At 42.5% G+C, this 120,370-nt stretch overlaps 3 protein-coding genes across 10 annotated transcripts in view; 1 reads left to right on the top strand and 2 right to left on the bottom strand.

The window, feature by feature from the left end:
* Positions 1-4,312: 4,312 nt before the first annotated feature.
* On the bottom strand, positions 4,313-28,972 carry LOC114555422 (aggrecan core protein). The gene is made up of 20 exons (XM_028577826.1): positions 28,965-28,972; positions 25,383-25,500; positions 23,351-23,642; positions 21,910-22,084; positions 20,466-20,593; positions 20,042-20,335; positions 18,963-19,265; positions 17,639-17,813; positions 17,401-17,528; positions 15,362-15,655; positions 14,868-14,966; positions 13,263-14,768; positions 13,064-13,144; positions 11,909-11,986; positions 10,366-10,479; positions 8,179-8,337; positions 7,732-7,814; positions 6,787-6,931; positions 5,292-5,474; positions 4,313-4,481 (listed from the first exon to the last, which is right to left on the bottom strand). The coding sequence occupies exons 1-20, from the start codon at positions 28,970-28,972 to the stop codon at positions 4,414-4,416; spliced, it is 4,431 nt and encodes a 1,476-aa protein (XP_028433627.1). The 3' UTR covers positions 4,313-4,413.
* A 20,893-nt stretch (positions 28,973-49,865) lies between these two features.
* Positions 49,866-99,050, top strand: ppip5k1a (diphosphoinositol pentakisphosphate kinase 1a). Of its 7 annotated transcripts, none has more exons than XM_028572244.1 (31): positions 49,866-49,946; positions 59,405-59,925; positions 61,040-61,235; positions 62,013-62,103; positions 62,215-62,300; positions 62,852-63,006; positions 63,642-63,743; positions 64,271-64,432; positions 64,892-65,013; positions 65,132-65,233; positions 66,607-66,693; positions 66,784-66,859; positions 66,979-67,088; positions 67,860-67,945; positions 68,066-68,191; positions 69,232-69,353; positions 71,065-71,247; positions 72,193-72,334; positions 72,720-72,943; positions 73,438-73,565; positions 73,684-73,798; positions 73,903-74,010; positions 75,998-76,114; positions 76,210-76,350; positions 77,864-77,957; positions 82,908-83,033; positions 90,058-90,117; positions 90,819-90,998; positions 95,188-95,325; positions 96,823-96,936; positions 97,622-99,050. In XM_028572244.1, the coding sequence occupies exons 2-31, from the start codon at positions 59,782-59,784 to the stop codon at positions 98,257-98,259; spliced, it is 4,275 nt and encodes a 1,424-aa protein (XP_028428045.1). In that variant the 5' UTR covers positions 49,866-49,946; positions 59,405-59,781; the 3' UTR covers positions 98,260-99,050. The 7 variants fall into 7 exon arrangements, with proteins under 7 accessions (XP_028428045.1, XP_028427969.1, XP_028428133.1 ...); XM_028572168.1 differs by having other exon boundaries at positions 75,998-76,126; XM_028572332.1 differs by lacking the exon at positions 82,908-83,033 and having other exon boundaries at positions 75,998-76,126.
* A 10,687-nt stretch (positions 99,051-109,737) lies between these two features.
* The window catches only part of map1aa (microtubule-associated protein 1Aa), a 31,337-nt gene continuing 20,704 nt past the window's right edge, over positions 109,738-120,370 (bottom strand). For both annotated transcript variants that reach the window (XM_028580871.1, XM_028580862.1), the window contains exons 4-6: positions 114,593-120,370; positions 114,247-114,473; positions 109,738-113,025 (exon numbers count right to left, since the gene is read on the bottom strand). The exon at positions 114,593-120,370 is cut by the window's right edge and continues 1,153 nt beyond it. In XM_028580871.1, coding sequence (XP_028436672.1) covers positions 112,870-113,025; positions 114,247-114,473; positions 114,593-120,370 — 6,161 coding nt within the window. In that variant the 3' untranslated portion in view covers positions 109,738-112,869. The remainder of the gene's footprint in view (positions 113,026-114,246; positions 114,474-114,592) is intronic.

Here is a 120,370-nt window from a genome sequence, read left to right as displayed (position 1 = left end):
AAATGTCCAGCAGTCCTTTCACTGTACATGTTATTACATGATATAGTGCTATCATTTCATCCAGTCATTTGTAGCCTATACATTTTTTCCGTTATATATTTTTAGTTTTAGTGTCCACGTCCATGTTGACGTGAAGGTGCCTCTGACACAGAGTCTGACAGTAACAACGTTAGTGTTTCTAATTAGCTGTAATGTGGAATGGTCATAGCTTGCTCATGGCAAGAAGCATTTAGCATTATGTTTTAGCTTACAAACATTTTCTGTTCTCCACTAATTAGCAAGTGCAAAACATGGTGAGAGCAGAGAGAGACGATTCATCCGGAGGCCTAGGGCAGAGAGGTGGACCGGTGTGTGTGGAGGGTGGGGTGCAGAGGACGCTTAAAAGAACCCTATTCAGTCACAAGGGAATGCTGACACCATGTCCAACCCACCCTGTTGGGCAAATACAAATTTACCGTAATTTCATTATTCCAATGAGTCAGCGCTGTATCCTATTTACCTCGGCTGCTGCCACAGAAACACTGAGTCTCACTGAGAGGCAGACGGGAGGTAAAAGACCTGTTTGTTGTCTGTACCTGGAATACCTGGGCGGTGACCCTCCAGGAATGATGGAGGACTGACTGATCTCTGCAATCTGTTAATCATATGAGTTTTCACACATGTAAACTTCACATCTTCACATGCAGTAGTTGTGCTGTATGAACAGAGAAACCATTGCAGAAGGTAACAACCAAAGAGTTTTTATTTGGCATTTGATTGATTAAATTGTACAAACATTCAGACAGTGAATTCATTCTGCACTTTGGTATCAGAAAACATTAAATAAGAAAAATGTGTATGTGAGGATGAGGCAAATACGTGTTTCTACTAAATCAAATATTCTTTCTGTGTTTTATATCAGTTCCTTGCTTATATCTGCCACATGCAAAGAACCAGTGATTTATAGCTTTAGAACACCAAATTGACATGATGTTTGAATTTGCATTTGAACTGATGAAAATGTAAACTGCTCAACTGGTGTAAATCTATGTGTTTCTTCAACAAATCCAGTGAAAGGACCAAAACCTCCAATATGATAGTCCATCTCTTAATACTTTTTGACTTTCTTGTGTCTGAAGGCATGCTGTACATCTTTAAGAACAGGTCACAAATACATATTTTTATAAAACAAAACAGCCCAGTAATTTCACACACTTTTAAATCAGACGTTACTCAGGAAAAAGTGCAGTTGCTGGGGACTATTTTCAGCAGCGGATTAATCCACATTTGGTGCTCTAGTCAATATTTGAGACAGCAGGGCAATGTGTGGGATTGAGTCAAAACACACACACACACACACACACACACACACACACACACCTTGTACTGTTGGTTTTGGTCTTTTCATGGGATTTGTCACATTAAAACTAGAAGACTTTAAAGACTGGGAGCTGGATCCGTAATGTGGATAATAATAATTTATTGAGGTAATTTGGACAGTAATTTGGCAAATTCAGCATGTTCCACAGGTGATTGCTTGTGAAACACGCTGAGTAAGTTGTTGCCCGAAACGTCCGTGCGGCAATAAAAAAGTATTAACTGGAGTGCTGTCCAAAGTACATTTATACAAAAAGAAAGAAATAGAGAATATTGACAGACTTATCCTTTAAATTATTAAATACAATGGGGCTACAGCAGACACATGTACAGCTTGTGAAGTGAATTCTCAGTCTTGGGTTTGTCATGCAGAGGGTGACAGTATATGTATGAAGGAGGCACAGCCTCCAAACACAGCAACAATGACACAAAACATTGCAAATGAAAGCAGTCAAAAGTTGGGAAAAAAACAACAGGCATTTCACACACTGTACCGTTTACAGTGAGGTTACTTCCTCTGAGGTTAGAAACATGAAGTAGATAACAGGTTCATTACACTGACACTTGCTCCACAGAAACACTATGCACTGCACAGCCTTGTGGAAGATGATGACTACTAAAACACACAAAGAACAAAAGACTCAGACCAGCCAACATGACAAACTGTGGGGTCACAAGCAGTTCCACTTGATCCTCTACAGATTAAATATGAAAGAATTGAGCTAGTAGAAGTTTATTCAGCCTGCCTGTGTGTTGCTGCCGCCGCTGTAGTCTCATAACAGAACTGAATCTGTCTATATAACAATCACTGAGTCCAGCAGATACTCTGTCACTGTGTGAAATCATTAAATAAAAGGTCTCTGCTTTAAACCACTGTTTTACAAGATACTTTGTGGGCTATACGGTTCGTTTGAATTGATTTGCTTTCACTCTATGGCTACGTTTAGTCTGAATATCATCTACTAAATGTTCTTTTCTTCGTTCCACTTTCTTGAAAGGTAATATGGACCAGATATCATGTCCAATAAAAACACGTTAGCGGTGTGAAATAATCCCAATAACATCCAATAATCCTGAACGAATGTATACCTCTGAGAAATCTGAAAATATCAGGATTTTACCGCAGATAGGAGTTGTTTTATGAGCTGTAATTCAGGAAGGAACGGCGTCCAATGGCGTCTTCTAAAGGAGGAAATATGATACCTTTAACAAAGGCCGTATAAAATATGGACGTAGTCTCTGTGACGTCACCCATAGGTTTCTGAAGAGCTAAAATTAAGATCAAAGTAGGCGGCTTCCGGATGTCGGTTAATCAAAAAATGGGCAAAGAGGTGAAGCTTGATGAAGCTGAGGCGGGCCGAATGACGCCTACAGTTTATACTCGCCTCCTGTGATGGCAGCCACCTGTCACTTAAAGCAGAGCACCCTTAATTAGGCAGAACTTTAAGTCTGAATATAATATAAACAGGTGAGTTATAACAATATTGAAGGGGGTACGTAGCTATAGAGACCAAAACCGTTTTTTGTTGTTGTTGTACCAGGCTGTAAAAAATTCTGCTGTAAAGTCTGTAGACCTAATCCCCATGACCTCCTGATAAAACAAAAATAATTTCCGGGTAGCCAAATGGCAGTAGATTTGTATTGCGGAGGTACGTGAAATCGACAATTTTTATTATTATTTCTCTTGTCTTTTTCAGCCGTAACTGTAACGTTTATAGTTAAACACGGGGGTCCGACCAATCTGTCGTCTCTGCTGTACTTATTTCCTGTCCTGTGTTGCTTTGCTAGCGTCTTTGATAAACCAAATCTAGCGCTACAAACAGCGACATCTCACTGCCGGCCGGACTGACTGCTAGTTTGGGGTGGCGTCATTTTCTTTAGTCAGTGGCCCAACAGGTAAATTAGCTCTCCAAGCTAAAGTTTGTCAAAATGTTGACATATGAAAGCATCAAACATGCATTTTAGATAAATTACATGAAAAGTATATCCAGTTGTTCCACGGCCCAGTTTGCTCGGCACCATTAAAGGTGCACTATGAGTTCCTGCATGGTTTCATTTTTGTCTCAAATCGTAGGCATCTGTCCTTGATCCACTAGCTGCCTGCCCCCCTGAACACACCGTGAAAAAGCCCGGTCTCGGGAGACAACACAGGGGTTGTAAACGCCAAACAAACACTAGAGGCACAGGCTGTGCACCAAAATACAACCAACCACTCCAGCCAATCACCGACAAAAAATGGTTGGGGGAGGGGGTGCTTTTAGAGCAGCAGCCTTAATTTCAGTGAAAAAGACGCATTAACCCCCACCCCCTCCGTATTCAGAGACAAAAATAAAATCACGCTGAAACCATGCAGGAACTCATAGTGCACCTTTAAATTGTATGTACAGGACGCAGGGGTTATTGCAAACAAACTTTGTGATTGGGTCTATGGGGATTGACTCCCTTGTGGATCCAGCCTCAAGCCTTGGCATCCTCTTTCACCACCGGAGGTTGCCGCTTGACCTTTAGCTACACTTACTGAGTGCAGAAACCAGCAGGAAGGACAGAAACCAGCAGGGAAACTGGGATGATTTATGTGAACTTTAAAAACACCAGTATTTCCCTTTAACGTTGCCAAAGGAGTATCTTCCCCTGCTGTGTTTTTCTTCTGACAGATATAACGATAAGCTATGCCATACAGGTACACAAACATATAACTTGTTGATGTCCCACACCATCAACTAGTTTTACAGCATATCGTAACGTGCCTCATCTCTGTGATACAGATCTACAGCAGACTACAGTGAACCAGACAGATGCTGCCTTCTAGAAAACTCATGTGGAACAAAGAATCCCAGCAATGATTTTACCAAACAAAATTATATAACAAAACACACAATGCAAATCAATACAATAATTATATATAATTAAAATATATTATGAAGGACAGGGGATCGAACTATGATGTAGCCTTCCAACAATTTAACGCTTCGAATCATCTTCACTAAAATGGAAAATTTCGTGTGCTGCAAATGTTCTTAAATAGTTAATTCCTTTTTTCTTTTTTTCCCCCCCTCTTTAGTGAAGCTTGGTGCTGGCTGCTAGACTCCTGCTGCTCCTCCGCTGTATCCTTTTTCTGGCTTTCACTGCGGCGAAGGAGAAACACAACAAGAGTGAGTTAAAGAAATAACAAACTAGTCTAAAAGAGCTCATATTATGCTCATTTTCAGGTTCATAACTGTATTTAGAGGTTATATCAGAACAGGTTTACATGGTTTAATTTTCAAAAAAGACCATATTTTTGTTGTACTGCACATTGCTACAGCTCCTCTTTTCACCCTGTGTGTTGAGCTCTCTGTTTTAGCGACAGAGTGAGACATCTCACTTCTGTTCCATCTTTGTTGGGAGACGCACATGAGCAATACCTAGGTAAGGACTGCTGACCAATCAGAAGCAGAGTAGGGCGGGCGTGCTAGGGGCACTTTTATGCTAGCCTTAAAATAGCTATTTTTAAAACACTAAGAAGGCTCAACACAACATGAAACTGCTCGAAGTATCACCAGGGGCTCTACACCGGAAACAACAAGAGCTACGTTGAGTTGTTCAAAAACTTTATTTTTAGTAAACTCTGGGTACACAAGCAATGTTCTCAACGCTTTCGTTAAGGTGTAGAGCCCCTGGTGATAGCAACGTTTCATGTTGCGTCGAGCCTTCTTAGGGTTTTAAAAATAGCTATTTTGAGGCTAGCATAAAAGTGCCCGTATCACTCCCATTCAAAAGGCCATTTGACCGAAAAACGAGAATATGGTGAATCTTAAAAGTGTCGCTTCCGTCCTAAATATGCTTTTAAACTAAAGTTTTGACTCGGCTACCTTCACAAAAAGACCCTAGGTTGCATTTTGGCGAGAGTTACGCTTTAAGGTGAATAACGGGGTATCCACGCAGACTGCACTCACCGTCAGTACATTCCACTTGGGGTTTCTCCCACTGTCCGTCTGCTTTACAGCGAACCACGGGAGGGTGGCGCTGGGTAAAGCCTGGGTTGCACTGATACCGGATGATGGCGTTGACAGGGTATTCCTCCCTCCTGTTACCAAACATGTGGGCATTCTCCACCTCCGGCGGGGCCCCACAGGACGCTGAGGACAGAACCAGAAGCTGTCACATCAAACCATTTACTTGTGTCTCTTGGAGACGGTTTCAGTAGCAATTGCGACCTTTATTTACGCTTATGGTGGCTGCGCCCTCTACTGGCCGTAGTAAATATGACGGGAGCAAAGCAGGAAGTAAGGCAGGAAGTGTGTGAGCCGCAAATTTCCGCGTAAGGAGGTGGGTTGGGGTGGTGGTCACCCGGGAGAGTGGGGGTCCAGTCCCGGTTGAAAATAAGTAAGTAAGTAAATGACAAGGTTTTATTTTTTTTTTTTCAAGAAAAATAGTAAAACCCACAAGTAGTTTTTGTGCCTAATCATTACTAAATTGCGATGTGACGTGACCTTCAGCGTCATAGGCGTAACCGGAAGTGAAGTAACGTCAGATTTGAACCCAAAACCATGACCTTTTAACTAAACTGCAACAATTTCACAACCTTAAATACGAGAACTTTACGTTCAAAACTTCGACCGACTTTCTCCGTTTTAGAGATGAGTATTTGCTGCCACCCCTAGGGGCTCTACTTTATAAAACACTCCTATGGGTCGTTTTACAGGGTAAGAACAAACGACTCATATAATCGTATGCTTTGGAGTAGAGCTGTAATCGGGCCTTAAAAGTTCGGCCCAACAAGGCCCAAGCCCGACAGAATTCGGCCCGAGCCCGACAAGTACATTTTGATTGGCGGAGTTTCTGGCAGCACCGGAGCAACCTCGGAAGTGGAGTGTCGTGGATATACTGTAGACTAGGTCTGAACTAACATACAGTACAGGCCAAAAGTTTGGGCACAGCTTCTCATTCAACGCGTTTCTTTATTTTCATGACTATTTACATTGTAGATTCTCACTGAATTCATCAAAACTATGAATGAACACATATGGAATTATGTATTTAACAAAAAAGTGTGAAATAACTGAAAACATGTCTTATATTTTAGATTCTTCAAAGTAGCCACCCTTTGCTTTTTTTGATAACTCTGCAAACCCTTGGTGTTCTCTCATTGAGCTTCATGAGGTAGTCACCTGAAATGGTTTTACCTTCACAGGTGTGCTTTGTCAGGGTTAATTAGTGGAATTTTTTCCCTTATTAATAAAAAAACCAAAGGGTGGCTACTTTGAAGAATCTAAAATATAAGACATGTTTTCAGTTATTTCAAACATTTTTGTTAAGTACATAATTCCATATGTGTTCATTCATAGTTTTGATGCCTTCAGTGAGAATCTACAATGTAAATAGTCGTGAAAATAAAAAGGAAATGCATTGAATGAGAAAGTGTGTCCAAACTTTTGGCCTGTACTGTACCTGGGCCTTTCTTGCAGGTGAACGGCAGGTGGTAGTTGCATGGCACGTCGTTCCACTGGCCGTTCTCATGCCAGATCATCACCACACAGTCTTCTCCAGAGTTGAAGTAATTATCTGGCTGGTTTGGCCTCCAGTTCTCGAATTGCTGAAAAAGGAGGAGAAAGTAGAAACATACTGTACTTTACTACAAGGTATAGGTACACAGGACAGGTAAGATGGAGCACATTCTGCACTGTACACTGTAAGTAAGCAGGATTTAAACTTTTAAAACTCAGCCCACACTTTGGTTGTTTGGTTCCATTACTCACTCAAGGGAAGGCAAAATGTGTGTGTTGTTGTTTTTTTTTTTGGACGTGCGCAAGTAGGCAGGGGTGGAGAGAGAAAAAAAATAATCGCCGATACATGCTTTTGGTTTTCGATAATCAAAATCGCTCTGTCTTCAAGCTTTTTTGCCTTTAGGTGTGCCCAGATGATACTTAGTTTTGGGCAAACCCGATCGCACAGAGCCACATTTTTTAGTTTCCCATTCACACTCTGTGTAATGAAGTCAATTTCTCTTTATGCTTGCACCTGTTTGGTAATTGTGTGCCTTTAAATAAAGCCGTTTGCGTTGAGGTGGGTGGATGGTGTAGCTGAGGTTGTGTTTATGCAGATCAGATCTCTTTGTAGTCATTTTGCATCTCTTTGTGGTCGTTTTGCGTCTCTTTGTAGTTGTTTGATTGCCTTATCAAAAAGAAATACTAACACTTCATACGGAGGCTCTGGCCCAGGGACCGTGCGACTCCTTGGGCCTGTGCCTGGTATGCTGGGGGGGTGCAAGTAGACTTTGTTTTAAGGACTTGCAAACCAAACAGGTTGGGAACCAACGCGCTACACCATACTACACTATACTCTGCCCTGTTGCATGTAACAGGAGCAACACACCAGCATAATGTCCTCACTCACCAGTGGAGTGCCATCTGTCCAGCGGAAGTCATTCTCAACTGTCTTGTCATTCAGCCCAATCCACTGGTAGTCCTGTGCGTTTGCTGCGAGAGACAAAAGTGTTTTATTTTGAATGGTCTCCATCTCAATGGACACACACACACACACACACACACACACACACACACACACACACACACACACACACACACACACACACACACACAAACACACAATTTATTTAAGTCCACTTGAAGGAATCAATTTACAGGGACATCAATATTATAGATGCAGTTAAATACATATACAAAATCATGGGCCATTGGCATACAGCAGGTCTTCATAATATTAAGCATATTACTCTGTTGTCATGGGTGTATACGCACACACACACACACACACACACACACACACACACACACACACACACACACACACACACACACACACACAACATCATGCACTTACAGTTGACAAAGTCCTGCTCCTCTGGGGTGATGATGCTGACCAGGTGGGCGTTCAGGTCCCGGCAGCGCTGCTCTGCGTCCAGCCACACCTCTCTGTCAGAGAAGTGCAGGTAGCAGCTACCCTGAAACTTAGTCCAACCGTCTTCACACTGCTGCTCATCTGCAGCCGCAACACCAAAGAGTCAACATTCACACAATGTATGGCCTCCTGAATGCACTTTCACTTATATATACATTTATATATTCACTGAACTGACTGTTGACTATATTTTCAGTTTCTTTAGCTCTCAGAGACTTAAAACTTGGACAACTACAAATGGGTTGGACAACTAAAGCACAGCATCTGATGATGAGAAGCTCTTCTGTATTCTTATCATTCTTTCTGCTACCTGTGTGGTAGTAGTGTTTGAGCAGCTGATAAAGTGCTTGATATTGTTCACAACCCATGTAGTGTGTCAGTATTACATATTCCGATCTTGTCTTGTGAGCCAGTGAAGAGCACATTTTCCCACTGCGATGCCTTCAGTTGGTCTGCCATTCAGTACAAGTCTGTCGACAGGCAGCGTTTCCATCCTGACGTAAAAAACAAACGTCCCAATGCAAAATGGAAATCTATACACAATGCTTCACTTCAGCTGGGAGAGCACTGCCCAACAGTAATGTAAATATGAATTTCCATTTTGTTTTCCTTTTACTGTAACATTCAAAGGCTTCATTCATTCTCTTGCTCCACCTTAATGACTTCATTTTAATGGTCAGTTAGTCAGTAAGATATTGTCACATTTCGCACTTCCTGTCTGCAAAAATCTTACTGTAATAACAGTTGGCATTGGAAGTACTTTATATTAAATAAATGATATCCCTATAGAAATGGTTAACAATGTGTTTAATGGTTTACCCTGGGTAGGATATTATTTGTAAAAATACACCCTGCAGTTGGGTTTTTTAATGATGTATCTTCGCAATCTCAGGGTACCCTGGACCAGAGTTCTCGCGAGAGCATGATTTGAATTTGCTCAGCGAGTCGACGAGGCTGCGATGTCAAAGTCATTAGGAAAAATTTCAAGATGGCTACGGATGAGTTAGACTTGGCTTTTTATCTAAAAGAGGAACAGAAGAAGGCACTCGAATCGTTCCTTTGCAAGAAGGACATTTTTGCTGGTTTGCCAACAAGAGTTTAATCTACCAGTTAGCTCCTCTGGTAGCTAAGAGTTTAATCTACCAGTTAGCTCCTCTGGTAGCTAAGAGTTTAATCTACCAGTTAGCTCCGCTGGTAGCTAAGAGTTTAATCTACCAGTTAGCTCCTCTGGTAGCTAAGAGTTTAATCTACCAGTTAGCTCCTCTGGTAGCTAAGAGTTTAATCTACCAGTTAGCTCCACAGGTAGCTAAGAGTTTAATCTACCAGTTGGCTCCTCTGGTAGCTAAGCGTATGGGGCTTAGCGAAAACCCACTGTGATTGGTCGTAGTGGTATCTAATTGCGTTTCATTACTCAGTGCCAGACCCTTAATCTTTCGGATTTGGGTCTGGATTCCAGGCTAATCTCAGGGCACATTCAGAACAGAAAAAGAGATCCGGCGATTGGTCGCAGGGTTGTACGGCGGTGGGAGTGTCACTTAAATGGCCCATTTGTGTGACATCCTATTGTGTTATTTAACCCCCCCAATCGAGCGCAAGTAGACTTTATAGTTCACATTTATTGTTTTCCATCAGATCGTTTATAGACCGACATTTCCCACGGCACTTGAAGGCAGCTTCTTTTCACGGAGAAAGAGAGACAAAAATTGCAATATCAGTCAAAATAATTGCAATTAGATCATTTCCTCATATCGTGCAGCCCTTATTCATATTTTCAGCTCTAATTAAAACATTTTATATGTGTGATAGGGGTGAACTGACCCTTTAGTTATATTTTATGGCCTTTTGCCCTGATAGGAAAACAGGGTCCCATGGCAAACCAGGGACATCACATTTACATGATGCATCTTCGACTGCTGGACCACTAGAACTCATCACAGCCACAGCGAGTAATGACGCTATTGGCTGGTGATGTTCAGCATCTCTCTCTCTCTCTCTCTCTCTCTCTCTCTCTCTCTCTCTCTCTCTCTCTCTCTCTCTCTCTCTCTCTCTCTCTCTCGTTGTTTTTGAGAAGCTGCTGTTAGTATTTATTAGCTGAAGCTGATCTCATACCGATCTCACAGTGTTCCCCTCCGTAGCTGGGCAGGCATAAGCATTTGTAAGAGTCTGCGCTCTCCACACAGGTGGCTCCATTGGCACAAGGGTTGGGATGGCACACATCAACCTCTGCAAAAAAGGGGGCGGTTGACACTACTGTTTGAGCGTGGGGTGGGGGGGGGGGGGGAGTTGGCAAGCAAGGTGTGGGAGGTGAAGCTGTGATAGAAGAACTATCACACCTCAGGGTTGAGAAGTTAGTGAACAATACTGTCGCTGCTGCAATCTCTGATCCAGATTAGACTTACTGCCCACTGAACCATAATCTATGTCTCTTTGTTTTTGATTCAAAGTGTTTCAGGTTACCAAATCATTACCATATATACTGAAATATTAGACGTGGAAAGTAACAAATTACAATTACTTGCATTACTGTAATTGAGAAAAATTGCGCCCCAGAAACTACTGCAGTGAATGATGGGCAGGATGGGCAGCGCCAGTTTGTGTGGCGCTAAAATTCACAAGAACGATAAGTTAAATAATACTTTGCATTGCATTAGTAGTTTAAAAGAAGTTTCCGTAGCTTAGCCAAAAATAAATTGGTGCATGACATTACTAATGTTGGTCGGCACTAGCAACCTGCTAGTGGCCTTTTTGCACCCACTGCTGTTAAAAAAGTAACTTTTACTCTGAGTAAATTTTAAATGAGCTTCTTTTTACTTTTACTTGAGTAGATTTTTATACTGGTAATGTAACTTAAATAAAAGATCACCCAAGTAATAATACTTTTAGAAGTAGAATATGTTTGTACTATTTTCACCTCTGTGAAATATGTACCAAATCTGTGTTTATGTCTGCATAGAGAACTAATAATTGTAATATTTGCAGTAAGTGTATGTTTGAATCTGTGGTTAGTTGCAGCAGAGGATCAGTATTCAAATTCCAGCAGGATGAAAGCACCCATATGATGCCACAACGCACATATGTTGCCCCGGGTTTAGCATGCATACAGCGTAGCGGTGGCGGCGTATACTGGCACAGCAATCCAAAAAACAACATATAGGCTGAAGGCAATTGTGATAACACGTGTGACACAGAGGCTGTACAACCTCAGAGCAGAGCTGATACATATTTGACGAGCACATAAACATTGAATTTGCCACACGAACACAGAGACCCATAGCCAGACACAGACAAAATCAACATAAGGAAATCAGTGGCACACGAAACATCAGCACAAATACGACGCAAAACACATCAGGACAGAACAACAGGGAGAGAAAAAAGATTTTTGGTGAGTCTAGTAATACTGATAAACTCATAAACAGCAAATATAATCACAACCTGTTAAATATGTATCTGTATATATAACTGACAAGCTGATTAATTAACAGAATGCAGACAACAATACAAAACATGCAAAGTGCTCAACAACAAAGACATACATTAAGTCTGTTAAACCAAATCATCATCACACAATATTGAATTCAGTAGTTCTTTTAGACAAAAGAAAGGAGAAGAGTTAAAAAAAATAAAAAATGGCAACAGATTTGGGACTTACCATGGCAGAGAGCAACCCCGTCCTCTACGGTGCATGAAGCAGCTCCACAGTGGTTGGGTTCACATGGGTTAAAACCACCTAGAAGAAGAGAAGAAGAATTTGGAATTACTGACATACACTAGTTCGGATTTCAAAAGAGAGATGCATTAGTCTTCCAAGTTTCATCTGAACTGGTATAGCAGTTGTTTTGACTATGTTACATTCCATTTTGTAAAAACTAAGACTCTCTCATCTGTTTTTATTTGTATCATAGGCTGTAAAAAAAAAAAAAAGTCCTCCTGAAGATTTTTCAGCGTGAACCAACCTTGAACCAATTTTCCTTTCTTATCTTTCTACTCTCATGTCATCTAAGTGAATGGAGCGATTGCTAGAAAATGTATATATTCTTGTGCATGTCATTGTACACCCGAGCGCTTGTAACTGCTTTCACAATCAACTTGCAGAGGTCAAGCCAGTAGATGATAGAATACAAACCAAAAAACCATTCCAATCAGATTGTTTCCTAACAGCTGTTGTGCCCTCGCTGAATTTAAAATTTTGACTTCATCCACGTGTAGTTTGCATTAGCCACAGCACAGCAAATGAATGCATCCTCTCTCTCAATTTTCAGCAAAAACTATTATAAGCTAATACATTTTTGTACTTTTTCTCAACACCTCTAATCTGGTGTTAAGTGCAATATTTCTTTAGTCAAAGTTACAATATTTTTTTGTTTTAATGTGGATCTAACGATAGCCTTGAACTCCGCCAACAATGTCTCCATATCAAAGAGACTAGATGCACTAGGATGGACTGTTGAAAAAGTAAAATTGTATATAATTATTGGTGTCAATGAGTGGGAGCATTTCATTTAAGACATGGCCCGAGATTCTGTTTGACCCTTGGCTTTTATGGACTTTAAATAACTCTTTTAACATGCTGCAGTAAAAATTCTATCAGCTGTTGTCCCATCTTTGACTAATCAATTAATCAACTTATCATTTCAGCTCCAGCAGGAAGCTGCAAGGATACATACTCCCTTTAAATTTGAACAAACACCGCTTTCCATTCCCACTCTATCTCTCCATTTTACAGAATACCTGGACAACAACATGTGACAAAGGTCATATCATTTTTCAACCAAGAACAGAAAGAATTACGAATAGGTTGACCTACCCTCCACTGAATCTGTTTCTTTACCATCGCTTGGTGCCTGCACAGAGGCTGGTGGAGTTGCGGTGGGAGGAGCAGCCAGTCCTGCGGGGGGCAAGCACAGGGTGGGGAGTCCCATAGATGCCACTAGGGATCTGTGACAGTTCAGCCCCACTGAGGGCCTCCTCTGGTCCTGTGGTGCTCTCTGTCAGTGCCCACTCACTGGATGGAGAGGGCAGCACCACCACCTGTGGCACATCACCAGAGGAAGCCCCTGAAAAAGTGCCACTGGCTGCGGACAAGCGGGTGTCTCCGCTGCCGGAGTAGAAGCCACTGCTGCTACTGCTTCCTTCTCCGCTGTACTCCACTGACCCCTGTCCAAGCTCCATAGACAGTGTAGCGTTTCCGGATACCTCTGTCAAAAAATCCCCAGTCAAAAATGTAACACTGCCTTCTTCTCCGCTTGTTGAGGACTCAGATCCAGACATTCCTGATTCAGACATTCCTGATCCAGACATTCCCGATCCAGACCCAGAGAGGAAACCTGAGCTTCCAAATCCAGAATACAAATGTCCACCACTTTCCTGTCCAGAGCTGTGGAGTAAAAACCCTGAGGCCTCCTGCTCTCCAGAGGATGACACTGTCATGTCAGTGAACCCTGATCCCACAAAGGTCACACCCGAGAAGAACCCAGAGCCACTTCCAGAGGCCGAACCACTGTGAATCCCAGATCCTGAAATGTCTCCAAAGCAACTAATTAACACTGGGCCTCCACTAAGCTCATACTCCTTGTTAGTAATAGGGGTGGATGCATCAAACAGTTCAGGATCTATCAGTAAAATCGGAATGTCTCCACTTCCTGAAAGCTCTCCTGACTGTCCACTAGCACTTCCAGAGGAGAATCCTGATGGTAAACCACTGAATCCAGAAAAGTCCTGGTTGGTGATGAAACCGGACGGCATGCCAGAGAACTGTCCACTTGCAGAGCTGGAAGATCCACTCTGTGCAGGGTTGAATCCAGATCCAGATCCAAATTCAGAGAGGTCCCCGCTTCCACTAAGCACTCCAGAGCCTGATTCAGATGAAGGGAAGATAAACATCCCTGTGCTTCCCTCTCCAGCTTCTTGGAGTTCTCCTGAAACTGAGCCCTCTCCAGAGACGATGCTGTCGATGCCCGAAAAAACAACAGTGATGCCGGATCCTTCTCCACTGAGAGCTGATCCAGAAGCATCTGCACTGCTGAAGCCTGACGCTCCACTGGGTAGCTCGGCACTGGCACTGCCGGCCAGGTCTCCAGAACCAGATGATTCTCCAGAGGTGAATTGATCTCCAGAACTAGACAGATCTCCAGAGATTACCCTGTCTCCAGAACCAGACAAGTCTCCAGAACCAGACAAGTCTCCAGAACCAGACAGATCTCCAGAGATTACCCTGTCTCCAGAACAAGACAGATCTCCAGATCCAGACACATCTCCACTGGTTACCCGGTCTCCGGATCCAGACAGATCTCCACTGGTTACCTGGTCTCCAGATTCAGACAGATCTCCACTGGTTACCTGGTCTCCAGATCCAGACAGATCTCCACTGGTTATCCGGTCTCCAGAACCAGACAAGTCTCCAGAGTAACCCCCAGAGGCACTGTCAACCCCAGACCCTGAGCCGAATTCTGCTGAGCCTGAGCCAGAGCCTGAAGTATCCACAGGGATGGGAGAGACGATGGAAGGAACAGCTAAAGGGACATATAGACAAAAAGAATGAGACGTGGAAAATAAAAGAGACATTTGCACAAATAAGAAAGTAATTTGTTCACAATATAAATATAGCTTACCAGGCCTCAGCAGATCAGTAATTGATGTTAGGTTAAGCAGAGCCTCCTGGATATCTGTGATGTTCAGTCCAGTTTCATTTGCAATAAGTAGAATATCCGCTGTAAGAATTAAACAATAAGAGCAATGATAAACGAATGGTGATGAAAATAAAAATTCTGTTAGTTAGTTAATTAGTTGTCAACTGTTAAATTAATCGGCAACTATCTTGATAATCGATGATGGGTTTGAGTCATTTTTCATGAAAAGAAAGTAAAACTTCTCCGATTCCAGCTTGTTAAATGTGAATATTTTCTAGTTTCTTCTCTCCTCTGTGACAGTAAACTGAATATTTGAGTTGTAAACAAAACAAGACATTTGAGGACGTCATCTTGGGCTTTGGGAAACACTGATCCATATTTTTCACCATTTTCTGACATAAACTTATCGATTAATCAAGAAAGTAATTGTTAGTTTTAGCTGTTATCAGCCCGGTAGATAATAGTCGAGCGTTTACCTCTGAAACAGTATGCATCAAATCTGGCATCAACTTCAGGATAGCTTGTCTGGTTGCCGTGAGCGTACACAGTGTGTACTCCTGATTTCCCAGCTCCACACTCAGTGCGGGGGTTGTTGATGGGATAACGGACGCTACGATCCAATAGCCAGCCAGCACGGCACTTGTCGAAACCCATTTTCCACGCTGTGTATAGCTCTCCAGTGGAGGCCAGTATGGCGTTCTGTTCTTGACAGCTAGAAGCAGCCTCATCATATGTGAAACCCTCAGCGGAGCCCACATGGAAAACCTCTCCTGTGGAGCAGATGAGGAGGAGATATCAAGGTGAAAAAGAAAGAAAATAACTTGAAATTAAAGCTGCGAGCAGCGATGGACGGGCCATCGCGCATCTGCGCGCGTCGGGGTTACCAGCGGACTCCGCTCCTTGCGACTGTACATTTGCGCGGCACTCAGACGCCGCAAATTGTCACCAATGAAAAGGGAACTCTCTGCCGAGTTCAACGATACCTCACACAAGACTCTACGTCATACGGTTCATTAGCTGTGAAAGGGGGCGTGGCTAAAGCATAGGGAGCGGGTTAAACCATCACCAATTAAAAATGAAGCCTCTGCTGAGATGAATGATACCTCACACAAGACTCTACCTTAAATGGGTCAGCATGTATGAAAGGGGGCGTGGCTAAAGCATAGGGGGCGGGTCATACCATCACCAATTAAAAATGAAGCCTCTGCTGAGTTCAATGATACCTCACACAAGGGTATACCTTAAACGGTTCAAATGTTATGAAAGGGGGCGTGGCTCATGCATAGGGGGCGGGCCAAACCATCAACAATAAAGAAGGAACTCTCTGCTGAGTTCAATGACACCTCACACAAGACTCTACCTTAAACGGTTCAAATTTCATGAAAGGGGGCGTGGCCTGAGTAAGTGGGCGTGGTCATATTATAGGGGGCGGCTCAGTATCACACGTAGACCACACATTCTGAGTTTCATGCAAATCGGATGATGTTTGTCATATAAAGGCACATTTCATGTTGCCAGCGGGGGGCGCTATGACCAAAAGTCAATTTTGGCCTGTAGGTGTCCTCAGGCCTGGACCCTTGTCAATTGTGAGAAATTTCGGGCAGATACGACAACGTACACTCAAGTTACAACAACTTCTTTGTTCATCGCTAAACACTCAAAATGGCCGCCACGCCACGCCCACACCGTCAGACGAAAAGTTTTTCTTTTAATAACTTTTCATCGTTAACGTGTTGGGATGGTACAGACCAAGTTTGAAGTCCATCGGATGAAATCTCTAGGAGGAGTTCGTTAAAGTATAGCACCTTGACTTTTAGGCCTACTTCCTGTTGCCACTAGGGGGCGCTATGACTTTAAGTAAATATTGGCCTTTATTTGTCCTCAGGGTTGGACTCTTATGAATCCTGAAAAGTTTTGAGGTAATCGGACAACGTACACTCGAGTTACACCCACTTCCTGTTTCGGCGGCGAAACGCACAAAATGGCCGCCCTGCCACTACTAATTGCTAATACTAATTTCGAACATGTAATTCAAAATGGCGGACTTCCTGTTGGGTTTAGGTTATGGCTCTAATGAAGTTCTTTGTACATCTTGACATGTTACATATGTGTACCAAGTTTCGTGAGTCTAAGTTAAACGCACTGCAGGGGCTCAATTTTCTTAACTTTCTAGGGGGCGCTAGCGAGCCATTTTTGTGCGCCTATTCCCGAAACCCTTAAAATACGTAAATCTTCACCAGACTTGATGCGACCGCCAAATTTGGTGAGTTTTTGAATATATTAAGCCCCTCAAAAAGCCAATTCATTTGACGGGAAAATAATTCAGTTTCAATAGGGCCTTCGCCGCTGTCGGCGCTCGGGCCCTGATAATACATTTATAGCTGTGTAAAAAAGAGGGATTGTGCTAGTAAGCCTGTTCATGATGATTTGCTCCGTCATCTTTAAGTTGGACATACAAGATTTTATGTTAGAGGAATGGGTAATTTTACAAGCTTAACAGTGTTTTCTTTCTTACCTTTGAGCCCATCAATGTAGCAGTACACATCATATCTCTCATCTGCTGGCCTCAAACCATATGACCGAACTCCAGGTTGATCCCACAGATCTCCAGCACACTTATGTCGAGGGAAAACAATGGGATACCTAGAGAAGAGCAGGCGTGATGACGTATTGCGTTTGGGACAGGAATCTCTCTACCTGAACCTTGAAAGATTCTCTCCCTACCCAAATCTGAAAATACATTTCAGATTTACCTGACAGTCTGGTCCAGTAACCATCCTGCATCACACTGGTGATATCCAGCCTCGTATGCTGCCTGCAGCTGCTCCGGCGTGGCCATGGAGGCTCCGACACTCTGGCAGGCGAGCTGGGCCTCAACGAAGGTGAAGGCATAGCGGCTGGAGCCTGAGCGATAATGGAAGACCACACCTGCACAGAGAAACAAGATATATTATTATTATTATTATTATTATTCGGGACACTTAAGCCCTATTCACATGGGATTAGTATTAACAGGGGACCTCATGTGATTTAGAAATTACCCCTCCCCCCATGTCTGTGTTTGTTGCGGCATATTGACACAGGATAAGCGAAGTCTGTATTTGAATCAAATTTACTGACATAATCCTCATCCTAATCCTGTGTATGATGTTGAGGCTCTGTCAAAACTTTCATTTATAATTTCCAACGCAGCCAAAAGAGACGAAGCGTATCACATCATACTCCGAAACCCACGCCCACCGTAGAGGAAAACACAATGGGCAACTAACAGTTGAAATGCTAACAAAGTGCCTGTAGCTAGCTAAAAACATCCATGAAGGTGCCTCCTCGTCAATGTCTTCTTGAAGACAGCAGAAAAATGCCTAAATCTGCTGTGTGGTAGGATGCCACTACCAACAATGTAAAGGACCCATAACTTAAGTTTTTCAAAGCTGCCAACCCAAAAATACTGAACTTTAATGAAGACAAAGTGGATACAGATGTGAGGAATTAGCAGGGAGAATAGGAAGGCACTAGGCTAACGTTATGCACAAAATTATGTTTGAAAGCTTTTTGTTACCAAGTTAAATATCCAAAGTCAGTTTTAGGCTGATTTCTGTAAGTTCAGCTAAAGAGTTTTGACAATATGCAACTTGTGATAAATCAGAAAACTATAGTATGCTATTATGTTTGCAAGGGCCTTAGTTTGCTAACACAAAGCTAACATTAGCTTACTTACAGCTAACTTGCCCTCTCTGGTAGACATAGGTTGCGAAAATAATCCTTTGATATGCTCAATCGGAATACAAGTCAATGGAGAGCGGAGAGTTGTTTTCCCCTCTGGTGAGGGCGTGACTAATATTATCACGCAACTTCAGTGTTTGGCGATATATGGTAGGTAACCTGCAGTGGAATTTTTACTTGACAAAATAACAGACATGGCAGATTTGCACGGGATTAGGATGGCCTCCACCTCCACCAATATTACAAATTACTAGAGGTCCCCAAGTAAAACTAGTCCTGTGCAAATAGGGCTGTGCTTTACTGGACTTTCTATGTGATGTTCATAACATGCATCAGCAGTGCAGTATCACTGACCCGTTGGAGGCATCACAAAGCCTTTGCTGGGCTCTCGGCCTGTGTCGGGCCGGGTGGTGGCCGCCTCTATCAGGTCAGTGATGAACTCAGTGATGTTGGGCGGCTGAGGTAGCGGCAGCCAAGTAGGGCTCTCTGTGAAGGTGAAGTCCACTACGGTAGGCTGCTGAGTCTCCAGCTCTCCGATCGCCTCGCTCTCTGTGGTCGTCCTCCTGAAGAACACCTCTGGGCTCTGTGTCACCGTGGTAACACTCAGCACGCCACTTCCCTCTTCTGTGATGCCTGAACCTTCCTCATCAGGGGACTCTGGAGGGGATTTAGGAGAGGGATTAGTCAGATGTATTTGACCAGGAGAGTCACATTGAGATTAAGAATCTCTTTTTCAATGGAAACCTGGCCAAGACAGGCAGAAGCATGTATAAAACACATAGAAAGAGAACACAACTTACATTTCAAAAGAGAAATTTAAAGGAGTCAGCTTCGTAGTCGGGTGAATTCAACACACTGAGATCTTAAGGTATCTGCCTTTAATTCTTTCGTTTCGGATTTAAATTATTGAATGAGATTAATTAATTGATATTCTAGTCATTCTGCAACATATTCCATGCCGAGTGTGCAGAATACACAAATGCCTTTTTTCCAATTTCCATACGTACCCTCACCCATACATTTAGGACCGAAAGCATAAAGAAGTCCAAACTAATATAATGGATGACATTTTGATAATGTTTCCACACTCTGAACCCAGACTTATAAAAAACATAATTCAGACTGTAAAAAAAAAATGGTCCAGCATTTTTCTGTGTGATAAAGACACTATGATAGGTAGTATATGGGAGCAGACCAATAATAGACCCAATCACAGTGTTTGTTTACAATAACTTCAGGGTAAAAAACTCCTGTGTCCCGTCCATACAATTTAATGGTGCTGAGCAAACGGGGACGAGGAACAACGTGATATACTCTCATCTCATTCATCTAAAATACATGTTGGATGTTTTCATATGTCAACACTTTCACTAATGTTAGGTTAGAACAGCACTTTTACAGTAGTATCGCTCTTAGTCTAAACATTGGCCTACCGGTGTAGCAGAAGGCGTCGTAACGGGACTCAGGAAGTGGGTATCCTGTCTGGTTTGTGTGGAGGTAAACAGTTCGGACCCCCAGCAGACCCCCTCCACACTGCGGCCGACGAATGTTGATGGGGTAGCGGACGCTCCTGTCTCCCAGCCAGCCGGCATTACAGACATCCATCCCACCCTGCCAGGCCAGGTAGAGTTGACCAGTAGTGGCCAACTGAGCTCCCTGATTGGAGCATGCCACCACAGCCTCGTTGAAGGTGAACTTTTCTGCAGCAGCGGTGTAGAAAACTCTGCCTGTATCAAAAAAGATAAGATTAATTTAAGTAAAAAATAATGAAAGCTTAGAATACCCCAAACCTGAAAACATAAGATAACTCCCACAACAATCACAAACAGAAACATTGCAGAGTTTATCTTAGTGTACCTGTCATTTTCTCAGTGAAGCAGTAGACATCATAAGTCTCATTGAGATCTCTCACTCCATATGTCCTGACGCCAGGCAGCTCCTCTTTGTCACCATAGCAGTTCACACGAGGATCATGGATCGGGTACCTTTGGTTAAATGGAAATAAGCTTTGCTGTCTTCAACATCAACATTAGAATATTAACTTGTAAACAGGGATGCATTTTTTTTGTCAATCACACTGTGACAGCTAACATTTGCTTCTTTAGAGCAACCTTTAAGCTACCAAATGCACTTTCCTTTTCACAACAGCCCTTTTTTGTTTGTCCTGTGGCTTTAAGTTCATCAATGCTGTACTTCTGACTATGAATTCTCAGATGATAGAACATTCTTGAATGCACCTCAAAGAAGTGTTTTCAAAATGGTCCAATGATGCAACACAACTGTGGTCTGACAAAAAACATTCAAAAAAGTGACAGATTTTACACCAAAGACATTTATCTTAAGTAGCTCTTGAGGGTTTTATAACTCTAACTATAACTATATAACTATAACTAATTGGAAAAAAATGGCTTTTCGGTATTTGTTGGACACTTTTATACAGTTTAATGTGTTTTTCGCTTTCATTAGAATATGAATTTCTTGTTTCGGAGTCAAGTTACAACCCTGAGGCTACATTTACATTGTTTTGGGTTTTTAAGGGGAGTTTTGAGCCAAATGCCGTGTTTTTTGCTCCAGTAGAATAACTAATCTAGTTTAAACTAACACATCCCAAACCACATATCTCATCAACATTCTCGTATACTGGGCATGCGCGTGCCGGGGTAAACAGGAGGCAGCATGTATACTCCACCAGTGCTGTTAGTTGCCATTGTAACGGTAGTAGCTTAGTCTCAGAGAACGAGACGTTATGACCCAATCAGGCAACTAAACACGGGCGTCAGTGTTGGTGTTGCCAAAGGTCTCTCGCTGTTGAGACAGCAACACAACAATGCAGATTCCAAACCAAAACGGGGTCAGAAGTGTTTTCAAATTTCTGTGGTTTATGGGCTCTGGAATGCCAGAATAGTGTGAATGCGAGGTGTAAACGTAGAAAAAGATATTTGTGTTTAAACCAAAACATAGCAATGTAAATGTTGCCTTAGTCTCAGAAAACGAGACGTCATGACCCAAACAGACAGCTAAACTTTGGCGTCAGTGTTGGTGTTGCTAAAGGTCTCTGTTTGCGGCCTTTGAGACTACAATACAACCCCGCAGATTCCAAACCAAAACAGGGTCAGAAGTGTTTGCAAATTTCTCCAGTTTAGGGGCTCTGAAACGCCAGAGCAGAGGGAATGCGAGGTGTAAACGTAGCAAAAGATATTCGTTTTAGAACCAAAACGTAGCACTGTAAATGTAGCCTGAATTTCTCATGTGGCTTTACCTAATGTGCTAACCAGGAGTAGAAGAGAGTTGACAAACCAACCTGACTGTCTGGTCAGAGAGCCAGCCAGCATCACACTGGTGGAATCCACCATCGTAGGCCGCTTGAAGCTGTTCAGGTGAAGCCATGACCGCACTGTTCTGGGTGCATGCTGTTTTCGCCTTTTCAAAAGTCAAAGTGTAGCGTCCCATGATGGCCCTGTAGTGGAACACCATACCTAGAGAGATAAACAAGTACTTTAGTTTAACTGAGAATGAATTTAAGTAAAATCTTTTGATCAATACCACAAAACTAGACAGTACTCAGAAGGCCTCAACAAAAGTTGAACAATTCCCTGCCACTTATAGGCAGAATGGTAACAAACATTTGCAGGATCACTTGGAACAGAAACGTTTTCTCTAAATTTAGTTGCATTTGCAGTGTGTTCAAAAGTGATGGTAGTTTCTGTTTATGTATGTATAACCAATTAGAGAAAAACAGTATGAAATATTACAAAACAAATTATTTCCCTGCAGGAGCGGAGCCAGACGTTACAAACATTCAGGGTTCAGCCTAAACCTAGGGGGGTCCACAATTTTTTCCCATTTACGGCAGCTATTTGTTCTATTTTTCAAGCCATTTAATTATAGAATGCATAAAAATCTGTATATCATTTGCGAAAAACATGATAGTTGCCAAGGAATCATCCTGTAGAGCCAACATCCTGTTTTGTGTCTAATTGTTCTCAAACTGTCATCATCATTCTGAAACCAGAACACAACAAATGTTGAGGACAACTAGTTTTGACTCCTGCCAACCTAAAAGGGGTAAAAATTGTCTGATTTTACTATTTTTAAATAATCTTGAAACCTATTTCTGTTTTACTATGCTGGAGAAGAGTTCACAGAATGAATGTTCAGCTGACAAATCGGCTACATTTGAATCCATGCCATAATAATCTGGGCAGCCCTAATTGTAAGTCAAGGATCCCCAAACCTGCCAATTAAAAGCCGTCTTCAGTACCCTGAATTGAATATTAGACCAACAGAAAAGGAGGAGGGTCTGGCTAGTCCACACAACATTCCTGGATAGGAGAAAAACATGCTTGGGTTTATTGGCATTTCTTTAAACCAATCACAACGGTCTTGGGCAGCACTGAGCGCCGGACGGAGCCACGGTGCCCCTGCAAAATAGCCCCGGGAAGGAACTTTTTTTGGTGGAACGTGCTCATTCAAAAGTTGTTAATGTCGTGCAAATTTGGACTATCTGTCCAAATTTAGATTGGACAGATAGTCTAGCTAGCTGTCTGATTTTTCCCCTCCAGAGATCTGAGGAGCAGAGTTTAAAATGTCAACACAAAGAAAGGGGAAGGTGGGGCGGCCTCTAGCTCACCCAGTAAGAGCGTTCACCCCATGTTGGCTGAGTCCTGCAGCACCTGACCAATCCCGGAAATGAAACGTCATTGATAAAGTATCGACACTGATGCGACAGCTCATTTTCATACCTTGAACCTGCACATGGACGATGTCGTGGTTGTCCTCGATGCCGTGCTGGACCTCACAGCGGTAGACTCCCGTGTCATTGGACCGCAACTCAGATATCTTGATGCTAGCATCCGTAGAAGTCATGGGGTAGCCGACCAGATGAACTCTGTCCAGGTAGCTCTCGCTGATACGCACCTGTCCTTCCAAGGCCACCAGGATAGTCGTGACTTTTTCTTTGGTGACGAGGCTCCATTTGATGCGATGAGCGAGTGGAGCAATGGTGGGAGCTCCGGGGTCTGGGACAGTGTGGTCCTACGTGGTAAAAAACAACACCTTTCACCAAAAACTCCAGTCCGCTCTCAGTAGTACTCAATTAAAACTTTTGTAACTTTAATAGCATACAAACTAATCCGACTGCATTAGCTAACTGTTGCCTATTTACACAGCAGACACAAAGCAACATTAGCATTCATTTGGAGTTGTGTTAATGTCCACTTGATGAACAACGGGGTGAAGTCAGTTTAATGTTTGGCATTCGTCGGTTTGCTTTGACGTTTCCATAAATAGCTCCATGTCCAAGCCTCGATTTCCCCCAGTTTTAGGTTATGTAGGAGAGCTAATTTAGGCAGACAATTAACATTTTAAATCAGCTCAAACTCCTTCAAAATGATGATGCAGTTGAGAAGCAAAGAACTGAATGTCTGTCCAATGCGCTGGGTGTAATTTGGGACATCATAAAAGTGAAAAACCACCAATTTCAACATAGAAATCTTAAACCATTTCCATCATAGAGAGTGAAAGCTAGTACACATTTTGATGAATTTAAGTCCAATATTCATTCACCTTTTAGCTCTGTTTTTGGTCTCCACCAACCCCTGAGAAAATATCTGGCTCTTTAGCTGCTGGGTGTTTGACTTCCTTTACCAGCTAGTCTCTAACTGTGTTTGTCTCCCGTTTGGTGCTGGGTAGGTAGTACACAGTGGGTTTATCAAAAAGTGCTGCTGGAAACGCACCTAATGTGAGCACCGAGATGGAAAAACCCAAATAATGGGCTATAGAGCCTCTAAAAGAGGCTCAAAAGCTCCATAGAGCTACAGATTCAGGTGATTATTCTTTGTGTAAATATTTTATTTTATTTGATTGAAGGAATATTAAAATTGATCAGTGAATATTTATATAATGTGAAAGGCTTTGTCTGGAACCGGAGAATACAAAGCCTTATATTGTCACGGCATTGTCTTTTTCCTATTGGCTGTTTTGGCCTACCAAAGGTAGTTTTGGTGATGATGTCAAGTTGTGTTAATGGTATTGTCCGCGTCTTAAACGTCTACAAATGAACTATTAACAGAGTGTTGATGCTAATTGACACTGCACCAAGGACTGTGCTGATCGAAGACGGAGCAAGCAGTGCCCGAACGGAGGACAAAGGTAGGCTTTTTTATTCTTACTTTCAGCCTGGTGGGTTAGTGTTCAGTTTCTGTAGTTTCATATGCGCAAGTAAACCAAACTCTGGAAGCCCTAGACACGTAACGATAATATTTCATTTTCCCAGAGTGTGGTTATGTCGTGGCATTAAATATATATATATATGTATATGGAATACATATGGAATAGGGCCTGATATGAGGAAAATATGCGATAACGTTGTTGAATATTGCGATAACGATCTTACTTGCAATAAATAAACGGATGTTAAGTAATCACTTCTGCATTTCTGTTGCTTTCAGTATTCTGCTAAAATTTAAAACAAATGAAAGGAAATCATTTCCAACATTCTTTTATTGAACAAATTGAATATTAAATTAAATATAAAACACACCACTAATAAAAGAACAACAGTTCCATTTTAAAGGGTAGTTTTATACTGATATTTTCAGTGTGTATTTTGAGATATGTCGCAGACTTTTTGCGAATTTTGCATATTGCGCCAGTTGATATCGCGATGACGACAACAAAACGATATATTGTGCAGCCCTACTATGGAATATACAGTGGAAAACATACTGGGTTTCATAACAAACTGCCATTTAGTAAAAGCTCATAATTACACACCTCGAAGTAACACGGTAGTAGCAACGTTGCCCCTAGTAGAGGACGCTGTGGCTCCTCCAAAGGAATGCTCACACTCAGCACATCCTCCGGGTCTGTGGAAAAGATCAGCAAGAGCTGTCTGGTGAATGAACTCCAAAGACTGGACTGCTGGTTATGGCAGTGACATGCATTGAAGAGAAGATGACCACACACTGAGCTCCAATTATGTTATCACTGCCGTTTTAACATTCTAATAAATGAAAGAAAAAAATGTGGTTTCTTACCCATTAACGAGTTTTCTTCATAAAGGTCATCAAATGCTGCTGAGGTGACATGTAGACACACAGACAGCAACACAATCCACCTCATCATATTTAACCTGGAATTTAAGAACGAAAGATTAGCAGAAATCCAAGTAATATGATTAAGAGTCAAACTCTAAATCACACAGAACATAAAGAACTAAATATATCGTAAAGCTTAAGTGCGTAACTTCATCGCCAAATTAGTAGCTACAAAGCTAATTAAGACTATCAGCTCCACACAACTCTATCTGTGTTTATCAATATGGCTATGTTCAGAAGATTGTGGCGTCCGGTGACTTTCCCGCGCAGAAACCCGAGTGAAGATAATGAACTCTTCTGAAGAGTCCATCATGCTTTTTTAATTCTCCGTGTCCTCCTTGGCTACTAGCAACTGCGTGGAGGAGGAGGGGAGAGGAGGGGGGGGGGGTTGCAGTGCACGGTCACGGAAGAAACTACGCACTATAGCTTTAAAGATGTCATCTAAGATATTTTATTTCCCTACAGGCTTTATATACAACCTCTCAGATGTGTCTTCACTTTATGCTGGTGATGGGATGTAAAACTTCCTCTCATTTTCATCAGTAATACATATACATGTAATGTTATTTCTGTTTTTACTATTTCAGCAAAAAAAATTTGAAAATAAAGTTTTAACAAGTAAGTGCAGCAGTGTAAGGTGCCCTTATGTAAATCCTCATTCGGACCAAACTTGGATCATTTTAATTCATTTTTAGTTTTTGAAGAGGGAGCCGTCATGTAGTTATGAATAATCTGGTGCTTCCTGTTTTATATTGCTTTATTGTATTAGTCTGTATTGTATTTCTTTTGTCTGTATTTTCTTGTTAAGTTCTGAGTTTTGCATTTTAATGTAAGTATCTTGAGTTAATGTTTTGTATTGTCTTTCATTTGTTGTTGAGTTTAATGTATTTTAAAGGCCCATCAATGGACAGGCATTGCAAATTAGCTTAGGCTATGAATGCTGTGGTGTGGAATAAACATAAACATTAAAGGTCCCATATTGTAAAGTGAGATTTCCATGTCTTTTTTCACTATAAAGGTGCCGAGGTGCTATAAAAATACTGTGAAAATATCAAAACGCTCAATCAACAGAGAACACACATGGCACACAGGTGCTACAGTGCCGTTACAGTCATTCCCCGGCGGCAATGACGTGTAGAGACGCAGAGAGCCTGTACTGTGAAAGACCCGGAAACGCTAGCCAATCCGAGCAGTCTGGACTTTCTCAGGAGTGGGTCTTAAAGAGACAGGCGCTAAAATGGAGCGTTTCAGACAGAATGTGAATGCAGGTATTATTCAGATGGACAGTATGAGAAATATAAAGTGTTTTTTGGTCATTAAAGCCTGTACAGATACTTTATACGTTTGAAAGGGCTTCGATGCTTTTAGGTTCAATAGTTCAATAAGAAGGGAAGAAATCAGCAGTCATTGGTAGACGAAACTGAAAGCTTAGCATCAAAATGTTGGCAGATTTAAACAGGAACAGCTTCCTGTTTCAGTGTCGAGGGCACAATAACGCCGGCTTGAACAAGCTGGAATTAACAGTATTTAAAAGGTATTTCTTTAGCAAAACTCTTCTTCAAACTTCACAATAGAAACAGAAAGTTAGTCTCTAGGGTCAGCACTATTGGAATAGCAGCTGATATACTATCAACCTCTTCAATCTAACCACTAGGGATGCACCGAATCCAGGATTCGGCTTCAGATTCGGCTGAATATTGGGCTTTTTGATGGGGGTTCGGTTTCTGCCGAACCTTAGAATTTTGTTCCACCGAACCGAACCCTACGCTTGCACTTTGCGCGCTACGCTGGTCGACGTAATGACGCCGCCGTTGATTGCGGGAAGGTGTTTACGTAGGTGGAGCGTGCAGTAGGCTGTGAGGAAGTGGAAATGGAACATTGTGAGCAGAAAAAGTGTTGTTTGCCAGTACTTTCAGTCAAAAGAAGGCCATTCAAGTCCAGCTACATGTTAAATTTGCAATGACGATTTGTCTGGTGGTGACAAGGACCCTAAACAATACACAACATGGCCCCTGTAGAACATTTGGTATCAAACATCTGAAAGAATACGAGATGTGCCTGAAGGAATCTACAGACAGCAGCCAGAATGCAGCAACTTCAGGTACGGCAAAGGAAGGACAGTCACTGTTTACTTTATTAATGTGTTTACTGGGTTCATGGACTGAGGATGGGAGGAGGATTCAGGTTTCGGATTCGGCAGAATCTTAACCAGTGGATTCGGTATTCGGCTGAAAATCTGGATTTGGTGCATCCCTACTAACCACTGAGTAGACTGCAGAGGTCCTAAAGACAAAAAGTAACAACTCAATGTTTATAGCCACATTGCACCGCTGTGATTCAATAATGATCAAGGGTTTCTAATGGTTTTCTGGAAAGGAAAACAAATTCAACATCCAGTTTTCTCCCATCATGCAGCACTGTGGGGACATCCACTAAATGGTAAATAATTTCATTCTTCTGTTTCAGATGTAAATAATAAATTAAGTGTATTTTTCTTGTTATTGAAAGGGAGAAGAATATTATTGATAAAAGAGCTGATTCCAAACTTTTCAATGGCAATATTTTTGTCTAACTGGACATCAGAATTTATTCATTTAACTTTCAATTTCCGGTTCTTTACCTTAACTTTCTTCAAAAGTCTGGAGTGCTCAGAAGTTCAAAGACATGATGAAGGTGCTCTTTTGAAAGGGGGAACACAAAAAACGTTCAAAAGAGAAAAAGAGGTCCAAAGCACTCTTCTTGCAAAAAATTGAAAAGCCTTTATTTAAATGGCACTTTGATATCGGACTCTTAGAACATTAAAAATAGATGGGCAGCAAACCATGCGTAGCGGCACAAAACAGCCTTCTTCAGGGTGTGACGAAGAAGAGTGCCTTGGACCTTTTTTCTCTTTTAAAGGTTTTGAAACGTGGAGTGAGGCCTGAGCTGTGGTGTTAGGAATAAGTGACAGTTGACTAGCAGCTGAGTTGTGTGTGTGTGTGTGTGTGTGAGCTGTGCTGGTGGCCGGCTCCACACTGAGCCCATTCAGTTGCCGGTGAGGTCCACTCCCAGAGAGACCGGGGCCCATAAGACCAGGATCTGTTCCCCCTGAAGCCTGTATTATGGCAGCTCTGACGACACCAGGCACTAAGTAAACAGCAGCCTTTCCCTCACGTCTCAACACTGCCGACATTCAGGCAGGAGACTCTGAACAGTGTGAGGCGTGATGGGAGGAGGCGGGGGCTGAAGGTGTTTGCCGGGACAGGCCTTTGATCCTCACCTGTCCATCTTTTTACATTTCTCATATGATCAATCAGGAATGAAATGGAAAAAAGATAGAGAAAACATTCTTGTCACACTCTCATGTGGATGTAGAATACGTCGGTGACCCGTTGTAGTCAGAGGTTATAGATTTATTAGTCTCGCATTGCCAGACCTTCCTCCACGGCGCTGCGGAGGAGGGTCTGGCTAGACCACACAGCATACCGGGATGTGAGAAAAACATGCTCTGGTTTTTATTGGCATTTCTTTAAACCAATCACAATCGTCTTGGGCAGTGCTAAGCGTCGGGAAGGAACTTGTTTTGGTGGAACAAAACAAAAAATTGGGCAGATAGTCTAGCTAGCTGTCTGGATTTACCCTGCAGAGATCTGAGGAGCAGTTAACCATAGTCCTCAGAAATCCACCGGAGTTTAGAACGCCAACATAAAGAAAGAAGAAGGGGACGCACATCTGGCCGAAAAGAGGGACATCCGGCCGGAATATCTGGCGGCACTGGAGCAATCCCGGAAGTGGAACACGGTCGATATAGACTTTATATTTATTGACTATCTGCTGTTCTTTCGTCAGTATCAGCTGTTTTTGAATGTGATTCATAATATAATCAAGTTACACAAAAGAGTCTGTGATACTCCATAGTGAGTTATACTTGCTGTCTGATACTTTGTGGTGCCAAAATATGTACGTTGATATCATGGTTAGGTTAAAATACTATTTGCCTTTAGGCATCAAATAATTTAGTTTTTCAGATTTGGTTTAATTTATTTCAGTTTTAGCTTAGTTAACAGTCTGTCTATTGTCAAATGTACTTTTGTTAATGTTTATTCTAATGCTTTTTATTGTATTCATTCTACAAATGGATATGATGCTGGATTACTGATTGTCCAGTAGATAAAAACGAGAGATGATGGATCCACAAATAGACTCAGGCAGGTGCAGTACTCAAAATAAAACCAGCTTTTTTTGGAATAAGATAAATCTTTACAATGTACGGTGCACTACAATATATTACACGGATGTGAATTAGCCCAAATGAGGATATATGACGGTAGAAAAAAAAACATTTTCAACGTTCCTGACGCTTTTTTGGAGTTTCTGTTGCTTTCTTTAAGGTTTTTGTTTCTTTTTTCTTTACCACCAGATTCACCACTATCAACCTATTCGTTTTACACTTATTTTTGTAATTCATGACCAAAGAATCTCATTTACATGAAATTATACCTATTTCTTGAGTGAGCTGAAATTCTGAATTATTTTGACTAATAGTTCAAATCAGCGGAGCATTTTTTTTTTTTTCAAAATGCTACAAAACACCCACAATTAAACAAAAGTAGTAAACTGATCTTTAATTATACTTGAAGAGCGTTTCTATGGAACCATGCGTGTCAATCTGTTTGAAATTAACCCAGATATCTGCTATTAAAAACTTAAACATAGGGTCAAATTCAACCCAAGGACAACAGGAGGGTTAATAAAGCACACATGCTCATAAATAACATAATAACAAATAACATGCTCCTCTTCATAACTTCTTAACTTTTAGTTATTTTTTATTTATAAAACAAAGTATATTGCCCACCTGTTGTAAAAATACCTTCCCTCTTGTCAAAGCCAAACTCTTCTCCAGTGGTGGGTTTTTGGGGTCAGCTGAGCTCCAGGTTGTGATGTTTAAAAGTCCCAGTGAGCAGCAGCAGCAGCAGAGAGCTCAGGATGCTCGGCCGTGTGCAGAGGAAAGAGACGGGACCGGGTCTGGTCATCACACCTCAGAGGGCAACACCGCCGTCAAGCTGCTCACAGTGAAGCACGAGCTGCTCGGAGTACCGCTTTCAAAATAAAAGCAGGCTGCAGCTGCCGCAAACTATTCTCAAAGGAGTGAGTCACAGTGTGCTCGGTAAAGGAAAAGATGTCCACACGATAAAGGGAGAAGGTCATCTCTTTGGGACGCTTGCACCCCAATTCAATGTTGTTTGTGAACGTCAAATCCAGCATCCAAAAGCATCATATTTCTTTCCCATCTGAGAGATGATTCACTCTAAATGTAAACGATGATTCTTTCATCTTTAACTACTATCAGGAGGATACATATACGTTATTTTGGCCAAAATGAATTCCACAGCCTTTTGGAATGACGCTTTTCATATTTGGTGTCTGTGAAATGACTTATTGGTGGAATTAAATGTGTAGTGTGTAGTTTCTGTCTCCCCCATGCATGAGGAATTCGAAGTAATGACAACAAAATTGTTGGCGCGTCCACATGATACAAGCCTTCCGTGATCGCGCACAGCCCCCCACTCCCCCTCCTCCACACAGTTGCTAGTAGCCAAGGAGGACACGGAGGATTAAAAATACATGATGAAGAGGTCTTTATCTTCACTCCAGTTTCTGCGCGCCAAAGTCGCCACACAATCTTCTGAACATAGTCCTACTGAGAAATCCAGAGAGAGTTGTGTGGAGCTGATAGTCTTAATTAGCTTTGTAGCAACTCATTTGGCAATGGCTTGAATGTAACGGACGTTCATTAATATCAAAAAGTTACACACTAAAGCTTTAAGGGTCATTTTAACCAATCGTTGTGTCATTTTGGTAAAGTTTTATTAATGTTATTTAGAGTTACATCAATTATTTGCTGCTATGTGTGGAGCACTGCATGACATAGGGTTTGAAAAGTGCTGTAAAAATGAAGATTATTATAATTATTATTAGTGGTGGTGGTATTATTAGTAGTGCTTTTAATAGCAACAGCAGCGGTAGAACAATAAGTATGGTTGTTGTTGTTTTCACCTTTTTGTATGTTTTTTTCTACATATTTGCAAATGTTTTGCTTTTATTTTGAAGGAAACGTAACTGGCACTATCTGGCATACTTGACTGATCTGATGGGGAGGTGAGGGAGGAAACAGGGTTGGAGGTAGGAGGGTGTGTGCTGTTCCACCCACTGGTTAGAAATGAGGCAATGCTCCTCTTAGATGGAGATCAGCCAATGTACTCTTATAAATAATCAAAAACAAATAAACTTGTCTATTGGATTCAGAGGTAACACACAACGTATACTACTGTATTTCTAAAGGGGCTCATATTATACGCACTGCCTGACTCAATAATGAAGTTATAATAACTTTGTTGTTCTGTATTTTATCCATCATCACCTCATTTAATTTCGCTGGTACTTGTGACTATGTGACAAATAAAGGCTACTACTTAAAGGTCCTGTGGCATGAAAATTTCACTTTATGAGGTTTTTTAACATTAATATGAGTTCCCCCAGCCTGTCTTTGGTCCCTCAGTGGCTAGAAATGGCGATAGGTGTAAACCGAGCCCTGGGTATCCTGCTCTGCCTTTGAGAAAAGGAAAGCTCAGATGAGCCGTTTTGGAATCTGCTTGTTATGAGGTCATAACAAGCAAGGTTACCTCCCCTTTCTCTGCTTTGCCCGCCCAGAGAATTTGGCCCACCCATGAGAGAGAGAGAGCCATCATGGCTTTCAAACGAGAAAAGTGGCAGTTGGTCAAGGCCACCCCCCCACCCTCCACCTTGCCCCCCCCTCTCTCCTCCTCAATAGCTTCAGACACAGAAATGGCACATCCTAAGGAAAGCTCATTGTGGGACTGGCTCTAGTGGCTGTAATTCTGCACCAAGGCTGAATTTCAGGAAAGAGACTTCAGATACAGTATTAGGGGACCACTAAGGTCTATATAAAAGAGACTTCAGATACAGTATTAGGGGACCACTAAGGTCTATATAAAAGAGACTTCAGATACAGTATTAGGGGACCACTAAGGTCTATATAAAAGAGACTTCAGATACAGTATTAGGGGACCACTAAGGTCTATATAAAAGAGACTTCAGATACAGTATTAGGGGACCACTAAGGCCTATATAAAAGAGACTTCAGATACAGTATTAGGGGACCACTAAGGCCTATATAAAAGCATCCAAAGAGCACCATGTCATGGGACCTTTAAGTCATCTCCAGTCAAGTGACACCAGACCAGATTTATGATTAAAAAAAACATCTGGTGGAAGATCCTTTAGTTAAGTAAAAGTAGTAATATCACACTGCATTCAACACTTGATTTAAGTAAAAGTATATCAGCTAAATGTACTTAAAGTAAAAGTATTGTGCAGTATAATGTCCCCCGTCAGTGTTTTCCTCTTCTGATGTTTCTGGATTCATATTCCTGCTGCATTCATGTGTATGTTGCATTTTACTGCTGTAGATGTTTAAGGTTGTGCTCATTTTATCTCCTTTATATACTGTTGGGTAGTTTAATCCACAGCAATGCATCATGGTCTGTAAGATCATCATGTGTTTGTGGCATCGCTGTCCTGTGAGAACCACGTATCTCTAAAAAGTCAGCTTTTCACGGTGTCAGAAAAACAGCCCTGGTTCCAGCTTTGTGAAGATACATTTCCCAGCTGATCCAAGAGGCTTTTTAAAGACTTTATTTAGCTTAAGAAGTAGGAGAACTTTCTCAACACATAACACATACAGTGCTTAGCATAAGTGAATACACCCATGCTAAAGTTGACTAAAAAGAGGAATAAAAAAATAATCTTTTGGAAATGAAGAAGCAAGGTAGAGATGGAGTGACCCTGCCCGGAGGAAGCCCGGGGCCCCCGTCTGGAGCCAGGCCCAGACGGCGGGCTCGTCGGCGAGCGCCTGGTGGCCGGGTTTGCCACGGAGCCCGGCCGGGCACAGCCCGAACAAGCTACGTGGCTCCCATCTCTCCAGCCCATGGGCCCACCACCTGTGGGAGGAACCGTTGGGGTCGGGTGCGATGCCACATGGGTGGCAGTGAAGGTCAGGGGCCTCGACGGACCAGACCCGGGCGGCAGACGCTGGCTCTGGGGACGTGGAACGTCACCTCTCTGTGGGGGAAGGAGCCGGAACTGGTGCGGGAGGTGGAGCGCTACCGGTTAGATCTGGTGGGGCTTACCTCTACGCACAGTCTCGGTTCTGGAACCATACTCCTGGATAGGGGTTGGACTCTTTTCTTCTCCGGAGTTGCCCAGGGTGTGAGGCGCCGGGCGGGTGTGGGGATACTCACAAGCCCCGGCTGGCGCCGCTGTGTTGGAGTTTACCCGGTGGACGAGAGGGTCGCCTCCCACGCCTGCGGGTTGTGGGGGGAAAACTCTGACTGTTGTCTGTGCATATGCACCAAACAGGAGTTCGGAGTATTCGGCCTTCTTGGAGACCTTGACTGGAGTCCTGCATGGGGCTCCAGTGGGGACTCCATTGTTCTGCTGGGGGACTTCAACGCACACGTGGGCAATGATGGAGACACCTGGAGAGGCGTGATTGGGAGGAACGGCCTCCCTGATCTAAACCAGAGTGGTTGTTTGTTGTTGGACTTCTGTGCTAGTCATGGATTGTCTATAACGAACACCATGTTCGAACATAGGGATGCTCATAAGTGTACCTGGTACCAGAGCACCCTAGGCCGAAGGTCAATGATCGATTTCATAATCGTTTCATCTGATCTGAGGCCGTATGTTTTGGACACTCGGGTGAAGAGAGGGGCAGAGCTGTCAACCGATCACCATCTGGTGGTGAGTTGGGTCAGGGGTGGGGAAGACTCTGGACAGACCTGGTAAGCCCAAACGTGTAGTGCGGGTAAATTGGGAACGTCTGGAGGAGGCCCCTGTCCGACAGACTTTCAACTCACACCTCCGGGCGGAGCTTTTCGTGCATCCCTGTGGAGGCTGGGGGCATTGAACCCGAGTGGACAATGTTCAAAGTTTCCATTGCTGAAGCTGCGGCGAGGAGCTGTGGTCTTAGGATCTTAGGTGCCTCAAGGGGCGGTAACCCACGAACACCGTGGTGGACACCAGTGGTCAGGGAAGCCGTCCGACTGAAGAAGGAGTCCTTCCGGGATATGTTATCTCGGAGGACTCCGGAGGCGGTTGCAGGGTACCGAGGGGCCCGAAGGGCTGCAGCCTCTGCCGTGAAAGAGGCAAAGCAGCGGGTGTGGGAGAAGTTTGGAGAAGACATGGAGAAGGACTTTCGGTCGGCACCAAAGTGTTTCTGGAAAACTGTTCGCCACCTCAGGAGGGGAAGAGGGGAACCATCCAAGCTGTGTACAGTAAGGATGGGACACTGTTGACCTCCACTGAGGAGGTAATAGGGCGGTGGAAGGAGCACTTTGAGGAACTCCTGAATCCGACTAATCGCCCTCTATGTTAGAGGCAGAGCTGGAGGATAACGGGGATTGTCGTCGATTTCCCAGGCGGAAGTCACTGATGTAGTCAAACAACTACACAGTGGCAAAGCCCGGGGATTGATGAGATCCGTCCAGAAATGCTCAAGGCTCTGGGTGTGGAGGGGCTGTCCTGGTTGACACGCCTCTTCAACATTGCGTGGAAGTCTGGGACGGTGCCAAAGGAGTGGCAGACTGGGGTGGTGGTTCCTCTTTTTAAAAGGGGGACCAGAGGGTGTGTGCCAATTATAGGGTATCACACTTCTCAGCCTCCCTGGTAAAGTCTACTCCAAGGTGCTGGAAAGGAGGGTTCGGCCGATAGTCGAACCTCGGGTTGAGGAGGAACAATGCGGATTCCGTCCTGGTCGTGGAACAACGGACCAGCTCTTCACTCGCAAGGATCCTGGAGGGAGCCTGGGAGTATGCCCAACCGGTCTACATGTGTTTTGTGGATTTGGAGAAGGCGTATGACCGGGTCCCCGGGAGATACTGTGGGAGGTGCTGCGGGAGTATGGGGTGAGGGGTCTCTACTCAGGGCCATCCAATCTCTGTATGACCAAAGTGAGAGCTGTGTCCGGGTTCTCGGTAGTAAGTCGGACTCGTTTCAGGTGAGGGTTGGCCTCCGCCAGGGCTGCGCTTTGTCACCAATCCTGTTTGTAATATTTATGGACAGGATATCGAGGCGTAGTCGGGGTGGGGAGGGGTTGCAGTTTGGTGGGCTGGGGATCTCATCGCTGCTCTTTGCAGATGATGTGGTCCTGATGGCATCATCGGCCTGCGACCTTCAGCACTCACTGGATCGGTTCGCAACCGAGTGTGAAGCGGTTGGGATGAGGATCAGCACCTCTAAATCGGAGGCCATGGTTCTCAGCAGGAAACCGATGGAATGCCTTCTCCAGGTAGGGAATGAGTCCTTACCCCAAGTGAAGGAGTTCAAGTACCTTGGGGTTTTGTTCATGAGTGAGGGACAATGGAGCGGGAGATTGGTCGGAGAATCGGGCGCAGCGGGTGCGGTATTGCATTCAATCTATCGCACCGTTGTGGACGAAAAGAGAGCTGAGCCAGAAGGCAAAGCTCTCGATCTACCGGTCAGTTTTCGTTCCTACCCTCACCTATGGTCATGAAGGCTGGGTCATGACCGAAAGAACGAGATCCAGGGTACAAGCGGCGAAAATGGGTTTCCTCAGGAGGGTGGCTGGCGTCTCCCTTAGAGATAGGGGTGAGAAGCTCAGTCATCCGTGAGGAGCTCGGAGAGAGCCGCTGCTCCTTGCGTCGAAAGGAGCCAGTTGAGGTGGTTCGGGCATCTGGTAAGGATGCCCCCTGGGCGCCTCCCTAGGGAGGTGTTCCAGGCACGTCCAGCTGGGAGGAGGCCTCGGGGAAGACCCAGGACTAGGTGGAGGGATTATATCTCCAACCTGGCCTGGGAACGCCTCGGGATCCCCCAGTCGGAGCTGGTTAATGTTGCTCGGGAAAGGGAAGTTTGGGGTCCCCTGCTGGAGCTGCTCCCCCCGCGACCCGACACCGGATAAGCGGACGAAGATGGATGGATGGATGGATTTTGGAAATTGATCTTAATGTCTTAATTAAAAACATGAGGAAAAATCCAATGTTTAAGGACACCAATTTCCTTTGTAAATGACTAATGTATCGTAAATACATAAATGTTCTTCCTCAAAATACAGGACGCACAAATAAGTCCACCCCTATGTTAAATTCCCATAGAGGCAGGCAGAGTTTTATTTTTAAAGGCCAGTTATTTCATGGATCCAGGATACTATGCATCCTGATAAAGTTCCCTTGGCCTTTGGAATTAAAATACCCGCCCCCATCCCACCCCCCCCCCATGGCAAGGTTTTATTTCAGTTAGCCTAATAGCTGGTTTGATTTGCATTGAGAGATGATTTTATGGAAAGTACCCCAGGAAGAACATTTATGTATTTACGATAAATTATTCATTCACAAAGGAAATTGGTGTGCTTAAAGGTTGGATTTTTCCTATTTTTTTTAATTAAGATATTAAGATCAATTCCAAAAGATGATTTTTTATTTCTCTTTTTAGTCAACTTTAGCATGGGTGTATTCACTTATGCTAAGCACTGTACATACATCTTAACACTGTATCCTTCAGTTTATCACAAAAATGTAACATCAACACTGGAGATACATGTTTTTTATTGGACAGGAAGGGCATGAAAAACTGTTTCTAAGGTGTAGTTGGGTAGAAGCATAAAGGAGCATAAAATGGAAATACTTAAGTGAAGTACCTTGAATTTGTACTTAAGTACAAGTGCCATTTCAACCCTACTGCCTCCGATTTCACGTGTCTCTTCGCTCTGTTATCCTGCCTTCACCTTTAGGCTCTTTAATGCGCCCCTAAAACATGTGAGATTATCCCGCCTCACCCATTTAACTTCTCTGCGCCCGCTTGCTTTCGCTCCTGAAAAGAAAACTGAAGACAAAGCTGCTCTTTCTCTCAGGTACCACTGAGAGCTCGTTGGGCAGGAAACAGCAACATGTGCAATTACAGAGTATTCACATGCCTAAAAATAATGTTGCTACGGATACAAATCAACCCCACTTAACTTATAATGGGAGTGTGGGTTGAGTTTAAGTGGGACGTAATGACAGTAACGCTCCATTTCCAACGGCAGCACATATTCTGGTTAAGTTCAATGCTGTGATGCTGCACGGTTCAATGTCCTTCTCCGCCTTTTGTACTCTTTTAGTGAAATATAAATCACTAAGGAGGTTTCAGTTTGATTATTTTTATGCTTACTGGTTCACAGCACCATGTACCAAAAGTCTGCCTGTTGAGTTGAACAGTAAGTTACAGTGTGCTAAAATGAATAAAGGCTAAGACAAGTAAATTCATTTCAATTGAAAAAGGTTTCAAGTTAGAGGAGGAAATTCCAGTAGTGCTAACAGCCAGCTAAAGGTCCCATATTTGAAAAAGTGAGCCTCCATGTCTTATAAAGCAGGTTGAGGTGTTATATAAGTACTCTGAAAGTATCAAAACGCTTAGTCCACGGAGAAATGCACACAGCCTGTATTCAGAAACGGTGCCATATACTTCGACGGAGACCAGTGAAGTCTCTTTTCCAGTGCTGGCTGAGCGTTACTGCGCAGCCTCAAACTGTGCTTGCCGACGTAGATGTGACGTGAGCAACCTGTCTGAAAGTTGTAAGTCTTCTGGTATCTCAACCATTCCCAATCTTGCAGAGACGGAGAGCGTAGGTATATGTAAGGAGATAACATAGGCACAGGCTAATTATTGATAACTAAAATGCTAGTTAACATTAGTAATTAAACTTAAACAGCTAATGTAAGTCCAAACTGCCTGCGAGCTTCTCCTGTACTATACAGTAATTCCTCTACAATGCGACAGTAAGTCGTGTGGTTATGACTCAATCGTTAGCCTATTTTTACAAAACCGTCTGCTACGGAGCCATAACGGGAGATACAAGGTAATGGAGCCTTTTATAAATTGTCGTGTTTCTTTAGAAATAAACAATGGACATATTGAGTCTTTAAACGCTTCAGATGTAAAGTTATTCACTGTCAAAGTGGCGCCAAAATGAATGGCAGTCAATGGAAAGTTAATGTAAGGTGATGGCTTGTTAGCCTCAAAATCTCCCCATAGGAGGTACGCTTTCCGGATGCTCGCTTACCCCCTCGGTTTTCACAAGATGTCAGGATTGTATGGTTGTGACATCACAACTGTACTATATATATGTAGAAAGTGCTGCTACAGTCACTCCCCGGCTGCAATGGCGGTGCAGAGACTCCAAGAGCGCAGATGAAGAAGACCCAGAAACACTGACCAATCACAGCAGACTTGGCTTGTTTTAGAAGGGGGCTTAAAGAGACAAGCGCTAAAACCAAGGTTGAATACAGGTATATTCAGAATGACAGCATGACAAAACCTTTTTTTTAACATTATTGCACAGAAACATGTTCTAGTAGAAAACCCCAAATACAAGCATAAACCTGAAAATGAGCGTGCTATGGGAGGTGGTGTGATGCAGCTCTTAGTGATAATGGGCATGAGACAGCTGGTAGTGGCTGGCATTAGGGGATAGAGACATCAAGCCTTCCAGGCAAACTGTGGCCCCTGACAGTGTATGATTAGCCTGACATATTGTTAGCCGGAGGTGATACGGTAGACAGGAGAATGTGCTTTGGCGCTTTCTATAAGAGGAGGTAGCTGAGAGGGAATATTTGGCTCGGTGTCGTGGGCCCAACTCAACAAACCCCGGTTACTGAGAGGTTGTCCACTTCATGACCAAGTAGTCTTATGTGCACTCTTACTAGAGATGGCCCGATACCACTTTTTTGCTTTCCGATACCGATTCCGATACCTGAACTTGCGTATCGGCCGATACCGAGTACCGATCCGATACCAGAGTGTCATATATTTCATTATGTTTTAACAGCTGTATACTACTATCCCTGTATGGATGTGATATGATTTCTATCTTTGTTGTCGGTCTGGCTCAGGTTAAACTCTTTGTGAAACATGAACAAACACAAACAATGAATGCCCCAGAACTTTCTTTTATTCTCCAGTTTGACAGTCAGTTATAACGGAAAAAGAACATAAATAAACTACTTCAATGTAGATTTTCATTAGGGCTTTATTACGTGGTATCAGATCGGTGCATAAACTCCAGTACTTCCCGATACCGATACCAGTGTTTTAGGCAGTATCGGAGCCGATACCGATACTGGTATCGGTATCGGAACATCTCTAACTCTTACACTAACACACAGATCCATTTTGACACAATGTTGCTTTTGTTGGTAAGACAGGTCAAGCCCCATGATTTGCTGCATGTCATCCCCCCTCTCTCCCCAATATCCTGTTTATCTGCACTATCTAATAAAAAGTATATTATTTTATATATATTACTAATCTTGAAACATATTTTTAGTTGAGTTCATGGAATGAATTTCGATATTTCCCCAGTAATAGAACTTTTGCCGGTGAGACTGAGGGGAACTGACACAAAGTTTGGGCTGGAGCCCCAGAAGCAACCACACCCACTCCTGAGTTAGAGAATGGAGTTGCCTGCCATGGTACCCAGTAGATTTTACAGCACCTATCTTTTTGATGTTGCTTTTCTTTAAATAATCTATTTTATTAACTTTAATTTCTTATACTGCACTGTAACTTTTATTCTTATACTGCACTATCAATTTTATTCTTGTTTTTTAATGTTTTTAATTTGTTTATTATTGTTTTTTAATTGTTTTCTAACTGCTCTTTAATGTAATCCACTTCGAATTGCCCTGTTGCTGAAATGTGCTATACAAATAAAGCTGCCTTGCCTTGCCTTGCCACAGCCTGATGCCGCTCTGCTGGGCCTAGTGATTGGTCAAAACATCATTTAACATGAATACAGGGCTTCGATAGGGATTCAGAGTCAACTTTCGGGCACATTTTACTGTGTAATGTCGCTCCATCTCTTATTAACACTCTGATGAGAGGCTGAGGGGATGCAGAAATCAGGAGAATGCTACATTTGAGAGGCTGCAGGGTTGGACTTGTTCTTGCTGGATTTAAATCTGAATAGTGTGCAGTAACTGAACCACCTGGAACAGGCGACAGAGAGGAGGGGAGAGACTCTGGCCTGTATGCTGAGATTGTGACGGTTTTTGTCCCACATTTCTTCTGCGACGTTTTGATTTTTCCACTTTTGGAATATTTGTCCAGGCAGTTTGAGTTGTGGCGCGGTGAGGTGTGGCTACAAACTGGGCTATTTATACTGGACACAGGGTCAAGGGAAATGACTAAATTGTTAAACTAATTGAACACATTTTAACTCACCTTAGCAACCTGTTAACAAAGTTTTCCAATGACATAAGATTAACGGTAAACTGTAAATTACTGAAAGAGCTGTTTGAGGCAGATTATATTTGTGTCTGTAGTTTTCGGACTTCATCAGAAAGTGTTGATCCACACGAATGGCACTGAGGCGACCCACAGTGATGGATCCATGACAGAGTTTCAGTTAAATCCTCGGGGATCAGCAGACATTCTTTATTCATAAGCTCCTTTCACAGCAAAGGCCGGTTCAGGAAAAGGGCTGCAGTCTGAACAGTGAAGGTTGTTGTTGCTTTTGCTGTCTTGAGTGAATAGTCTTTGTAACGGCATTTTGATACCGTGATTATGTTGATTGAATGAAAAGTTTTCAGAACACAACACCATCTGAAGAAAGCCTTTGGTGTTTTGGAAACTTTGTGTTTGTTACCTATTCTCCAACAAGAGCCTATTGCATGTAACAACATATATAAGGGCATAAAGGCAGAGACACTTTCAAAAGTCAGATTACAGGTATTTCAATTGACGCTCAGTGGCTGATTTATAATCAGGAACGACTCACAAAGAAAGTGGTCAGTATGCAGATTGACAGAAATGTATGAACTATCAAGTCAGAGCAGGGGCGATTATAAGATCAGACCTTTAGGGGGGCTCAGCCCCTAATGAGAATGTGACACGGATACAGTGTCTTGCAAAAGACACTTTATCCACACTCTGATGGAACTAAACCTGACACTTTATAAGTCACAGTAATAACGACCAATTTTAAGCAATTTTAGTTGCTTACGTTTCAATGTGGGTTCTAATCTGCACCATGAAATTACCAACTTCTTCTCTGGTGGACTACCAACTTTACACTTCACAACCGCACTCCTGCTCTCCCTCTGACAGATCAGATAGACACTCAGCCAAAGGCGGGAGTCTGGCACAAGCACCTCCGATTGGCCAAAGCTACGTTTCTGTTAACCCTTTCCTTGACTGGGTTACAGGTGCATAGCATCGGCTACAGCGACACAGGATATTAAACCTGTTTCAAGCCCTTTGAACCTGGAATTGATTGTCCTCTGTAACTAACAGACAAGTTTGCAAACTCTAACTTGAAGCATTAAAATAGATTTTTTTATTATTGTTTTTTATTATTATAATTTTTTGTGGGGCTGAGATGAAATTTAGGGGTGCTTTAGCCCCCTTAAAAAGGGTCTAAAATCGTCATTGAGTCAGAGTTTGTTTAGAACTGAGACGCCCCAACCAAGGGTTATTTCCTGTATCTGTGTCACATGGCTTTCACAACTGCCATGCACCTTTAGGAGACCAAAGGCAGGTCCTGAATGTATTGATCCCAACGGGAGAAGTGAACTTGAACACAGATTATGGCTGATTCTTTCGCCCCATAGTTACCAAAGTATATATATTGGACCCATTTTTCACAAGCGACATATCTCCAGAACATTCTGACACTTAAATGGCCTTTTTAAGACGGACAAGTCAGGAGAAAATTAACTGTTTCTGTCTCAAGGAACAAACTCTTGCGAGATCTGGCAACACAGATAAGCTAATGTCAACTAACGCTCTAACAAAACTAGTTTCCATTATGCTACATATGGCTTTAAGCTGGAAAAACATTGAATGTTAACAAAAGAAAGTTAGTTAGTTAGTTAAATTAGTTATGCAAATAGAACTTTTCATCCATCCACACAATGTTCACTACACCTTCAAACGAGGCCAGGCCCACTTAGAAAACAGGAAGGTGTGTACAGTTTTTTTTTTCATTTGAACCAAGAAACGATCAAACTGAAATAGCATTTTTGGTATAGTATCTTGAAGCTTTTTCTTCTTATCATTGGCTACTACTGAGTCCAGGATTCAGAGTTATTCAGAAATGACTTATTAACGATTAATTATCAAGTCATTCCTGATCGATTCCCTAACTCGTTCTTTAGTAACTAACGTCTGTACTTAACTCAGTTAACTTAACTCAACTTAACTCAATTTGGACAGAGAAAGCCTAGCTGTTTCCAATAGCTTCCAGTCCTTATGCTAAGCTAAGCTAATCGTGTCCTTGCCCAAGCTCTGTACTTAACTTTACACTCATGTATGGGTGTGTACAGACAGGAATTTTCCAAGCTAATGTTCTTCTTGTAACTTCTCATTTAAACATTTCAGACCGACCGGAGAAGCTACCCTGCAGTCAGGAAGTCTGCTCTCCGCTGCTGAAAGGAGTTTGTCAGAAACCTCTCAGGAGAACATTTGTTGAAAGCAGAGTGTGTTTATTTTTTCTTGCCTTGTACGTATGAATGGCTGCTGTGTGCAGCTCTCTCTGTACCTGCAGAACAGGACTGAGTCTGCAGCTTCAGCTTGTACAAGAGATCGGAAACGAGCTCCTGATTCCTGCTGCACGTGAGACTTTTACAATATCAAATAAAACAGGTCAAACTTGCTGCATGGGTTTATTTTGGAAAACAGATATTGTACCTTGGAGGCATCTTTTACAGGATAAGGAATAAGAAGAAAAACAAATACTGGCATAGATTTACTTTGACCAAGTAGATTTTAGCCCAAGGGAACACAAACTCAAGAAATGTTCAATCGGTGCACCTACAGTATTTATCTTTTGAGGAACAAATGCAAGTAGCATAAGTAATAAGTTATGACAGCAAAACGGTCGGCGCATCCACAAACAAGCCTTCCGTGATTGCGCACCACCTCCACCCCCTCCTCCACGCAGTTGCTAGTAGCCAAGGAGGACATGGAGGATTAAAAATGGACTCTTCAGAAGAGGTCATTATCTTCACTCAAGTTTCTGTGCGCGAACATAGTCCTACTGAGAAATCCAGAGAGAGTTGTGTGGAGCTGATAGGCTTAATAGGCTTTGTAGCAACTCATTTGGCCATGGCTTGAATGTAACGGACGTTCATTAATATCAAAAAGATACGCACTAAAGCTTTAAAGAAGAATCTGCGTCCAAGTCACCATTACCAGCGTTCGAGTCAGCAAGGTTGAGCCTAAGTTGAATTCCAAGACTGCCTCCATTGTTCCAATCTGGCACCTACAAAAGAGGATCTACAGTAAAAAAAAATGACACCAATTGTGCGTTCACAAATGGAACATTCAGTGGTGGTCTTTCCAGCAGTGGATGTAAAATCCGTGAAGGCGAACCTTCACGACCTGGGCGCATCCCTCCGCATCACCCTGCTGCCTGCATGAGATAGTTAAAGACTAAATAATCTTATTTACTTATATTTTGATGACCCATTACACATAAAAGTAGTCAGAAACTTCATCCAGAGTCCAAGTGCGCTAGTCCAATTGAAGTAACGAGTCCAGCATCTTAAAAAACTTTAAGTGGACATAGGATCATAATCAAACTTTGGACCTCAACTTTGATCCTTTTACAGGTTTGATGTCTTTACAATGATTGGTACAGCCTAACAGAGCTGCTAGTATGGCTGTAGACTCTTGTTGTATCATATAATACGAAAAATAACTATTGGGAATTTACATATTGATCAAAGAAATATGATGAAATTGTTGTGCCAGCTGTTTGATTAAGGTTTGTGTTAGTGTTCTTGAAGTATACAGGAATTTAATGTTAGAGTAAATTTAAGGTTAACAAGTTAAGACAAGGTTTATGTCCAGTATGAATAATGGATACTTCCTGTTTCCTGTTCCTTCTGGTAAATATAAGTTTGCATTTGCACTTGTCTTGTGAATGCTTGTTGAAAAGAAAGGAGGAAACCACCTTGTTTTTAACTTGATGACCAAGGATTTCTTCAGTTAAAGTGAAATCATGAACGCCCCTACAGTTACAGTTTGACCACGATAGCACACTATCCGCGCGTGTTCATGCCTGTCGACGTTTCTCTGTCAAATGAGAATGAATACTTAATCTGTAGACTTGTTCGGTGTGTTTCCGACGGAACGCTGTTTCCTTTCGGCAGAACAGACGCTCTTCTTACTGAGCAGAGCTGGAAAACACAGCTGGTTAAAGACAACGTCCATCGGCAGCCAGAACGCTGCCAGCTTGCGTTTACTTCACACCCAGAGCCATTAACTGCTCCATAACTGCACGGGTGTTGTAGCACGTGCCTTTCCCCCACTGAAAGAAGTCTTTTACGTGTTTTATATTCTGACACCATAGAGGCTACACTCCGCTGCTGGGTCAAACAGGACATGTTCACATGTCGTGTTAAAATAACTCAAAGCCACTGTAGCTCCTTGGTAAATGGAGTTTCTTGAGTAACTGTTATAATAAAGTAACCTAACCAAACCTAACTAATTTACACCCTCTCTGGGCAGTTTTGTTTGTAGAGGCAAAGATGTAACTAAAAGAAGCACTTCCGAGATTTATTATCACAAGTGACTTCTCCAGCTTCTGTAGAGATGAAAACCTGTGATACAGAAAAAGCAAAAATGCAGCGTGAATGTGAAATTTCCGGCAAGTTTACTGTACATGAAGAACATATAATATGGTAATATAAAATGGGATAAAGCAAAGATCTAAATGCAGTATGACCCTGAAAATGAATTTAGTGTTTCCACACCAGATTGCTTCAAGCTCTGCATGTGATCGCTTATTTTGTTTCAATATATCTGACAAATCTGACAATGCAAGTGTTGCCACTCATATGTGTGTTGTTAGACAACAGCACCATAATGAAAAGTGATTCAGATGCATTTAGAGGATCTATGCCCAACATCTCAGAGGAAAATATTCTACTTTTTACTCCACTACATTTGTCTGACAGCTTGAGTTGCTATTCAGATGACCGTTTTTTAATCCCCTTCCTGTCCAGTGAAAAGCATGTATCTCCAGATGTGTTGATGTTGATTGTTAAGGATAAATTTAACAATGCATGTGTTTATGTGTTGAGTAGATTCTCCTACTTCATAAGCTAAATAAAATCTTTAAAAAGCCTCTTGGATCAGCTGGGAAAAGCATCGTCACAAAGCTGAAAGCAGGGCTGATTTTCCGGCATCATTAAAAGTTGACTTAGTTCCCCATCCTGATGATCGACTCATGAGTCATGAGTTGGACGCGAAGATGGTCTTTCTAGCTGGAGCCCATCTTCTCCACCTTTTCCTCAGTGCACACTCTGATGTTTACATTTGAAAATCTGGCCGGCTAACTGGCTAGCTAGCCCTGGCTAGAAGACTCGGCAGGAGGTTAGCAGAGTCGGCAAGGAGAATGGAAAGTTGATTTCCCGGTCCTGTTGAGCGACTCATATTAGTAAAGAACTACTAATATATGTCAAATATAACACTGGACTTTAAAGGAAACATTTACATATGCCAGACTTTGACCTAAGAGCTGAGGTTTGCCTCACCCACATGGCTGCATCCACATTTATCAGTTGGGCAGTTTAAGGAATGACTTTAACAGCCAGCCAGAAACCCACCTGGTCCTTCAAGGGGCCCAGAGACCCAAGGTACAGAGACTGGAACTGCATCCATAATGAGCCTCCTTGTCCTAGTCTGACCTGCTGCTGTAAGTCACAGAGAGTGTGACACCCCTGACTTTGGCAAATGGGAGCCATATGAGGGCGGTGGGCTGCGGAGGGCCTCCTCACAGAGGCTCTTTGTGGCAGGAGCTGTACGTAGTGAAGGATACTTGAGATAAATCTGGCTGAAAATCTGACAATCTATGCACTGTTTCAAGTGCGTACAAGCTGAGGTGATGCAACACAAACACCATATTTGAGTTTTAGTGTATATTGTAGCTTATTTAAAAGAAAATCTTATGCCAACAGAGAAGAAGTATTTCCATTTCTATACTGACAATATTTGTTTAAGTGGTTGCATGCTCTCTTCTTACTCTCCGTGTTCAGTTTGATTATAGAAGAGCCTTGTTTAGAACCCTGCTGTTTATAAAATACTCTTTTCATAAGCACAGAGTGGCCAACTATGACCCCCCGCCCCCCAAAGTTCACACAGCAGCCCCATCTGGCCTGCACACAGGTATGTAACGGCCAGGGTGGCGTGGTGGTCAAACAGACTCTGATCGGAACAGGGAAGCTCAGAGACACGCTGACGTCAATGTTGGCCCTTACATCAGCAGCAGGCGGGCGGGTTGCTCTGCTGACTCTCTATTGAAGGAGGGCAGGTCACCTTTTAGAAAAATGCTGAGGTTGTGTCAGAGAACCCACCACAAAATTTCCTGTTGTTGGATTAATGCTAAACAATATCGTCATTGAAGTTAACCAACAGTAGTAGTGCTTATAGTTGGTGTAGAGGCTTTTTAAAGACAGGGTTAATGACTATTACCAATATAGACTAGTTTTTTATATATTGTTTGAAATAGTCTTTACACCCGGACAGCAATAAAAAACTTATGGGCACAGGAAAAAAGGGTGAAAAAGGTCCGTCATCTGTAGCTGCTGTATCCTGTAAAAACGCCCACCAATCACTGCCTCGCGGCCCGCTTGGAAAGAACCAATGAAATGCCTCCTTGCCCCGCTGCGCGTGTTCTACCACTCCCGTGTACGAGCCTGAGCTCAATGTGCGTCGTCGGAGCATTGCTAACAGTAGTCCTGTTTGTTTTAAACATTCGGTGTGATAATATTCAGAGTTTGCAATGCACTCTGTATATCTGTGTGTGGGCGGAGCCCCGGAACAGGGGGAGGGGTTAGACGGAGCCCCGAGGAGAGGGTAGATGCTAGATCAGATTCGCTAGACGTGTCGACATCACCGGACGTGCCTCGCGGCCCGCCTTATTATGCCTCTGATTGGCTTACCCTGGTATTCTTACCCTAACCCTACCAATCCCCACTCCCCATGCCTAAACCTAACTCTGTCGACCATTCTAGCGGATCTGATTTAGGATCCACCCGAGGAGATGCTACTTTCAGAATCTTGCTAGCTTTTCAACATTACCAACCCTGCCTTTAATAGTGCTTGCTCCAAGTGTTTGTGTGGGACTGTAGCACAGTGGTGGAAGAAGTACTGATGTACTAAAGTACAGAACTACTCTGTTACAATAAAAGTCCTGCATTCAAAAAGTTAGGCTACTTAAATGAAAGTTTAAATGTATTAGCATCAAAATATAAAGTATAAGAAACCAAAAGTAAAAGAACTCATTATGCAGAATATTATATAATTGGATTATAATATTGATGCATTAATGTTCTTTACTTTAATGTTGCAGCTGGTAAAGGTGGAGCTATTTTGTACTTTATATACTACTGGGTATTTTGTGAATTTCTCCCTGAGGTCAAGAAAGTATTGACTTAATCTATAGTAATATATCATAATGTATTTCTTTGTTATGTTTGCGCTGTGTAACCTCCAAAGAAGTTTTATGGAGCTTTGAAACAGACTTGTGAAATGTCTGAAAAGGCTACAGAGTTAATATTCAGCACAAAGATGGTCTGTGTGTTGATGTCTGGTACAAACCTAAATTACAAACACATTGTCTCCATAAAAACAACAATAGTGAAGAACTTTGCTGTAGGTGAAGCAGAATTTATTTAAAAGTTAAAGATTTCTTTGTTCAGGTACACTACCATCAGTCAGAAACAGTCACGTTTAATGGTCTCCCTGAAGAGGAAAGGCTTTGTTTGGTGTGTGATTCATGGGAGGCTGAAGGCCATTTTATGTTTGTGTTACTCATTATATGATGATTTATGGAGTGATACATTTTTTAGTAGAGTGTCCATCATCTCTACTGACTTCCTTTTTGTGGCAAATCTTCTGTGTTGAGTTCTTGTTTGCAATGTAATGTTTCATGTAAGAAGTTATGTTCTATTCTTATTAGTGACCAGGTTTTTATTACTTCTTTTCTGACAAATGTTGCACCACTGCAAATTGTATGAAGTCCATGTGGACACTTGCGTGTGCATGATACACATAGAAGTGACTTACTGCTACTATTAGAATCGGAAACAGCTTTATTGCCACTTAGGTTTGCACATCCAATGAATTTGTCTTCATGCAAAACAACTAGATACTGCCACCTACAACTTCCCAATTTGCACTTCTCTACCCCACCCATACTGTTCTAGTTATTTATTTATTTACAGATTTACATCCTGTAATTACACCTATACATAGCCATATTCTACTGCTATTCATACTATTCATCCTGCACATACACTTATTCTTACTATTCTTATAATGTTGCCACACTGCACATAGTTGTATTGTACATATCTGTCTATATGGTTCATTCAGTACATCCATATTTATTATGTTTTTCTTATTATATATTCTGTTAATACAATGCATATATCTATAACTATATTATTCGTATTACTAGTATGTCACTGCTACTACATTGCAATTATCTGTACATGTTGTTCTTACATTGTTCATATTACATAGCCATATTTATTCTGCTCTTATAACACTGCAATATATTTCCTGTCCTGCCTGTGCACCACCTGTCTATACTTGAATATCTCATTGCACTTTTCTGCTTTTTTTCACTTCTGTTGGACGCAAACTGCATTTCGCTGTCTTTGTACTTGTACACTGCACAATGACAATAAAGTTGAATCTAATCTAATCTAATGACAACTCATTGTATTTTAAGGTTATCGTGGCGAATGTAAAATCCTAATCTGCAAAGCAACTGTATGTGTCAAGTTAATGTCATTGTAACGTTACTTTTCCCCTCAATTTTTTATTAAATCTAATAATTGTTTTGGCTGTAGGCTACTATTTGGGTATTTCCAGTGAGTCCCCACTAATGGTTGCTGTCTAGTCTCAGTTCCAACGCTAGAGGCCGCTAAAGCTCTTCTTGTGTTTGGGATCTTGTTACGCCCACCGACTGACTTTGGTCGTTGCTTATTCGCTCATTTAGTTTTTTGTTACGCCTTCTCGAAGTCGTTCACTTCTCCCATTGGTTGTTTTTAACGTCGATCACCCGTGCGTCAAACATGAAAAAAAAAAAAATGCTTGTTTCACATGCAAACTAAATGTTAAGAGTAAAAACGGGAGCTGATGGCAGCGATGCAAACCTTCCAGCCACACTGTGAGTTCGTTATTTAATGTTACTCGCTGGTAACGGCAATAAAATCGGCACTCTTCCAGTCTTAAGCGTTGACATTCATATTTGCGCAGACATTTGGTATTTGCTTCAAATGCTGACAAAATGGCACTGGAAGACTTGTTTACATTGCAGAACCAGCCGGGCTTCTGGCTGAATGCTAACATTAGCTAACATTAGCTTACATGTTTATCACTGCTAAAATTTACGAGAGCTAACGACAATTTCTTCTCCAAAAACCGTTATTCTTGAATTCAACTAACGTAAACTGTGTTGGGCAGTTGACATTAGTTATTGGTTAATAACACAATTACATTGTTTTATTATTCTGGTCAACGTTTCAAAATATCTAACCTTTCTAGCATGCATATGCCAAAATAACGGTATACAATATATGTATGCGCATAGCGTTGATGGACTCGTCGCTGTAAATTCACACAGTTAAACCTGTCAGCCCCCTTCTATTGGGACATCAGGTGCAGCTATGACATTAGTATTTTTCTCCAGATAATTGGGTTTTTACGTAACTGAGGTGTGTTTCTTTGAACGCTCATTTCCTGTTCTGCAGGTCCAAAGCCATGATTATAGAAATACTAAATAATAACCTCGAGGATATTATAGTCCAAGCCTCCTAATGAACATCTTATCTTTCCTGCAGAACATTTTGAATGGGCACTAACTACGATCTAATTTAGATTAATGCTTGATATTACTCAATTGGAGCAGAAATTGTTGGATCATTAGTTAATTAGTTGTTTTTGATCGATTAAACCCCTAATTGTTTTTAATTTCAAGCACATGTCAAACATTCCCAAGTTCCAGCTTCTCATTTCTTATTATTTCTTGCTTTTCTTTATCTAATGTGATTGTAAAATGAATATGTTTGGGGTTTTTGGACTGTTGGTCGGGCAAAACAAGCAATTTGAAGATGTAAAAAGAAAATTGTGATGGACGTTTTTTAAATTTCATAGACCAATTGATTAATCAAGAATATAATCTGCTGAATAATCTATAATAAATGTCATAATTGCCACCACTATAAGTTCTGGTGATGAAATCCCAAAACCTTTATTTATTCTTCTTCAAAATAGTCAAATGCGAAGACACAGAGCCTTTTAAAAAGAAGAAAAGAGGTTATGCACATCACCGTGGTTCATCATCACATTGCTATTTGAAATAAAGATTTGGCCAAACTATCAGGTTAAATACATTTGAAACTTTGTCTCCCTAATAAAGTTAAAGTTAACAAGGCTGTGGCACCCACGAACGAAATGGAAAATCATTTTACTGATACAAGTTGTGGCGCAGACTCGGGCTCCACTGTCCATTAGGTTAAAGGCGGGAGCAGATCCTGGCAGAGCTCTCAGCAGGGAGTCCTGAGTCATCTGGTTCAAGGTGGGGTAGAGGTGGGGATTAGTGAGACGGAAAAAATCAGAAAGTGAGGAAAAAGGTCAAGTTTATGAATAGAAGTCGGTGCAATAGAGATTCAGAAAGTCAGCCAGTGATCATAATGTGTGAGATGACTATTGATTTGTATGTATCCCACTGTCCTCATTCCCGTATAATGCCCATATTTAATGCTGTCTTTTTTTTTTTTCAAACTTTATCCTTGCCCTGCTGTAGTTTTTTATATTCCTATGTCTACATTCTTCTCTTATATTGTCCATATTTAATGCTGGTCTCTAGACTTTATCCTTGCACTATTGGACTTATTTGCACTACCACCATGACACACACTCTCATAGAGCACTTTACCATGCAGACTGAATCACAGGGTCAGTCCCTGCCCTGTCACTGCAAGCGTCTCATGCTTAGGCTATACATCCCTTAGTACATTCATGTGGGTTTTTTATTTAGTGTCTTTTCTTTTATTGTCCATTTTATTCATGTGGATTTGTTAATTTATCATCTTGTTTATGATGTATGTATGTGTATGTTGTGTGTGACTTCTTTAAGCTACTGGGACCTTGAATTTCCCCTTGAGGATCAATAAAGTGAACCATCACCTTATCGTGGTGGAGAGGTTTGTGTGTCTCTGTGAACCTGAGGGCTGTGTTGTCTGGAGCTTTGTGCTCCTGGTAGGGTCTCCCAAGGCAAAGTGGTCTCAGGTGAGGGGCCAGACAAAGAATGGTTCAAAAACCCCAATGAAAAAGCTAAGCAGAGATGGAGTGACCCTGCCCGGAGGAAGCCCGGGGCCCCCGTCTGGAGCCAGGCCCAGACGGTGGGCTCGTCGGCGAGCGCCTGGTGGCCGGGTTTGCCACGGAGCCCGGCCGGGCACAGCCCGAACAAGCGACGTGGCAACTCCCTCTCCATTCCATGGGCCCACCACCTGTGGGAGGAACCGTTGGGGTCGGGTGCGATGCCACATGGGTGGCAGTGAAGGTCAGGGGCCTCGACGGACCAGACCCGGCAGCGGACGCTGGCTCTGGGGGCGTGGAACGTCACCTCTGTGGGGGAAGGAGCCGGAACTGGTGCGGGAGGTGGAGCGCTACCGGTTAGATCTGGTGGGGCTTACCTCTACGCACAGTCTTGGTTCTGGAACCATACTCCTGGATAGGGGTTGGACTCTTTTCTTCTCCGGAGTTGCCCAGGGTGTGAGGCGCCGGGGGTGTGGGGATACTCACAAGCCCCGGCTGAGCGCCCGCTGTGTTGGAGTTTACCCGGTGGACGAGAGGGTCGCCTCCCTACGCCTGCGGGTTGTGGGGGGGAAAACTCTGACTGTTGTTTGTGCATATGCACCAAACAGGAGTTCGGAGTATTCGGCCTTCTTGGAGACCTTGACTGGAGTCCTGCATGGGGCTCCAGTGGGGGACTCCATTGTTCTGCTGGGGGACTTCAACGCACACGTGGGCAATGATGGAGACACCTGGAGAGGCGTGATTGGGAGGAACGGCCTCCTGATCTAAACCAGAGTGGTTGTTTGTTGTTGGACTTCTGTGCTAGTCATGGATTGTCTATAACGAACACCATGTTCGAACATAGGGATGCTCATAAGTGTACCTGGTACCAGAGCACCCTAGGCCGAAGGTCAATGATCGATTTCATAATCGTTTCATCTGATCTGAGGCCGTATGTTTTGGACACTCGGGTGAAGAGAGGGGCAGAGCTGTCAACCGATCACCATCTGGTGGTGAGTTGGGTCAGGGGTGGGGAAGACTCTGGACAGACCTGGTAAGCCCAAACGTGTAGTGCGGGTAAATTGGGAACGCGTCTGGAGGAGGCCCCTGTCCAACAGACTTTCAACTCACACCTCCGGGCGGAGCTTTTCGTGCATCCCTGTGGAGGCTGGGGGCATTGAACCCGAGTGGACAATGTTCAAAGTTTCCATTGCTGAAGCTGCAGCGAGGAGCTGTGGTCTTAGGGTCTTAGGTGCCTCAAGGGGCGGTAACCCACGAACACCGTGGTGGACAACGGTGGTCAGGGAAGCCGTCCGACTGAAGAAGGAGTCTTTCCGGATATGTTATCCCGGAGGACTCGGAGGCAGTTGCAGGGTACCGAAGGGCCCGAAGGGCTGCAGCCTCTGCCGTGAAAGAGGCAAAGCAGCGGGTGTGGGAGAAGTTTGGAGAAGACATGGAGAAGGACTTTCGGTCGGCACCAAAGTGCTTCTGGAAAACTGTTCGCCACCTCAGGAGGGGGGAGCGGGGAACCATCCAAGCTGTGTACAGTAAGGATGGGACACTGTTGACCTCAACTGAGGAGGTAATAGGGGCGGTGGAAGGAGCACTTTGAGGAACTCCTGAATCCGACTAATACGCCCTCTATGTTAGAGGCAGAGCTGGAGGATAATGGGGGATTGTCGTCGATTTCCCAGGCGGAAGTCACTGATGTAGTCAAACAACTACACAGTGGCAAAGCCCCGGGATTGATGAGATCCGTCCAGAAATGCTCAAGGCTCTGGGTGTGGAGGGGCTGTCCTGGTTGACACGCCTTTTCAACATTGCGTGGAAGTCTGGGACGGTGCCAAAGGAGTGGCAGACTGGGGTGGTGGTTCCCCTTTTTAAAAGGGGGACCAGAGGGTGTGTGCCAATTATAGGGGTATCACACTTCTCAGCCTCCCTGGTAAAGTCTACTCCAAGGTGCTGGAAAGGAGGGTTCGCCAATAGTCGAACCTCGGTTGAGGAGGAACAATGCGGATTCCGTCCTGGTCGTGGAACAACGGACCAGCTCTTCACTCTCGCAAGGATCCTGGAGGGAGCCTGGGAGTATGCCCAACCGGTCTACATGTGTTTTGTGGATTTGGAGAAGGCGTATGACCGGGTCCCCCGGGAGATACTGTGGGAGGTGCTGCGGGAGTATGGGGTGAGGGGTCTCTTCTCAGGGCCATCCAATCTCTGTACAACCAAAGCGAGAGCTGTGTCCGGGTTCTCGGTAGTAAGTCGGACTCTTTTCAGGTGAGGGTTGGCCTCCGCCAGGGCTGCGCTTTGTCACCAATCCTGTTTGTAGTATTTATGGACAGGATATCGAGGCGTAGTCGGGGTGGGGAGGGGTTGCAGTTTGGTGGGCTGGGGATCTCATCGCTGCTCTTTGCAGATGATGTGGTCCTGATGGCATCATCGGCCTGCGACCTTCAGCACTCACTGGATCGGTTCGCAACCCGAGTGTGAAGCGGTTGGGATGAGGATCAGCACCTCTAAATCTGAGGCCATGGTTCTCAGCAGGAAACCGATGGAATGCCTTCTCCAGGTAGGGAATGAGTCCTTACCCCAAGTGAAGGAGTTCAAGTACCTTGGGGTTGTGTTCGCGAGTGAGGGGACAATGGAGCGGGAGATTGGTCGGAGAATCGGGCGCAGCGGGTGCGTATTGCATTCAATCTATCGCACCGTTGTGATTTAAAAGAGAGCTTAGCCAGAAGGCAAAGCTCTCGATCTACTACCGGTCAGTTTTCGTTCCTACCCTCACCTATGGTCATGAAGGCTGGGTCATGACCGAAAGAACGAGATCCAGGGTACAAGCAGCTGAAATGGGTTTCCTCAGGAGGGTGGCTGGCGTCTCCCTTAGAGATAGGGTGAGAAGCTCAGTCATCCGTGAGGAGCTCGGAGTAGAGCCGCTGCTCCTTTGCGTCGAAAGGAGCCAGTTGAGGTGGTTCGGGCATCTGGTAAGGATGCCCCCTGGGCGCCTCCCTAGGGAGGTGTTCCAGGCACGTCCAGCTGGGAGGAGGCCTCGGGGAAGACCCAGGACTAGGTGGAGGGATTATATCTCCAACCTGGCCTGGGAACGCCTCGATCCCCAGTCGGTGCTGGTTAATGTTGCTCGGGAAAGGGAAGTTTGGGGTCCCCTGCTGGAGCTGCTCCCCCCGCGACCCGACACCGGATAAGCGGACGAAGATGGATGGATGGATGGATCAATAAAGTATCTATCTATCTATCTATCTATCTATCTATCTATCTATCTATCATGACGTAAGAGGTCAAAGGTGAGAGAAAAATTTGGACTAGAGTTGAATTTTGCAAATGTAGCCTTGGCTCTGTGTCATCGTTGAACTTTAGTACATTTCCACTTGTGAACTGGACTTTTACTGTTGTATCAGATTTTATAAGAAACACCAGCCTTTACTGTCCAGCTGCATCTCCATTTTGTTTTTGCTTCAGAGCTCCATCATTAGTCGATTCATTTATTAGTCTAACAACAGAAAAGGAACCGGCGCCTATTTTTCATAATCAATTAATTGTTGAAGTAATTATTTTTAGCAAAAAAAACATCAGACATTTTCTGGTTCAAGCTTCTTAAATTTAAAGATTTGCAATTTTTTTTGTCTTCTGTTTTTATATAATTGTAAATGTAATAATATCCTTGGCTTTTTGACTGTTGGTTAGACAGAACAAGACCTTTTTAAAAGGCATCACTGGCTTTGGTTAATAAGAGTTGACATTTTGTGTTGTTTTCTGACATTTTATTGACTAAACAATTAATTGATTAATCTAGGAAATATCAGACAGATTAATTGGTATTGAGAACGCAATTGGCTTTCATGTTGTCAGATCAGTTGAACTCTTTAAGTTCTTTTAAAAACCCTTTCAAAATCAACTGGATTTTGTCGAAAATGCAATTTGATTAAGGTTAAAGTGTTCATATTATGCTTTTTGGCTTTTTCCTTTTCCTTTATTGTGTTACATATCTTTTTTTGTCCACATTATAGGTTTACAAAGTGAAAAAGTCCCCCCCAAAGGGACTTACCATCTCCAACAGAAAACACTGTTCACCAACTGCTCCAAACAGCTCTATTGTAGTCCAGCCTTTACTTCAGAGACCAACGTGGTCACTTTGTAACACACGTTATAATGCTCACCTAGCTGCTAGCATGGCACACCCTCATACTCTGCTTCTGACTGGCTAGTAGTCCTTACCTAGCTACTGTTAGGGCACGCCCTCATACTCTGCTTCTGACTGGCTAGTAGTCCTTACCTAGCTACTGTTAGGGCACGCCCTCATACTCTGCTTCTGACTGGCTAGTAGTCCTTACCTAGGTACTGTCAGGGCATGCCCTCATACTCTGCTTCTGACTGGCTAGTAGTCCTTACCTAGGTACTGTCAGGGCACGCCCTCATATATCTGCTTCTGACTGGCTAGTAGTCCTTACCTAGCTACTGCGCATGTGTGATTCCCAACAAAGATGGTACAGAAGTGTCTCACTCTGTAGCTAAAACAGAGAGCTGCAGCAATATGTAGTGCAAAATAAACATGCTGTTTTTTAAATTTTTTTTTTTAACCATGTAAACCTATTCTGATATAACTTCTAAATACAATTATGAAGCTGAAAATGAGCATAATATGAGCACTTTAACAAGATAGCTTTTCCAAGCACCTTAAAATGGAACATAATTGGGGATGCAGGGTTTTCACCCCTCAACAGCCGTGTGTAGCATGAAATTGTAGAATGTAAACTGCACCCTGCGCCTAAACCCCTCAGAGTCCCATAAAAAATGAAAAAGGACATGACCTCAGCGTGCTCTGTGGGAGCTGTGGCCCTGCTTGTAGCCTGAGTAAGCAGGTGTAATAGAAGAGATTAACTGTTATGCTCAAGCTCTGAAACACTAATCCACTTAGACATTGGAAGAGTTTATTTTAAATCAACTCCGCGCCAAAATGAGAGTAAGAATGAATTTCTGTATGTGGGTACCAGGCAACAGTTAAACATTTATAATGAAGCAATGCCCCTGTCGCCTTAAATGGTTGCACACAGATGTAACCAATATCAGGGCATGGCACTTTAGTAATGGCTAATCTATGTTTAAATGAAAAGATAACATCCAAATACATGAGTCAAATACAGTTAGTGTCTTCTACAATCTTCTTTTCCCCTTTTGATGAGGCTTGTCGCTTTCCCAGGAACATTTAAGACAGCAGTAGGCTTAACCAGTTCTTCAGTCACAAAGAGTGCTTTGAACTGTTGTTTGTCCAGTGTTCAAATAGTTTCTATCATCGATTCATCTGTGGATTGTTTTCTTGATTAATCCTCTATAAAATGTGCAAAAAAGTCACAGTTTAAGTATATTCTCAAGTTAACATATTAAACTGCTTGGTTTGTCTAACTGTCCAAAAACCAATTTACTATCATAGAAGACAAAGAAAACAGACAATTGTGAATCTTTGGTATTTTTTGCCTAATCAGAATAGTTGCCAATTTATTTTCTGTTGCCTGACTTAATGATTCATTGACTAATCGTTTCCACTCTAAGTGAACATGTTGCATGCTTTACTATCATGTGTGAATCACAGGAAGATTAGCTGAGTATGGCGTCCTTTAGGTCACAGGGACCTTCAGCTAAACGGGCAAATTGTGTGGAGGGAACTCGGTCCTTTTTGTCGTCTTATTTGTGTTCCATCAGCTTGTGGTCCCCAAGGCTTTGGACAAATGTGTTTTGTTTATTATCTTATTGTGACCCCTACTATGCTGCGTATACAGCATTTTCCACTGCACATAGTCAGCCATGACCCTGGAGTCACTGGGCCTGATGGTGAAGCAGTTTGTTGTTCAGATGGGTGTCTCATAGCGTGCCAGAGAGTAATGAGTGTGGCTTGTCTACCGCTGCCTGTCCTGTCTTCTTGGCTGGCTAATGTTTAGTGGTGACGGAAATGCAGATCGGAGCTGATGGACCCTGCTGTTTTGCTGCACCAGACTGCAGTGTCAGGCTTAAATGTGTAACAGTAGAGTAAGTGCTGGACGTAATTATTGCTCAAGCGCACGGCCATTTCTGCCTGAAGTGATGATGTATTGGCCTGGATTTGCAGTGTCAGACATGGTGTTCCTTTTTTCAGTTAAAGTGCTCATATTATGCTCATTTTCAGGTTAATAATTGTATTTAGAGGTTATATCAGAATAGGTTTACATGGTTTAATTAAAAAAATAAAACATTTATGTTGTACTGCACATTGCTGCAGCTCCTCTTTTCACCCTGTGTGTTGAGCTCTCTGTTTTAGCTACAGAGTGAGACATCGAACTTCTGTTCAATCTTTGTTGGGAGTCACACATGAGCAGTAGCTAGGTAAGGACTACTAGCCAGTCAGAAGCAGAGTATGAGGGCGTGCCCTGACAGTAGCTAGGTAAGGACTACTAGCCAGTCAGAAGCAGAGTATGAGGGCGTGCCCTGACAGTACCTAGGTAAGGACTACTAGCCAGTCAGAAGCAGAGTATGAGGGCCTGCCATGCTAGCAGCTAGGCGAGCATTATAACGTGTGTTACAAAGTGACCACGTTTGTCTCTGAAGTAAAGGCTGGACTACAATAGAGCTGTTTGGAGTGTTTTCTGTTGGAGATGGTAAGTCCCTTTGGGGGGGACTTTGGGCTTTTTCACTTTGTAAACCTATAACGTACACAAAAAAGATATATAGGCTAACACAAACGAAAGGGAAAAAGCCAAAAAGCATAATATGAGCTGAGCACTTTAAAAGACCAAAGTTATTCACATCGCTTGGCATAATGAAATTGTGCTGGAAAGAAACCATTGCACTGAAACTCTTTTTATTTATTTAGATTAAATTTGTACTTTTATTCATTTGTTTCAATGCTTAAATCTTTTAACACGCAAAGCAAACTAACTGATAAGAACACATTATATGTTATGTTCAGGCAACTGCGAGATTTAAATTAAATCAGAAGAAAACAATGGCGTGACATTTGTCAAAGAGTTGACAATAATTCAACATGCTGGACTTACAAGTTGCATCCTTAGTCTGACTAACTTTATCCAAAATAGAAGCAATGAAAGATGATTAATACTGTATTTCATGGTGTTCAAGTGTTTCTATTCACAGAAGAGTTGCCTGCTATGTCTGCCTGTATGGTTTAAGGATTTAAACGTTAGTTAGGCCCAAACATTTTCCTTTTTAAACGTTTTTAATGTTGTGTACGAGTGAGATTGCAACTTTGATTAGAGGCAATGCAAAATATTACTCGCACAAGGAAGCAAAATTGCATGAATAATGTTTGTTTTGTTTCTCTTGTAGGACTCTCAGTCTTACATACAAAATGGAGGACAGGACAGTCATCAGATAATTGGAGCTGCAGCCTCCAAGTTGCTGAAGACTTGAGAAACCCAGGCCAGTCGTAGGAGATGTGAATTTGCTGAATGAAGAATGAGAATCTTGAGTTACTGCGTCATTTCAGAGGACTGACCTGCGCCATCATCTCCCACATAACCTTTCAGCCTCATTCTGCTCCTCTGCCTCGCACATCTTTATCCAGCACCTCTGCTGTCCGGCCCAGGCAGGGTGGACCCGTCCCTCTCCCCAGGCCTCGCGCCCTCCCATCGGCGGCCCGCTCCGGCGGTGTGTTGGTGTACGATGGCGCGATGGGACGCTGAGGGCTGCCGCGGGGGACTGTGATGTCAGAGCCCAACAGCCCGGGCGAGAGCCGGCGTGGCGCTCCCAGATTCTTCGTGGGCTGCGAGGACGATGACAGCGAGGTCCTGGAAGATATCATGAGGACAGACATGGAGCTGTATGAAGATGACGAAGACACAGACTCGGTGGGATGTCAAACTATACTCAGCAAAAAAAAAAGAAACGTCCTCTCACTTTCAACTGCTTTTATTTTTAGCCAACATGCGTAAAACTTTGTATGAACATAAAAAAAATTCAACTACTAAGAAATAAACTGAACAATGTTACAACATGACATGTGACTAACAGAAATGAAAAGATTTGTCCCTGAACAAAGGATGGTCAAAATCAAAAGTCAGGGTCAGTATCTGGTGTGGCCACCAGCTGCATTGAGTACTGCAGTGCATCTCCTCCTCATGGACTGCACCAGGTTTGCCAGTTCTTGTTGTGAGATGTTACCCCACCTCTTCCACCAAGGCACCTGCAAGTTCCTGGACATTTCTGGGGGGCACGGTTCTCGCCTTCACCCTCCAACATTTTTTGTATTTCTGTTAGTCACATGTCTATGAAGCATTGTTCAGTTTATTTCTTCGTAGTTGAATTTTTTTATGTTCATACAAAGTTTTACGCATGTTAAGTTGGCTGAAAATTAAAGCAGTTGAAAGTGAGAGGACGTTTCTCTTTTTGCTGAGTTTATATTACCTCCTACTATAATCTGTAATCTATCCAAACATTTGCAGTGTTTTCCATAGCTTTATAAATGTGACATGTGTCCAATGGCCTTTTTTATCCATTTTATTTCAGTGAGTGAAAGCATAGTGTTGGAACGTCGGCTACGCGTACGACACGCATGCAATGTAGCCGGCCTAAAGTTAAAATGAATTGAACTTTTAAGGCGAGGAACGAGAAGCGAATTGCCTGTGTGTGTGGAAGCAGCTTTATCTCTTTATCCTTTTTGGAATAATTATATAATTTTGTCAATTTTGTTATTCCCAATTATGTCAATTTTGTCATTCCCAAACATTAAAGACTATGGTCTGTGCAAATTAATTCAAATTTGTGTTCTCACAGGTTAATAGGCGATTTTCACTGAATTTTTTTTCTATCTCAGAAGAGGAGACACTCCAGAAGTCTATTTCAGTCGGTTCTTTAGCAAGAGGTTTTATGCGAGATGTATGAGACAAAGCCACCATTGTCTCCTCTTTCTTCCTCAGCCAGATCATTGAAATGTTGGCCTCCCACTCTCTCTCCCTTATTCAGCCCCCAGAGCGAGAGATCGTGGTGGGGATCTGCTGCATGATGAAGAAGTCCAAGTCTAAGCCAATGACCCAGATCCTGGAGAGGCTGTGCAAGTTTGAGTACATCACCGTGGTCATCTTCCCAGAGGACGCCATCCTCAACGAGCCGGTCGACAAATGGCCTCTGTGTGACTGCCTCATCTCCTTCCACTCCAAGGGTAACAAAAACCCCATTCAGGCATACAGACAAAGTGACAATACATGCTTAGTCATTTTTGGGTGTTTTCATTTGTTACATACAGGGTACCCGCGGGGTCTTAAAAGTATTTAAAATAGTCTTAAATTTAATATTCTTAAAATAAAGTCTTCAAAATATTAAATTTTGTTTACATAGGTCTTCAATTTTCATTTTCCTTTTCATTGGATTAAATAAGTACCGTAACGTCATAAATAATTATTTTGTGTGTATTTTTATTTTTTTTGTTTCATAGCCTAAGAGCTCTAAATGCAACTTCTATTTTATGTTGTCAGAGTACAAACACACTTCACAAAAATGTTAAATTCAGGTAACCTTATTTGATAAATTCTTCTTTTCTCGGGCTTAAAATCCACACTGATTTTACATTATATAGCAGTGAAGTCGGCATCAAATTTTATTCTAGGTGGTATTAAAAAGGTCTTAAAAAGTCTTAAATTTAACTTGGAGAATCCTGGGGGGACTCTTGTTTATGTGATATATGTTGAACGTATTTCCTAGAGAAGCAATATATGCACATCTTGATATAAAAGCAGCATCATACAAAATCAAATAAATCCACACACGCATGCACATGTTGCATATGCTGTATAGAGTGCAACAGAGTCATTCTAGCCCTAACCCTAACCCTAACCCCATTCATCCTAGCCATAACTCTGAGATAGTTTTTTCCCTTGTTGTTAACATCATATTATCTATGAGCTTTATTTAGTGACTCATTTCTCTGTATGTAAACCAGGATTCCCACTGGATAAGGCAGTGAGCTACGCCAAACTGAGAAACCCTCTGCTCCTCAACGACCTGAACATGCAGTACTACATACAGGACAGGTACTCGGACATAACGCTAAGTGTACATTTCCAGTATTGGGTAAATTATGCATGTGAAAGCAAAGTGAGCCTTGAGAATACAATAACCATATGTTATTTATTTTTTAACAGGAGAGAGGTGTATCGCATCCTGCAGGAAGAAGGGATTGATCTACCACGCTATGCTGTGCTGAACCGCGACCCAGATAAACCAGACGGTCAGTCTCCGGGCTCATTAGTGATATTCAATACGTTTTTTTTTTTATTGATATAACTCTTTTTTTACTTTACCGCAGTTAACATTACATGGGAAAATGCAATAGAAATCACTCTATTTTTCATTTTATACTTAAAGTTTTTTGTTCCTCCAGAAAAAGCTTGTAGAAAAACAGCCCCTTGTCCATGCAGCATCCCGAGGCCATTCATCTAAGACTGCATTGGTTTTATTTCAGCTTGAGGATAAATATAGTATCAAATGTGAAGCAGTTGCAAGTGTACCATACCTCAGTGCTGTGATATGATGGGTCTGCCACTCAAATCCTGTTTTTGCACAGTGATGTAGAGACAGCTATCAGATGTTTTATGTCTCTGCCTTCCTTGACAGTAATTAATGTTTTTGTATGAATCATTGAGCGGTGTCATATGGTTCAGAGTGCAGAGCTGCTTAACATGGCTCAAGAGTAAACACTCAGGGGGGCAGGTGTCATCTGTGTATATTTTAGGGGGTAATGAAAAGGGCACACGGAAACATGTTCTCTGTGTGTCTCAGAGTGTAACCTGGTGGAAGGAGAGGACCATGTGGAGGTGAACGGAGAGATATTCCAGAAGCCTTTTGTTGAGAAGCCTGTCTGCGCTGAAGACCACAACGTCTACATCTACTACCCCACCTCAGCTGGTGGTGGCAGCCAGCGACTCTTCAGAAAGGTCCCTGCTTTGGCCTTTGTGGCTTGTTTTTTTAGCCTATAAATCCAACGCTACTACAGTTAAGAAAAATCAGTGGCAAGATGGGATGAAACTGGCATCTACAAAAAAAATGTCCTGCAACATCCTTAACTGTCCCATCAACACCACCATATTACTGTTGCCATAATGACCACTTTTAACAACCACTATTTTAATACTTGGTAATGTAGCTAAAACAGGAAAGTCGCTATCGGCTACTTTTGCACAGGAAGTGATTTACAGTAACACGCCATTGACTCGTTAGGCATTGATATGACTTTGCTTCTAGACTCAGAAAAATGTTAGAGGCTCAGGTCTGGTCTTGACATTTTGCATGTACCCCTTCCTTTTATCTGTTAATTAATTAATGTCAGCAGCTGCTAATCAACAGATAAGACTTAAACACACAAGGCAGTAACCTGCACCACCTAATGGCTTGTCTTGTACATGAGTCTGTTGCTGTGCAGAGAAAGAGCGTTATCATAAATCAGCCAGGCTTTTGTCAGACGTGGAGCTGCAACCTTTAATTCAGATTAGGATGGATGGTATAGAGAGCATTCAGAGTGTACAGTTGCACTTAGAATGACAACATTTTTCACTCACTGTGGTTTGTGTAGATCGGGAGCCGGAGCAGTGTGTACTCGCCAGAGAGCAGCGTGAGGAAGACGGGCTCTTACATCTATGAAGAGTTCATGCCAACAGATGGCACAGATGTTAAGGTAGAGTATAGACTGATTATTGATTATTATAATCAAAGAAAACCACTGATTTTGGAAGCAAAAGTCACTTTTTACTTTCCCCATTGGCACGTGGATTGGCATGAAACTTCCCTTTGCATCATCGGTACAAAAGATCAACAACAGTTTTCACTAAGTATTTGGTGCTTTGATAAAAAAGTTGAAGGCACAAGCCTATGCACATAAAACATCCAATCACCAAGCTTAAAATCTTGGTATGTTTACAGTGTTGTTCACCATGCCAAAGTTAACAATAAATCTTAGGGTTGTTATTTCATCCGGGCGAGTCATGTGTTTCTATGTAAAGTATCATCGTTAAAAAGATGCCATTTAAAGAAAAAGTTTAAATAGTAATATAGAATTGGAAAGAAACACTTCCCCTCACACTTGACTGCTGTCATTGTCATTTTTGTGTTATGGGACAATATTTTATTTTTTTTTGTCAGTTAAACCCATATAAGAAACTTTTAGATTAAGAGGATGTCTGGTGGTTTTTAATGTGACCTCAGGTGTACACTGTGGGGCCTGACTATGCTCATGCTGAGGCTCGGAAGTCCCCTGCTCTGGACGGAAAGGTGGAGAGAGACAGCGAGGGCAAGGAGGTCCGCTACCCCGTCATGCTCTCAGCCATGGAGAAACTGGTGGCCCGTAAAGTCTGCCTAGCATTCAAGGTAAGCAAAGGCATTGTCTTGATTCGTTTTTTGGGTTGCGTACTGAAACACGCTGCCAATATGGCATTCAAGTACACCTCGTGAACTCATGGTGCATTCTGGTGCACCTTGGGAAACTCAAGCTGCTGTTGTAAAGTACCCTTCTGCCATCTAGTGGTTCTTCTTTTTGTTGTAAAACAGCAATTCACTGGTGAAATACAGTAAGTTATTGTTACCATGTTATTACCATTTTAAATCAATTATTTTGCAATAAACGGGCCGTTCTTTAATGATGCGACTGTCGGTTCAGGCACCATTTAGGCACGGCATAATTTTAAAACTTTTTCAAAAAGATCGTTTTAGCACCTGTATCGAAAAAAAAATAAACCATACCCAACCTATTTGGGTAGGTGCATTGCTGATACTGTTGCATCTCAACCTCAGTGAAAGAAAATGTCTCCTCCTCTCCTCTCTTTGCAGCAAACTGTTTGTGGCTTCGATCTTCTCCGAGCCAATGGACACTCCTATGTTTGTGATGTCAATGGTTTCAGTTTTGTGAAGAACTCAATGAAGTACTATGACGACTGTGCCAAGATCCTCGGGTACTTCATTTATTTTTTGTTATTCTTTGTCCACTGCAACATTTTCTCCTGAGCTTGCTTTGGTTATTTTCTTATTCAGATTTGCTGATTTTATTTGTGTGTTTTAATGGCTCTTTAGGAACATCGTGATGCGTGAGCTTGCTCCCCAGTTTCAGATTCCTTGGTCCATCCCTACAGAAGCAGAGGACATCCCCATCGTTCCCACCACGTCAGGGACCATGTGAGTCATAATACGGGGTTGTGATTTTTCTGGATTTATTCGGATTTCCAGAATTTCCAACTTAAAAAAACACAACCCACTTGAATCATGTAAAAAAAAAAAAAAATCTGTAGTCTGTGGAAGCTGTGACTTCCTTCCTTAGTGATTTAAAAAACAACCTGCGAAAGCATTGTTTGCTTCCATCCAATCAGATGTCGCTGTCCGCGAACTATCAAACTCTCCAGCCAATCGGATTGTTTTAATAGTACAGCCTCGAAAATCCCCATAACCGAGACCATTGCAGGATATCAAAACACTGTTGACAATCACCTAACTTCAGCTGCAGTTGTTCCGATTGACGAATGATTCAAGGCTTTTTGGCAGGGTTTTTGGTGTGAGCCTTAGCAGTTTTCATAAATCTGCTCTTTTGATTTAAAGAATGTGATTTTACAGGGCAAACGTTGCCAGAAGAATTAAATGTTCAGATGAAAGCTGTGATGTGTAAATAATAGAATAATCATTTTAACTATAGCAAGTTTTGTCTTTAAGCTTTTTGGGCATTATCTATAGTAATAATTATGATCCAAAATGATGTGAAATTGCATAGTTTTAAGTCCTTCAGTTTCTTGAGGGGGGACCCCCAAGTTACACTCCAAAAACATGTAAAAGCTTAATATTAAGCCCTATGTGAGGTGCTAGATGGGTAGAACGATTGCTTCTTGCAAGTTCCACCAGTTAAACAAACAAAGAGTAATATAATATATGAGGGTTTGATGATGATATGTGATCAGGGCGTGGCGGTATTTTGTCCGGGTGGATGGGAACGCTCCGTAGTCAGCATTTACCCGCTTTTTGGACCTTTGCCAATCACATCCCTGGTAACAGCAGTCAAACTAGTTTAGCAATATGTCTGCAGAGCAGGGGTGTGCTTATTACATATTTTGTACATATTATTATATTTTACTTTAGTGATCTCACAGGTTGCACTTGGACACCAGTTTAGAAAACTCCAACTCAACTTATCAACTTCCAATCACTAAAACAGCCTCCTTCTCAAAAATGTAGCTGCTACTTTGCAACTAAACCTTTACGAAGGACTGGTAGCTCTTAAGCGTGATTTATAGTTCTGTGCAGGCTCCCCACAGCGCGTAGATTTAACGCAGAAGCATACATCTGGCTTTAGTGTATTGTTCTTGCAAATTTCACCCATCTTATTTTCTAATTTATTAAGATTAAGCTTGTCTTCTCACAACATTTTGCACAGTTTAGGAAGGAACTGCATAACTTATTTGTAAATGTCGTACACAGTTGCAAGATTTTTGTGTAGATTGATGGAAGAAGAGTCCATTTATGGGATGTTACTGTTGATGTTAACTTACTCTCGCACTCTTCAGGATGGAGCTACGCTGTGTCATCGCTGTCATCCGACATGGTGACAGAACGCCCAAACAAAAGATGAAGATGGAAGTTCGCAACCCCATGTAGGTTATCTCTAGCTTATCTCTTATCTTTTTTTTAGACCAATTGCAAGACCTTTTGATTAATTAGAAGTTTGTCTTTGTTTTATCCAGGTTCTTTGATCTATTTGAAAAATATGGGGGATACAAAACGGGGAAATTAAAGCTGAAGAAGCCAAAACAACTGCAGGTAACAAGAAATCAGAAAAAGGCATGGTGTAGGCTTTTACCGTGTAATACCTGACTTGTATATCTCCCAGCCTGTGTGATTAACTTTGTGGGTAAGCTTGTTACTCTTAACCTCAACAGGAGGTGCTGGACATCACACGGCAGTTGTTAGCAGAACTAGGACAGCACAATGACTGCGAGATAGAAGAGAAGAAGTCCAAACTGGAGCAACTGAAGACTGTTCTGGAAATGTGAGTGAAGTAAACTGGGTCACTTTATTCACCACTAATCCCTGATCTCATATTCACTGAATTCAATTCTAGGTCATCTCAGCAAATCGTTTTAAACTATGATTGACTGCAAAAATGAACTAGATTGTTTCTAAACCATAATGGTTGTTTAGAGAACTTTGAAATTGTGCCAGAACTCCAACGTTTGGTCAAGTACGTTGTACAATGATTAAGTTGATTTGGTATTATACACATAGCCTCACTTTCTGAAGCTCACCTTCCGTAGAATTTCCTCAAAGCGATTTGGACAGAGTTTCCTTTTGTCTTTGGCTTCCTGCTGTGCTTATGACAAATGAGTTTTTAAAAGGTCACCATCTGCCATACACACTTCCAAGAACATTTGATTTGCTGTGGCTGTTAGGGCTTCAGTGCATGTCCTTTTTAAACAGCCTCTACGCAGAAGGCAATTGTCTTTCTCAAACCTTTTATATGTCTAAAATGCATCAAAGGAACTCAACACAACTTTGGTCATCTATTCTTCAAAACACCCTTGAAGTCTAAAATATGTATCTTCACATCTGAATGTGAGAGATCATTGTATTTTGATAAGGGATTACTAGCATGCAAATGCACATCCTGGTCCTGTTTTGACACTAGTCGACACCACATTGTTAATATTCATCATTATCATTAGTAATGGCCAGGACCTTGTTATCAGAGGTAGAAAAAGGCATACAATCATGTTTATCCATAAACAGCTTTCAGATTTGTCTTATTTTATTGCTAATAAAGGTACGGACACTTCTCGGGGATCAACAGAAAAGTGCAACTAACTTACCTGCCCCATGGGCAGCCCAAAACCTCAAGTGAGGAAGAAGGTAGGAAGATATTGAGGCCATTCTTTTTCACTTCCTACTCAAAATAGTATGTTGCCAGCTCAGGCTGGCCAGAATACCGAAGTCTGAGTGTTTCTGCGGTCCTGTGGATTTGGCTTTCAGACACGCGTAAAGAAGGTCCATCTCTGCTGCTGGTGCTGAAGTGGGGAGGAGAGCTGACTCCTGCTGGCAGAGTTCAGGCCGAGGAGCTGGGAAGGGCCTTCCGCTGTATGTACCCCGGGGGTCAAGGTGAGAGACACAACAGTGTTTTCATACTGAAAGAAAACCGTATTGAATTACTGTAGCTGTTATTTCAAAAATAAAAATAAAAATCACAACCACCTGCTCCTCCAGGATCATATCCATATTCTTTCGGTAATGGAATATACAGTATCTGTGCTCAGTGTTGGTTAAAGAGGTGTTAAAACTGTTAAAGCAGCAGGAAAAAATATATTCAGAATGGTCTTAAGCACAGACACAGCTACACATGCAAACCACAATCAACACTTCTGTTTTTTGTACAGTAAGAGGCTGTGGCATCATATTTAAGAGATTTTTAATTGCTTATTGGGCCACAACACTGAGCATTCACTGATTCACAGAGGCAGGAAGAGGGACATGAATAGACATGAAAAGTGAGTCAGAAGTTCCATTTCACTCGTGCGTTTTAGGTACAGAACACAGTGGAGGATCCACATGAACAAATATTGTATTAATGGTTTACAATCACATATAGTCTATATCAACACCTATGTTAAAGCAAAAGCTGTTCTTATTTATGTCATAAAACAATATTTGTTATTTGCTAACCTAAAATAAGTTTTTATTTTAAATGCTGTGCTGCCTAAATACAGCTCATCCCTCTTTCTCTTGACTCATGACTCTTACTAAAGGAAATAAGCCACCACAAGGATAGAATTGAACCCTCACTGCAAAGAAAAGACATACAAGGTAACAACACAAAAAGGTCATTAAGGCTTTTTTACCAGAGAACACGAGACATCAGGACAGAGATGTAAACAAAGAAAAGGGAAAGGGACACTCCCCATTAAAGCAAGGCAAACAATCACCGGGTGTGTTTTAACCCAGTTGCAGGTGGGTCACAGAGTTCAGCTAGTGACCTTGTTGTTCTAACATCATAGAGGTTTATAGAAGAAGAGATTGCAAGGTGGTGACATTATCACAGTCTGTGCTCGTGCACAAAAGTGCACCAGGTTTACAGTGACTTTTTAACCAGCAAGGTCTGTGTATTCACTAAAGTTGTTGTTGGCACTGTGTTTTTGTTGTAGGAGACTATGCTGGATTTCCAGGCTGTGGGTTACTGCGGTTACACAGCACATACAGACACGACCTGAAGATATATGCATCGGATGAAGGCAGAGTGCAGATGACGGCCGCAGCTTTCGCAAAGGTGTGCAGTATTCCAGTACTCTAAGAGCTCCATACATTTCTTTACCGTTGCTCTGTGTCATTGTGGATACACACAAAAAGGATTCAGTCTATGGCCAGTTGAAACCTTTGACATTTTTTATAACCACCAAATAAGGGGTTACCTATTTTATCATACCTGCAAACTAGTCGCTTTCGGCGAAAATCGCCGTTTTGAATGGGAAAATGTCATCCACGCGAATCGTGTAGATCCGAGGCATTAGCGACCGTTATCTACCGGACCGAAATAGCAACGCGGATTACGGTGCCACTGAAATGCCTGCGCTTGTCTCTGATGCTCCGAAAACAGACGTTAGAGGCAGCTTAAACATCGCCGCATGTCACGCTAGTTAGCGCTACACTTGGCAGCAGGTAACGTTAGCCTACCGTTAGTTAGCAGCTGGAGTAAACACGGTTAAAATGCTGACAGCTAAACGGTGTAAAAGTGTGTCTGTATTAGAGGAACGTATGACAGTGTGCAGCTGCTGCTGTTGGAAAAACGACACAGATGTTGCGTTCACTTGAAATTCGCCTCGCCAGCCTCGGCTGCATTCAAAGTTATTGTAAAATACCCTTTTCCCATCCAGTGGTTCTTTTTGTTGTTTAACAGGAACTTACTGGTGCAATAAGTTATATAAGTTATTACATGTTGTTTTATGCTTCTTTTTAAAAGAAAAAAATATGTATATAAAAAAAAAATATATATATATATATATATATATACAGTGTATATAGGCACCGTTTTTAAAAGTATCATTTTAGCACCGGGAAAATGTTGTGTTTTCCCGTTATTTTCTTCGGGGGGGGGGAGATGTATGTCCCTCTTTGGCTAATGTATTTTAAAGATGGAGGCGCTACATGGCTTCCGTCATTCTGAATGATTCTGAATGTCAGATTCTACACTTACGAGAATACTTTGATTAGTTGGTGGAAGTAATTACACATGGATGAGTACATATTTGTGAAAGAACTAAGTGTTTTTTGCTAAGAATCAACTCAAAAAATTAAACAATGTAGGTTTAAGCAAGGCCATTAACACCAACTGCTCTAGTGGAGCGGCTCAGTGGCCAGCAGATTAGACTGGCTCTAGTAGACAGCTTCAGCTCAGGCCCTTCCCGAAAAAGAAAATTCCAGGTGGTAAATCTTTATGTTTACAGAAATATCAACAGCTGTGTGAGTCTAGAATTAATAGAAAATAAAGTTTAGTTAACACAAGCTGGAATCAACAACCTAGTTGAATAGAAAGAAAACAGCGCCACCCGCAGAATCTCAAATTACATTACCAGAAAAGGGGAGAGAGTCCCAGAAGTAAGTGTTAGTGTAAGTGTTCTGAAAAGGAAAGCAACATTCTCCAAGCTAGAAAGGGCTGCTGAGTTATGTCCAAATAACTCAACTGTTAAACTAAACTGTTACCATATTATTCGGTGAAATGTGTGTGATACATTATATTTATAAAGTGTAGAAATAACTTGTCAGTGTCAACAGTATCAGTTGTGTCACAAAATGTCATGGTGTTTGGTCTCCTTAGTCCCAGTACAACAGCTCATGCTAGTTGTCATTTAGCGAGGCGTCAAAGTATCGGCCACACTTTTGACAAATTATCTAATTATCACTTTGCATCAAAGATGTTACCAAAAACAAATCCCAGATTACCACTTCATTGTGTGTGTGTGTGTGTGCGTGTGTGTGAGCAGGGTTTGCTGGCTCTGGAGGGTGAGCTGACACCCATCCTGGTGCAGATGGTGAAGAGCGCCAACATGAACGGACTGCTGGACAACGACAGCGACTCGCTGAGCAGCTGCCAGCACCGTGTCAAGGCCCGACTCCACGAGATTCTGCAGAGGGACCGGGACTTCACTGACGAGGACTTTGATAGGGTGATTATCTAACTGTGTCGAACGCTCTCAGCTAAGCGTTTTGTCTGCTCTGTGAGGCCCTGAGCAGGAAAACAACCTTGAAAAACACTGTTGTAAATTGATAGACTTGTGTGCACTTGTGTGCAGCCAGTGGTTTTTACACAGGAAGCACAATGTGAGGTCATGTGTCATTACCTTTTTATGTGGCTGTTTTTTTCAAGAGTCTGGCTGCAGCCTTTTGGACACGCTACTGTTCAAGTACAATAATTTACAGATTAACTGCAGCTAAGAGATCCGTCGGTTCAAATTTGACCTGGGACACAGCATGACACAGGACAGCTGTTAATGCTACTCATTCTCGAGATAGCCAGTGTTGAACCAGAGCCTGATAGATGATATAAAAAACTTGTTGCTTTTGATTCATACATTTGGTTTAAATACCTAGCTAGTAAATGTGCCATTGAAGCACTCATGTCTTAACTGCTCAAGTTCTGATCTGCGGTTAAACTTAAATGCTTACATGTTTTTGTGCGTGTTCAAAATCTTCCACTACAGCTACTCCTCCCAAACAGAATCTTTAAATAGTAATGTATTCTTACTTCTCTAATTTATTTTGGCAAAAGTTTCCCACAGTAATTGTTAGACTAAGGGGATGATGTGTAGAGACAGGGTGTTGGCTTTAAACCTGGATACCTAATTGGCTGTGACCATATCTCTTTTGATCATTTAGAGGATTACTAATCTGTTTTAATGAAAGCAGAAAGGATTGTATTTCTTGAGCTAACTGTTTGCAGATGAATTATGTCTCTTCATTTTGCTCTGATGAATCAAATGACAAAGGTTTAGCAGCCTTGGGCTTTTGAGGTCTTTGTCATGTGAAAGCAGTTAGTATTAATTTGTTCTGTATAATTGGCTATTCAATAAAAGTCTTTTTGTGCTTTTTCTCTTGTTACGCGTGTGTGACAGCTGGCTCCGACCTGTAGTGCCTCTTTGGTGAACTCAATGAAGATAGTGGAGAACCCAGTGGCCACATGTGACCAGGTCTACGCCCTCATTCAGAGCCTCACCTCCCAGATCCGCAAAAGGATGGAGGACCCCAAGTCAGCTGGTGAGCCCAAATCCTCTTACAGACTTTGAATGATCTCAAGGTTTTAAGCTTTTTATGTTCGGCATACAACCTTTCCGTTGCAATGAGAAAGTTGGATGACCCGAAATAAAAATAAAAAAATAAAAAACATTTTCTCACTTCCCGCTAGTTATACAGTCACTATTATATGTAGATATTTTGGTTTGATATTCACAGGTTTTAAGATTTGAGTTTTTTTTTGTCTCCACTTTAATAGGTGAACTGATTTCATTTGTGTCCCTCAAAGCTTTAAAAAGTGATTTTTGAAAAAGTCTTTGCAGAATCAATATCACGATACTCTACAACAATCTTTACTGGAACTAATCTCTCAAAGTACTACATGCAATGTCAAATGCCCTCTCACCAGACCTGCAGCTGTACCACAGTGAGACACTGGAGCTGATGCTGCAGCGCTGGTCCAAACTTGAGAGAGACTTCCGCATGAAGAACGGCCGCTACGACATTAGTAAAATACCTGACATTTATGACTGTGTGAAGTACGATGTCATCCACAACGCTACTCTGGGCCTGGAGGACACACTGGAGCTGTTCAGACTGTCTCGAGCCTTGGCTGACATCGTAATCCCACAGGTGAGAGAGAGAGGGTGAGGGAGGGAGAGAGAGAGAGAAAGAGGAGGAAGAGAGGTGTTACAACTGGACCACTGCAAAGAAACATTGTTAGGGATTGTTACAGTTTTTAGTTTCAAGATAAGCTTAGAGAACCAAGAGGAAAGCACAGTGGCTAGATTTAAAAATGAAGTTACTTAAACTCTGCACAAATGTTTTGACTTCTTTCTATAAAAACTAGTCAGTTAGGTTTTTCACATTTAAAAGGCATAAACAAGATACAGGAAAATGTAGTAACCAAGCTGCTGAAGCAGAAATGAAAGGGGGAAAATGTAATATGTATTTACAGTAAAAAGACCTGCCATTTTGTTGAAGTGGTGATATATTTGAACTGTTTACTTATACCTGAAAATGAACCAATTAACTGTTTCTGTTTACTGTGAAACAAGGAATTAACACCCACAAGTTTTTAGAGGCCATGTAGTATTTTAGCACATTATTCTGTTTGTTTTCTGCAGGAATATGGCATAAATAGAGTAGAGAAATTGGACATAGCATACGCCCACTGCCTCCCACTGGTCAGAAAGATCCAGCTTGACCTGCAGAGGACCCACGAGGACGAGTCTGTCAACAAACTGCACCCTCTGTGAGTCAACTGAATTCAACACAAGGCTGTTTTAGATGGGAAGACATGATGCAAAGTGTTTTGGACTGACTGTAGACCTCTTTTTGGAGCATCTAGTACAGTGGTGTCTTGTTCTCAGGTACTCTCGCGGAGTGATGTCTCCTGGGCGCCATGTCAGGACCCGTTTATATTTCACCAGTGAGAGTCACGTGCACTCCCTGCTCAGCATTTTCCGTTATGGAGGCTTGCTCAATGTAAGTAATCTAACGTCAGTACTACAGAACTTTGAATGTTTCTTAGATGGGGGTGGAAGTTGAAACTGAGATTTTTTGCGTGCATGCGTGTGTGTGTTTGACAGGAGGAGAAGGACCAGCAGTGGAAGCGTGCCATGGATTACCTCAGTGCTGTCTCTGAACTCAACTACATGACTCAGATTGTCATTATGCTCTATGAGGACAACAATAAGGTAGTGTTTTTTTCCAGTTCAGACACTTTATGTATCCCAATGGGCAATTCATTTGCAGCTTCCCAGTCCATACAGTCAATTCCAACGAACACTCACCAAACAATAGCGGTTGGCTACACGAGTCGCACGCTATGGAGCATTGTTTTTGTGTTTTAAAGGTGCAATATGTAATATTGTGTGTAATACTGGCAGCTAACGGTTAAAATAGTTACTGCACTACCAATTCAAAATACTGGAGAGTCGTCTCCCCGGCCCCCTCCTGCCCAGACTCGAAGTTCACGGAGGTTGCCAGGCTGAGACCGCAGCATTCACAACAATGTTGCTAGACGCTTTTCTCACATAGCCAGACATTACTCCACAGCACAGCAGAGTAGCTAACGGTAGATGCTAGTCTCACATAGCCAGACGTTACTCCACAGCACAGCGGAGTAGCTAACGGTAGATGCTAGTCTCACATAGCCAGACATTACTCCACAGCACAGCGGAGTAGCTAATGGTAGATGCTGGCTATATTGACAGTCATAAAAGCCCGTGCTCACGCTGAGCTCTGTAACCAACTGACAGACACACTTTTTCGTCTTAAAATTACAGTATGAACGGCGCTAAAAACACAACAACCTCACTGTCCTCTCCACACGCCAGTCAGGCACACTTCCTCTGCTTAGAATTACAATACGAAACGCTAAAAATACCACTACCTTGCCGACGGAACACACTTCATTGGCTTAGAATTACGGCAACATCGCTAAACACACTGCAAACTCACAGTCCTCTCTTTCCGATTTACAGCCCCCCTCTCGTGGCTTAAAATAACTCACCGTTGTCGGCTCCAGCCGCTGAAGAGGCTACACGTTGTAAACAGCCATGGGCTGCTTGCCTGGTCCTCCCGGTAACGTTAACAGTTAGCAGGGTTAGCATGGCGCCGTTGGCCAGGACCAGTCGGGATCACTTTACTGGCTATGTCTCAATTGTTTTTGCGAGTAACCAACTCGGTTACTCTAGCTATATAATTCAATGTGAGAACACAAATGTTGAAATGACAAAAAATGCCCGTCCCTAGTAGCTGTGATAAATTAGCCTGAAGCTAATGCTTACCTGTTCAGGAGGAAATAAGCCAACTCTGCGTCCTTTTGGGATCTAAGCTGTCTCCATCTTTCAAATACATCTCCAGTATTTACCAGGGGGTTGTTACGTCTCTGGTCACGCAACTGTTAGAAACATGCTGTTTTCTTTTTTTATGTCATGTAGAATCTATCTCCGTTGATCCTGTTCGTTTGTTTGCTGCTTTCATGGCTGTACTACCGTTACAGCTGTACCTAGTTTTTACAGGTGTATCTGGCAACCCGGCCTGCCTGTCAAACTGGGCCGTTGATAACAACACACAGATCAAAACATAAACATAAATTCTGTCACGGAATGTAAATTTCAAAAAGAAAAAATACTGACATTAGCATTGTTGTCAGAAAAGATAGTATTTCAGTTTAACATGTTTCCTTAATATCTGATGAGGCATTGGTGTCATTTTTGGATTTATTACAATACAAATATTACATATTGGACCTTTAAATGTTTGTGCAGCTGCCTTGGCACATTAACCTGACTCTGCCAGATGGATTTGCTCGGCATATCCATCTGGGAACTTTCCGTTGGAGAACTTTTGGGAAGGGGCGAAAATACTGGTTAGCTGATTGGATAAACCATCTGTCTATCACCTATGTTGGTGATAGACGGGCCGAATCAACCAATCAGATCAACGTAGCATATGAAAATACAACCAGTGCCCCTGCTGCTACAGGCAAAGCATACCTCATAATTTTGTTTAAAGTGTATTTTCTTCAGACAACATTCTTGTATGGCTACTTGCAGAATGTAACAATTGAGAGAATATTTTATATTCCTCAAAATATCAGAAAATGTATTATTCAACGTAGGTATCCTATTTGAGCTAGTATATCGAGCAGTAACATCTCGTTGTTTCCCTCTGAAGGACATCTCCTCAGAGGAACGCTTCCACGTAGAGCTTCACTTCAGCCCTGGTGTCAAAGGCGTCGAGGAGGAGGAGAACGCACCGACCGGCTTTGGCTTCAGGCCCGCTTCTGCAGAGGTAGCCCGCCAGGTAGAATCCCAACCAAGCAATTTCGCTATGTTTTTGTTCTACAGATAGCAGCATATTGTATTGTCTCTGCTTATTCCATTCAGAACGGGCAGAAACAGACCGACCCCGGCAGCCTGGAGGACCTCTCACGAGATGAGACCGACCGTGCCGTGCCGCTGTCTGAGCCAATCACCATTCAGAGGAGGTCCCCTCTCATACGCAATCATAAGACTGGATCCATGGAGGTGATGCAGACTAGTCATATAATACAGAGGCATTAATGCATGACTTTTTTACCTGCAGGATCGACTATTATAATACTCTTCTTTCTGGTCTCCCTAAAATGAATATAGCTCAATTACGATTACTGCAAAACTCAGCTCAACCATTTTAAAGTCTCTTCACTGGCTTCCTGTTAGCTTTAAAATGGATTTTAAGGTTATTTTCTTAGTGAAGATCTCAATTATCTTGGTCCTATCTGTTTATCAGACTTGCTTTTAGCCTATGAACCCTCCTAGAACCCTCAGGTCATCTGGTAGTTAATTATCCCTAAAGTCAAAACAAAAACCCACAGTGAGACATCTTTCTGTTACTTTGGTCCACCCCTCTGGGACAGCCTTCCCGAGGGCAGCAGAGAATGTAGATACTTTTAAGAGCAAACTAAAGACTTACCTTTTTAGTCTGCCGTTTAATTGAGCTTTGTTTATTTATCTATTTATGTATCTATCTATTTATCATTATTTTCAGTGAATGCTGTTATTATTGAGTGTATTATTAATTGCAGCGCCAGTTATCGCTTTGTCTGGATTCTGTAAGGCACTTTGTCTTACATTTTGACTATGAGAAGTGCTATACAAATAAAGTCTTGATTGATGCAGACTGTAACGTACGGTATACTAGCCGCATCGTGACATCAAAATGACGCAATATCCTGCCAGCGCGCGAGCAGAGGTCGCGCACAGCTCTTTTTTTTTTGCTGCAGCGACGCGCGACAATGCGGAAACAGGAGGCCTGAACGAGTTTTCCGACAACTGGATGCCAGGACTCTCAGAGTGACTGCAAATCTCTCTTGTAAACTTACTGGGTTAAGAAGAGTTCTTTCATGGTGAATGAAAGGCTTGATCCGATGAAGTAAGGTCATCGAATCGAAACGTTGACGGCAATGCTGCTGCCAGTTCTGCCGTTGTTTATCTTTTTCTTCTTCTTCTAGTCCGTAGAAAGAGCAAAGTCGGTAGCCTTTGCTCATTAGCGCCACCGCTGTTCAGGAGAAGACTGCAACTAGTGTCGCGACCACCAGAGCGGGTATCAATAGTTACGGCGATTTCATGACGTCACATATGTGCATGCCAGCTGGGCTGCGGTTACTGTAAAACACGCTTAATCCACCTAGTCTTTGAGGAAGCAGGCTCCTTAATCATTACTCCTACTTCTAAAATCAGTTTATTTCATTGTGGATTTAGTTTTGTTCATGAACCCACAGTCAAACATCAAATCACTGGTCAGTTTAGCTGGTGTATTTGTTTATTTACTTATATAATCAGTGTGTTTTATAGACCCAGAGCTTCTCTTCTGTGGTTTTGGCCTCTCCTTTAGTTGAAGGTCATATTTCACTCTGCAAACTAGCAGCCAGCAGTGGAGACTGGTGCATGATATCAAATACACTCCAGCTGCCCTGTTACCACTGACGTGTGTGTGTGTGTGTGTGTGTGTGTGTGTGTGTGTGTGTGTGTGTGTGTGTGTGTGTGTTTTCCCCACCAGGTTCTGTCAGAGACTTCATCCTCCAAAGTAGGCAGTTATCGCCTCTTTTCGTTATGCTCACGTCAATCCCCCGAGATGAAACAAAGTGGTTTAGGTAGGTGTCATAATGCACTTTCCATGGCAACTGTGTGTATAGATGACAGTGGAATGGCTCAGATTGATGGGGGTGGGCGGGACAGGTTTCATTAGATGACTTTCGATCTGGGAGGATGTTTTCATTAATGGAAACAGTCCGCTCTGAGGGATGTTTTTTGCTGTGTGGAGAATGCCTGTAAGCAGCCGGTCTTTACTTTGTTTCTCCAGATGGAGATATAAATGTGTTTGTTAATGCATTTGCTTGTTTTTGAAGAAAACTAGTCTCCCAATACAAAGTACTGACTAATGATTTGTGTTTTGGGATTTAAAGGGGTGATAGAATGCAAAACCGATTTTACCCTCTCATAGTTGAATAACGACAGTTCGGTGGGTAAATAGGACATACATAGAAGCTCAAAGTCCCACTGACACCCCTTTACTATGAAAATCTCATATTTTGAAACTGCCGCTGAAAACGGGCGAATCTCAAAAAAGCTAGTTGCTTACGCAAGCATCTCAAAATCCGGAACCTTAAGAGAACAGTCACGCCCCAACATTTACATAGGCTACACAACTGACCTGAGATCAGGTAGTCTTCTGAATCTAGCTAGGTCACGCAGATCTCTGCTATACCATTACAAAATTCACTTCTGAAACTTTTTTATGCGAGAAATCAACTATGTAAAGCTCAAATATGGGCCGTTTTACGAAAATGGATGGCTAATTGCAAATTTTGTCCGACTGTGTGTCGGAGTTCAGCGCCGGTGCTGCCTGGGTTGTTGCCTCGCCGCCCAGCCTGCCTTCCTTCACAGACCCCGGCCTGCTCTGAGCTCGATTGAGCTCCGTTACGACTGGCAGCCCACAGCACTCCATACCCGCGCAAAGTCACCGGATTTTGGCCAATGGACTACTAAACGCTGTTGCTCTGACAGAGCTCCAGGACCTGCTGCTCCCCTCTTCCTAATGCCAGGTGTGTGTGAGTGAGAGCGCGGTCAGAGAGCTTGTTACGCCAGCAATCTCTTACCACAGGTTGCAGTTAATCTTATAATGTGTGTAGCTAATTATAATGTGTTGACTTATTTAAACAAACGATCGGTGAAATACACACCTCTTGTCCGCGAGTCTCATTGATAGAGCCTGCGGCTGGATGGAGCTATAGCCAGAGGAGGCTAGCTATAGCTAGCCTCTTCTTAGAATTCCTCTGGAATTCACAAACATTCATTAACTTGAAATCGGACACAGTTGTTAGCTTTATAAGACATTTAGTTAGATGTTGTATAACTGGCTTGACGAAATTCAAACTGTAAATATACTCGGAATTACGCCGAAAATGAAGCTAACTATCCGTGATTTGTAGCTACACACAGCTAGGATTGATGGGACAGTCACAGCTAACGAAACCCTTACAGCTCACAAATATTCATTAACTTGAAATCGGACACCGTTGTTAGCTTTATAAAACATTTAGTTAGATGTGTAAGTGGCGTGACAAAATTCAAACTGTAAATATACTCGAATTACGATCAAAAGTGAAGTTAACTATCCGTGATTTGTAGCTTGAAATTGGACACCGTTGTAAGCTTTATAAGACATTTAGGTATATGTTGTATAGCTAAGTGGCGTGACATTGTGTGTAACTTGTGGTAAGAGATTGCTGGTGTAACAAGCTCGCTGACCGCGCTCTCACTCTCACACACCGGGCCATTTAGCTAGCAGGAAGAGGGGAGTTACAGGCCCCTGGAGCTCTGTCAGAGCTGCCAGCCGTAACGGAGCTGACAGCAGGCCGGGCTCTGTGAAGGAAGGCTGGCCGGGCGGCGAGGCGGCAGCAGCACCGCCGCTGAAGTCCGACACACAGTCTTACCATATTTGCAATTTGCCATCAATTTTCGTAAAACGGCCCATATTTGACCTTTATATAGTTGATTTCTCACATAAAAAAGTCATTTGCAGTGTCTGGATTATGAGATTCTGTCGCTTCTCTAATGTGTGTGTATTGGGGATTTGCTCAACCAATCAGCGCGCAGCTCATCTAAATATTCACGAGGATACCATATTTGGAAGAAAAGCTCTTGTTACAAATAGGGCCAAAACACAGGGATGCATAAGGTCCAATAAAATATCAACCAGGCCATTTTCAGCCCAACCAATGTTACATACCCCATTAGGAGACCATAAGGAACAGTGTGAAATACTCTATATAATCATTCTATCACCCCTTTAAATCAGTCTTAAAAAAACATTTTACATCTGACAATATTCCAGTTTTGTAACTGTAATTCAGAATCCGAAGGCAGTACCATGGTTCGATTTCCAGGACTGAGATTATCAGTCCTCCTGTAATAACATGCATTTTGCGTGGAGAATCTGCATTTGAATTTTGATTTGATCCCAACACTGTGGTTAATCATTTTCTGGAAGATGAGCCCAGTGTTTTTAAAATGGTCACAACGTTCAGTTGTTTTGCATCAAGAAGTTAGTCAATTGTGAGATTGTTTTCCACGCCATTCATGTGAGCTAAATGTGATGAAAAACATCAAATATGTCTACCAGTGGCAATGTACTTATACTCAACTGAGGCGTTAAATTCTGTTCAGAGTTAGTGTCAACCTTTATGCAGCTCTATAGAGATTAACATTTCACTGCCTCCTCTTTCCATCGCACTAAGCCTCATTTCCCCCTTCAATGTACACCCAGTAGAATGACTGACACTGCAGAGAAAAATCCCCCTAAACTTGCAATTTGTGTCAACTTTGTTGTTTGGTGGTTAGTTTTTCTTATCACTGTCTTGTCAACGGTATGTGTATTGAATGATATCCAGCACATATACAGTGGTGCAGTCTCAGCTGTGTTGTAAAAACATCAGAGATACACATCACGTTTTAGTGTCAGTCCTGCAGAATTAAAGAACAACCCCTCTTTGGAGCTGCTGTGTTGTTCAACAGTAATACAGGAAGGAATCGAATTATGTTGCTTTTGCCTCCAACTATTTTCTCTTTCTATGCTACTCTTTTACGCTCTCTGTTTGGACATGCTAGTTTTCTTTTGGGAAAAGTAGGAAATGAAGTGGAGAGAACAAGGGAAAGTGGATAAACTAGGGTTGTCACGATTTGATTTGACTTTCGATTTCAAGGTTACAATTCGATTACATTTTTGATTTAAAGGTCCCATGACATGGTGCTCTTTGGATGCTTTTATAAAGACCTTAGTGGTCCCCTAATAATGTATCTGAAGTCTCTTTTATATAGACCTTAGTGGTCCCCTAATACTGTATCTGAAGTCTCTTTTATATAGACCTTAGTGGTCCCCTAATACTGTATCTGAAGTCTCTTTTATATAGACCTTAGTGGTCCCCTAATACTGTATCTGAAGTCTCTTTTATATAGGCCTTAGTGGTCCCCTAATACTGTATCTGAAGTCTCTTTTATATAGGCCTTAGTGGTCCCCTAATACTGTATCTGAAGTCTCTTTTATATAGACCTTAGTGTTCCCCTAATACTGTATCTGAAGTCTCTTTTATATAGACCTTAGTGGTCCCCTAATACTGTATCTGAAGTCTCTTTTATATAGGCCTTAGTGGTCCCCTAATACTGTATCTGAAGTCTCTTTTATATAGACCTTAGTGGTCCCCTAATACTGTATCTGAAGTCTCTTTTATATAGACCTTAGTGGTCCCCTAATACTGTATCTGAAGTCTCTTTCCCGAAATTCAGCCTTGGTGCAGAATTACAGCCACTAGAGCCAGTCCCACAATGAGCTTTCCTTAGGATGTGCCATTTCTGTGTCTGTAGCTATGGAGGAGGAGAGAGGGGGGGGGGGCGGGGGGGGCAAGGTGGAGGGTGGGGGTGTGGCCTTGACCAACTGCCACTTTGCTCGTTTGAAAGCCATGATGTCTCTCTCTCTCTCATGGGTGGGCCAAATTCTCTGGGCGGGCAAAGCAGAAAGAAAGGGGAGGTAACCTTGCTCCTTATGACCTCATAAGGAGAAGATTCCTGATTGGTCCATCTGAGCTTTCATTTTCTCAAAGGCAGAGCAGGATACACAGGGCTCGGTTTACACCTATCACCATTTCTAGCCACTGGGGGACCATAGGCAGGCTGGGGGAACTCATATTAATGTTAAAAACAACTCATAAAGTGACATTTTCATGCCATGGGACCTTTAAACATTTTCTTTCCAACGGTGACACACAACAGTTTGAGTTTCTCGAAATTAACAAAGTGCAATTTAATGCACCATTAGTTTAACGAGATGCACATGAGCGCACCATGGAGTCTCGTCGGAGCTCACATGCTCTACCTTAGTTGTGTATGTAGCCACCCCGGTGACTTTATGGAAGCAGAAGGATTCTAAAGTTCTGCTGTTTCTCCGTCATCACCGACTCCGGCAGTGGCTGGAAAAGAGCAGCTGCAGGCTACCGCTAAGCTAACGTTACCCTGTGTATTTGGCTGCATGCTACCAGCCGGTAAGCTACGCTGTGTGGTGTTGTTTTTTTCTTCAGATGTGTGCAAAAAGGCGGGGTTGGAAAGAGAAAAAAGTACTGGGGGAATCACCGATCCTGCTTTTGATTTTAATAGTCGAAATCAAAAGCTCATTTAGATGGAGTTTCAATTTAAAATCGAGATCGTGACACCCCTAGGATACACTTAATTACAAGATCGCACTTAATGCATGTAATGTGTCACAAATTGATAATAAACTGAAAGGATTTTAGCGTTGATTTTTTTCCTTTTAGCCCCATTGCCCGACATCGTAGTGGCTAAACTTTAAAACGTTCTGCAGCCTCTTGTGCGGAGCGCAGATATGTTGGTACGAGATGCATGGTCTCCTTTGGGTCCTTGAGTCTGCCTGTCTGTCTCTTTTTCTCTGTTTTTCTGTCTCTTTTTCTCTCTTCCTGTATCTCTCTGGATAGTTGTTTGATAACAGCATGATATTTAGTGGTGACTAACCCCAGCCCCGCCCCCCCTCGCAGGCTCTCAGTGTGCCGGGCTCTTCAGCACCACAGTCCTAGGTGGGTCCTCTAGCGCCCCTAACCTGCAGGACTACGCACGTGCACATCGCAAAAAATTCTCCACCGGCAGTCTGTCCTACAAAGACGGTACGTGTTTGAGACAGCGTCCTGAGTGATGAAACTGGGCACGTAAAACATATTAAGGAAGATATATACTGTAGATAGCTTTAGTATGACTTTTTGTATTGATTAAAGTAGTTAGAGAATGTGCAAAATAGCAGCAGTAGAACTTATTTCGACTGGAAGAACATGTGCTCAATGAGAATTAAGAAGGGATAAACATCATGTATTCCCATACATGTATTTTATAGTTAAAGTGATTTCTGTATCTTTTAGACTCCATACTCATTCTAGCCACCAGCACCACTGGATTTTTCCATCTTCTTGTTTTGCTCCACACCACTTTTAGTAAAATTGGTGTATTTCTTTTTAGCACTTTGTATACATGCTGCCTCAGGCCAAATTTAGACTGTAATATGTATGAAGACCATAACAGGAAATGTGGCTGCAAGTTTTAAACATAGCACATGTAACAACGCGGTCATCAAATTTAGTTTCCAGATGTATTTAGGTATAGTACAGTATTGTAAATGTACGCTTGGAGTCCGGTTCATTTCTAGCTTACATAGACTTTTATCAATGATTACTTTGTGTTCTTTTTGTCAACTGCAACATTAACCGTGCAGCGGAGAGCACATATCAGCATTGAGTGTTTTTTTAGAGCTTGCCAGCCTGAGATTTTAGTGAAAGCTTGATTATAATTTTCATTCTGAACAGCATACAATTGGATTTCTTTTTTGTTTTCAGAGCTACTGCATGTATGAAGCAACTGTTCATCAGTGCTGTACGTGTCCGTTAACTGCTCCTCATTCTCAAAATCATGATCTTCCCATGTTTGTTTTTTTTGCATGGTCCATGGCTGCACTGACTTCCTATTGCAGTCTGGTTATAGATGCAATACAACTATGTTTATATTACAGCAAGTTAAAATTACGTGTAGCCAAATGATTGGAGAAGTTTTATATCACTGCTGACATAAAAAAAACATTTGTGATACTTCCAACAGAAACATGAAAATCTGATGTAATATGTTTTGACTCAATAGCAGAAGTCATACAGCTATTTTACATTCTCATCATCCACTCTTAACTTTTTCTTTTAATGAGCCCTCTGCTGTTGGAGTTAAAAAGCTAGAGCTGTAACTGTGCGCAGATATTATTCAAACCATTTTTTTTGAATAATATATGTAAAAAGGAACGGTCAATATATAATGTATTCAAGGGCTTACCGATGCACCAAAACACGGCCACCATGCTTGGCCCTGATTGTGTAGCTGATGTCTGTTTTCATGTCGCCCAGTAGGTGTCACTGTGATATTACTCTCCTCAGCTGCCATCCTCGTGGTTGTCTCTCATGTAGCCTCGCTGTTGGTCTTTGTCATCCATCTTGTTCCACCTCCTTTTCAAGAATCAAAGGAAGCATTCTAGTCTTGATGCAGTCACGTACGCACAAACTGTGCTGATTCAGAGCATGCTCCTCCGTGAGTGTAGTGTTGGTGTCATTTTTTTACATTTGTTTCCACGCTGAAGCATCTTAATCCTGGTCAGGTTCACCAGTTGATATTTTTCATTGTTGCCTCTGTGTCTCAGTACATAACAGAGAGGCTGAACGGCATTTTAACTATATCCTGGGATTGTTGTTAATCTTGTCGTGGTCAGACCTCAAGCAGGGTTAGGGCTGAATATTGGGCTTGTTTTTTGAAGTGTTGTAGTTCCTGTTGTGTACTCCTCACCTCTTAAGTTAAAACATTTCATCTCACGTTGTCATCAGAAGATGTTCCATTCATGTGTTGCCCCACAGCCATCTTCAAACATCTTCAAACATCAAATATCTCAAAGAGTAACTTCAGTTAGGGCTTCTAAACAAACTGGAACAGATAGTTCTGATTCTTAAACCACTTATTTGTTTAGGTGTTGGTTGATCCTTCCACTATTGAGTCCACATTAGAGAAGAGCAGGGAAATGATCAAACATGATTATACAAGTTATTGTGGCTCATAGTAACACTAGTGATTTTTTTATTTTTTTTTATTTCCTCAGAGTTGTTGTCTATGCCGGCAGTAAAACGATTTTCTGTGTCGTTTGCAAAGTATCCGACTAATGGTACGTCTGCTTCTTTCAAGTATTTTTCCACTTCACCTCCCTTTGTCTTGCATGTCTTCAAACTTTTGTTTTTGACCTTGTTTTTTTTTTTTTTTTTCACGTGGCCCAGCATTCCAGGTTTCCTTCATTTTTTTCTAATGATTCAATTTTTTTGGTTTCCCCATATGCTTTGGACTCTTACTTTTCTAAAACTACCCAACATCCTCTTTCTAACCAGGGTTCCCACTGGTCATTGAATTCGTTAACATATCAAGAAATTAGGAGCCACGGAATATCAGTGAATGTTTACAAAGGCCTCATAGTAGTGTAGCAGGAAATTTACACTATTTGTACCTGTAAAAAACATTGGATATCAGCAGGGAATCGTTTCTAATTTACAGTATTTTATCACCTTTTACCCAGTATCTACTCTCTTCTTAGACCCTGTTCACACTTGGTTTTAAAATGGGTCTTGGGCGATCATCAGGTCACAAGTGGACAGCGCTAAATACAAGTGTTAACGACCACCAAGACGCATTGTGATCCGATCACTCAAACCACTTGGCGGGGTGGTCTGGGACGGATTTGACCACGTCGTTTGTAGCGTAAGCGCCAATGCGTCCTGATGCGTCGCTGTCAAGTACATCACAGGATAATGCGTCATCAGTACAGGACGTGGTGGTTGTTTTGCTGACATTTTACGACAAGTTTGACAAAGTGTGGCTTGACCATCCATCGTTTTGCCCAATGGAAGGACGTGTTTGATTCTGCTGACTGCAGATCACCAAAATGCAATTTAAAACCAAGTGTTAACAGGGCTTTAGACTTCTAACTGATGGATGTTAAACAAAATAACATTCTAATAAACTGCCATCCTCTACTGTCTTTACAGTAAGCAATAGCAAAGTTTTGCTTACTTTTTGTGCCAGTTAACCGCAGTCAACATTCCCTGCAAAATCTACATGTACAAATCTACATGTACTGTTGCCATTCAAGATTTCCCATTGTGATGCGTTTTAAGTATAATTTAGTGTCTGGCAGTTCCCTAATTCTTTCAGACTCAGAACTGGTCTATTTCCCAGGATGACACAAGCCTGGAACAATAAGTGCGTTTACATGTACATATTTGGTATACTGTCGGTGCTCTGCAGTATTTTGATTTCTTAAATGTCATGCATGCAAGAAGAAACCAGGTTTCTCGTATAGAAATCCAATTTTCAAGCTAGATTTCTCCTGAGGAAAGTCAAATTTCTTGGCCATGTACAATAGGATAACGTATAACGTTGTCATGCAGCTGTTCAACAGCAGCTGCTACTTGGATATATAACATACACTGTTCCAGATAAAATGGAGAATAATCCAAAACAACACAACAATTACTAAACTTTTCTTTCTAATACAGCATAATATGGAAGAAGAAAAAAGGATGATAATTTATTGTCTCCCAGTGCTACATTAATGCTGTTTGCATGCTGCATAGTGTTTGTCATTGTTACGATGGCCTTACCCCTGCATTGTGAACCAGGGGTTGATGCAAAGACTGTATAAGCGAAGACAAACAGCTGGATCACCCCCTGGTGGCTGGCTGCAGTATAGGTCATAAATCCATGTTAGCGAATGAGACATGGACCAAAAAATCAAAGTACACCTCAAATAAATGTTTCCCAAAGATGTTTTTTGTCGTTTTAGGTAGTTCTGATCATGCTGTTTGTTCAAGTGTTTATTTTTCTGATAAGTTTGGTTTTTATTAGTTATTTAATGCTATAAAAAAACGTGATGTGAGCTGTGATTGACTCACGATTGGTCAGGAGGGTGTATGGGCGGGACTTTGATACCGTGGCTCCACCGCCCCGATCACTACTGCGCAGACTCTGGCTCCGAAAATTACAAGATGTCAGCAGCCGTATCCAGGTTTTTTTTTGGCTTCACTTTTGTACATCGGGAGGAAGTGGACATGTGTCGTCCATCTTTATCTACAGTCTGTGGTCAAGCCACTTCCTTAATCTTTCAAACCTTTGTAACCCAGGCGTTCTGTTAAAAATTTGTCTCCAAGCAGACATAACCCCGGTCCACCTGAGCCACAGAAGATAATTTACAGCTGCACAGTAGTACTCCCTGTGACTATACAGCTGCACAGTAGTACTCCCTGTGACTATACAGCTGCACACCCTGTGACTATACAGCTGCACAGTAGTACTCGCTGTGACTATACAGCTGCACAGTAGTACTCCCTGTGACTATACAGCTGCACAGTAGTACTCCCTGTGACTATACAGCTGCACAGTAGTACTCCCTGTGACTATACAGCTGCACAGTAGTACTCCCTGTGACTATACAGCTGCACACCCTGTGACTATACAGCTGCACAGTAGTACTCCCTGTGACTATACAGCTGCACAGTAGTACTCCCTGTGACTATACAGCTGCACAGTAGTACTCGCTGTGACTATACAGCTGCACAGTAGTACTCCCTGTGATTAATAAACCAACTTCAAAATCAGTTATACTCATAAATAACGAGTGAAACCTGCCAGTCTCTTTTTGGACCTGTAAAAGCAACCGTATTCATCATTCTTTTTTAAACGTTTTAAGTTTCATCCCTCTTCACTGTTTCCATGTTTCAAAAAGCAGCATAACAAAGCCAATAGCCTTTAGACGGAGATTTGTACTGAGCCAAGGGTGGGAACCCTGTTTTAACATCCTGCATACAATTTTGTAAAGCATTTGTAAATTGATCACCATTACCCAGTAATTCAGTTTTTATTTTATTTGTTCCTGTGTGTGTGTGTGTGTGTGTGTGTGTGTGTGTGTGTGTGTGTGTGTGTGTGTGTGTGTGTGTGTGTGTGTGTGTGTGTGTGTGTGTGTGTGTGTGTGTGTGTGTGTGTGTGTGTGTGTGTGTGTGTGTGTGTGTGTGTGTGTGTGCGTGCGTTACACACACAGTAACTAAATAAACTACAGGATGTGAATTGAACTCATCGTTAAAAACGCCACCAGCAGCACATGAATGTTTAACCCTTCCTCTGAACTCGGCTTGGTGACTCTCAGTAATGCTACCCTGTGAGTTTCCATTCAACAGAGTTGCCTGTATTACGCCGGGTTCACACTGGACGCGGAAGCATCTCAAATGGCCGCCATTGACCTACATTACATGTGAATTTTCACAGTAGCGAGTAGTATGAAAGTCCGCGGATGGGTAAAACACAGGGCTTTCACCCAGGAGAGCCGGGATCGCGTCCCACGTGTGGCGTTTTTCAACAGTTTTTTTATTTATTTTTTATTTTTTACTGTTTCTTTCCTAAACCCCCCACGTTTATTATTTTCCTAAGCGTGTCACATTGGTCACTGTTGTGTTTTTGTCGTTTATTTGTGTTATGAAAGCCTTTCCCAATGTTCTTTTCCTAAACCCAACCTTTTTATTTATTTATTTTTTTACACGTGTGACGCTATTCTCGCGATAGTACGGCACGTTCTCGCGATAACGACACCACATGGTGTGTATGTTTACATCCACTGTAAACAGCGTAGGCATACACGTGGAAAGCTCAAAATGCGTCTAGATAACACGCCATTTGGCTTTAGGAAAGTGGCGTGTATGTTTACGCAAAGTCATGATGCCATGTTGTCAAATGCCTGCTTCCTTTCGGCGCCCATGTTAACCAATGTGGCTGTTCACAAAGGAGCTCTGCGGCCGAGTTTCGGCATCTGGTCTATTTTCTCCCCGTGCCGCGATCAAATTTGGCAACAAAACACAATAATCAGTAATCTATTATAAACGATATAAAGGATCAATGATATAAATGATCTGATAAATGATTAAAAATATGCATCCCGTACAGGACTTGCTAACCCTTTTTTATTTCCCTGCCCCTCTCCCTGCTGTTTTCCTGGAGTATCTATTCCCCTAGTCTATAGGCACGACGTGCCCCTTTCCGGGATTGTTCCGTTGCCACCAGAAATTCCACCGGATTTCACTCTATTCGGCCGGATGTCCGTGACTTTACACTTTCTTTGTGTTGGAATTTTAAACTCTGGTCCTTCTCCGCAGCGTTGTGGAGGAAGGTCTGGCAAAGCGAGACTATATTCTCCAGATTCTTAACCCCCCAGATGATGAAATTTCAAAATCTGCCCATCCACTGTATTTATCAGAAATAGCCTTGTATCATTGCTGTTTGTGATCGTTTTTTGTGTCTAAACAAAGAGAGACCTAGACACACACACGCACGCACACACACATACACACGCACACACACACACATACACATACACATACATATTGCCGCGCTTTCAGGCCCAGTGGGAACCCGTCATTATGTGGATTAAAGGTTGAATACGGTTCAGTCACAGCTGACTGAACCAGGATCAGCTCTTATTGACAGAGGAAGGGTTAATCATCCCCAGGCATTGTTCATCCCACCTCCTGTGTCTGTTCTGAATGAAACATCACACAGTTTTGTTTTGATCCATAAGCACACATGCTTTTCAATGTTTTCAGTGCACAGATGTGGTTGTCCAGTGTGTTTTAGACTTGAAAAAAGGCACATATTAAATGTTTAATGAAGAAGTGTAATGACAGTGTCTGTGGCAACAACTGAATGTCTCCACAATTTCTCGTTGAGATGGAAGGGAAGCATAGACAATAGAAGATATTACCGTTGTTCTGAACCAGCCAGCTACTTTTTCTGTCCTTCCACTCAATCTGGGAAAAAAGGATTGGTCGGGATTTTTTTTTAGAACGTCTCCTATCTCTGCTTTTGGATTAAATCACCATTTAACTGGTCTGACTGGCGAAAATGTTTTCGGTGGCGAGTTTCTGTGAGAGTGGACTTATCAACCACAGCAGCAAAGTGTCAACACAGAAGTACCCCACAAAACGAACACTTCCTGTAAGCTAATACCAAGCAAAAACATTCAGTATAACTTCCACACACTATATTAGTAAGACTTTCACTTGCATATATTATCCACTACAGGAACACAAGACGACACATCCGCCATAGCAGTGGCTCCACCTCTGGGGGGCACTGCAACAGGTACGATGGCCCCCGGTGATGCAGTTTTTTGTTGGCTTGAAATGTCCAGCTGCAGCTTTGTTTAAACGGTTAAATGAGATGACATCGGTTGTCCAAATTGTTTGTTGATGTAGACACGAGATTTATCTGCGCATGCTAAAGCTTCTGCAGTGTTTGATTGGAGAGGTGGCTGCAAGAAGAGTTCATTTTGGGCTTCACCACTTCCTTTGAATGTCTTGTGTCGCACTTGCTCCTTTGCGGATTCTCATTAATTGGATGAATGCAATTTTTAAAGTAAAATGGGGATACTGCAGAGGAGCAAGATCTCTTGTTCTAAGGCTTCGCTGATGTGTGCAGGGTTGTTTTAATTGCAGAAAGTTGCTTAAGATCATATGCTGCTTCTTCTGATCTTCGCCTGTTTGGCGGAACATGATGAGCTGTTGGCTGCCCCTTGCGTTTACAGCATCACCTTCATACACACACACACACACACACACACACACACACACACACACACACACACACACACACACACACTTCTCCCTCCTATCTCCTCTCTCTGTTTCCCTCTACAAATTTCTATTTCCCCTCTCATCTGTATCATACTTCAGTCTTTCTCTCTCTTCCTTCCTCCTCGCTTATATCCTATAGTTTCATGTCTTTTGTACTGCTCCTCCTCCTCCACTGCTCTGTCCTTCCTCGCTCTCCCTCTTCTTCCTCAGAGCCCCTGGAGGAGCACCGTGTGGCCCAGTTCTTGAGGCATTTCTCCACCGACCTCAGCCTGGGCCGCAGCCTCTCTCTGGACTGGGCGCTGGCCCACCACCTCCACCAGTGCTCCTACCACCTCCGCCTCTTCCGAAACTGGCTCATCTCCGGTCAAGACCCCCTAGAGTACTTCTACGGTCAGCCCCTGGCCCCCGCCCTCCATACCCCTAAGCCTCACGCCCTGTTCAACCACTGCTCACGGTTTAGTTGTGACTGTGCTTGTTCTGTGGTTGATTCTCATGCTTTGCCTCTTGATGTTTCTGCATGCTTGCCTGTTTCTGTGGTTATGCAGATTGCAAGCTGGAGTGGTGTGAGCTGTTTGGGGCTTTTGGGGCCTTTTTTTGCGACTACTATCCTTCCCCTCTGCAGTGGTGTCCATAGCTTTCCCCCCTCCTTTTTCTCCGTAAATTATTTATTATTATTATTATTATTTATGAAATCAAATTGAAGCCACAGTTTTTTGAATTTAGGTGTAACAAAATATTAAAAGTAGGGCTGCAACAAATAGTCCGCCAGTTATCTATCTATAAATCAGGATATCTCTGTGCTTGCGTCTCCTACACATGCACAGTACAGCAGTGGGGGCGGGGAGTACCTGAATCCCTACAAGGCTCATTGATTGCGGTTCACCGGCTACAGGTGTCTTGCCAAAAAGTGAACATCCGCCAAGAACTCATTGCTGTCTACCCTACGTGCAGATGATGAAAAAAGGGACACGTTGACTCTCTGGATGAGACGTAACCGAGCCGCGACTGATTGAGCCGCACTGCAACATGTATGTACAGGTTGGGGCTCTCCAGCGCGTTGTTTTGTTGCCCATTTCTACGGCCGTTTTGCGTGCTGCTCCCCCCGGGTTCCCTGCTTCTTCCGCCCGGGCCACATTGCCTAAAACTACCATGATGTGTGTCTGCTACAAGGAAAGAAAAAGAGGACGAGTTGAATCTCTGCATGAGCCGCAACCGAACCGCGACTGATTGAACCTGCAACATGTGTTACAGGTTGAGTTTTATAAAAAAAAAAAAAATAATTACAAGTGCACAGTGCACGTTCTGCTTGAAAATTCTGCGTTCAAATGTTTAGTTAAAGTAAAAAGAGAGGCATTATCAGCACAATGTACTTCAAGGTGGAGATTTTAATATAATGCTGGATAGTTTAATGCATCATATTTTAATTGTGGTATTTTGTGAGTATAATTTAAATTTGCATCGTTCTCTCACAGGTAAATATATGTTTTCCTCTGAAGTACAAGTACACAGTAAGTCAGTAGTATAGGCCTATAGTTGCATATTAAGTGCTTTGGGGTCCTTCTGTAAGTTATTTTGGAGTACACTGGTTCTGATAAAAGCTGCAAGCAGCAATACAGGAGGACAAGCAATCAGTCTTTTCCAAACAGGCACGTTTTGAACAGGCACTGCACTAGTTTTCTTGATTATAGGTCTGTAAAATGCCAGAAATGGCAATTTGAGTGGCCGGGCTTGAGTGGTTGGCTTAGTTGGTAGAGAAGGCGCACATATGCGTAGAGGTTTATGCATCGACGCAGAGGTCCAGGGTTCAAGACTGACCTGTGACAATTTCCTGCATGTCTTCCCCCTCTCTCTCCCCTTTCTCACTGAGCTGTCCTGTCCATTAAAGGCGGAGAAGCACAAAAGAATTATCTTAGATAAAGATATTGAGTTACTTTACTATCATACAGGAAAAAAAAATATAAATATTCCCATATGAGCAGCTGGAACATTTGGGGTACTTTTGCTTAAAAATGTAATTGTTTTAGCTCTAATCAAAAGTTAGAAATTGTTTTAAAATAATAAAAGATCATTTTAATGTCAAAAATAGATTTCCTTTTAGAGAAACCTGTCAACCTTACTTAAATTATGTGGTATATTTTCAAGCATAAATATTTTTGACAACAAACCATGTTTTTTTTTTTTTTTTTTTTTTAAGATAATTTTTTGGGAGCTTTTCCCTTATAGTGACCGTGGATAGACAGGAAAGGTGGGAGAGAGATGGGGGATGACACGCAGCAAAGGGCCTCAGGTCGGACTCAAACCCAGGCCACTGCAAAGGACTCAGCCTACATGGGGCGCACACTCTTACTGTGAGCTAAAGCTCGCCCCGACAACAAGCCATGTTTAAATGAATCATAAAGTGCAAAATTTAAAGAACAGGACATTGTGAGGTACAGGTCTGAAGTCTGAAGATGACGAAATATCATAAACTGTCTGCATTCAACTGTCCAATATTTAAATTTTAAGACTTTGTGTTCTGGTCTATCCCATTTTCTTTTCTCCTCTCGCTCACTGTTAAAAAAAGAAAGAACATGTACACTCCCCAAACTATTAACAAGCTCCATAACATTAGCGTGTTGTACTGTGAATTTACCAGAAGCATTTCTATCTAATTAACCAGGTCAAGACAAACTGGCATTACTGTTGCAATCACGCACACAGTAAAACAGCACATCATTTTCACTGTTACGCCAGTTGGTTTCAGATTAAGGCCACCAAAATGGAAACAAAATTACACTTAATTTATTTTGGCAGCAAATGTAATTACAGCAGCAACGGACCAGGGGCCCAATAATTAGTTTGAGAAAATGTCAAACAACAAACAAGCAATAATAAAAGCTGACAGAGTGTTCCCCCCCCCACCACCACCGACTGATGTTTCTATAGCCTGCGGCGTTTACGAGGCCAACATATCGTTGAGTGCAGGCTGAAATGTGTCTGCAGCAGAAATATCAAACTGTCTTCGTCATATTCTTAGTCTTGTTTGCCTATCCTTTAATCAGATATTTCCCGATCTAAATCAGGAAACTTTGCTTATTTTAGACTTAATTTTATATCAACAACAAGCAACATTAAACACTGATGCACTGAGAAGAATTGATGCATTTTTTTTCATGAAGTCAGGGTTTTGTTAAAAAACACCAGGAGGTCGTGATCTGGATTACACCGCGTCATGTAGCCGATTCGTAATTTGGTCATAAACAACAGAGTCTCTTGCCGTTCCTTGAATTTCTCTGACGATTTGGGCAGAGAAAACGGGACTCTGGAACTTCATTTTTCACAACATTTTCGTCGGAATCTTTGTGTAAATGACCCTTCTTCACCCTAGGATAGTTTTTTTTTTTTTCAGGTTCGCGCCAGCTGCATGATAGAAACGTCATCAACACGCCCACTCGCTTTTTCTGGGCTCAATCAGACATAACACTCTTTCTACTAGGGAGATGAACATAGCGTTACTGTAGTTTTCTTCATATTCAAGTGTCTGTTTTTCTTTGACAGTTCAAATTAGAATATTCGTTGACAGCCCCAATACCCACAGTATACAGTAGAAGTTGAATACACACATTCAATTATCAGCACATTCCTCCACAAACTGTATATAAATCAACATATAGCACATAGCGTCATATTGGCAGTGGGTTTTTGACAACATAATATGTTTCCGCGTTAAGGCGAGGCTGCTGACGAGGTAACGTGATCTCGGCTCCATGCGGTCTTCAAGATTAAAGTTTTTTTTATGCTTCCAGCTATGAGCAGAAAATCTATCATCACTAGGCTGAACCTCCATGTTTCATAAAGGTACAGAAACTGGTATTATTAATCCACATTACATTCAACTCTTTTGATGTCAGCTGATGTGTTTGAATTAGATTTAAATGCCTCCTATCTGACCTTAACCAGCATGTGATTCCTGCTTGTTTTCTGTACATTTAGCAAACTCCCACCGGTGCAAATGAACGCAGTAAAAACGTCCTCTGAGGTTCTTGGACGATCGAAGCAGGCTGTGGTTTGACGCTTTGTGATTGTGAACAGCTCTGGTGATATGCGGCTTGGTTGTGAACTAACAGTGGATGAACTGCCTTGGATAACACGTGTTGGACCTGAGCTGGACAGCTTTGACCGTTGTGTGCTGCTGTCAGAGCTAAAGCTTCTGTGTGGTGGAACTGATCGCAAAATAGGCACAAGTTCACGTTTTTGAGATCTGCTTGCTTTTTGCCAATACAGCGAGACGTTTTGAGATGTGTAGACTTGTTACCGTTTAAATATGGTGTCATGTTGTCTTGGCGTTCAGCATGGTTTTTTTGCAACTTGCCTGCGCGGAGATGAACCGTAGAGGCTGGCAGGAGTTTGCAGTGAGTTAGGGCCCGTTCAGAAACAGGAGCAGGATTCCAGAGCACTGCGTTGAGGTGTAGTGTAAGGGTGGCATTGGGGCGGTGGTGTCGGGTATCAGCTGAAGTGGTTCTGCCTGCTCCTCTTCTGACTGCCCGGTTTAACTGAGGTCTGATGTTCCTGCGGGCGCCGTGTCTCTCCTCTGCCACAGGCTTCGAAGGCTGCTCCATGGTGCCCTCCATCTATCCTCTGGAAACGCTGCACAACTCGCTGTCGCTGAAACAGGTCAGCGAGTTCCTCACCGGTGTGTGCGAGAGCGCAGGGGATCCCCACACGAGGACCACCAGAGGTTAGAAACCAACACAAATTCATGTCTTTCCTTACTGTGTATCAGGGCTGGGACAATATGCCTTTGTCCAGATTGGATTCTTTCACGATACACGGGTGCCGATGTGATTTGTAATGCCATTTTCATCTATTGCGATTCTAGAAGTATTGCGATTCAATAGTATGGAGTCTTGCGATTTTCTTTTCCTTCTTTAACAAAAACAAAAATTGAATACCGTAATTCCTCCATAACTGCAGAAGGTAACAGGCTTTTATTTGAAGCAGGCTTTTGTTAGAGGCAGGCCTTTCTTTCTAATTCCATTTGTTTTAAATAAATCGTTTTAAATGAAAAGCCATAGCGTTCCAGAGGACAGAGATCATTCATTTTTTAACAAACATTTGCAAAAATAGCACCATATACAACAAGAGCCAGACGGGATTAGAGGACGACAAAGCAATTTGGGTCAGATTGAATCAAACCCCACCATTGTGTCAGCTTTAACCCTGTAAATGTACCGGGTATTTATTTAAAATACAGGTATTACGGTATTGCTCGTACATTACAATAAGAGCATACGGTAGTTTTGAAAATCCCATTACTGGGATGCAGAACACCAGTTTATGATTTTTACAGATTCTGAACGTTACAGACAGTAGCTGTAACTAGCATGAAAATGAAAAAAAGTCAGTGTTTTCCTCACAGCTACACATATGCCGTGTGTGTAGTAGGCACTATGTCACATCATGACATCCAGTGTCCCCACATAAAAACTACCTGAGTGAGCGCCTCCCGTCCAGCGACGCCAGGCTGTCCCTCCCTGAAGCAGAGGATGAAGTCGTATTCGCTCCCATCAGTTTTCACAAGAGTCCACAAACTTTAAAGACTTTCTGAAGATATCCACATCCAGTTAGTCCCAGGCGGCGACCACCCAGTCCACAAGCAGGCGTCAGGCGGGGCCTTTTAAGTTCCTTCCGTCTGTGTAGCCTTCTCCTTATCTGCATCCCCAGCCATCCACTGATCGTAGGCATCGTGCAGGCTCGCCTTGATTTGCCTTAATTTAAGGCCGGCCTTTATTTGTCCATGTTGACAACACCCCCGGCCGCTATCAGAGGCCCGGCGTTTAATTGGCTACCGGTTTTTATTTGAGGAATTACGGTAATACACTTCTAGAGACAATATATCATGACATTTCTAAAAACATTTCTAAAAACTAATTGTTTTGTGGGAAGAATGCACACGTTAGTCACATGTCAGTCTGACATTTATTTAATTTGTAAAGTACATAAAATGTATTTTTTGCTTTCGGTCTGTTTTGCTGGAAATGGATATGATGAATAGTCGCTGTTAGCTGTACCGTATAAACAGAAAAAATAATAAAAATAAGTGGCAAGAAAAAAATCACGATATATATATATATACTATTTAAAAAATAAAAATAAAAAAATTCCCCCACCCATACTGTGTAAATATTATAATCCTCATCACTTAACTTGACCTGGCCTTGCTTTATCCCTGCAGCTCTGTCCGCCATGTTTGAGACACACAACCAGCCGTCAGTGGACTCGTACATCCCTCAGAGAGTCCTCACGTCCTCCATCTCTCTCAGATCTCGTTCTGACAGACCCCCTTGGTGTGAGTATCACAGCACCTCCGCGTTGCCACCGTGATTTGACATTTCTAGGTCGGCCTCCCTCGGCTGTCTCCGTTTCAGACGTCTGTGGATTATTTATGGATTACAAGTGGTCCATCACAGCCTCAGAGTTTAGTCTGTGTTAGTTCTGTCCGTCATGTTTTCAGAAGAACCCAACGAACCAACACTTTGGTCTTTTCCTGAAAATGAAACCATATTATTTTTTACTTATTTGTGCTATTTTTGGCATGTTTAGCTAGATGAATCAAATAACAGCAATTATTTTCATTGTTCAATAATCTGTTGATTATTTTCTCGATTAATAGATCGGTTGTTTGGTCAATAAAATGTCAAAAATGACGGCAAGGGTTTCCCAAATCCCAAGGTGACGTCCTCACATGTCTTGTTTTGTCCACAACTTAAAAGATACTCAGTTTACTGTCACAGAGGAGAGAAGAAACCAGTAAATATTCACTTTGAAGGAGGTGGAATCTTCTTCATCTAATCTACTTGTTTTTTCATAAAAAAGATGAATCCAATTATCGATTAGCAAAATGGTTGGCGATTTATTTAATAGTTGACGAATAATGGATTAACCTTTGCAGCTCTAGAGTCAAACAATTTAGTTCTGTTAGTATTCTTATTCCTTCTCATATTGGTGCTGTGGGTTATTTCCTGTACCTGCAGACAGCAGCGGTCCATCCAGCACAGTGTCAAGCGCTGGACCGTCTTCTCCCACTACAGCTGACACTTCCCCACGCTTCAGCTTCAGCGACAAGATCTGCCTCAGCCCTCAGAGCAGCGAGGAAACTCACTCCTCTCAAAACACTTCCACTCAGCCAGTGCCCGCCGTCGGGTCACAAGGCCTTGACCCAACTTGCTCTGCTCTCTCAAGCCTCGCCGAAGTCCCTCTGACTCCAAAAAACTCCCCAGAGGACGACGCCGAGCTCTGCGATATTACCGCTTGCCAGGCTGATGATCCCGAACACGCACAGAAAGGGCCAGAGGGGGCTCCTGCAGCCCAAGATGCCTCCGACGTTGCAATTTCAGATCCTGGCCTGAGAACGCCTTGCTCTGCGTTGGCGGAGCTCACTCTGGCTCGGATGGAGAGTTACTGCCTCCCGAGCTCTCTGCCGGTGCTGCTGGAGCTCCGAGAGAGCAGCAGCGAGGCGGGCTCCAGCTCCCAGACGCCCCAGTCTCCGGAGGGACTCGACGAGTTCTTTGACACTCAGGAGTCGATGGAGTTGTGGATGGACAGCCCAGAAAGCCTCCCGCATGCCGAGATGCCTCTAGAAGTCGGAGCCACTCACACAGCAGAGCCGTAGAGCGCTGAAATCTTCAGAACGACAAATCTGTCAGAAAATCTTCCTTGTTGTCGAGTATGAGCAGTGAGGCTCAGTACTGTGTTACAGCCGACCGGGCCTCCCAACTCCTCCAGCTTGATGTATACTGTGTTTTGAGTAGTAACGAATGGGCGGCTGATTTTCACACTAGGCTCTGTGTTGGAGAATCATTTAAAAAACACACTGGGGACACACCAGTGACACCACTGAGCCACTTTTGACAGCCCACTTGTTCAGTTCATCTGTCTGTAAAGCCACTTGTTGTAAGGGGGAAGTTTAATTGTCAAGCTCTCTGTCACTGTGGGTTATATGCTGTCGCACGAGCCCTTTCCTTAAAGCTGCATTAATCAATGTATGGCCACTAGGGGGCAGAAACACCCAGAGACCTACCAGCTACCAGCTTATAAAGCTGTTATAGCGAAGGTGTTACACATCCGGCAGACACAAAACAAATTCATTGGAGTTGTGTTTGTGTCCACATAATGAATTTAAGTCCAATATGCGCTCTCCTTTTAGTTCTGGTTTGCTCACCACCAACCTGTCTGCCATGTTGTGCGGGGCAGATAGTGTAGTGTACAGTGGGTTGATCACGAGTTGAGAGAGAGAGCGTTGAGCATTAAAGGGATAGTCTGGATCTTTTGAAGTGTGGCTGGATGAGCTACTTTTCCATAGTCATTGGCTACAGTAGATGACGCCCCCGGTTGCTGTTCTACCGCTGCCTCCATCCGTTAGTTTGTTTGTGTTGTTGTGTGACTTTGGTGTTTTTAAAGCGTTATTTCAGATTCACCAAAGTCACACAATAACACAAACAAACTAACCGATGGAGGCAGCGGTAGAGCAGCAACTCCCGTGTTCTGTGAGGTAAAATGACTGTTCTTGTCAAAGAAGCCTGGTGGCTTTGAAGAGAGAATAGATAAAAAAAATTTTAGGTGGTTTAAATAGGTTTTGCTGCTACCTCCAATCAACAGCAGTGCAGTGCATTGCTTAGCTTTTTGTGTCGGGACACTGACAAATGCTGATGACTGATAAATACCTCAAACAACCCCACCTCAAAACCACCCCAAACTATCCCTTTAACTGTACAGGAGCTGTGCTGTAAAACTAAAACACTGAGCTAAAGGAGGCTCAATTGAGAAGTTCAATTGATTCATCGTGACCATCAAGATATTAATTAATGGAGCTTTAAGTTGTTAAATATGTCTCGCATCTTTCTTACCTTCAGCCTTAACCGTTGGACAGCTGCAGTAGAGAAGTTCTCCCATTTCCCAACTTACATAACATTCATCGTCCAGTTTTCGTTGTTACAGGACACAGTGGCTCAAAGACTCACTTCGTTTTTACGAGTAACAGGAAATGACTCGCAGTACAAGACGGATAAAAAAAGAAATGCAATCCGTGGCTCTTCGTCGCCCGCCAGCGCCCGTCCTGTGCTGAGCTCCTGTGGCGCTACGTGTTTTGTACCTGCATCACCCGCTGTGATGTGCATCTTCATTACTGCCAGTAAAAAAGAATGTTAGTGTTCAATCTCCAGGTCAGACTGCGTGTGCACTGCTTACTGCCAAAGTCCTTAAGCCTCATTAAAGATTTAATATAATCAGATAGGAATTGATTGAGAAAGAAAATATTTATTTTGAAATTGCATCTTGGAAAAAAAAAAAAAAAAAAAGGTCTGGTATTTTTGATACCCATATCAGCTATTTAATTGTACTATATAGCTATTGTATATTGTTTTTTTGTAGAATCACCTCATGATGTGGGAAAATCTGAAAGGTAATCTCTCATTTTATCACTGAACAAACAGGAGGAGCATTTTACAGTAATGTGCTTTGATTGTGGCAAGCAGTTATGTAGCAGATCTGTATGTGTGTTTGGGGGCGCACACATGCTTGAGAAGCAATTCAGGTAGATGAGTATGCACGCTTTTGTGTTCAATCATTGGGATTTCATGTTACATGTCAATGTACTGTAGAGGTGAAACACACAGCTGTGAGTTAGTGGAACTCTGTCATCCTGTCTGTGTGTGTACACATTACCGCTCGGTTTTGCTTTTGTGCTGCAGGTGCTGTTTGCTTAAAGGGTCAGTTCACTCAAATTACTATTATATATATTCAAATATATATTTTATTTGTTCTGGTTCTGACATTTCTGTCTCTAATCGTGCTGCTCAAAATATCTAAAATGTGTGTGCATATATATATATATATATATATATATATATATATATATTTTTTTTTTTTTTTTTAAATCAGCAGCAATGTGTCTTTCCAGAACAAGTGTCCCCATCACTCTGGATCCTTTTCACACCCCACCATTGTCTTTGGAACTACTGTAATCTATACAGTACTTAAACAGCAACTTAATATCAAGTTGAATATTTGTAAGTGCATTTCCAACCAAGGTTTTTTTGTACGTTTTCAAGTTCCGTGTTAAAAAAGTGGGAAAACCCTAGAAATTTGAAAAGTCAAAATACCACAAGTTTTTAATGCTTGGCTGAGGTGGAAAAGTTTGTGTATCGATAAAAACGAGACGTGACCAAGTGCAACGGAAACAGATGAATAAATCACGATGTACATGACACAGGAAATGGACGTAAATGTGACATTTCTACCGTGTTTTCCATAATTTGAGGTTTGAAGTTATTGTTATTAGTTTTTACATTATTAATAAATCATTTAATTTTGGCCTTAGCAATAAAAAAGCTGTTCTTTAATGTCGCCGACTGTCTTTTTGTGCTGTTGTTTTTATTTTTTATTATAAAAAAAAAAAGTATCTGTTCAGGCACCGTTTTAGAAATATCACTTTAGCACCAGTATCGGAAAAAAACCTAAACCTAAACGATACCCATACTCATAGATAACCATACTCATAGATACCCATACTCATAGATACCCATACTCATAGATACCCATACTCATAGTCCTCTGGCCGAGCCAGTGCACACTTTCTCTGGGCAACTTCCTATTGGCTCTCTGCACACATGAATGTGATGAAATAATGTATTGATTCTGCTCTTTAGGACTTCCCAAATGTTATTGGATGGGATGAGATCAGATTCTGATCATACAAAGAGTCATTTGGGGTTTTTTGTGGTGCTCCGGAACAAATGTAATCATTTCACAGCTTTTCCTTTTGTAGTGATTAGTGTTTGTGGACAGCCGTTGGGCCTTTATCTTCAAACTTGTAGTCAGAATCGAGGCAGAAATCTCAGAGACCGATGTCTAGAACCCTAATCAAATGAAACTATAGGTGAGAAAATGTAATTTGGGTGAACTGACCCTTTTAAAACCTGCTCAGAAATCCACCTTTTAATCTTGGAGGATGAATCGTCCGATGGACTGTGTAGTAATCCAACACATCCCTGCTGAGCGCTTTGTGAACCCGTTGGATAATAAGCTTTGGTTTAGATGCACAATGTGTGTTTTCCTCCGATCTGTGCTGACTGTACTGAACGACTTCACAAACATTTTCTCTCTGTTCTTCCCCTTCTGTGTGAAGTTAAATCACTCGGTTTTAGAAAGATCGTTATACGAAACATCCACAATGATCTGTAATACTTCTGACAATGTTACAAAATACAGCTATTGGAACATAAATTCCATTTGTGGGTCTGCTTTGTTTTTTTGGTTTCGTAGCATGATTTCTGTCCTTCCAAAATAAACCAATATATACAATCAAGTATATAGAAAAAAGATTTGAAAAGATTAAAAGTAAAGTTTCATTAAAACATTGAATACATGTAAATATCTGCAAATATGCATGCTAGGGCTGCAAATAATTATTATTTTCATTGTTGATTAATGTGTCTTATTTTCTTGATTAATCGATTAGTCGTTTGGTTTATAAAATGTTAGAAAATAGTGTGTTTCCCATGGCCCGATATGGCATCTTTGAATTTCATGTTTTGTCCAAAACTCCAAAGACATTGAGTTCACTGTCACACAGGAGCAAAGAATCATTTCTTTATGGAATGCTGCGTGGACTAGTGCAGTGCGAGACTATGTTGAAACAGGAGAGTTTTTTTTTTTTCCTAAACTCTTGTCACAATAATAATATCAGTGTGAGGAATCCAACGCAAACCAGTAAAGTTACATATCAATCAAACTATTGAGAACATTTAAATATCTGCAAATAGGCATGTTAGGGCTGCAACTAATGATTATTTAAAAATCATAGCTTAAAGGTCCTATGACATGCTGCTTTTTGGATGCTTTTATATAGGCCATAGTGGTCCCCTATTACTATATCAGAAGTCTCTTTTATATAGACCTTAGTGGTCCCCTAATACTGTATCTGAAGTCTCTTTTATATAAACCTTAGTGGTCCCCTAATACTGTATCTGAAGTCTCTTTTATATAGACCTTAGTGGTCCCCTAATACTGTATCTGAAGTCTCTTTTATATAGACCTTAGTGGTCCCCTAATACTGTATCTGAAGTCTCTTTTATATAGACCTCAGTGGTCCCCTAATACTGTATCTGAAGTCTCTTTTATATAGACCTCAGTGGTCCCCTAATACTGTATCTGAAGTCTCTTTTATATAGACCTTAGTGGTCCCCTAATACTGTATCTGAAGTCTCTTTTATATAGACCTTAGTGGTCCCCTAATACTGTATCTGAAGTCTCTTTTATATAGACCTTAGTGGTCCCCTAATACTGTATCTGAAGTCTCTTTTATATAGACCTCAGTGGTCCCCTAATACTGTATCTGAAGTCTCTTTTATATAGACCTTAGTGGTCCCCTAATACTGTATCTGAAGTCTCTTTTATATAGACCTTAGTGGTCCCCTAATACTGTATCTGAAGTCTCTTTTATATAGACCTTAGTGGTCCCCTAATACTGTATCTGATTGGTCCATCTGAGCTTTCATTTTCTCAAAGGCAGAGCAGGATACCCAGGGCTCTGTTTACACCTATCACCATTTCTAGCCGCTGGGGGACCATAGGCAGGCTGGGGGGAACGCATATTAATTTTAAAAAACCTCATAAAGTGACATTTTCATGGCACGGCTTTTTCCAACGTAAAAAATAAAGCCACACTTTAGAGCGCCGCTTACTGTGCTCCATGGCTGCAACACAACAAGCGCCTGGAAGTCACGGAAACCAAAACTCAACTTAAATTTGGAACTGATAATCAGATTTGAAAACGATACCATTGGAATCTTGATTTATTTATTTTTTTAAACGATTCTAAGTTGGAACCGGTTCTTGATGCCCAATCCTTATGTAACCAGACGTCTCTTTCTCCCTGATGATTACACTCGGACCTCAGCAGGAAAATGCCCTCTGAAGTGTTGAGTAAATCTGTGTGCGGTAAATGTGTCGAGACGCCTGGAGTCAGCGTTTCTGCAGTGTGTGTGTGCTGTCAGTGTGAAGGTCAGCAGTGAGAGTGATGTCCAGGCCGGCCGAGGTGAGGAGGAAAGAAAAACAAGAGGGATGGAGTGGAGAGTGATGTTTTATGATCTTGTGATGAAAATCTGAATCTGCAATGTGACCGGTAACTGGAAATACAGTACAGGCCAAAAGTTTGGACACTTTCTCATTCAATGCGTTTCTTTTTATTTTCATGACTATTTACATTGTAGATTCTCACTGAAGGCATCAAAACTATGAATGAACACATATGGAATTATGTACTTAACAAAAAAGTGTGAAATAACTGAAAACATGTCTTATATTTTAGATTCTTCAAAGTAGCCACCCTTTGCTTTTTTATTAATAAGGGAAATAATTCCACTAATTAACCCTGACAAAGCACACCTGTGAAGGTAAAACCATTTCAGGTGACTACCTCATGAAGCTCAATGAGAGAACACCAAGGGTTTGCAGAGTTATCAAAAAAAGCAAAGGGTGGCTACTTTGAATAATCTAAAATATAAGACATGTTTTCAGTTATTTCACACTTTTTTGTTAAGTACATAATTCCATATGTGTTCATTCATAGTTTTGATGCCTTCAGTGAGAATCTACAATGTAAATAGTCATAAAAATAAAGAAACACATTGAATGAGAAGGTGTGTCCAAACTTTTGGCCTGTACTGTATATAATCTAGAGAATATAAGAGATTTTCCTTCTCGAAGTAGTGGAGCAAAAGTAGATGGTTGACCAAAATAGAAATACTACTCAAGTGCAGTACCTGCGTAGGACTAGGAGTATTGAACCTCAATATTTTTGTTAGTACCAACCAAAATATTGAGATTTTGTATCAAAGGGCCGGTCAGATTTATGAAATTGTTAAGGGCTAACGATTATTTACATTCTTGCTTAATCTGTCGATTCTAAAAAAAAAGTCAGAAAATGGTAAAAAAAAAATGTGGATCAGTGTTTCCCAAAGACAACATCCTCAAATGTCTTGTTTTGTCCACTTTTAAATAGAAATAGAAATAGAAACAACGCCTATTTTTCACGCAAGCGTGTTGGAAGCATTTCCAGGCAAAATAGAATAGGAATAGATGTATATATGTCATTTTGACACAAAGACATATTAATAAATGACATGTTGATGTTTGAAAGTCTCTAGGTTTTGACATAAATATAGATACAAATGTAATTAAAAAAAAAAATAATTATCGATTTTTTTAAATATTGCACCTGTCAATACAGAAGGAAATATTCTGGAGCCTATTTTGCCGTCAATACTGCCGACGTCTTTGCTGTAATCAAATCAGTTTATATTTATGTTTATGTTTATTGGAAACATACATGTGTACAGACAAGGCTATTAGCAGCAGCAGCGCAGCGTCAGACACGTTCCTGGCGTGCAAAGACATAGAAAACGCCACGCAGCCGCCACGCAACAGAAACGCCACGCTCACGCCACGCAGGCAGTATACAGGAGGCCTAATACTGGAATATTGTGATTTATGCTTTACAGTGTTAGTAGCATCTTAATGTTGCAGCTGGTTGAGGTGGAGCTAATCTTTTCTACTTTCTATTCTGTTGGGTAGTTTATCTAGATGTCTGTCCACACAAGGTTCTTAGTCATCCAGGTCATAGTTATCCAAGGAGGGGTTAAAAGCAAGGGCAACTGGACTTTAACCCTTCGGTTGTTCTCACATTGTCCTGTTTCAATATCAGAAATATGGGTTTCTTATGACCAAATTTCCCCAAAGTAACATTTAAAAAAAAAAAGAGTAAAGTAACAAAACAAAATCCAGCTCCTCTGGCACCACCTACAGCCTGTAGTGTGATTTGCAAAAGTCCACTGCTCCCAGTTCAGATGCACCAATCAGGGCCAGCGGGGAGGTGTCTTACTGCGTGTCAATCACTGCTCATGCACACGCATTCATTCTCCCTTGTGGGGCGAGGGGCTTAGAAGACCGTTTTGGGCTTTAGCGGAAAGGGGGGAGGGACTGAGAAGTTGTTGATGTTCAAATATTTTGGTTATATTTTAAAGGTGCTCCCAAGACATGTTGTCTCTCATCCGAGAGACTTCTTCAGTTGTGACCTCCGTTGGGTTGATGTCAAGATGATCGATGGCACACTGTTTCCAACGACCACGACTGTCGTCACAAGAGTCAGAAGCACTAACGAATGAAGTGATATCGATCATCTTGACAACGACCCCACAGAGGTTGAATATGTGGGTTTCCCCACTGTTCAGTCAGTCAGAAACGTCTTAAAAGCACCTTTAACCAAAGTGGTTTATGTAGTTTCTCTGTAACAATGCACCCTGTTTTAGAAGATATAAGCTGTTGAATAATATGTGGATTAAAAAGTACAAAAATTCTCTCTGAAATGTAGTGGAGTAAAAGTTTAAAATGGAAACATACTCTTGTAAAGTACCTCAAAAGTACTTTACCGCCAAAGGTAAAATATAAATGAAAATCAGTACTTGTATTGAAGATCTTTTAATGATACTCAGCCCTCTACTTGACTTGATATACTTTGTTCATTTCCACCTCTGAAGAAAAGGGAAAGTGCGACATCTGTTGTTCCCACTGTTCTCCACCCTGATTGTGTCACCCAAGAGGTGATGTCATTGCAGCATCCATTCAGCCAGCTTCTCACAGCGGGGATTGTCCTCCAGCTTCCAGTCGGCTCCCTCCTCCAACACAGTATCAGCTTCACACAAAGACCGATCGTTGAAACTAAAAGCACTCCACCAGCCACTGCCGTGTCAGTTCGGCTGGTTCTGCATGACAAACAGCTCATATCAGCACCGGGGAGGGGGTGGGGGGGCTCAGCGCTTTGCGCTGTGGCCTGCGTGTCTTTGAACTGTCAGACTGTTGAAAAAGGGTTTAACGGAGTCAGAACAAAGCACAAACTGTTCCTGTGTCTGGACCTCGCTGTGGGGTTCAACCCCCACTGGATTACATCATTCGTACACACTGAGACAGAGGAAGGAAAACTTGTGTCTGCAAAGCTTAGATCATTGGTTTCCAATCTGTGTGTCGGGACCCCGCAGTGGGTCGGAAGAAGAGGGGTTGTTTCTTATTTCTAATCTTACTGGTGGTGATACTTTTTCTTGAGAATTCCATTTTTGCTTTTTTAGCTAAACTAAAAACTGTTGGATGGATTGCCATAAAAAGTTGGCACAGATATTCATGGTGCCCACAGGATGAATCCTATATGTGTTTAGGGATCTACCGACTTTTCATGTAACTCTACCGGCAGGTCAGATTTTCCACTCAACAACAGGGAAATATCTCAACATCTACAGGATGGACTGGAGCATTTTGTACAGACATTCATGATCCCCAGCTGATGAATCCTAATGACTGTGATGACCTCCCCCCTGACTTTTCCTAAAGAGTCACCAAGAGATTCAAGTTTGTAGTTGTGTATAGATTTGATTTGTATTCCTGGAAATATGAAAAACTAATAACATCCCCATCAGCCTCAGCTGTATACGGACCTTATTTCAAAAGAAAAATGTACAGAAGTCAACAGCGAGAAACAATTTTTTAAATGGATCCTGTTTGCCAATTTAAAAGATAATTTCGCAAGTCAAGAAAAGTCGCAGTTTGTTGTAGTACCATTTAGTTTTGTGTGAAACTACTCAGTGAACTGTACCTCTTCTCTCGCACAATATACGTCCCATTCCATGCTAGCTAGCTAGCTAGCTAGGTAACTTAGCTATGTTCCGCACACACATGTAACATTATCTTACGTGATGTGTTTTATCCAGCGACTCCCGGTCTTTTTATCGTCTGTGAGACGATAAAACAAGCAAGATCCGTTGCTCGCGTGAGTAACGTTGCATCCTGTTATGAAACACACAGATATCATATGGTAGCTTCAGCGAGAGAGAAAGTTATGACGTGAGTAACGCAACTTTTGGAAAGGTAGTCTTTCTAAAAAACATTTTTCAACAGTTTTACGACAAACTGCGACTTTCTTGACTTTCAAAATTATCTTTTAACACTCGTGTTGTTTTCCTGTCGGCCATTTACTTGTTGTCCTTCCGGGTCAAAATTGAAAAAAAATTCTATGCTTCTGACCAGTGTTGCCACAGTTACTTTGAAAAAGTAACTTAGTTACTTTACAGATTACTTGATTTTAAAATAATTTAGTTACTTTACAGATTACTTGATTTTAAAAGTAATGAAGTTAAATTACAAGTTACTTTATTAGTTACATGCAGCAGCTGCCGACAACACCCCCGCAGCCTCAACATTAACATGACAACCGGTTTACTGTGAGGCAGCTCAGCGTTGCCAGTAGTAGGATCTGGTTTATTATGGCACCAAAGAGAGCCAGTCAGCCATGTTTAAAGACAGCATTTCCTCTACAACATACTGCCAGACCAACTTCAACTCTCCCCCACTTACTGGTTTTGCACCAAAGTCCAGCTTTTGTTGTTTGGGTGGTGGGGGGCCTCCTGCTCTCTGCTTCGCTCCACCTGCTGGGACTTGCTCTGTAGGTTTGACTGCAGTGCTGCGACTCCAAATGTTTCTTCAAATGTGACGTAGTCACCACCAGCACAGAGTGTACAACCAACCTTAATATTGCCATCTTTAGCTGACACAAACTCTAAATAGTGACTGTATTTCCAGCTAGAAAATGCGCATCTCTCTCCTGCCTCCATTGTTGTTTACGTTTGTGTCACTGCGTGGTACACGTCAACTGTCCTCATGCTGAAAACGTGACTTGTTGCATACGTGACTTCACTTCCCGAGACGCAAGAAGAAAGCAAAAATATATATTTTTACTAAGGAAAATGACAAAAATAGTAACGCACAGTGACTTTAAGTAAGTAACTTTAATCTGATTACTGGTTTGGAAATAGTAACGCGTTAGATTACTCGTTACTGAAAAAAGTGGTCAGATACGTGTTACAAGTAACGCGTTACGTGGCATCACTGCTTCTGACATTTTTCAACACTTTTTTATTCATAGTGAATAAACCTAATTGAAATTTTAGTTAGTTTAAAAAAAAATATCACAGAAATTATGAATTATTTTGACTAATAGTTAAGATCAGAGGGTGTTCATGGATAATCACAGACTTAGGTTTATGTCAAAGTTTAGTCTGGATACTGTTTAAAAAAACATACCTTTTTTTGTTGAAATGCTATGAAATTGAATAAAACACCCAAAATTCAATGGAAGTAATCATTAATTTTACCTGTGAAGAATGTTGAATGGCTTCCATACAACGTACATACCTTCATCCAACTTATTGGGGCAACTTGGTTGAAAGTAACCCATATTTCTGATATAAAATAACGGGTCACATTTGACGCGAAGACAACAGAAGGGTTAAATTGACAAACATAATATGTGTAATTAATGGCAAAATTCAAACACCATTCAGTGCCATACATAATGTTTTCAAAATAAGGTCCTGTGGTGGTCCAGCAGTTAGCATGCTGACGTTAGCATTTTGCTCAGTACAACCTCACAGAGCTGTCAGCATGGTTGTAGACTCTCTGTAGCTCTTCAGGCCAGTGGTGTAGTCTAATGTACTGTAGTGGGTATACTGTACTGTATATAAATATATTGGCCTATATATATGGGCCAGAATCTGCTTTTTTTTGGAAGGGGGGGGCATATCATAGTGGGGGGTCAGGCTGTCCTCCCCCTGGGTTATTTTTAGCATCAAAGACTTCATTTCCTGTATTCAGATAACTTTTATTCACCAATTTACGGTGGAAATCCCTTTATTTAGCCTATGCGAAGAAAAACACAGATGACAATTCAAAATATATCAAAAATATAATGGAAAGTGTGTTATTGCATGTCATTGGGCATTTTTAAGTGGTTATATGGAAATCCTGGAGCTTTCTTATTGGGTACACTGCGTATACCTGCGTATCATGTAGACTACACCACTGCTTCAGGCCTCTAAAACTGTATTATAAGGCTATAAAGGGTCACAAGCTTAAACGTTTGGGAACCATTGGCCTAGTGACATGCCCTGATCAGTTTTATAAAAGTTACGTGGTGTGACGATACAAAAAGAAAAGAAGAGGGAGACATTCTTCTTCAGTAAATTGTGTTTTTATTGGTCGTCACCACACTTTTTGCCTTTTTAACAATAAATCTGTTTCCTATTTGACCTTTTTTTAAGCATTTCAAAGCGAGATAAAGAGAATATTGCACTTAAAACAAGAGATGAAAGTAGAACCATGAAGCAGAAAGGAGGGAAAAAAACAATCACGAGGCTTTCTTGACAGCACAGCTCAGCCAGGTTACAAATGGCTCCTCAGTACCGCACAGCTTAGCTTCTTAAATATACATCTTTTAAAATAGCATTTCTATAAGTCAGTTTTTTCTTCAGCTATTACAATACAGGAGAACTCAAAAGGTACACATGCACGTACAAGCAGGGCTCACTGAAAACCAACCGTCTTCATGATGATTTGTTTCACGGCAGATGAGTCTGAATGCCACAGATTATTTATTTATTTATTTTTTTGTTCTTTTGTTTTTGCACGATACGAAAATGAGTGTGTGTATTAAGCTTTGTCTGGAAAAGAGTGTGAATAATAGGAAATCCTCTATAAATACAAATGTATTGACATGAGTGTCTGGCAGTCTGGGTTTTGAGTGGTCTGCTCATATGAGTAGTGGTGATTTCTTTTTATTATTAGCCTTTACAGTGATGCAGTATTAAATAGGAATGCAGATTACAGAGAGTGTGGGTTAACAGTGACGCGCGTCACGGCCAACTTTCGTCCGAGAAGCCGTTCTTTTGAAATCAGCAGGAAATAGGAACTCAACTCATTGTCTCCTCTCCTCTCCTCTCCTCTCCGTCTGTAACATGTTTATCATACCGACAACATTTTAATCTGCAGACAGAAATCCTAATGTTTTGTCGAACTGTCATCCAAAGGAAGAAAACCGCGGCGGCTTATAATCTGCACACAAAGTTTCCTTCCCTTGCACAGAGTGGAGATGCATTGCGGGCTACAACAGCACGGTCGTTACCGCCGGTGTGACCGATGAGTCGGATGTACCATATGATGCACAGTAACCAAGGCAACCAGGAGATCAAAGTCCTCCACGGAGAACGTAAAGGTAATCTGCATCTTCACATTCAAATCAACTGGAGCCGCTGAAGTCTGGGCTCCCTGCAGCCCTATGGGTTTTTTTTTTGTTTTTTTTAAAGAGCTAATGCCTTTTTATGTACATGCATCTGTTGTACATGCATCACTCGACTAGAGTCGAGGCAATCAATTATCATACAGAGGAATAACTAGATTTCTTACTGTGGGTCATAAAATAGCAACCCTTGTGAGGCGTGTTGGTCCTGTTATTTGTTGAATAGTACGTTTTGTTCCCGGTTAAAATCTATTAAAGTACTCAAAACTTATCAAAATATAAAATCATTAATATCAAACTAAAAGCACGTCTACACATACTAAGTTAGTAAAGTGGCACTTAAAAACATCCACTGATTTACCACTGAAAGGAAAGAAAGTTGCAAGTTAAATTATACAATCTAAAAACACGATGCATTAAGTTAAGTTGATTGTGGCTTAAAAAAAACTATTTTGCAAACTCAAGACAAACTTATACTTTCTGGAATATTTAAACCATAAGAAAACAGCACTGGTTTTCAGTGCAAATGCTGTAATTGTCATTTTAATGTAATGCGGAAATTTAAGACTGCTTTAAGTTTTGCACACTGGTTACTGTTTGTGCTTCTTCGAGTGGCAGCTCCAGGAAAATGCAACAGCTGAAATACTGAGTTGGTGCTTTTTTTTCATTTTAAAAGTGCCATTTTTACGCTCGATATGTACAACTCGGACCTTTTTTCTTTTGGTGCACTGGCGTTCTCACTGACAAAAACTCACAAAAGAACAGAGGAGACCAGCTCGCCGGAGCCTCCGCTACAGAGCCGGGGGATGAACCGCACGCTTGCATGACGCCACCTTGAATTTCTACGACGAAAAAACACATTTAGTTTCCCCCTTCCAGGACAGCAGGACAGAAAGGCACATGTGGGTGACAGTCTAACCTCGAAACCATCAATCGAAACCGACCACCTTTGATCACCAGGCAAACACAATCGCTCCTCGCAAACCACATGTTCTTATTGTTGTAACGGAATACATTCTTTGTTCTTTAACCCAGCTTTTGTATAAAGATCTTTGAGACGCAGCAACCGCTATGAGGGTCGTCGACTTCCCTCTTATGAGCTCCGAGTGCTGTTCTGTATGTAAAGATAGAAACAGGTAGAAATCCAAAGAACAGAATGATGATTTTGTACTTGTATCACCGCCTCGGCCTTCAGTTCCCCCCCCTCACGATCCTCTGCAACGATATGTTAACTGGAAATACACTGAAAAGATACATCAAAGACCACAGAAACTATTACAGAGAGAATCTTATTCGTCAAATCCACCGCAAGAAATAACAGCCACCGATGAATTCTTATTGTTACTGTAACGATTGTTTTTCACTTTGAGATAACCGTAGTAATATCATAATTCACTACAATACAGATTCATGAGTATGATCTTCCCTATCCTACCGCAAATATACTCAAAAGACATTTTATATCTCACTATGTCAGAAGGAGGCACAAAGTTCAACACTGGGACTGTCATTGTTTTAGGAGAACGACAGAAAGGGAAAACAGAGGAACATTAAGTAAAAGTGATCACAATTAGCCTCTAATGATGATTTTCTATCAGCAAATGTATCACATTGATCACCTTTATTGTGAACGGGTTGACGTTCGGGATTCAGTGGAAGAATATAGTTTGTTGCTGGCTTTAAAGTGTGCAAACTTGTGCTTTGATTTAGGCCAATTAGAAGACAAGCAACTAAACATCAGTTTTGTATTGTTTTCTATATGTACACAATGGGCATTTTGTCTCTGCCAATAAACATAGACTCCATTGTCTCACAGGGTTTGGACAAACTGCAAAAAAAAACTGCACTCCCTTTAAAAGGACTAGAAATAATAATAATAATAGTAATAATGGAGGATGTAGTTGTCAGAAAACTACCTCTGTAATACAAATTGTGATAGCCACGACAAGCTTATGGAAAAGAATAGACAGTTATCCAGGTCTGTTTCTGCTTTTCGCTCAGTAGCTCAAAGCAGAGGCAGATTTGCATATCAGGCTATAGAGGAGGGCAATTAAAACCAGATCTACACTGGGGAGGCCAGGGGGAGGGAGAGAGGAAACAAGGGTCTTAAAACTCAATCTTGCAAGCGGGGAAAGACTCGTCCTGCATGACGACGGTGCTGCTGGAGGCCAGGACCATGATGTTGAGCTCCTGCTGCCTCTCATGAGTCTGCTGGTACCAGTCACGGGTCACCTCGGTGTCGTGGGTGGGGATCAGCGTCACCTGAGTGGGAGACAAGAGATCAGGAAATGTCACGACTGGTCTATATAAACGTTTCCGCCGGACGTCCCTCAATTTTGGCCGGATGTCCGTCACCTTCCTCTTCCTCTGTGTTGGCGTTCTAAACTCTGGTGACTGATTTATGAGGACTATGGTTAACTGCTGTTCAGATCTCTGCAGGGTAAATCCAGACAGCTAGCTAGACTATCTGTCCAATCTGAGTTTTGACTAAAACAACCTTTGAACGTACACATGTTCAACTAAAACAAGTTCCTTCCCGAGGCTATTTTGCAGAGGAACCGTCATGTATAGAAAACCTGATTTCAAAACAGTGTGGACATGTGTCTAACGGAAATTAAAGGGAAACACCTACTAAGAAAGTTCTGTCAATATTTGTGAACTTGAGCTACTCTCTCTCAAAGCCAGAAACTACAGAAGTAAAGCCCAGTTCAGACTGATGAGTCGCGACGAGACGAGTTGAAACTTGCAATGCTCCGGTTGGCAATGTTCTGAGGGGTGTATCATCTCCATAACAACGACTCTCTGTACTTCCATTCTAACTTCGGACTCACAGGCTTTTTGGAGCTGGATATATCATTTGTAGCATCCTAATATATGAATGAGGAGAATTTGAGAATTTGTTCTTAAGCTGTTCGCTCTCTTCAGTCGCTCTCTAGCTTGCTCCATCACATAACCGTGCTTGCGGCCGCTCGTTGAGGCTCCGTCTAAAACTATGCCATTTCTACTAGTTTCTAGTTGACAGGTTGATTATGGATTATTATATTTCAATAGTTTAGAGCTGACTTTACAAGCTGACTTTGCTATTGGCTGTTGAAACAGCTTACATCTTTGATCTGAACTGCACTTAAGACTCAAACTTGTGAAGTCATTGAGTATAAAATCTGAAGCTGCTCCATAGACATTGAATGGGAGACTGATTTGTTTTTCTTTTGTATACCAAAATGAGCTTTATTCAATTTTAGTGCTCTCAGTTCTGGGCATTTTATGCCTCTATTTATGCAGGACAGCTGAAGACATGAAAAGGGAGAAAGAAGGGGAATGACATGTAGCAAAGGGCCGCAGATAGGAGTGGAACCTGCGGCCACTGTGTCGAGGAGTACACTTCTATATATTATTTTGTCTTTGAATTCAGTTTAGTTCTTGCCTAGATCCCCTGCATTCCCCTGATTTCAGCATCAAACTAAGTACAGTTAGAAATGTTACCTGTAGGTTTGATCCCCACTGAGCTTTGCCTTCCAGCAGTGCATCGAGGACTCCTCGGCTGGGTTCACCACTTGCTGTGTCGTTCCCGCTCACCACATAGTATGCAGAGCGAATGCGTTTGAAAAACTCTTGGTCCACATTTTTGGCACTGCAGTGGTTGGGAATGTAGGCCAAGTCCACATATATAGGAAGGCCAGGAGCCGCTGCAGAGCCGGACTTCTGAGAACCTGGATGGGAGAACGAAACCAACCACCATGTGTAAAAGCATTTATCTTACAAAAAGGTTTTGTAGTATTAACGATTATATCTGAAAAGCTTTCAAGATTATCTTTAGATGTTTGCACACCTGAACTACTCTTGACACCGTTAGTCAGCCCCTTGCCCGGGTTGTAGCTCGACCTGGAGAGGTCATCGTCTTTGGAGCCCTGTCCATCTGATAGACGAGACATCCGTGAGCTCTTGTCTGCCTCCTTCTTCTTCAGCGAGGCACTGCGAGGAGACGGCGTCTGTTTGACAGGCATGGGAGACCTCTTGCGCCTAGCCGGTGATGCTGATTTGGTTTTTCCCGAGGTCTTCTTTAAGCTCTTGGCTTTTGGTTCTTTCTTGACTATGCCATTATCCAAAGAGTCAGGATCCACCATGCAAACATCTGGGAGTGGGGGGCGAGGGATAGGGTCCATGAGGGGAGCAGGAGGAGGGTCATTGCTCCTCCTAGAGGATTGATGGCTGCCTCCCCCGGTGGCAGATAATTTATCAACAGGCATGTAGTCTGCATCCTCATCTGAGTCCATGTTGCCTTCGCCAGCGACTGAGGGGTATTCCTCAGTGCCTGGAGCCACATCGGAGTCTGACTGAGAGGCTAAAGATTCGCTGACGGAGGTGGGCGGTGTGTCCTCCGTGGCCAGACCCAGCCCTGCCGAAATGCCGCCAGCTTGCTGCAGAGAGCTGCTGTGAGACTGGTGATGATGGGGCTGCTTGTTAGCCCTTCTCTTGACCGACACATCGTGCACGTCCGCCTCCTGCGATTGGTCACTCCTGCGCCCGTGCTCCTCGTCATCCTCGTCGCTGGATAGCTGCCGCATGCATGGGTTTATGAAGGAAGGCGAGAGGTCGTGTTTGGGCTGCCTGTACTCGGAGGAGGAATATCCAGGAGAGCTGCGGCTGGTGTAAGAGGAGGTGGCTCCCATGGGCACGTCGCCAGCAAGGTCCTGATCGCTGTCTTCGTCGTCGTCATCGTCGTCATCCTGACCCCCTTGACTGCACTCTTCAGCGTAGAACGGAGAGCGGAACGGCTGATCGGTCTTGGAAGAGAGTGACAGCGGGCGGGCAGGGTGCTCCGGCTCCATCTCACACTCCTCTTCAAACTCGTCATCATGGCGGTAATGGGGAGGGGAGTCTCCGGGCACCATCCCCATCTGGGGTTTTGACATCTCCCACTCAAAAGAGCTCCTGAAAGCTGCTGCTCCCTCTCTGGGCTCCACCTTGGCTGGGCCTGAAGACACACCACTGGCTGCTGCTCCGGCAGGGAGGGTGCTGCTTGAGCTGACCTCCATGGGGCCGTTGACCGGGTCTGGCTTGCTGGCCTGAAGAGGCGATGGCATGTAGGAGCCAAGAACATCTGGGAGTGCACCAGCCGTATTTGCACTGGCAGCTGGAGCAACATGCTTGTCAGAAAATGAGAGGTTACCAGACTGGCCGCTGGAAAGCGTCCTGGTCATCTCACGCATATAAGCCTCCTCATCCTCTTCCTCACTGCTGTCAGTCTCCTCAAAGTAATGCTTGCCTTCTGTGTCTGGGCGTGGGGAGGAAGTGACGCCAAATAGAGCGGCGCTGGCTGCCTCTTTGTCTTTGGACAGCTCTGCAGGTTGAGCAAATGGTCCTGCTGAGGCCCCAAACCCAACAGCCGTGTCCAGCTTGGACCCTACCGACCATCCAGGCTTATAGAAGCAGTCCGATTGAGGGCCTTTGTCCATTACTCCACCTGCTGAAGTTGTATACTCCTTCTTGTCCTCAGCAAAGGCAGCGGAGGAGAGCGAAGGGAAGGATTTGACCTCCTCAAATGGGCTGAGGGGTGAGAAGCGAGCTAAACTGGAAGTGGACTCAGCCATGGTTGTAGCTGTGATCTGTTTTTCAGACACTTCTAGATAGTCGTCTTTTGTGCCAGCGGAGCCAGAGTAGGGAGGATCCATGACCAGTGAGTGTTCTTCTTTAAAGGAAGAGTACTCAAAGAGAGGCTCGGCAGGAGTCTCGAGTTCCTCTCCGAACTGACGGCTGGTGGAGAGGGAGCCTGAGGTGGAGGAGGAGTAGCTATAGGCCGAAGAGGAGGAGTACCCAGGGGTAGCGGTGGTCGTGTACTGAAAGCTTGTGTCCAGTGATCTCTTACTCAGGTCTGGTATCTTCTGTTTCTCAAAATCCGGATCAGCCCTGTCATTCTGGTAATAACTGTCCTCTGTTGATTTCAAAGTGAAATCCTCTTTACCTTTGTCTGTGGTCTGTGGAAATGATTCTTTCTCACCACTTCCATATGAGTATTCAAGGCCCAAGGAGTAGGTAGAGAAACCTGTAGCTCCTAAATCCATTGGCTTTCCACTGAAGGATGAGGAGTCAATTTTAGCTTCGTGTTCTGCCTTTGCGAGTGAGCTAGAGCTGCTCGGTTTCCCCTGGCTGTTATAGCCGTATCCAGCCATGGAAACCATAAATTCAGGCCTATTTGAGCCAAACATTTCACCGATTGGACTTTTGACTTCTTTCTCAGACTTCTCTTTGGCACCTTTCTCCATATCAGAATCAACAGCGTCTTCGTCGTCGTCCTCCTCCTCTTCGTCCTCCTCATCCTCATCATCTTCTTCGACAACTTCATCATCATCATAGTCCTCCTCCTCCCTTGCTGTTAGTTTTCGCATATCAACCTCCAAACTAGCTCCTTTCTCGCCGTAGCCTGTGGCCGCAGGTTTGTCTACATCCAACGCTGTCATTGAGGAGTACGTCTGGGACTTTTGGCCGCCGTCAATCTGGCTTTTAATATTGGCGTCTTTTTCTGATGATAAAGAAGTGGACGAGGCCTCGGGTCTATCAGCCAATGAAGGGAATCGGCTACCTTTGCCGTGTTCAAATGTCTCCTTTACTTTGACATCTTCGAATGGAGGTACAGCAGAAGTGCTCTTGGAGTCGAGCCACGATGAGGAGGAGGACTCTTTTCCATAAGAGACGGTAAATCCCTCCTTCTCTGACATCTTGTCCATAGCTGTTACCGGGGATGGGGACTCGGGTTTCTGCGAATCCATTTCAGCCTTTGCGGTGTCCTTCTCCGCTTTATCTAAGGACTCCTGACGATATGAATCGGAGTCCACTGAGCCATAAATGTCACTGTAAGAGAATGTTTTGCCATGCACATAGGGGGTGTCCTGTCTTATATACACGGCCTTTTCTTTGGTCTCCTTCTCTGGAAAATTATAGAGACTGAAATGAACATTTTTCTCTGTCTCTTTAAAAGCAACATCCGTTTCCTCTGTGCTTTCATTTTTTAAGTCTACTTTGCTTTGATTGGTTGATAAGGGCTTATTAGACTCGACCCCACTTTGATTATCATCATCTTCTTCATCTTCATCTGAGTACATCACTTGAGGTATGGGTTTTTCCTCTGTGCTGAAAAACAACGGTGTCTTTTCTAAGCTCTTGACTTCTGTTTCTGTCTTTGCAGATTTAGCATCAGAGGCGAAGTCGTCGTCCAAGAAGCACCCCTCTTTTGCCTCCATAAGCTTGGCCTTAACAGCGGGCTGTAGATCCTTTTTGGCGTAATAGTCATCTTCCTCTTCATTGGATTCATTGGATTCTTCTTGAGTCTCTTCAGACACTGTGTTGTCACCTACCAGACCAATATAGGCGGTACTGTCTGAGATAATGACTGATTTCTGGTCAGCTTTAATGTTGAACCCTGCTTCATCTTTGTCTTCTGTCTTAAAGGGTTTCTCTTCTGTTGGAGAGTAGCCACTGCTTGTAGGCATAGACTGTGTGGGTGAGGCCAGTTTCATGGTGCTGTCATCTGGACTTAGACATCTTTCCTCACTCTCCTGCCTGGAGTGGGACTCTAAGTCTAATCCAGAGGAGAAAGATGGAGGGGGTGAAACAGGCTTTATATCTGCACCCATCTTAAATCCTTCTGTGCTAAAGAGAGATTGGTTTTCTTTGACAGCCTGTGTGGGAGAGGACGTCATGGTAGAGAAGAGAGGAGGAGGAGTAAACGTGGCAGAGGGAGATTTCTGCTTTTCCTGCAGCATCATGAGGGATGCGTGTTCGTAGCCCTCTTGGAGTTTACCGAGAGGGATGTCAACGTTCGGAGTCTGGTCCTCGTCCTCGTCATCCTCGTCCTCTTCTTCTTCGTGGACTGATTTTATCTTTGCATCCCCAGATTCCATCTCGGGAATGTTGGGCTGGTACTCATCAGAGGAAGGAGACTTAAAGCACTTGTCGTCCTCCAGAGAGGATGTGGGTGAGATGGTTCCTGCCGAGTGGAGATAGTCCTTCCCATGGGCGGCCTCAGCGCGTGAGGGAATACTGTTGATTGTGTCAAGCAGGAGAGAATTCCTCCCAGCCTCCTCGGTCTGTGGCGCTGTCACAGAGGCTATCGACTGGTCCTCGGCTACAGATGTGGCAAAGGATGATAGTTTGTCATATTCTGTTATGGATGTTGCCGAGGAGATGTGCTCCTCCTCTGCAAGAGGGGCCGCAATGATGGCAGGGTAAGGTGCGAGCTCAGGCTCGTGCCCTCCCATGAAGGCTTTGGGTTTGATGTCAGACACGGCGGAGCACTTCATCTCTTTTATTCCGTGCATGGAGTCAAAGGTACCAGGGACATCAGGGACAGAGATGTCATAGGAGCCTACATCATAGCGCAAATGTGGGATCCTATCTTCTGGTTCCTCGTGGATCTCCTCATCAGAGATGGTCTGTTCGGTCTCGGAGTAACCAGGGATGGTCTCGTCTTGGATGAAGGAGAATTGCTCCGAGGAGGAGGCTGCTACTTGCCCAGACAGGGCTGTGGTTGACAAAGGTTTTTGCTCAGTTGGCTTGGTGTCCCACTCCTTTCCAGTTTTTTCCTTTTTCGCCTCCTCCGTTTTATATTTCAGGACCTCGTCATCTTCCGTTCCTTCAAATTCGGCTTTTTCAATAACATCACCCTCCTCCTCTGAGCTGTCACTCTTCTTTGATCTGTCTCCTATGTGGTCCTTTACATGGTATTTGTCATATTTCTCCATTTGCTCCTCTTCATACTTCTTGTCGAAGGCATCGCTTGCTTCCTTCTTTTCAGTGGCTGTAACCGGTACTGAAGCACCCTTGTCTTTGTTGTATTCCTGTTTGACGGGGGATTTGGGTGAAGCAGATTGTATCTCAGTGGCTGGGGATGTGACCGTCTCCTCGGGGAAACCTAAGGAAGGATCTTTAGTATCTGTGTGCAGCAAATACCCAAACATCACATCATTCTGAATAGGCTCAGTCTTTTTGGACAGCTCTTCTTGTTTCAGAGCCTCAAAGTCCTCAGTGAGGTCCTCTGGGGAGGACACAATGGACCTGTCAGCCAAAGCTGCTGCTGCGATCTCCTCAGGGATGTTCTTTGGGACAGGCTTTTTCTCATTTGCTTCCTCTTTCACTACTTTGTTTTTGTCTGTCTTGGGTTTAGCCTGAGTCTTAGCTTTATGCAGAGTTTTTCTCACTTCAGGGGTGAGCGGCTTCAGGTCAGGTTTTGTGATTTTTCTCAGTTCCGGTTTACTTGAGTCCTTCTTTTTATCCTCCTTGGCTTTACTTTCCTTTTTCTCTTCTTTTCTTATATTTTCTTCTCTCTTTGCTTCACGTTTTTCTTTCTTAATTTCTTTTTTCTCTTTGTCTTTCTTTTCATCCATCTTGGACGCTTTCTCATGCTTGGCAGTTTTTTCCTTAGATATTTTCTTTTTCTCTGTCTTGCCTGCCACAGGGGCGACCTCGCTGTTTTTCTGTTGTTTGGTGGCTTTTAGACTTTCACTTTTGAGCTTCTTCTCCTCCTTCTTTTCTACTTTATTCTCTTTAGTGATTTCACTCTTGGACTCTTCCTCCTGTCCACTGGCTTCTTTCTTTGTTGTTTTAGAGTGAG

The sequence above is a fragment of the Perca flavescens genome, chromosome 1, assembly GCF_004354835.1.
Source record: "Perca flavescens isolate YP-PL-M2 chromosome 1, PFLA_1.0, whole genome shotgun sequence".
Taxonomy (NCBI): Eukaryota; Metazoa; Chordata; class Actinopteri; order Perciformes; family Percidae; genus Perca; species Perca flavescens.
The sequence above is the reverse complement of the archived record's forward strand: the minus strand, read 5'-3'. Positions and strand labels throughout refer to the sequence as shown.

Coding starts and splice junctions, on each gene's coding strand:
- LOC114555422 (XM_028577826.1), bottom strand. Junction 17,529..17,638: donor TTACTGGACCAGACTGTCAG/GTAAATCTGAAA, acceptor GCTCTTCTCTAG/GTATCCCATTGTTTTCCCTC. Junction 11,987..13,063: donor AGAAACAGATTCAGTGGAGG/GTAGGTCAACCT, acceptor CTCTTCTTCTAG/GTGGTTTTAACCCATGTGAA.
- ppip5k1a (XM_028572168.1), top strand. CDS start 59,782: ATGTCAGAGCCCAACAGCCCGGGCGAGAGCCGGCGTGGCGCTCCCAGA. Junction 61,236..62,012: donor CATCTCCTTCCACTCCAAGG/GTAACAAAAACC, acceptor TATGTAAACCAG/GATTCCCACTGGATAAGGCA. Junction 72,944..73,437: donor CTGACATCGTAATCCCACAG/GTGAGAGAGAGA, acceptor TGTTTTCTGCAG/GAATATGGCATAAATAGAGT.